The sequence below is a fragment of the Terrapene carolina genome, unplaced genomic scaffold (assembly GCF_002925995.2).
Source record: "Terrapene carolina triunguis isolate 2854851 unplaced genomic scaffold, T_m_triunguis-2.0 Scaffold97, whole genome shotgun sequence".
NCBI lineage: Eukaryota > Metazoa > Chordata > Testudines > Emydidae > Terrapene > Terrapene triunguis.
This window is the reverse complement of record NW_020664448.1, coordinates 4,453,024-4,585,240: the sequence shown is the minus strand read 5'-3', so window position 1 is coordinate 4,585,240 and position 132,217 is coordinate 4,453,024. Positions and strand designations below refer to the sequence as shown.

Sequence of the window (132,217 nt, the reverse complement as noted above, 5' to 3'; positions counted from 1 at the left end):
ACACACACACACACACACACACACACACACACACACACACACACACATTTCAACACCCTGACTCCCTTTAAGTCCAAAGCTTATAGTTCACATTTGGGATTGTCCAAGCAGTCTACCAGCAAAACTAAGGAAGGCCACACTTGATATTTCTAAAGGCAAAAAAAGCAGACTTGTTTTTCCATGCTGAAGAAAACATACACCCCTCCACCCCCAACCATTCACACCTCCTGTATACATGTGAAAAGCCAAACATGACACAAAACCAGTTTTGTTTCCTTTGTAGGTCACCTTTATGTAGTTAAAAATAAATCAGCTCTGTGGTATGTAAGAACAGCAATAAGTTTTTCAAGTTGTGTGTCCCTGTGGGTGCTCTGCTTCAGGTGCACTGTGACCCCATGTGTCTTCGATCAAAGGCGTTTGGAAGCAGTGCCTGTTTGGCTTGCAGAGGCACCTTGCACATGCTTGTGCCGCACACCGAGGCTATATAGGGTTGCGTGGGCAGACTGCCCTCAGTTCCTTCTCCGTAACCTTGGTCTTAGCATTCAGAGTGCTCACTTCAATTGTCAGGCTTGCCTGGGCTAGCCTTTAGTTAAGTGAGGTTAGTGTTTAGTTGCATTTGTTTTCTAAAGAGGATTGCAATCTCTTGTTCTCTCTATTTCCCCCACTCCTCCTGGGAGGTTCTCTCTCTGTTGAGGGGTTGTGCCAGGATCACCTGGGTTCACATGTTGTCTTACTTGCCAGGAGGCTATCCTGGTCTGCAGGGGTTAGTCCTGGTGCATTTATTGCCTGGGGGACATGCACGTCCCTCAGAAGTGACCTTAAGAGCTGGGCCAGGAAGAACCAGGAGATTAGGTTGGAACGCCTTATGATGGAGCAACCTCTTCGCCTGACCTCAGACCCAGGTCAGGGAACCCGCCCCCATACAGTAGTCTCCGAGCGACCATAGTGCCCTGTCTACCTTGATGCTGCGTTCACCTAGGCCTGGTCTACACTACGAGTTTAGGTTGACTTTAGCCGTGTTAAATCGACTTAAGCCTGGACACGTTTACACTACGAAGCCCTTTCTTTCGACTTAAAGGGCCCTTTAAACCAGTTTCTTAACACCACCTCGACAAGGGGATTAGTGATAAAATCGGCCTTAGGGGGTCGGAATTGGGGTAGTGTGGACGGAATTCGACATTATTGGCCTCCGGGAGCTATCCCACAGTGCTTCATTGTGACTGCTCTGGACAGCACTCTCATCTCAGATGCACTGGCCAGGTAGACAGGAAAAGCCCCGCGAACGTTTGAATTTCATTTCCTGTTTGCTCAGCGTGGAGAGCACAGGTGACCATGCAGAGCCCATCAGCACAGGTAACCATGATGGAGTCCCAGTCCCAGGATCGCAGAAGAGCTCCAGCCTGGACGGAACGGGAGGTACGGGATCTGATCGCCATCTGGGGAGATGAAGCAGTGCTCGCCGAACTCCGAAGCAGTAAAAGAAACGGCAAAACATTAGAAAAGATCTCCAAGGCCATGAAGGACAGAGGCCATAACAGGGACACACAGCAGTGCCGCGTGAAAATTAAGGAGCTAAGGCAAGCCTACCACAAAGCCAGAGACGCAAACGGAAGGTCCGGGGCTGAGCCGCAAACATGCCGCTACTATGAGGAGCTGCATGCCATTCTAGGGGGTGCAGCCACCACTAGCCCAAGCGTGTGCTATCAGTCCCTCGCTGGAAACAGGGAAGCGGGTTCGGCGGACGAAGAAGATGAGGATGGAGAGAACATAGATAGCTCACAGCAGCAAGGAAGCGGAGAAACCAGTTACCCCAACAGCCAGGATATGTTTGTCACCCTGGACCTGGAACCAGTAACCCCCGAACTCACCCAAGACCCTGAGGGCACACAGGGGACCTCTGGTGAGTGTACCTTTGTAAATATTACACATGGTTTAAAAACAAGCGTGTTTAATGATTAATGATTAATTTGCCCTGGCAATCGCGGCCAGTACAGCTACTGGAAAAGTCTGTTAACGTGTATGGGGATGGAGCGGAAATCCTCCAGGGACATCTCCAGAAAGCTCTCCTTCATGTACTCCCAAAGCCTTTGCAAAAGGTTTCTGGGGAGGGCTGCCTTATCCCGTCCGCCATGGTAGGACACTTTACCACGCCAGGCCAGTAGCACGTAGTCTGGAATCATTGCATAACAAAGCATGGCAGCGTATGGTCCCGGTGTTTGCTGGCATGCAGACAACATCCATTCCTTATCGCTCTTTGTTATCCTCAGGAGAGTGATATCATTCACGGTCACCTGGTTGAAATGGGGCGATTTTATTAAGGGGACATTCAGAGGTGCCCCTTCCTGCTCTGCTGAACAGAAATATTCCCTGCTGTTATCCACGCGGTGGGGGGGAGGGGTGAAGTGACCATCCCAGAGAATTGGGTGTGTGGGGGAGGGGAGTTAGTTGGGTTTGTGCTGCATGTTAAACCTGAAATCGCAGCCCCTCCTTTTACATTGCAAACCCATTTTAAATGGCCAACCAAACGGGTGCTTGGTATGGGAAATGAGGGCAGTACTGTTTGAAACCATCCCCACATGTTAAGAAGGTTAAAAAAGCCCAAAGACTGTATGTCTTACCATGGCTGCCTGCAAGCTGAAATCTGTGTCCTGGCACTGCGTGAGTGATCTCTCACACCAAACCAGGAGACTCTCAATATAAGAGGAAAAATGCGACCTTGTAACGAAAGCACATGTGCTGTGTGATGTTGTGAACAGCAAAATCTAACGTGAAAGAGTGTACCCATTGTTCTCTAAAATGTATCTTTTTTAACCACCTCTCCCTTCTCCACCAGCTGCAAATCTTACTCCTTCGCAGAGGCTAGTGAATATTCGAAGAAGGAAGCGAAGGACGCGTGACGAAATGTTCACTGAACTACAGACTGCCTCCCACGCTGACAGAGCACAGCAGAATGCGTGGAGGCAGTCAATGACTGATTTTAAAAAAGCCCAATATGAGCGAGAGGAGAGGTGGCGTGCTGAATCGCGGGCTGAAGAGGAGAAGTTGCGTGCTCAAGAGGAGAAGTTGCGTGCTGAAACGCGGGCTGAAGAGGAGAGGTGGCGTCAACTTGTACTCAGAAAGCAAGAGTCGATGCTCCGGCTGCTGGAGCATCAAAGTGATATGCTTCTGCGTATGGTTGAGCTGCAGGAAAGGCAGCAGGAGCAGAGACCGCCGCTACAGCCCCTCTGTAACCAACAGCCCTCCTCCCCAAGTCCCATTGCCTCCTCACCCAGACGCCCAAGAACACGGTGGGGGGGCCTCCGGCCACCCAATCACTCCAGCCTAGATGATTTCCAGTGCAATAAGTTTTAAAGTTTTAAAGTGCACTGTGTCTTTTTCCTTCCCTCCTCCCCCACCCATCCAGGCCTACCTTTGCAATTATCCCCCTAGTTGTGTGCTGAATTAATAAAGAATGCATGAATGTGAAGTAACAATGACTTTATTGCCTCTGCAAGTGGTGCTCGAAGGGGGGAGGGTAGTAGGGGAGGGTGGGGTGGTTGGTTTGCAGGGAAGTAGAGTTAACCGGGTGGGGGGGGGAGGGGCGGAGGGTTCACCAAGGAGAAACAAACAGAAGTTTCACTCCGTAGCCTGGCCAGTCACAAAACTGGTTTTCAACGCTTCTCTGATGCGCACCGCGCCCTGCTGTGCTCCTCTAACCGCCCTGGTGTCTGGCTGCGCGTAATCAGCGGCCAGGCGATTTGCCTCAACCTCCCACCCCGCCATAAATGTCTCCCCCTTACTTTCACAGATATTGTGGAGCGCACAGCAAGCAGCAATAACAATGGGGATATTCTTTTCGCTAAGGTCTGAGCGAGTCAGTAAGCTGCGCCAGCGCGCTTTTAAACGCCCAAATGCACATTCCACCACCATTCGGCACTTGCTCAGCCTGTAGTTGAACAGGTCCTGACTCCTGTCCAGGCTGCCTGTGTACGGCTTCATGAGCCATGGCATTAAGGGGTAGGCTGGGTCCCCAAGGATAACGATAGGCATTTCAACATCCCCAATGGTTATTTTCTGGTCCGGGAAGAAAGTCCCTTCCTCTAGCTTTCGAAACAGAAGAGACTGCCTGAAGACGCGAGCATCATGTACCCTTCCCGGCCAGCCCACGTTGATGTCGGTGAAACGTCCCTTGTGATCCACCAGGGCTTGCAGCAGCATTGAAAAATACCCTTTGCGGTTTATGTAGTCGGTGGCTTGGTGCGCCGGTGCCAAGATAGGGATATGGGTTCCGTCTATCGCCCCACCACAGTTTGGGAATCCCATTGCAGCAAAGCCATCCACTATGGTCTGCACGTTTCCCAGAGTCACTACCCTTGATATCACCAGGTCTCTCATTGCCCTGGCAACTTGGATCACAGCAGCCCCCACAGTAGATTTGCCCACTCCAAATTGATTCCCCACTGACCGGTAGCTGTCTGGCGTTGCAAGCTTCCACAGGGCTATCGCCACTCGCTTCTCAACTGTGAGGGCTGCTCTCATCCTGGTATTCTGGCGCTTCAGGGCAGGGGAAAGCAAGTCACAAAGTTCCATGAAAGTGCCCTTACGCATGCGAAAGTTTCGCAGCCACTGGGCATCGTCCCAGACCTGCAACACGATGCGGTCCCACCAGTCTGTGCTTGTTTCCCGGGCCCAGAATCGGCGGTCCACGGCATGAACCTGCCCCAGTAACACCATGATTTCCACATTGCTGGGGCCTGTGCCTTGTGAGAGGTCCATGTCAATTTCCTCATCACTATCGTCGCCGCGCTGCAATCGCCTCCTCCTCAGCTGGTCCTGGTTTTGCTTTGGCATGTCCAGGAGGCTCTGCATATACTCCAGGACAATGCGCGTGGTGTTCATAGTGCTCATAATTGCCGCGGTGATCTGAGCGGGCTCCATGATCCCAGTGCTGGCTATGGCGTCTGGTCTGAAAAAAGGCGCGAAAGTAGTATCTGACGGACCAGGGGAAGAAGGGAGGGAGGGAGAGAGGGAGGGAGGGAGGGGCGAGTGACGACATGGCGTACAGGTACAGGGAATTAAAATCAAGAAAGGTGGCTTTGCATCAGGGAGAAACACAAACAACTGTCACACAGAATGGCCCCCCCCAAAGATTGAACTCAAAAGCCTGGGTTTAGCAGGAGGGAGGGGGGAAGCAAATGAATACAGAATAAATCTATTTTTTACATCTTAAGACGACAGTGCAGCATGACTGATAGCCCTCGGCATTGTCTGGGTGCTTGGTAGCAATGTAACCCTACGTGTGCCAGCCACATGTCTGCCAGCACCCAGATCGCCCTCGGCCTTTTCTGGGTGCTTAGCAGACAATACTTGGCAGAAAATAGTATACTACGACTGGTAGCCATCATCGTCCAACGAGGACGGTTAAAGGCAAGGGGTTGCTGCTGTGTAGCAATATATGCTGTACAGTAGCCAGAAGGATCGGTAGGCAACATGTCCGACGAGGATGGTTACCAGTCGTAATAAACCATCTACTGCCAAAAGGCAAGGGGCTGGTGCAATGCAGCCCTACGGCTGCCAGCCCCACAGCTACCAGCATCCCGATCGCCGATGAAGGCTACCAGTCATGCTGCACCGTCTACCGCCAAAAGGCAGTAAGCTGCTGCTGCTGTTTAGCAATGCAGTCCCACGTTTTCCGGCACCCGGAAGACATATGGTGACGGTGAGCTGAGCTGAGCGGGCTCAATGCTTGGCGTGGTATGTTGTCTGCACAGGTAACCCAGGTAAAAAGGCGCGAATCTATTGTCTGCCGTTGCTGTGACGGCGGGGGAGGGGCCTGACGCAATGTACCCAGAACCCCCCGCGGCACTGCTTTGCATCATTCGGGCATTGCGATCTCAACCCATAATTCCAATGGGCGCCGGAGACTCCGGGAACTGTGGGATAGGTACCATAGTGCAATGCGCCGGAAGTCGACGCTAGCCTCGGTACTGTGGACGCGGTCCGCCGACTTCATGCACTTAGAGCATTTTATGTGGGGACACACACAATCGGCTGCATACAACCGGTTTCTATAAAACCGGCTTCTATAAATCCGACCTAATTTTGTAGTGTAGACATACCCCTAGACCTTTAAGGGAAAAGTCAGAAGGTGCTGGGAAAGTCTCTGAGAAAAGAAGTTCTAGGTCTCCTCAGAAAGAGCCTACTTCAAAGAGATCTTAAGTGTCTGCAAAAATCAATCTGTCCAAGCCTGCAAGTTCTGGTCTGGATACCATTAAGACTCCAGGGTCCTCCTGTACCGATCACACTCCTAAGGCTCGGAGTTCCTCTAGGAGCCATGACCTAAGGTACCATAAAAAGTGACGGGGGCAGCAGAGAGAAGCAGCCTGCTTCTAGCAAGTTGGTACTGATGGGCCTCCTGTTACTTTTTCTGGTAGCCCAAATTGTGATTTCCCTCAGTTACCACAGAAGTCCAAGCAACTGCTTCAGCCCATGATAGCTTAGAAACAGTCAACATTGTTGGTACCATTGACCTGCGACTGCAAGGGACCTACTTCAGTACTGTTAATTCATCTGGTACTGCAGGAATTTTAGATATTGGAAAGACCTATTTTTGTCGAATGAACCAAAGCCTCCCCTCTTGATGGGTACCAAGCGCTTTGGTAGCAAGATCCACAGGGTCACTGGAATTACAGGTCTCTCTGGTACCACCTGATTCCCTACCATTCTCTGGCAGAGCTCCCCTGTTGGATGATGAGAAGCAACTTTCCTCGGTCTCTCACATCTTGGTGCAAGACTCTCCTACTTACGAAACCTTTCCCTGGCACCTACAAGGTAGGAGACAGATCTGAGTCCCCATCACTGGTATGAGCAGCCATGAATTCCACTCCGTATTCCTTATGGTCGCACTTAGTGGTCGTATTGGGACCCTTGGGGGGGCTGCCTACTGGCAGCAGTTTTCAAGAGCCCCTAGCCTCTCTCATCGGGACTGCCCATCTCCTACCCCATCTGTTCCTCCTTAACTACCTGAGCAGCTGGAGGAAACCTGTGAAGAGCAACAGGCTGTAGCAGACAAGGAGGCCGCCCAAAAGACTAATATTCCTCTTCTTCCCCAGAGAAGGCCACAATGCCTTCCCCACCCTCTCTGGCCAATGACTTCAAATGGTTTCAGGACCTCATGAAATGGGTAGCAGATTCTTTGCAGATACCCCCCCTGAAGAAGTCAGAGAGTCACAACAGAAACTATTGCACACTTGGCAGACAGCACTGTCTCCTCGAGTGGCCTTGCCCATTAACAAGACCCTTCTGCCAAGACCATCAGGCAGACCTCAGCCACAGTACCATCTGTGTGCTGACAAAAAAGTATTCTGTTCCAGCCCAACCAAGTATTATGTCTGAATTTCCCCCCCGCACCACCACATACCTAACTCCTTTAACGTTGAAGCTGTAAATGAACGTGAAAGATAGCCCCATGCTAAATTGACCCCATATGACCTCTTTGGCCATAAGAGCTATTCATCTGTGACCCTGCAGTTTAGAATAGCAAATTATCAAATTCATAGGGCAAAATACAATCACACCGCCTGTTTCAAGTCTCACTGACATGTTTATTGAACACCTTCCAGCAAAACATCGCAAACAGCTCCAGGCCATCCTAGCCCAAAGGTTATAAGTCGAACATTTTTATAAGCTGCTCTGGCTGCTGCTGCTGCTACAGCTCACTCCATCTCCACAGCAGTTGTCATGTGTTGGGCATCTTGGTTCCAGTTGTCTGGGATCCTCAGGGACATCCAAAATATAGCTGAGGATCTTCCTCTTGATGTTTTGAAACTCTTTGCTGAGACCACCAATGAGTCATGAAATACTCCAGAGCCACCTTGCAATCTTCTGGGATTTATACACCTGCAAGTAAATGGAAATATAATAAATCCCAAACATCCCAGAGATCCTGCCCTGTCCACTTTTCTGGTTTCGAAAGACCTTCGTAGCCACGTGGGAAGAAACGAGGGTTTCAGAGAGAGACCCCGTACTACATCTTGTTCAACCATTCAACCTTCCTCATCAGAATTTTGATGGTCTGGTTGAGAGACTGAATCAGCCCTGGTTTTTGTATGTTCAGCTGCAACAGTTGACCTCCCTCCCTTTTGGGCCTCTCCCCACCACTTTCAGCTGGCGTGGGAGCAGATTACATGAGACAAATGGGTCTTGGCGGTTATAACATCGGGTACTCTTTTATCTAAACCAGTGTGATTGTATTGAAGTGTTTGGAAAACTCCATCTGAGATAACAGGATTTCTGCATATCACTTTCTATTAATCAAATGATGAACTTTCTGTGCGCTTGGTGCTTGTATAATTCAGAAGGAGAAGGCTGGGCAGTAGAAGATGCACGTTTCTGGGGGCAAGTCTGGGACTGGGAATTTGCTGGTGTTTCTCTGCAGTGTAAATCGCGAGTGGCTGGCCATAGACTCATACAGTATAGCTGGGAGTAATTTACATGCTGGAAGCTGTGTGTGAGCAGACCAGGAGTGGATGTTCTCACAGCAAAGCAGTGTAAAAGGCACCCCAGGTTGGAGAATTGAGGGGACACAGCTGTTCAACAGTCCAGATTGTACCCTGAGTAATGTCACAGTGTGTTCAATCTTTGGGAGGAACATTGTAGTGTAGCCGATTACACAGTTAGGTAGACGTAAGCTACCTTACGTGAATCTAAATCTGTAGTGTAGACCAGGCCAGAGTCCTGCCTGGAATGCAGGGGACTGGACTAGATAACCTATTGAGGTCCCTTCCAGTCCTACACTTCTAGTTTCTATGATTGATCAAGCACTTAGGCCTTGTCTACACTGGCAAGTTTCTGCGCAGTAAAGCAGCTTTGAGCGGTGTAACTCCCGAGGTGCACACACTGCCAAGCCACTTAGAGCGCAGAAACTGGGCAGTTGCAGCTCTGTAAAAAACCCACCCTGACGAGAGGTGTACAGCTTTCTGCGCCGGGCTATAGCGCTGCAGTGCCAGTGTAGGCACCCTGATCGATTACAGCACTGCGGTTGGCCTCCGGGAGGTGTCTCACAATGCCTGTTCTCGCCTCTCTGGTCACCAGTTTGAACTCTACTGCCCTGCCCTCAGGTGACCAACTATGAGCCCTACCCCTTAAATTCCTTGGGAATTTTAAAAGTCCCCTTCCTGTTTGCTCGGTGATGCATGCAGTGGTCTCAGCGCATCTTTCCAGGTGACCATGCCTGCTCCACGCACCAGGCGATCCCCCGCTTGGAGCAATGCCAAGCTGCTGGACCTCATCAGCATTTAGGGAGAGGAGGCCATCCAGTCCCAGTTGATACTTACGGACAGATTTCATGATGCATGACAGAAAGGGGCCATGATTGGGACACGCTGCAGTGCAGGGTCAAAGTGAAGGAGCTGCGTCCATGACCTGCCAGTTCTACAAAGAACTGGATGCGATACTCGGTGGCGACCCCACCTCCACTGCGAAGGCCACTGTGGATACTTCATTGGCTCGCGTGCCAGTCGAGAGTGGACCGAGCCAGGAGGAGGAAATCTTGGATGAGGAGAGGGAGGGGGACCCAGGGGCAGAGGACGACTCGGAGGTCAGAGATGCATGCAGCCAGGAGCTCTTCTCTACCCCGGAGGAGGCTAGCCAGTCACAGCTGTTGGAGCTTGGCGAAGCGCAAACAGGAGAGGAGGCCCCTGGTAAGTGGCTTTGATTTTGGGAATCGCTGAAGCAAGTTGCTGGGGGCAGGAGGGTTGCAGAAAGCAGGCTTGTGTCTGTATGATGCGTGTACCACCGCATGGCTAGTCTGAGCGGCAGAACCGGGGTGTTGATTGACTCCCTCACCTCACGGGAATCTGCCTCGGAGATCTCCATGAAACTCTCATGGAGATACTGGGCAATCTGCTGCTGCAGGTGCTTTGGCAGAGCTGCTTTGTTTCTTGCCCCATTAAGGGTAACTTTCCCGTGCCACTCTGCCGTCACTAGGGTGGGGGGACCATTGCTGCACACAGGCGAGCCGCATAAGGGCCAGGGTGGAAGCCACAGTCTTGGAGAAGACCCTTTCTTGATTCCCTGCTCACCCTCAGCAGCGAGATATCTTTCATAATGAACACAGCCTGTGGAAAATGTGGGGACAATAATGATTATAAGCTCCCTTCCCCCCCACCGCACAGAGTGCTGGCTCTCCCCAAGAGCCACATGCCCAGTGTACAGTATGGTCCCGGAACACTGATTTCCCTGTCCCTGCGGTTACTCACCATTTTGGGGGTCTTGTGGCTCATGTGTGCTTGTCTGGGGTCAGCCAGTTAGTGACAGGTATGTGAATAGTGGATGTGTTTTAATCACTGAATCAGTGGTCTCTGTGTTGCAAACAATACTGCTTCTGTAAAATGTTGCATTTTGGCTTCACAGATATGACCTTGGGACCCAGCCTCCCTCTTTGTTATCACTGGCTGAACAGCTGTGCAGAATTAGAAAGCGGCTACAAAGAACTAAGGAGGACTTTCTGCGTGATGTCATGATGCACTCCACGGCCAAAAAACAAGAACTGAAGGAGTGGCGGGACAGTGAGAAGAGGGACTGAAAGGAGAATGCGGCGCACCAGAAAGAAGCCACGGAGTGTCTCTTAAACGTTATGGAGCGCCAAGCAGACACGCTCCAGGCGATACTAGCACTGTAAACTGAGCAGCTCCGTGCCTGCCTTCCCCTGCAGCCGCTGTCGCAAAACTCTTTCCCATACTCCCCCCAGACACCGCCAACACACACTTATCAACCTCCTGGCTCCAGTCTGTACCTGCGGCATTCCGCTCCTCCCCGTCACAGTACAGCACTGTGGATTCTCAGTACCCACTGCACTCAACACCCATCCCTCTGCAGTTTAGCCCTGCTGAAGTACAGTATCCGCTGCACTGTACTCCAAAGGAGAAGGTTGGATATTTTACCTGGACATACACAAATCTTTAACTGTCCTGGGACCCCACCTCCTCCTGGAACCCTCCCTTTCCCCACCCCCCTCAGTGCTGATGTGTTTTTTTGTTTGTCTCTCTCCTCTGGTGGTTGTTTTTTAATAAAATTATTGTTTTGGTTTGAAAGCAATCTTTATTCCATTAACTGAAAGCAAACCGAGCCCTGCAAAGCAACAGGCAATTTTCTTGAATCTTCATAGTGCATCGTCTGCACCAATCACAATCACCTCTTATCATTACAAGCACTGCACTTCTGAGCATAGCAACAAATATTAGTGGCTTTCAGCTTCAAATTGCTGCCTCAAGTCATCCCTGATCCTTATGTCCCTGCGCTGTGCCCCTCTAATAGCCCTGGTCTCTGGCTGTTCAAATTAAGCCGCCAGGCCTTGAGCCTCAGTAGTCCAGCCCTGAGTGAAACTTTCACCCTTCCCTTCACAAATATTATGGAGCGTACAGCACGTGGCTATAAGCATAGGAATATTGTCATCGGCCAGGTCCAGCCTCCCATAGAGGCATCGCCAGTGGGCCTTTAAACAGCCAAAAGCACACTCAACAGTCATTCTGCACTTGCTCAGCCTGTTGTTGGAACTGCTTCTTGCTGCTGTCAAGGTGCACCGTGTACGGCTTCATAAGCCACGGCATTAAGAGGTAGGCAGGGTCTCCCAGGATCACAGTGGGCATTTCAACTTCCCCTATGGTGATCTTCTGGTTCGGGAAGAAAGTCCCTGCTTGCAGCTTCCTGAACAGGTCAATGTTCCAAAAGATGCGTGCATCATGCACCTTTCTGGACCAGCCTGCGTTAATGTCCGTGAAATGCCCACCGTGATCACAAGCATCTGGAGAACCATTGAGAAATACCCATTCCAATTAATGTACTCGGTGGCTAGGTAGTCTGGTGCCAGAACTGCATGCCATCTATCACCCCTCTGCAGTTAAGGAAGCCTATTTGTGCAAAGCCATCCACAATGTCACTCACATTGCCCAGAGTCATGGTCTTTCGGAGCAGGATGCGATTAATGGCCCTGCACACTTCTGTCAACACAAGTCCAATGGTCGACTTTCCCACTCCGAACTGGTTAGCGACCGATCGGTAGCAGTCTGGAGTAGGCAGCTTCCACAGTGCAATCACCATGCGCTTCTCCGATGGCAGGGCAGCTCTCATTCTCGTGTCCTTGTGCCGCAGGGCTGGGGCGATCTCATCACACAGCCCCATGAATGTGGCTTTCCTCATCCGAAAGTTCTACAGCCACTGCTCGTCATCCCAGATGTGCATGACGAAGTGATCCCACCACTCAGTGCTTGTTTCCCGAGCCCCAAAATAGCGTTCCACGGTGGTCAGCACCTCCGTAAATGCCACAAATAATCTTGTGTCGTAGCTACTATGCGTGGTGAGATCAATGTCGAACTGCTCTTGCCTTTGTAGTTTACGGAATAACTCCACTGCCATTCATGACGTGTTGGTCAGAGCAACCAGCATACTGGTCAGCAGTTTGGGATCCATTCCTGCAGCCCGAAAGAGGCAGGGCACGCAGTACCCAAACCGTTGAAAGATGGCGCCAAATGCGGATGGAAGGACAGGGATTGCTGGGATGTGAAGCAATGCATCATGGGGCATGGGACAGGACCCAGGATGCCCCATGACCCCCTCCACCTTCCCACAACTCTTAGCGGCAGAAGAGAAAGAGGTGCTCTGTGGGATAGCTGCCCAGAGTGCACCGCTCCGAATAGTGCTGCAAGTGCCGCAAGTGTGAACACGCTATTGTGCAGGCAGCTGACCGTGTGAACACACGACAGCGGTTTCCCTTCAGTGCTCTCTGAGCGGTGCTGTAACTCTGCCAGTGTAGACGTACCCTTAGAGTCTGAGCCAAATGCTATTAAAGTAAATGAGAACCTTAATGAGTAAAAAGGGTTTTAAGAACTGCTATACAAGATCAAATCAGTGGCCCATCTAGTATTATTCTGTCTCTGACAGTGACCAGTATCAGATACTCTAGAGAGTGGTTCAAGATGCCAACTGTGTAATAGCCTATTCATAAGGAAAGATTCTTCCTAACCTCAGACAGTTAGTAATGGACTTATGTCTTAGAGCATGATGACTTACACTGGATATAAATGTGTAAGGGGTCTAACAGCAGATGTTCTCATATATCCATATAAATGCCCAGTCACTTCTTAAATCCTACTAATCTCTTGGCTTCAGTATTCAAGGGCCTGATCTAGTTTATTTGCTTGAGACACGCACTTTCATAAAACAACTTCCTCTTACCTATGTTTTTTCAAGGAGCATTTGCATTATTCTGTAGCGAAGGTAATATTAGAATGTTGGGGTTTTTAGGCCAGAGCCATAATGTGTTTTGGCCCTAGAAAGGTGTGTTCCTTGTGTGAGCTCCAGTCTCTGTATTGAAATTCAAAATAAGCTAAACTTGGGATTGCAGAATGGAGAAATTCTGTAGCTGACCTTGACTTTTTCATGTGAGCAAAATGGGCAGATGAAAAGTGGTCTTCCTGTGAATCTGGCATGTGATTAGAGGTCTTTAGCAGCTCTAGCTGTGTGTATGCGTATCTGCAGCTGCTGTCCTTCTGGTCTGTTTGACGCAAACATAATATTACTGTACATTTTAATTGGAAAGAACTCTTAGGACATTGTGCAGACAGTGAAGACCTTATAGTGTCAGCCTCTCCCGTTCAATGGGGAACAGTCTCAAGTTAGATTTTTTTGGAAAGTCAGTGTCTGAATATTATGCTGCAGATTGCTTTGTAAAAGCAATAGAAGCCCATAGTGTTTTTGGTCAGCAGAGAAATAGCTTAAAGCATTTGTCTTTACAATTGTAAAAAAGGTACTAGTTGGGTAACACACACATTGAAGGATAAAGACTATACTTCTAAATCTGACTTCATGTGCTTCAGAGAGACAAGGTGGGTGAGGTAATAATTTTTTATTGGACCAACTTCTGTTGGTGAGAGAGAGGAGCTACACAGAGCTCTTCTTCAGGTCTGGGAAAGGTACTCGAGTGTCACAGTTAAATGCGAGGGGGAACAGATTGTTTAGTCTAAGTAGTTACCACATATTGTAAGGGACCATTTCAAGGTAGAGTGGCCCATTAACACTTCTGCAGTCATAGGACAAAATGAGGGGGGTTAGTGGGTTACAGATTGTTATAATAAGCCATCAATCCAGTGTCTCTGTTCAATCCATGATTTTTTAGTGTCTAGCAGAGTTATGAATTTAAGCTCCCAGGCTTGTCTTCTGAAAGTGTTGTGCAGGTTTCCTTTGAGGATGAGGACTGATAGGTCAGACTTAGGGTATGTCTTCACTTACATCCAGGTCCGGATGTAAGCAATCGGTTTTCTGAGTTCGATTTATCGCGTCTGGTTAAGACACGATAAATCGATGCCGGATCGATCCCGGAAGTGCCCCGGATCGATCCCGGAAGTGCTCGCCGTCGACGCTGGTACTCCAGCTCGGCGAGCGGAGTACGCAGCATCGATGGGGGAGCCTTCCTGCCGCGTCTGGACCGCGGTAAGTTCGGACTAAGGTACTTCGAATTCAGCTACGTTATTAACGTAGCTGAATTTGCGTACCTTAGTCCGAAGTGGGGGGGTTAGTGTAGACCAGGCCATAGTGATTTCTTTGTGAAAAGAGTTCACCCACTGGTGATAGGGTGTTTTTGTGTGTTATCATTTTCCAGGTGCTCTGTCAGTAAAGTTTTATGTGATGTCCTTTATGGAGTTGAATAGAACAGAGGGACCTGCTACTTTCCTCGTCATATATCTTAATTAGCAAAACTCAGCTTTGGAGAATATTGAGACATATAGTTGAATAATATTAACAAATAAACTACAGGTGGTTCAAATCCAAGAGCATGGATCTAAAGGCCTGGGAGCCTGCTGCCAAGCATGGTGGATTCCCCAGGGCATCTTCTCCCGTAGGTACTTACTAACAATCATTGTTGGGCCTTGTATTATTGCTTCCTCAAGTCCCCTTTCTTTTCCTGGCATTGGAGCGCCCTTCAGTTTGTTTGTATTCATTTCAAATTCTGAGGCTGGATAGCGCTTGTAATTATTGTATATGATCCTGGTTTTTAATGTTATGCAGGGCTCCAAGCACCTTGCCCAGCAGGTGCTTCAGAAATAAAATTATTATTGTTCTTGGCAGAGGCAGAGCTCTGTGTGGTGCTTCCACAGCAGCTGCCTGCATTATGCCTGACTCAATTAATCCTCCTTTTATGGTAAGTAAATGGATTCTTCAATTCAAAAACCAAAAAGACAATTTAGAATTCTCCAGTAAGTTACAAATCATGTTCTGGGTTGGAACCTCTGACTGGTGTCCATCTAAAACAATTTGTTCTTAAAGTATGTAAATCAGTATTCTGAAGAATGGGTAGTTTGGGCTGATTCAGAGTGCTTGATTCTCCACCACCTTCCATCTTGTGTGGTCACCTAAATCTGTTCAAAGTGGGTGTAAAATGCTGCCAGTCCAGCATGGTAGCATTTTTACATCCACTGTGCACAGATGTAAATGATTATACAAAGGTGCAAGGCAGAGGTGACTCACCCTGGAGAACAGCTTTCTGGTGTCATGTAGGAAGGAGGAATGGGCCGGGTGGTGGCGGTGCCAGGGTTGAGGCAGATGCATATTTCTCCCCCTCACCCGTTTCTGGCCCCTTGGGAGATTCTATGGGGGGGGGGAAATTAACAGAAGGTTGCAGGGCCGCCCAGAGGATTCAGGGGGCCTGGGGCAAAGCGGGGGAGCTGCGGCGCTTGTACTCACCCGGCGGCGGTCCGGGTCTTCGGCAGCATTTCGGCGGCGGGGGGCCCTTCAGTCGCTCCACGTCTTCGGCAGCACTGAATGGCCCCCCCGCCGCCGAAATGCCGCCGAAGACCCGGACCGCCGCTGGGCCAGGGCTCATGGGGCCCTGCGGGGCCTGAGGCCTGGGGCAAATTGCCCCACTTGCCCCCCCCCCCCTCTGGGCGGCCCTGGAAGGTTGTGGTCTCTTCTATGATGCCTCATCAGGAGTACGGGGGTAGCCAGTGGTGAGTTTCTGATAACACAGTTCCATTGTAACAAATGTGTGTGGGGACAGGTTGCCAGGGACCAGAGCCAGTGCAGGGGGACTAGTAATCTGCCACATTTAGAGGTAGATTTTGCAGTTTTTTTTCTATGCTGTGGCAAACCCCATCTCCCTTGCCCTCCCAAGTGGCGGATATGGAGTATCCTCATGGACCCTTCCTTCCCCAGACCCCTGCTTCTCGAGTTTTCCATGGGAGGTGATTTTCTGGCCTCTGGTAGGCTTAATGCACTTCTCTACTGTGTATGCTTTAAGATTTTTAATGACAGGTGATTTATCCCTGATTGATGCAATTTCAAACACTGCCTTCAGCAATGTATGCATGTTAATTTAGAGTAAAGAATCTATTTTATATTACTCTGCACAGGATTTGCATTAGAAAGTGAAACTGCCCTGAGGGACAGCCTGAGGGGCCCGCAACAATAAGTTGCCTGGTAGACATGGAGCCTAAATTTGATCTCTCTTAGGCTATGTCTACACTACAGCTTATGGTGGCATAACTTATGTCGAATAAATCAGCCCCTCGAGCGACGTAAGTTACACCGACATAAGCGCAGTGTGGACAGCGCTATTTTGGCAGGAGAGGTTCTCTTGCCAACAGAGCTACCGCCGCTTGCAGGGCTGGCGTAGGTCAGTCAGTGGGAGAGCGCGCTCTCGTCAGTTTACAGCGGCTAGATTTGAGAGCTTCCAGCAGTGCAGCTGCGCCACTGTAAACTTTCTAGTATAGCCATAGGCCTTATTTATCCTGGGGACCTGCTCCAATACAAGCTTTGGTTGGCCAGGCTCTCTGGGGTCAAGCCGCTACAAGCAGCAATTTACATCAGCAGAGCTTGTCTCCGTTTCAAGTAAGTGTAAAGTGTACACATGCAAATTGTGGTTTATGGTATTGCCTGCCTACATTGGGGATTTTTTCCATTAATTGGTGGCTGGCCACCAATGGGAGAAATCCCTAGTGCAGACCAGGTATTACACCAGTGTAATTTCATTGAAATCAAAAGGTTAAAACTGGAAAACAAAATTGTACAGGAAAACTCAAAGGGATCTTTTAAAGGGGTTGCTTTAAAGAGATGCTGTCAACTTAAATTTGGGACCAGATTTAAAATGTAGAGCAGAAAAAATATCAGCAAGAGTTCATATAACTTAATTTAAAATAAAATCCAATGAAATCAGTAACTTTTTAACAACTAGTTCCCCTGCAATTTTAAAAAGCCAAACATTGCGCAAAAGTGAAACTAGCTTAATTGATTGTCATGGTTCACTGAGAGAAATACCACAAGTAAACCATGAGCACAGTAAAGGCAAGTAAATTGGATTTGAAAAATTCCCTTACTTCTAATAATCTAAGGTGTGGTTAGCACATTTTTATTGGTGTTGTTGGTTAATATATGATTAAGTTGAGTGACCATTTCAGACAGCGGGTTACTTATTGGAGGTGGCTTTTACTGCAGGTTTCACTCTATTTATTTACTGCCAGCAGGGTAGTAATCATATTAAAATGTATCATACTATGTGTCAGTGTCACCCAAGCTGGTGCAGGGGGATGTAATTGACACCGTGCTTTGAAAGTTGATCCCTGCACAAAGCTCTGTGTGTACATGTTTCACCGTCTCTCCTATTAAAAATAAATAAATAAATGGCACACTTGCTTAACCTAGGGGAGTGAATCAGGGACACTACATATATTTTATGGACGTATCCCCAAAAGCTTTGATCCTGGGCTGAGAAATCCAAGCAGCAGCTGTACTTAATTATTACTGTGCGCTAATAGATCAGCAACATCACTAATGATTCAATTGTAGGCTGAACAGATTTTCAAAGTGAAGAGCCAGAAGGATATAGCACAAGGAGAGAGGGCCGGGAGAATTTTGAAATTGGGGGGGAATATGCCTTCTCCTCGCTGTAGGAGCACAAGTGGGCTAGGAGTAGCTCTGGGGAAAGATTACCCAAGCAAAAACAGTTTTTACGTAAACTGGGCTGTGATGTGCAATGCAATTACCAGTTTGTTCCATGGCTGCTTAGTTTGAGAGAAAATACAGGGAGATTATATAGTGATTCTAGGCAGTGCAGGGCTGCATTATGCAGTTTTGGGAGCTGGAGAGCCAGAAAACTGTAAGGTTAGTCTGTGTCCTGGAATTTACATGAAGGATCATTCTTGTATTCATTGGAACAGAATATTGTCTGTTCTCTGTCGTGGGAGATGCTACCTGATGGGCCTAGAAACTCAGGAGATTGTTTGTTTGTTTTCTGGAGCCTCTGCTAACTCCACTTGGATGGGGAAGGGTAGTGATGTGAGACTGGTTTGTTAGGAATGGTCCCTGAGGGGGCCCATGAGCTCAGCCAGTCACCTGTCAGTTGAATTGGATTAGTGGATTAATGACACTGTTAGGATCTAAGTCTGCCTAGGATTACATAAAAACTGTACAGGGACATCAGGATAAACTGGGATACTCTTGGTTTTCAGGGACATGTCCTATTGGAACTGTAAGTAAATGAGACTGAGCATCTGCCTTCAGTCACCTGCAAAAGTATGCAGATTGATACTGAAAAGTGTGTATGCAAGAGGGGGCATCGAGAATAAGCAAATTGCAGTTCAAAAAGATATTCTTGGGATGTTTGAAAGAAAGCTGGGTAAATGAATGTACTTCAGCGCATATTACATACTTCAGTGGAGGAAAAGGGAGCTGATGATCATGTCACAGCATGGGCCAGAAGAGCTGGGCTAGCTTTGAACCAATAACTTTGAGCTCATATTCTAAGTGGACTATGGAAAGCAGAATAAGAGGATCTGATTCCTTGTTGCCTTCCACCATGTACAGTCGTTTACTCCAGTGTAATGCGAGTGCAACAAGAATGTTAAATGCAAATATTTTGATCTGGTGGCATTTTACGGTTGGTTTGTGAAAGAGCTTTAAGGACTTTACGTTGCTCGAAGTGCAGAAACTGTAGGAAATCTTCATGAGGAGAAAGGGAATGAATTGGAGCCAGGGTTTTGGGTCAGAACCCTCTCTAATTCTAATGGCTAAAATGAAAATGCTTCCTAACATTGTAAGAATGTAGATCCGTACCTGGACTCCACAGTTCAGCAAAACTTCTAATCTGTAGAGGGGAAAAATGTTGGAACAGGTTTATAATCTGATAACCACAAACTAACCTGCTTCTTTTGATGGGAAGTCTCTCTTGTGGAAAGGAAGAAAGGAGGGGCAGATGGCATGATCCAGGGGACAGGGCATCATACTGGGAGTCTGTAGATCTGTTCGCCTCTCTGCCATTAACTTGCTTTGTGACCTTGCTCAAGACACTTCATCTCTCTGCCTCAGTTTACACCACTGTGAAATGAGGCTATGGATAAATGCTACCCATTTGCAAATATTATTGTTCTAGAGTAGAGGTTCTCAAACAGGGGATTGTAAGGATATTACCTGGGGGGTTGTGAGCTGGCAGCCTCCACCCCCAAGCCCCACTTTGTCTCCAGCATTTATAATGGTGTTAAACATATAAAAAAGTGTTTTTAATGTATGGGGGGGCGGGGGGGGGGGAAAGGGTTGCACTCAGAGGCTTGCCATGTGAAAAGGGTCACCTGTACAAAAGTTTGAGAACCACTGTTCTAGACACGCCTATATTACCCTCTTGGAAAAACCTTATAGGGTTGAATGGAAATGAAACTAATAGTTCTATAGAAATTCTTGGTGTGGGTGAGAGTCCAATAAAAGTCTATAGCAGAGAGAACTTTTTCTATAGACTGCTTTTAAAAACTCCCCAGAAGAGTTCTTCTCTAGGTGACGGGTATTGACAAGTGCTGAAGGAATGTCAACTGTTTCCTTCCCTGCAGTAATTTCTTCTATTTTGTCTCCCATCTATTTGCTTGACAGCTAATATGCCTTGCACTGATCCTGGAATTCTGAATCAACAAAAATGACAGGACAAAAGAATATGTGGAGTTCTTAACAGAAGTCATAAGTATTAGATGGAAAAGCCATATTGCTTGCAATAGGTGGTCTGTGTGTATTTTCCTCTTCCGTTTAAACAGATCGATTTCCACAGGTTGCTTCACAGTTATGAAGCAATTCAGTTAATTAACATTTTCAGTCAGAATGATCCTTTAGGACAAAGACACATTTATAACTGTAATGCACTTGGGAATCTGAGCATTTTCCTGCCTTATACAGAGTTTGGTGCTCCATGGAATGCGGTGTAACTGGAAAAAATGATGCTCTCAGATTTTCCTTGTACAAAGACATCCAGAACCCCAACATCTCAGCCAAACTGCTCAGTTTGACCTGGCTTCGGGTGGCAGCCAGTGTGGGGGGCCAAGGTGTTCTTAGTACTCTGGAAGCTATTCAGGGAAACTGAGCAAATTTAACAAAAGTATTGGGCTTGAAATAAGCTGAATTACACAGCTGTAATTGAAAATAGATGACCTGTTTCTGGGAGTTTGTCATAATAATGACCTTTTGAAAGCTTGTTCAAACTGTTTTCATTGCACGCAGACAGGAATGTTGTGTTCTTTGCCCAATCCCTTAAAACCTTTGTTTTAGCTACTGGCAGCTTTAATTTTGGGGGTGATATTTGGGAGTGAGGGTCTGAAGGGATAAATTAGAAATGAAATCAGGGATGGGCCTGAGCCAAAACCTTAACTCTGAACAGCCTGAACTTCAGGAAGTGGGGTTTGGAATCCAGCTTACTTCTACAAATGGCTCCTATCTCTATTAGGATCTGAATAAAACCCCAGAGTTGAGTATCCTTTAAGCGCGTGCCTGTGTCTGTGTCCAAAATCCTGCAGAGGAACATTGGTGATCTCCGAGAAGGGTTCTGAATCCTGCTTTAAACTCTGGGGTGCAGGCTGGTCTCTAATAAAAATGGCCCAGCCGCTCAACTGTGTTCAGTCAAATGTCAACGTTCTTCAAGCAGATCAGATTATAGGTCCAGCAGATACTGTAATAACACTGACCCATTGGTTAGGCTGCCCAGCCCATGTTAGGGCATTTCTAAAGCCTGATCTACACACTTTTTGGTTAGGAGTGTGACTCTTTTTTTTTTTTTTTTAAATAGAGAAATAGTTAATTTTCTACAACTCCTAATGTGAGCGTAGTTATACTGATATAAAGGTTCTTATATGTGTATAGCTTATTCCTGTAGAAAGATGCCTGTCAGCTGGATATCTAAATGCTGTACAATTAAGTATCTCTCTATAGAACAAAAATGCTGCAGTTTCTCTCTGCTCCCTAATGAACAAGGGTCTGTGGATGTAACTTTGTTGTAGGTGCCCTTCCTCGAGGGAGGCTTTCTTGAAAAGGCCTGTTTCGACTTAACACACTAGCTAAACACAATATTGTGGGTGTGGCAAAATTATAGGAGCATGCTGTTGAGTTCATGTTTTATATAACTATACACAAATCCCTGATTTAATGGATTGTGGCTTCAGACCTAAACCTATTCTTAAACTATCACCCCTGACTTAACATTTCAGTAGCTAAAAGATGCTACTAAACGATGATGACAAAAAGATTAAGGTAACATTATAGAACTCATTTTAAAACTACACTAGCGTACAGGAAATTCGGCTTTAAGGCTGGAAACCCCACCATTAATTAAGGCCTTGTCTGCACTACAGAGGGGTGGAGTGAAGGGGAAACCGAGAAGTCTTGGAAAGGACTGTGTGGGCAGAGTTTGGGGGGGCATGGAAAAGAGTTCTGAATGTGCTGCAGGAGAAGGCATGCATGCATCTGCTTAGTTCTGCACCATTATTAAGGACTTCAGCATCTGTGTTTGCTCCTCCATGACTTTAATCATCTGCTCAACAGCATCCTTAATAAACTCCTGATTTTCTTTTCTGTCCTGCCTTTTCTTCCCTCCACTCCTTGAGTTCCCTTTTCTCTGCATTGGAGAAGTGCAGTACCTCCCAGAACATGTCTTCTTTGCTCTGTCTTCGGTGCTTTCTTATCTGGCGGAGACGCTTGGCCAGTGTGTGTGGGGTGTTCCTCAAGGCCACATCTGCCGAAGCACAAGGAACAATGCACAGAAGCATGATTGTTAAGTTTACGCACAGTATTGAAACATTTCAGTGCAACACACCTATGGTAACGTAATGATCACTTTCTCACTGACCCTTGGGAAGCACACATCTCTGCGAACACCCAAAGCATGGTGAGTGTTGGCAAGGGGCTCTACTTGGGGAAAAGAGCACTCTTCAAGGATTGTGGTGCAGCCGACTAGGGGAAAAATTCTAAAATTCTCCCGCGCTTTTCACAGGCGGGGGTCGTAGCAGATCTCTCACTACTGAGGCTAAGCAGGTACATCTATTACACGCTTGTGGCTTCCACCCTGGTCCGGATGCTGCTCGCCTGTGTGCCGGTTTAGTCTCTGCACAAGTGATTGCCAAATGGCATGGGAAAGTTTTCTACAATGGGGGAAGGAACAAAGCAGCTCTGCCAAGGAACCTTTGGCAGAGGCTTGCCGAGTACCTCCAGGAAACTTTCCTGGAGATCTCTCTGGAGGATTCCCGGGAGATCTCGGTGTGCATCAACACCTTGTTCCGCCGTACCGATTAGCTGCACAGGGAAATGTCCAGCTCACAGAAACACGGCCAGCCTCCCACATTTCTATACCCTGAACCTACCTCCACACTAAACAATCCACAGCCACTTACCAGGTGTCTCGTCTTCTGCTTTTTGCTCCCCGGAGAGCGACTGCTGCGACTGGCTACACACCTCTGGAGTGAAGAATAGTTCCTGGCTGCCTGCCCCACCGGGTGACCCCACCGGGAACACCACATAATTGTCTAATTCCACCTCTTCTTCAATGACTTTGTCCTCAGAGTTAGGTTCTTTTTCCGCTGCCTCCAGGCCTGCCGAAGTATCCACAGGGCTCTTGGCGGTGAAGGTGGGGTCGCCACCAAGGATCGTGTCCAGCTCCTTAGAGAACCGGCAGGTCTTAGGTGCCTCCCTCGCCTTATGGTACGTCTGCCTCAGCTCCTTTATCTTCGCTCTGCACTGCAACGTGTCCCGATCATAGTCCTTTTTGCACAAGCCTCAAGAAATCTGCCCGTGGGTATCAAAATTCCTACGGCTCAGGCACAGCTGGGACCGCACAGCCTCCTCTGCCCATATACTGAGCAGAGCCAAGTGGGTGAGCGTTTGCTGCAGTAAGCCGCATGGTCACTTGGGAAGATGCAATGAGGCCTTTCCACACTGAGCCAACAGGAAATGGAATTTCAAAAATTCCCAGGGCTTCTAAGGGGGAGGGGTGGATGGTTGTTTACCTGGCTGCAGGGCAGTGGAGTTCAAACTGCTGACCAGAGCGGTCAGGTTGGGCATTGTGGGACACCTCCTGGAGGCCAATTAGAGCGATAAAATCAAGTGTAGTGTCTACACTGGCACTTTGTCAACAAAAATTTAGCGCAAAAAGCCTTATGTCTCTCATCGAGGTGGTTTTATTTTGTCGCCAAAACAGGGCATTTTTGCCAGAAAAAGTTTCATCGCAGTTTGTATGCATTCACTGTTTTGTCAACAAAATCTGTCTTTTGTCGACAATACTCTGTAGAATCATAGAATATCAGGGTTGGAAGGGACCTCAGGAGGTCATCTAGTCCAACCCCCTGCTCAAAGCAGGACCAATTCCCAACTAAATCATCCCAGCCAGGGCTTTGTCAAGCCTGACCTTAAAAGCCTCTAAGGAAGGAGATTCTACCACCTCCCTTGGTAACCCATTCCAGTGCTTCACCACCCTCCCAGTGAAAAAGTTTTTCCTAATATCCAAAGTAAGTGTACACAAGGCCTAATACTCTTGTGACTAGGTATGTAAAGATTCTCCCACATCAGGAGACTGGTGTGGTGTTCATCTTATTCACATGTGCATAGGTAATCTGTTGTACAGTGTGTTATGCATTTCCCTCTGAGCCTGATCCACAGAGGAGATAAGGCTGCTACATCTCAACCAGGGGTATGAGTACCGCTGGGGTACGCAGAGGTCTTCCATAGTTGCATCAACTCATCTAGATATTTGCCTAGTTTTGTAACAGGCTACATAAAAAGTACTAGCGAAGTCAGTACAAACTAAAATTTCATACAATGACTTGTTTATACTTTTCTATGTACTGTACACTGAAATGTAAGTACAATATTTATATTCCAATTGATTTATAATTATATGGTAAAACTGAAAAAGTGAGCAATTTTTCAGTAACACTGTGACTGTGACACTTGTATTTTTATGTCTGATTTTGTAAGCAAGTAGTTTTTAAGTGAGGTGAAACTTGGGCTATGCAAGACAAAGCAGACTCCTGAAAGGGGTACAGTAGTCTGGGAAGGTTGAGAGCCACTGAGCTATAGGGTTTAGTCCTTCAGCTCAAGCTGTAGTGGTCCTGCTCTTTGTTCTGGAGGTCATAGTTTCAATCCCCAATGATGACCAGGTTGACAGTTGTTGCACAGATAAATGTAGCCGTCACTGTTTGTTTTACTCTTTCTAAAACTAATTTATATAAAGTTTTTTTTTTTAAGGCTGCAATGATCTCTGAGAAACTAGCAAATTAAATCCTAGTGAGATTTACAGCAGGCCCTGTAAGTAATGACTTTTCTAAATAAAGTTATTTATATATACCAAGGCACTAGATTAAATCATAGATTACAAGAATCTGTGTGCAGCCCTGTTATGTTAGACCCTGATTAAGCGAGGTACTTAAGTATGTGCCAAACTTTAATCATTTGACTAGTCTCAGTGAAGTCAATGGGATTGCTTATGTGCTGGAAGTTAGGCACATGCTGACGTATCTTGCTGAACGGGGGTCTCGGGGTGGTACAGTTTTGAAAAGTGACTCTAAAAAGTGGCTTATAGGGCTCCGTGCTTGTCTCAGTGTCTCCAGATCAAATGTACTCTGTTCACAATGAAAGAGATGCTTTCTCTATCTGCCAGCCTTGCAAGATCAGCCTGGGGATGTGAGTGTCAAGTGAGGTCTTTTCCTTCTCATGACTCATAGCTAGCACTAGACATTCTGCCGGACAAAATCTGCCCTCGGTGACACTGATGCAACCCTATTGCCTTCAGTGGGTTTGCACAGGTGTAACTGATTGAAACTTAGCATGCAATTTTGTTGATGATCCACAAGCAAGAGTACAATCCTGCTCACTCTCTCACATATACTGACTCTGTAGGGCTGTATGGAGTAAAAAATAAAAAAATCAGTAACTTTTTTTTTTTTTTTTAAGGAGCCAGCAGATGAGCCTCAGTGTACTTGGAATCTTCTGCCGAGGTAAGAAGGTGCCATTTCTACAGAATCACTCTTTTCAGAATAGAACCGCCTTTAAAAGATATAATTCCAAAAAGGAAGTGTGTGTGTGTATATGGGTGGGGTGGGGTGGGGGGGGAGGAGAGGGCAGAGAATATGGAGCAGAACCTAATACAAAATGGAATAAACATCTGAATGATAATGTCCAAGTCTTTCACGTGATTCTCCAAAATCCTGTCCTCTACTGGTTGACATGTCATTACTGGCCTTGATTAAGTGTGATCGTGTTTCCTTCTGGTGGTTGCATCCTACATGGGAGATTAGACCTGGAAAGGGAGAGGAAGAGAGACAGAAAACGAGAGGCGAGATGGAGGGCCTGACTTTTTCTACTACTTGTATAGTCACTTACACTTGTGCAAAATGGATGTACAGTTCTACCAGAGCAAAATGGTCGTTACACCCACATTGCACTGGTGTAAATGACTACTCAAGAAGTGAGGCAGTGTGGAATTCTATCCAGGGGAATACAGGGCAAGAATGGATTTGTGATGCCTTTGTTCTATGGAACCAAAAGTATAGACTTGCCTTTCCTCTAAGTTGTTGTTGTTTGTTATTGTTTGGAAACCCTCTCACATCTCTGGATATTCAGTCTTATCAAGCTGATGTTTAAGATCATAAGCATGCAAAGATGCATCTGCATCTGCCGGCTACTAACAAAAAAAGGTCTGAGAGAAGAGATGAACTTTCCTTCTCTTCTTTGTCTCTGCCATGTTTCCTTCCAGATGGTCTCATTTGGGAAGCTCCTGGGGCTGAAAGCTTATGTTGAGGAAGAACCGTATGCATTTGAAAGAAACTCCAGATAACAGGCGTATAACTACTCAAGCTCAATCTTCATATGCAGCAATACTGTGTGCTACTGTCACACAAGCTTTTGTACTTAGGGCTTTCTGTACCTAATTTCCATATTAAAACCTTATCTGCATTTTTCCTGAGGGGTGGGTAACGAGTGAAATCCAGGTTCAGATATGCTTTCTGCAAATTAGTACAGATGACTAGTTTAAAAACTTTTTTTTTTTTTTTTTTTTCAGAGGTAGTGTGGTGTTGGTGGTGGTGGTGGGGTGTGTGTGTGTGTGTGTGTGTGTGTGGTTAAACAAGATTAGGGCTTGATCCAACTCCTATCCAAGCCAAGGGAAAGAATTGATTTTGGGCTTTCCAGTGCTTGACAACCTGGATGCTTCTTCCAAAGTCTGGGTTACCTCTTCGACTTCCTTGTTTCTTTCCATGACTTGCCTGGCCAGTATTGTGGCATGTTGTTTAAGCCATTTTACTGCTATGGCCATTAATTGCAATATTCTACATTTTTTACTTTTGTTAATGTTTTTCAAAACTTCAGTTTCTGCCATTACTTTACATATTCCAGTCCATGTTTCCCCATGTTCTTTTTTAAATTCATATGGGCTCCCCTTGCTGGCAATCCAGCAGGTCCAAATTTCATCAAACTCTGTGGGGATATGCAGGGAGGGGATAAGGGAGTTCCCTAGCTCATGGTTTTGTCATGTTAGATCACGATTCTACAAAGGACAGCTCGCTTACTTACCAGATCAGTGGTCGTGGGTCACCAGTGTGGTTAGATGTTTGGCTGTGTGTGTGTGTTCTCCCTGTGTGCTATCCCAGCTCTGCGCAGACAGTTGGCACAGCAGACCTCGAGTGAACCGCCCAATGATCATAAGATCCGTTAAGGTACGAAGGCACCAGGCCAGCTTTATTGTCAATGAAGCACAGTACTAGTATTCCGCAGACTTTATTGGACAACTTATACATGTATGCCCGTAACAATGGATCAGCTCAGTGAACGGTGGGACTTTTCATTCCTTCCTAGGCTAGACAAAGACACTTCCTCTGAGATACATTTTTATACCCTGATACAAACAAGTTACATGCTGCCCCTCTGACGAAGTTAGTTACTGCTCCCTGACATGGCTAGTTATTACCCATTGCCTTGTTCATGTTGGTTCAATCAAAACATCTCTATTATGTACTGTCATCCAGACCTTATCTTTTAGGAGGGGTCAGTGTGTTTCTCTTATCCTTGGGGAATGTTTTTGTACCATCCTTGATATCGGGATGTTCTGGAACCACTTGATATCAGGATGTGTTTGTGTGAGTACTCTGTGCGTAGCACTTCTTAGGAATGTGTATTTCTGCAATATCAGCCCTGTTCTTGCCAGATTCTGTGAGTAGGTCCTGCCTCTTACTCACAGTTTGTCTTTGCTTTATATCAGTAAAACTTTGACCACTACTTCAGCCCAGGCCTCAGGCTTCATACCAGGCCTTTGATACAAGGGCTTATGTCTCAGGCTCTCGTCCTACTACAACCTGATTCTGTCCTCTTAAAATAGCTCTGTCCTCCTTAGTGTCGATCTCTGATTCCAAGCCTACCTTCAAGAGTGCTCCTAATAATAAAACTAACCGACACTAAACGGTAGGTTCTGATGACATGGTCTGTGTTGTCTGTAGAAAGCATTGAGATATAGCAATAAAGCTTAGTAGCTCAGTAGTTTCTTTTTAGAAAAGAGGCACTGATCATATGCTACGCACTTGGTGAAGGGGAAAGGAAGAATGGAAGTCTTCTTTAGAGAGCTACTTTTAGTCCTCCAACCAAACTGTGCAACTAACAACTCATCTTGTTGCCTTTACTCACCTATGGTTAGAGCTCTCTCTGACCAATTCTCTGTTTTGCCACATACTCTCTTCCTTCAAGTCCCTTCTTAAAAATATACCACTTCCATGCAGTCTGCAAACCTATGTATGCACATACACACAATAATCTTTGAACCTCCATGATGAGTGTATATTACCAATAGATGTGACTGCTATCCACTCTTCTCCTTGAGCCTGTAATCATCATTTGACATGTCCTGTCTGCCTTAACTTAGACAAGCGTTAACAGTGAGCATGTCTCCCTCCAGAGACTACAAAAGCCTACCCCTTTACAACTAACATTACACCTTTAGCTCAAATGAGGTTGAATTTCCTGGCTTTGCTCTTAAGTGTGACAGTGGAATCTATGTAGCCACTGTTTGCTATACTATATAAAAAATAGTTTAATGGGCTTGCATGGAATACATTGATATTTCATGTTGGTGTAAGGTTTTTAATCGCATGTCTTAGAAATACTTTTGTCTTTAATTTTCATCTTTTAAAATCCAATATTTCTAAAATGTAACTGTGAAACTCAGTGTTAGTGAAGGGAAGGGCTGGCAAAGTCTTTCTGCTGTAAAGAGTTTAAAGAATGGAAGACATAAACATGACTGCTCTGGGATTATTCATGATTGCATTTTGATGAGTCAGTCTTTTTTCCCCTCTGCTGTCTGAAATAGTTAGATCTTGCCTAGTTTCAGGGTTAAACATGAGCATATTAACTAATCTGTGAAAGTCTCTTTGGCATTTGATAACTGTGCGATTTTGAGCAGAAATGCCTTTGCTTCATTTAAATCAGAACCTGTTTTGTCATTTCAACAGTGCGCTCACATCCCCTCTTATGCTTCTGTTCCAAAATGAGTCGTATTTCAATCCCCAGAAGATCCACTGTCAAGTTTCCCCTTGGCTATTTTTTTAAAGTGTTTTTTTTTTATCATTGTGCCAAGGACCTTTTTCTGATAGCTAGAGATTCAGTGTTGAATATTACATATTGTTGCCTAGACACTGCATTGATTACTTAAATGCCTGTGACCCGGTTTGCAAAAGAAGGGCTGATCCTGAAATGTGTGAAACCTGCTACTCCAGATGAAGGTGCACCTGAGGATCAGGCTCTCGCATCCCAATCCTGTGCTCATTGAAATCAGTGATTGCAATGGGCGAATGATCACTCTCTAAGGAGATACTCCATTAAAATGCATTTCATACGAGTCAAAACATCAGCTGCCTGTCACTAGACTCCTCACAGGAGGAGGGTTGGAGCAAGGCTGAACAGGTTTGTTTGAAACAATGCTGCACTGGAGGAAAAGTGCCATCTATCTTAGATAGCTAAACAAATAGTTACTAAATAGGAGTAGAGAGCATAGTCAAGTGCCCTCAAGCCAGGGGCAGGGTAGCTTTCCTGGGTATCAATACTGTTACAGTCTGTACGTACCCAGAGCACCAATGCAGGAAGAGTGAATGCTGGCTCCTTGTTCAGAGGGGTAGATCAGAATGTCCCCCAGATATGTCCTCTCCTTCCTATGCTGCTTCCCATGGAACAAGCTGATGGTGACCATATTTATTCTTCTGTGGCTGCTTTGGGCTTGCCCATAAGAGATGAATATCTGCATGCCAGTAATATGTGTGATATATTCCTTTATGAATGAAAGATTCATTCCATCCCTAGGGTTTCCTAATGAGAACTTCTGTTAAGGATCTTGATTAACATGCACTAACAGTTCTACTACCTGTACTAAAGTTGAATTTTCAGAAATTCAGGGGGGACTTGTGCTCCAAACTCAGGTGCTTTTGAAAATCTCACCGCAGATTCCTATTTGCCAAGGGCAAGTGGGTTTTTCAAGCCCTGCTCCGGGAGAATCATGTATCGAAGTTGGATTCTTTTGTTCTGTATACTGTCCACAGAGTGCAGTCCTATATTTCCAGCCTATGTAATTTTTATTGCCAATTATGGAAAGCACTGCATCTCCTCTGGAACATACTGCATCATCTCTGCTTTGCTAAATGGCGGCAGCCTTCTGCAAACAGCTACTACTGGAAACTTAAAGATGAGGTACATAGAAAGGAATAAGTTTAAATGGCTAGTCCTGGTTAGAGCTGGGCAAAAGTTTTTGGATGAATAGTTTGTTCACCAAAAACGGCAGTTTTTGGTTGATTGAACTTGGGAATAGTTGATTGAACTTGGGAATAGTTCTGAGTCAAACTGATCAAATAGTTTCTTCCAGGGAGAAAATATGACAACCTGCCCCCCCCACCCCCCAAAAGGTTGGAATGAAACATTTTGACCTTTCATTTCAAAATGACATTTGTTTTAAAATGTCGCGAGATTTATTTTAAAAAATGAGGCCAAAAACACCTACAAACATAGGGGGGAGGGGAGGGAAGGAGGAATTGTTTTGGGTCAAACAATGTCTAGTTCAGCCACCAAACTAAAAACTTAATTATTCAATCAGCTCTAGTTATGGTTAGTCCTGGAATAAATCAGAACCAGCTGATGTGACATGAAATGCAACAGTCCTTTTTCTACACAGAATGCAAGTCACGTTTTAACATCTTGTTTGTCACCTGTTCTAACGCAGTATTTTCCAATGTGGGGAAGCAGGTTTTACATCAGTTGAGCTTTACCTAACCTTCAACCCCCCTTCCTGAAGACCTACAAAACTAGGCTGGTTAAAGAAATAAATTTATTTTCTGGGAAACAGTCCTCCCAGAAGGATAGATACAGGGTATAGATTCCTAGTAGACAATTTCCATCTCCAGTGCTGTTCTTTGATCCTCTTTTTAATAGCTGACAATTGGGAAGGAAGGAATCTAAGAATCTTTAAAGAGACGCTGGGGATTGTTGAATAGTTATTGATGACATGCTGCAGTTCTACTGATGCTGGGCACAGACACTGCTGCTTGACTGCTGAATAGGTTTGCTGTATGATATTCTACTGGCTCGTTTCATGATACACCTTTAACAAAATCAGAAACAGCAACTCCCACGAATTTGGAAACTCCAGAATATTTTTTTAGCTGTTGAACTGAATAGCTGCAAAATAAACACACAGGAACTGCATTTCAGAAGCTATTAGCATGCCATCTTTCTTGTTCCAATAATAAAGGGACGCTGTCAGCTAGTTTTAGGCTCAGTTTCATGTTTTGGGGGGAGGGGGGGATGGGAAGTGTTACGTAACCGAATCGGACAAATCCTGAGATAATTTATTGGGCAAAATTCCCATTGCCAAGAACCTTTTAAAATGGTGCACTATTAACCTGACCTGTCAGGAAATTATCTCCAGCTAAGGTGGGAGAGTTCTACTTCTCCACCTCAGTGAAGTATTAACTTCAAAGCCTGCTTGGAACTGTGTCAATGTCAATATGGAATGTTAGCCAACGGCAATTAAGAAACATGCCTAGCTGGTGTGAGGCACCAAAGCCCAAACTGTCGGTATTCTCTTCCTCCTCCAAGGCTGGGCTCTTTGCTCATTCGTTCTTCAAAGTGGCACTCTCTCCGCTGGAAGGGAGAAGATTTTCTCCTCCTCCTCCTCCTCCTCTCTCAGGTAGCAGTTGTGATAGATGAACACTCAGGTCTATTTTTTTAATTGCAGCACAGGGAGAGAGATGGTCCCTGTGTTCAAACAACACTTCCTATTACAGTAGCGGCTAGAGGACCCAGCTTGTGCTAGAGGCTGTACAAACACCTAGACAGTCTCTGCCACAAAGAGCTTGCAATCTAACTAGACCAGACAGACAAAGAGTAAGAGGGGAAATTGAGGCCAAGAAAGGGGGAGAAATTTGACTGAGATATCACTGCAGGTCAATGGCAGAACTGGGAATAGAACCCGGGGCCTGGCGTTCACCTAAAAATTAGATCAACCTAGCCGCATTGCTCAGGGCTGTGAAAATGTTCTTGCCCAGTGTGATGTAATTACATTGCCCTAACCACTAGTGGCAGCTAGGCCAACACAGGAGTTTTTCTGATGACCTAGCTACCGCCTCTTGGAGAGGTTGATTTACTACATTGATGGTGGGGGGGGGAAAAAACCTTCGTCCATGTAGGAAGCGTCTACGCTACAGTGCTATGTCCTGACACAGTAAATTTTGTCTTTGTAGACTGGTTCCTATGCAGTGCCATATGGATACAATACCAACTTGGAAAAGTTGGTGGTTGTATTTGAAGAACCATATGCAGTGTTTTTGTTTGCCCAGAACCAGTTACTCTGTCCAAAAGCAGTCCTTCTACAGTGGTAGTTCTGATTGAGGGCCTCATGGTAAGAACACAGTTATCCTTATTCATCAAACAACCATGTGCTTCCTAGTTAAACAGTGGAGTTTGCATATTGTCACATTTCCAGTGACTGAAACTGTGTCAATCCAGTGTGATAGATGGGCTTGAAGCTTTTTTAGGAGAGCATGCTTTTGAGGGTAAATATAGCCTGCACAGATGTTAAAAACTAAGGATGCTTCTCAGGGGATTTAAACAGGAGGTGAATGTTGCTGGTCGCTGTGCCATGACCCTTTTTTATTTCAACTGTTTATATGGAAATTGCTTTTCCCCTCTTCTCTTAACACCATCTGTTATCCCAGAGACTTCGACTATACTAGGGTGTACTTATGAGGGGAGGGGAAAATGCCTCCCGGGAGCTTCTAGAGAAGCATAAAGAATCTGGAATCTGATTTCATCCACCACAAAAAACTTGGTCTTGTTTGATTGATCACTTTTATTTATATAAATTGGTTGTTGCCATTAGGAGATGAAAACCCAAGATATGAATACACATAATCTCCTCTTGAGGACCTCATTAAATCTTCCTTCAATGTGCATTATAACATAGTATGTGGTGTTGGCATGATGATGCATATGCAGCAAATGAATAATTTTGCAAATATCTGTCCTTTTGAGGTTTTTTTTTTTAGTTGAGTGCCAAAACATGGATAGCTATTTGATGAATTATGCCCAAACTGCACATACCTATCATTTGATTTAACAAATGAACAAGAGTTTACATTGTATACTGTGTATTTTTGTTCTATGTATTTTTCAGATAGGTTAGCCAATCAAAGTACTTCTGAGCATGTGTGTTCTAATAACAATAGAAACTTTCATTATCCCTCTGGGAGTGCGAAGGAAATTAGTTAGGGCTAAACAAACCCAGAAAACAAGTAGCTAGCAGGCTGTGTACTCAACTACGCTGATCCATCCCTTTGCTTTTCTGGTGAATCCCATCCCTGCTCCCTGGTCTTCTCTATTTAGGCCTCAGTAGAGCAAAACACTTAAGTGCATGCCTAAGAACTGTTGGAGTCGGACTCACTTACTCCCAGTGGAAATTAAGCATGCCCTTAAGTGTTTTGCTGACTCAGGGCCTCAGATTTTAAGCATCTTGGAGCCGAGGCAAGTTCTTCATCCGTGACTGTTGAAAAGGCACCTAGTGCATGTTTGGCACTTTGTAAATAATACTCCAGCTTTTGAGTTGGGGCCAACTATCAGTCTTAAGGCTGCACCAAGGCCACATAAGCGTCCCGCCACATTTGCTGATCACTGTCTCTGATATCCTGCTCATAAATGCTGCAGCCATTTATGGTTAATTTTGCATGATATTGCAAAATGTTTAAGATATTTATATAATGTCTGTCTTCCTTTATTTTTTTTGTTCTTTTGCCTTCTGTCATCTTCCACGTGTCTAGACTCTCCCTCAATCTCTCTGCTTCCTTATCACTTTAAACATTCCTTCAGTTTTTCTTCTAACTAGAGATCAGTCTTTATGCAAAAGTTCAACCTCCCCAAAACCAGGGGTGCTGGAGCAATTTTTATAGTGGGGGTGGTGAGAGCTATAGAACCAAACTGCTGTATAGAATGGAATCCACTTCAAGCCAAGGTGTGTGGCTAGGGTTGCCAACTCTCTAGGATTGTCCTGGAGTCTCCAGGAATTAAAGGTTAACCTTGCATTAAAGATTGTCATGTGATGAAACCTCCAGGAGTATGTCCAATCAAAATTGGCACCCCTACGTGCGGCAGTACCCCCAGCACCTCTCGTTCCAGCACCTATGCTCAAAACTCAATGCTGTTGCGAACTTTGGTTTTGAACTTGGTCCTTTCCCTTCCCTAACCTAACATTTAATCCTTCCCTTCTGTCCAGCCCTTCTCCATTGCTTCAGTCCACTTGTAATGTCCTGGCAAGTGGGTTTGTCTGTGTATCATCATACTCTATTACAGTGGTCCCCAAGCTTCTTACCTTGTGCCCTACCTTATCCCTGTCTGCACCCCATCCCTGGAGCGGGACCGTGGCTGTGTGTGTGTGTGGGGGGGAGACAGGAGTTAAGTCCATTAATGGCTATTAGCCAGGCTGGGTAAGGAATGGTGTCCCTAGCCTCTATTTGTCAGAGGGTGGTGATGGACGGCAGGAGAGAGATCACATGATCATTACCTGTTAGGTCGAGGTTAACCTTGAATTAAAGAACATAAGAATGGCCTTACTGGGTAGTTTGTTTATCCATGGTGGTAACCTACAAAGGGATATGGGGTTAGATCCACAATTGATGGAGGATCGCTCCACTTAAATCAGTGAGGGTCTGGCACATGATATCTAATGCTAGTGACAGCTAAAGATGATCTGTGTGTAGTTGAAATTGAAACAGTCTGAGGTTTTTGAGTCTGATCCTGGTTTATTACCATGAACTCTATATAGCCGTAGAAAACCTGCACAGTCTACTTTGCAAATAGGAAAAAAGATTAAAAAGTGGGGATGAGATGAACTGTCTGAAATATGGTAAGTGTGTAGTAGGGAAAATATAAAGTGGGTGAGATGAGGATAGAAGTTATTTAATATTTAAGGTCCATGAGATGGCTCTTTTCTATTAATAATTCAGCTAATCAATTGGTAACTGAAAGAAACTAAGAAATAATCTCCCTTCCCCTGTAAAATTTTCCTATCCCTCATCCCATTTGAAAGAATAGTGTGCATGAAGGTAGAAAGAATCCATTTCACAAAAGAAAATGCAGTTCTCTTCAATTCACCATAAAAAAGTAGAATTTTTTTTTTTGGTTAACAACTAAAAGCTACAAGGAAATTAGCGCTCATGGCAGCATTCTTAGTAGGTAATCCATGCTAATTAAATCAGACAAATAATCCTATTATAAAATTCATCTAGTTGTATTTTTTAATACTCATTGCCATTTGTGTTCTTGACATTAGTATAATTGTCTTTTACATTAGAAATACCAAGGTTGTAATTTATCCCATTTTCCCTGCAGCACTCTGGCATTAATGATCTGAACTGGAGTAACACCATGCTTAAATGACATACAGACCATGCCTAGATTAGAAAAATTGTCTGTTTTTAAAACAGTTTAGTTAAAACATTTCTAAACGTGACCAATTTTCCTAGTTTAGACACAGCCTTGCAGATTAAACTAAATGGAAAGGTATATAGATCCCCTTGTTTTATTTCTCTGGCCTAACTGGTCTTTTAGAAATGTGGGCAGCAAATAGCAAAATTAGATTGTTTAAAAAGATGCAGCTAACAAATCTGGAGGAAAGTAATCCAAAACATAGATACTGGGAAGGAGAAGACTGGAGAAGCAATGGGCCTGTGGACATGATTTAGATTCAGATCTAGATTAGTTTATAGGCTGAGGTTTGGAGATTGGATTAGAGGTTGAAACAGACAGATGATTTTAGTTGGGATGGCTCTAAAATTTAGCGATAGGTTCTGATGAGACTTCGTATCAAAATGGTGGCATGTGGGAGCCAACAATCTTAGGCTGAAATCTCCTTATGATTCAGCCTCATTTGAATCCGAGCTAAAAGCAGTTTGGGATCAGACCAGGAACCAAAATCATAGGGATAGGTTCAGATATCCAAACCCTACTGAATGGCTAAGTAGTATAGGGTTTCTGGTTTTGGCCAATCTCTAAAATGCTGAAAGGGACCGAGCAGTGTTACACAGCTAATTTATGGTCTACTATTGGAAACATGGGAGAGTAGCAAAAAAGGCCAATACAGTTCTGTTGAGACTGTGTTTTGATTATTGCATTGAGTTCTGGGCTCCATAATACCAAAAACATATTGGACATTGGAGGGAGTTCAGGGAAAAGCAACAAAAATTACTAGGGGAGCTGTAAGGATTCTTAAAAGAATTAAAAGAGCCAAATATGCACGGCTTGGTTAATGGGAGGACATGATGACCACTGCAAATATCTGAAGTATGAAAATACCAAGATAAAGAAGAATTTGGCCTGGAAAAATCTCAGGAGAACATATTGTGGGGAACAATCCTACACTGGCGCGAAATGGACTTGCTAACCTAGTAGGTTATGTTCCACTTCTGACTGTGCTTGGTCTGTGGATCACCTCTGCTAGGAACTCTCTTTCCCCCCCCCCCCCCACATTGGCCTGATACGAGGGTTACTTTTAGATTTTTCTGTGGAAAATCTCCAGCAAGAGTAAGTAGCTCCTGCTTGAATCTTGCACATTAAATTATACTTATAGGCTCCTTAGGCTATGGAAGGGCCGTTTCAGAAATGGAGTGTCCCATTTATATTTGAGAAGGCCTTATTGCTAGCTACACTACATATCACTTTACATTCTGAACTGGACAGGATGCATTAGACATCCTTGAATCTCTGTTTCTGGCCCTTCCCACCAGAGCTCCATTGTGCAAGAATACAGATAACCTTGGGCAGAACGTGCAGAAAGTTCTGTGTCCTGGATCCGCCTGCTGGACGGGATGTGTGCTAGTGCACATGCCTTTGTCACTCAAAGTAAGAGTAATCGGAGCTTCTCTCCACCTGTTACTGCCTAGATAGGTAATTGTATCCTCACAACGGGCAGCTCACCTGGCGTGGTGGGGAGTACTGTTGCAAAACAAAATGCTCTTACTTGTAAATTGTGTTAGAACCAACCCATTTCTGTTATTCAATGGGGAAATCAGTCCTGGTCACCACTTCCCAGACCAACCATAGATTAGATGCAAGACCTGATGTTGGGACCTAATCCAGTGAGCACACTTTCCATAATTGAGTAACAACAACAAAAAATATCTAGCCGTCCTATGGTGAAGGAACATTATTTTCTAAAGGATTCAGAAGTGATGGATATCTAGACCCTATATGGAAGGTAAAAACATACTTACTGTCTGTCTGTCCTTATAATCCGAACAGTACTGTGTCAGCCCTATTGTAATTTTGTGATGTGGACATTGTCCACTAGGAATTGGATTGATGCAACCAACTCGTTTTGAGTGGCTACTGATGCAGGACTTTGTGTAGAAGTCTGCAGTGCCCCTGCCTACATTGTGTTTAGCTGCAGCCAGTGCCATCATTTTCATATAATATAATATAATCTATATATTTCATATAATATAAATAACAGAGCTGTTGCCTGTTACATTAATCAAGAAGGAATAAATTAAACAAGAATATTGGAGTCAAAAGTAACAGTGCATATGAATCATGATAATGCTGTTTTATCATAGATATTTTATTTATAAACATCTTTGTGAAGGGAGTGTGGTATAGTGGTTACTTGTATTGCAGCTAGTGCCCATTGTGCTAGGTGCTGTACAAACAGAACAAAAAGATGATCCATGCCCCAAAGAGGTCACATCATAGGATTAGGCCTCTGTTTTGCGGGGACACCAGGTTCTTTTTCTGGTTCCATTATTGACTTTGTGTTCTTTAACCACAGACGCACTGAGGCATAGTATCTGTAAAATGGGCATAAAACTGTAATAAACGTGTATGTGCTTACCGCTACCCTCCATTGGATGGAATCTGAAGGGCCCAACTATGTTTCATGGGGCTTTTTGCTAACAGCTAATGAAGAACCTCCTTTTGCTTAAATGGTAGGGGTTTGTGTTTTTTGAAGCAGGAGGTTCCGCTACAACCCTTCTGTGGGGCAACAGGTTTTATTATATTTAGCAACTGCAAAAGAGAGAGGTTTTTTTTTGGGTTTAGGCATCTTAAAGTGCTTTGATACACTTCGTATATAGTGTCATGCATCCAAGGATAAGTTATGGCAGTAGAATCTCACTAGTTACTAGAAGACCCAATACTCAGGAAGGTACTAGTCACATGCAAACTTCACAAGTCAATCCTGCAATGTGGTGTGTTTGGGTAGTTCCCAGTTTCTATGTAAACTTCCATTGACTTTAATAGGGCTCCACCCACCTGCAGAATTGGGGTCTAAGTGAGCAATACGGTACAATAAAAGGCAAGATAATGCATCATCACATGTACTTAGTTCGCTTACTGTGACAATTGTAGTTTAGTTTTTAATTATTTATTGATTATGATTCTTAATGCACTAGTAAATGTTCTATACAGTACACTTGGTAAAAGTAATGAAGTTTTAGCAATATGAGACTTCACTGCGGCACTCAGGTATTATATCTTAGCTTGTTCTCCACCTCCCAGCAGATATTTTTGTGTATATGTGAATTATAAATTGTGCATATTGGTGATGTTCCACTAGAATCCGATAGAATATCATAGTAAACATATATAGTTAATGCTGTAGCAGCAAGGAGAGACTTTTAAAAGCTAAATTGGATGGAAACCCTTGCATATTTTAGAGTCACTTTAGCTTGGTTTATCATCTTCCATAAAATGCCGTTAGGATATTAATGCTGTCACAGTTGAAGGAATAATTATTGCAAACTCAAAGAATTTAGATGCACATTTTTTTAAATGAGTTTGTCTCCATTGACTCTAAATTAGCTTCTCCTTTTTCAGTTGGCGGATCCCTAAATTTGCTGCTATTCTTGTTGTCTTCTAATCCAGTTGCTGTGAAGTTTTGTAGATTTTGTGCAAAGTTCACTTTATATTGGAACGTTCATGATTCTTTTGTCTAGCTCAAAAGTCATGAGACTTAAGGAAACAATATTAAACTAAAGCAATTGATAGGATTTATGTCAGTATAACAACCCTCAGTATGGCATTAATTAGAAACATGCATCCTGAACCTACAAGCATTTGTATCTGAGTGCTATGCTTGCTCCCTTGAATAGTTCCTTTGCCTTCAATGAGACTACGCCAGTAGGAAGCACCGTGTTCAGTAGAGTAACTCTCTGGCAAAGATGTCACATCCCTCTCTAATGGCTGGCCACTAGAGGACAACAGCCTAATACTGTTACCAGCAAGTAGAGTTATATTCATTTAACTGAAATGACAATGGCTGTGTGAGGCTTAAAGTCCCATTTTCAGAACCTGCTTCAGACCTATGTAAGGAGTCATTACGTTTCCAGGATCAGCCTATAATCTCCATATGCTCGGCGCTAGATTCAGTGTAGGGTGGTGCTGGGATGTGTAAATTATACTTCCTTGCATCAGCCTTGCCCTGTGTCCCAGAGTAGTGCTGCTGTTCTCTTCTCTCATGCTTTTAAATCTACTGTGAATTCCATAGGAGCCCTGCCAGCGGAGTTGCGGAGGGACAGCACTGAATCCAGGCATCCCTCTGAGTGCTGATTAAGCCAGCTCCCAGCCAACACCACCCAGTCTTTGGGCACTGCCGTTCCCCTGTGCACCCCTTTCCCAGTGGGCAGGAAGCCACATCTGCTTTCCACTGTCACAACATCCCCTTGCCTCGCAGACTTTCCACCTCAACCCTTTCTTGCCCCACTTAGATTTATTTCCCTCAGGGACTCTGTGCAGGGACTGAGTGTAACCCTCAGTGTATAGATCGCAACACATTCTGGCTTCACTTAAAATGCCTGTTTATCAGTCTGATATCTTATTAAACAGATCGAAACATTGGTTCTACAAACAATCGTGGCTAACGTGTTTTTTAGTGTTGAAAACTGCATGCCTCCCTGTGAGATTTATACTTTTGGGGATGGAGTTAAATGAATGAGTGCTCATGAAAGATGCCCGCCATGGAAAGCGAAGTCTGCTGTTATCAGAGAGCAGGCACATTATTGGCAGCAATAATAACTTGGGTTCCATATCCTCTTACCCACCCCCTCAGTGTCTGGTCCACTATGCATTCTGTGATATTGTTAGCCTGTATTCCATCTTCATGGCAAGGTGTTCATCTTACACTCGCACAGCTAAAATAATGATTGTCAAATTACAGTTTGTCTAAAAATAATAAAAACTTGAACAGAGGGCTCAGGGTTAATGGTCACTGGTTTGAAACTGGTCCAGGTTGGTAGTGACTGAAAGACTTTTAAACTCTTGTGGTTCATTGATCAGTGTGAAATATTAGCACGAGCTGAGTTCTAGGTGAGCAAGGGCCACTCAACATTTAGCATCAGTGTTGGAAGTCTCAACAAGGATGCTAAATACTGAAAAAGAATGGAGACTAATAACCTTTTTGTTGTTGTTAAAAGTGGTGTCCCCATTTCAAGGCTGACGCATTTTGGATCAGACTCTTTATCTTGGTTACGCCACGGGAATTCAAGGCGACTCCGTTGTAGTCAATGGAGTTACTCAGGTTTACACCAGTTTGAGATCAGAGGGAGGCTTGAGTCTAATCTGAACTTTGTGGCCCAGGCCCGTCCTCTGAACAGATTCCTTTGCAGCAGAAAGCTAATTAATAATGCAGTTGCTTGTGGCGCTATTGCTGCTTATATGCAATTTGAATTATTGCTAAGTACCCCACACATGTTCTTTTTATTTATTGTGTGTGTGATTTTAATATGTTAATCGCTTCCACCAATATCATCTTTTACATTCTGGGGCGGGAGGAGTGAGACTTAGATGAGGGATGAAGATTTTTCTTGAGCGGGGGAGGCTGGGAGGCGAGAGAGAGATTGTGTGTGTGTGTGTGTGTGTGTGTGTGTGTGTGTGTTCTGCTGCCAGTTCTGGCTCTACTCTGACTTTTGCAGCTGAAAGTTGAAACCCTACCCTGCCATTCTGTTAGCTCAAGCGGAATGAAAGCCAAGGGAGAGTTTCAAGTGTGGTAGCAAAAGAGGAGCCTGCGCTGACGGCAACAGCAGCAATAAAGGCAGCTTGCTTGGTCTGGTGTAGAACTGGCAGGGTAACAGCGTTTCCCCATTCACTGAAATGCTGAGGATTATTTGCTGAGTGAGATCATTTAAATTAGAAACACTTGGCTCCATCTGAGTGTCCTTTTGGGTTATGTCTATAAACAGAACGTATCACTGAGATGAGTTTCTAGAAAAACTAAGAATACATTTATTAAAAAAGAACAGAGATTTAAGGGATACTAAGCAAAGATAATAGAAACAGAAAATGTTTACAAATAAAACTAAAAGTATAACATGCTTTCTAGTGACTAGAACGTAACAGGCTGCAGTCCTTATCTAAGGCAGATTCTCACCTAAAGCCACCCTTCAGTGTCACCAACCCATGTGGCTGTGGATCTGCCATTCATGGATACAAAAGTTGCTTTCCTTTTTGTTCCCTCAGTGATGGATAACCACAATGTCTTTTTCCCCTTCTTCTGATAGTCCAGTAAACCTTTGAAAAGTATTCTTAGGGTATGTCTACACTACGAGGGTATTTCGATTTCACTTAAATCGAATATGTGGAATCGATATTGCAAAGTCGAACTTGTGTGTCCACACTAAGGACAGTAATTCGACTTTGTGAGTCCACACTAACGGGGAAAGCGTCGACATTGGAAGCGGTGCACTGTGGGCAGCTATCCCACAGTTCCCGCAGTCCCTGCTGCCCATTGGAATTCTGGGTCGAGCCGCCAATGCCTTCTGGGTAAAAAAAAAGGGTCGAGGGTGCTTTTGGGTAATTGTCGTCATCCGTCTGTCACTACCGCCCTCCCTCCCTCCCTGAAAGCGCCGGCGGGAAATCAGTTCGCGCACTTTTCGGGTCAGTGACAGCGCGGACGCCACAGCACTGCGAGCATGGATCCCGCTGCGACCATCGCTGCAGTTGTGGCACTTGTGAACGCCTCGCAGGTTATCATCCACCTTTCCCAGAGGCAGATGCAGATGAACCAGGCGAGGAGGCTACGGCACCGCGGTGAGGGCCTGAACTCTGAGAGGGGCACAGACCTCTCACAAAGCACGGGACCCAGCTCCGAGGACATCACGGTGACAATGGGTCATCTGGATGTTCTGGAACGGCGATTCTGGGCACGGGAAACAAGCACTGACTGGTGGGACCGCATAGTGCTGCAGGTCTGGGACGAATCCCAGTGGCTGCGAAACTTTCGTATGCGGAAGGGGACTTTCCTGGAACTTTGTGAGTTGCTGTCCCCTGCCCTGAAGCGCAATGACACCCGAATGCGAGCAGCCCTGACTGTCCAGAAGCGAGTGGCCATAGCCCTCTGGAAGCTTGCAACGCCGGACAGCTACCGGTCTGTCGCGAACCAGTTTGGCGTGGGCAAATCTACCGTGGGGGTTGTTGTGATGCAAGTAGCCAACGCAATCGTCAAGGTACTGCTCTCAAAGGTAGTGACCCTGGGAAACGTGGAGGTCATCATAGATGGCTTCGCCGCGATGGGATTCCCAAACTGCGGTGGGGCTATAGATGGAACTCACATCCCTATCCTGGGACCGGACCACCAGGCCAGCCAGTACATCAACCGAAAGGGCTACTTTTCAATGGTGCTGCAAGCACTGGTGGACCACAGGGGACGATTTACCAACATCAACGTTGGATGGCCGGGCAAGGTTCATGACGCTCGCGTCTTCAGGAACTCTGGTCTGTTTAGACGGCTGCAGGAAGGTATTTACTTCCCGGACCACAAAATAACTCTTGGGGATGTGGAGATGCCTACAGTGATCCTTGGGGACCCAGCCTACCCGCTAATGCCCTGGCTCATGAAGCCCTACACTGGCGCCCTGGACTCTGAAAAAGAACTCTTCAACTACCGGCTGAGCAAGTGCAGAATGGTGGTGGAGTGTGCTTTTGGACGTCTCAAGGGGAGATGGAGAAGCTTACTCACTCGCTGTGATCTCAGCGAAACCAATATCCCCATTGTTATAGCTGCTTGCTGTGTGCTCCACAATCTGTGTGAGAGCAAGGGGGAGACCTTTATGGCGGGGTGGGAGGTTGAGGCAAATAGCCTGGCATCTGATTACGCCCAGCCAGACAGCCGGGCGATTAGAAGATCCCAGCGGGACGCGCTGTGCATCCGGGAGGCTTTGAAAGCCAGGTTCCACAGTGAGCAGGGTAACTCGTGACTTTTAACTTTCTGTACAGAGAAGCTGAACCTGCCCCCGTTTCTTTACCCAGTTAAGGATGACTATCCTCTCCAGTTACAGACCCCCTCCACCCCCTTCCAAAATAATAAAATCAGTTTTACTTTTGTTATTGAACACCGTTGTCTTTAGTACTGTTTTCGCGGGAATCTTTGAAACCGGGGACGCAGACTGTGGTGGGGAGCGGGTGTAGTGTACTGATGCAAATGATCCTTCTAAACTCCAGGAATGACAGGATTCACAGTAGCGGACTGGTTGTTTCAACGTAGCCTGGCAGCCCTCCTGAGTGGGACTGCGTGTATGTGGGGGCTATGTGACTTTATGGCAGGGGGAGGAGGGTTACAGATCCCCTGCTGCGTGGCTCTGTGATCCAGGACAAGGACCGCTGCATACGATCTGTAACTGCCCTCCCCCGCCAAAAAGTCACAGAGCCACTAACCCCCCCCCCGCCCCCCACAGAACATGAAAACCACCTCCCAGACTGACCAGGGTAACTAGTCACTGCACTGTGTATGTGCCCTGCTGCTGGACCTGCCCCCGCCTCGGTAGCCTGCTAAAGGTGACTGTCCTGTCCAATTACCAAGCCCCTTCCCCCCCCTGCAGACAGACTCTCCCTCAAAACAGCATGAGTGAAACAGTAATGAACAGAAACGTATTTTTTATTAACAACCACACATGAAACTGGGGGGTGAAACTTGGATGGGGGCTTGGTTGAGGCGGCCAGGAAAGGACTTTTCAAATTTTGGTGAATGACAGCCTTCTGGTGCTTGAGCAGTCTGCAGGGGTGGAGTGAGAGTTTTCACGGACTCTTCCGCCCCTCCTTCTTTGGACTTTGGGCGAGGGGGGTATGGGACTTGGTGGCGGGGGAGGGCGGTTACTGATAGACTGCAGCGGGGCTCTGTCCTCCTGCCTCCGTTCCTGCAGAACATCAACAAGGCGCCGGAGCGTGTCCGTTTGCTCCCTCAGAAGTCCAAGCAGCGTTTGAGTCGCCTACTGGTCTTCCTGCCGCCACCTCTCCTCACGTTCCATGTGTGTCCGGTGCATTTGGGACAAATTCTCCCTCCACTGGTTATGCTGTGCTGCCTGGGCTCGGGAGCAGCCCATAAGTTCGGAGAACATGTCCTCTCGCGTCGTCATCTTCCTCCGCCTAATGTGCGCTAGCCTCTGGGAGTGTGATGCCAGGCTGGGTTGGGAGACAGTTGCAGATGTGGCTGTGGGAATGAGGAAAAGGCAGTGAATTCCTCCGAAAGAGAAATGTAGTTGTGAATCAAGAACATAGTCGTTCTCTGTGAACAAGACCATGAACCACAGCTATCACATGCGCACTGAGGACAAGGTCGAATTTTCGAACCTCGCCTTCAGTGCCTGGGCTTTTGCACTGCCGATCTGGGAACCGGGGCAGGACACGGTACTCTCTGTAGCAGGCAAACATGGTAAGCCATAGACTTGTGGCAGATTAAAACTTTAGGAGTACCACTGGCCACCTTTCACACTGAAAACACTGCCAGTCTGTGCTGCCAGCAATTGGCCAAGCAGGAACTCTGGCCCTGTCCCACCCCCTCGCGGATGTGCCAGGGAAACATCCCTGGATGCTGGCCCTCTCCCGCCCCCACCGCGTGGCTGTAAACCAGCGGTCACAGTTCTGTAAAGGAACTTGTTGCAAGCAGTCCCAATACTAACAGTCCCCTACCTAATTCAAAGCAGGTTGTCATGAGCGACATAACTCTGATGAGGATCCCGGACACCGAGATCCAAAGGATGCTTCGAGAAAGCCTGCAGAGACCGGGGCCCTATGCCGCCATGCTATGCAAGGCACTGATACCAGAGTACCTGCTTGTCTCCTGGCGCGGGAACGTCTCGTACTTCGGAGGACCAAGTAAAGCCGCTCTCCCCAGGAACCTGATGAACAGGCTATCCCATTACTTGCAGGAGAGCTTTGTGGAGATGTCCGTGGAGGACTACTGCTCTATTCCCGGACATATTGACCGGATTTTTATCTAGCTGCAGTAGCAGGGACAAAAGAGTGGAGCAGCTTGGGCAGCACAATCATGCACAACCGGACACTGTTTGATTTTTTTATAAATAGTTGTTACTGATTATTTAAGCGCCCAGGGGGAAGAAATCATGAATCACAGATTGTTATTAGTCTTAATATTCAAGTTTTGTAAAAAATAAAGGTTTATATGTTTAAAGCACTTACCGCTTGATCCTTCCCCTGAATCTGTGTCCGGGTTACATGCTGGGGAGGGTTGGTAGGGGATCTCTGTAAGGGTGATGAAGAGCTCCTGGCTGTCGGGGAAATCAGCTTGGTAAGCGCTGCCGACTGCCTCGTCCTCCTCATCTCCTTCCTCATCTTCCCCGTCCACTAACATGTCCGAGGAACCGGCCGTGGACAATATCCCATCCTCAGAGTCCACGGTCAGTGGTGGGGTAGTGGTGGCGGCCGCACCAAGGATGGAATGCAGTGCCTCGTAGAAACGGGATCTGTGGGGCTGGGATCCGGAGCGTCCGTTTGCCTCTTTGGTCTTCTGGTAGCCTTGTCTCAGCTCCTTGATATTCACGCGGCACTGCGTTGCATCCCGGCTGTATCCTCTCTCTGCCATGGCTTTAGAGATCTTCTCATAGATCTTTGCGTTCCGTCTTTTGGAGCGCAGCTCGGAAAGCACGGACTCATCGCCCCACACAGCGATGAGATCCAAGACTTCCCGATCAGTCCATGCTGGGGCCCTCTTTCTATTCTGGGATTGCATGGCAATCTCGGCTGGAGAGCTCTGCATCGTTGCCAGTGCTGCTGAGCTCGCCACGCAGGAAATGAGATTCAAACTGCCCAGACAGGAAAAGGAATTCAAATTTTCCCGGGGCTTTTCCTGTGTGGCTGGTCAGAGCATCCGAGCTCGGACTGCTGTCCAGAGCGTCAACAGAGTGGTGCACTGTGGGATAGCTCCCGGAGCTATTAGCGTCGATTTCCATCCACACCAAGCCTAATTCGATATGGCCACGTCGAATTTAGCGCTACTCCCCTCGTTGGGGAGGAGTACAGAAGTCGAATTTAAGAGCCCTCTATGTCGAACTAAATAACCTCGTGGTGTGGACGGGTGCAGGGTTAATTCGATTTAACGGTGCTAAATTCGACATAAACGCCTAGTGTAGACCAGGCCTTACTGTTGGTTCCCCAGAGTGTTGGCACCATGTCCCCCTTTCTCATCCCCTTGTTCATTTTCTTTTCCTGTTGACTGCAGATGCAGATATAATCCCCAATGTCTATGGCTTCCCCTGCTTCATTTACACTCAGTACCAAGGCAGACAATCATTCCTTTGTCTGGGGCAAACTTGTTCACCAACCTATCTGCTTTCCTGGTTTGAGCATATTTTTAGTACATACCTATAACTTTGTAATTGTTACCCATATATATATCACACAATGATTATGGTGGCCAGTATGATTTAAGTTTTCATTTGATACCTTACACAACATTCTTTATCGATAAATACTATGACAGCAATGTGTTGGGTGTAGTGAGTTTGTCAGGCTAAGAGTTGGCTGACACGGAGAAGTGAACCACCAAAAGAGCCTCTATGTCACATGGGGCTATGGCTGGCATGGAATAAGCACTCTGAACAGTCTGTCAATGGCATTTTGGAGAAATAAAGATTGTCTCTGACATGGAGGATACCTCTGCTATCTCTCCAGCCGTGAAGGAATTTTTAGGTACCCTACTGAGGACTTGTAGCATAAGCACCTAACATACAGTAACTCCTCACTTAACGTTGCAGTTCTGTTCCTGAAAAATGCGACTTTAAGTGAAACGATGTTAAGCAAATCCAATTTCCCCATAAGAATTAATGTAAATGGGGGGGGGGTCAGGTTCCAGGGCAGCTTCCCCTACTCTGCAAGCACTGGGGGTAAGGGGGGGTGGGCGCTCAACCCTCAGCCTGCCCACTTCACCCCTTCCCCCAAGCCCCCACCCTTGACCCCTTCCCCCCCTTTACTTCGTGCTGCGTCCTGGCTCCTCCCTCCTGCCTCCAAAATACCCCAAGCCAGCTAATTGCTGCGGGCAGGAGGCGGGGGGAGGAGGGGGAAGGCGCTGATCCGCGGGGTCTGCCAGCAGGCGGGAGGCGCTGTGTGTGTGGGGGGGGCGTAGGGAGGCTGCCAGCTGTGGAGAAAGCAGGCAGCCAAACAACGTAAGAGTGGAGCATTGCACAACTTTAAATGAGCATGTTCCCTAATTGATCAGCAACGTAACAACGAAATGTTAAGCGGGACGACTTTAAGTGAGGAGTTACTGTATTTCAGAGGGGTAGCCATGTTAGTCTGTATCAGCAAAAACAACGAGGAGTCCTTGTGGCACCATAGAGACTAACAAATTTATTTGGGCATAAGCTTTCGTGGGCTAAAACCCACTTCATCAGATGCATGGAGCGAAAATACTATAATATATATTCTGCACCTAACATAGTATTCGAATACTTCTGTGATGGGAACCATATAAATACCTAGGTTAATTTGAAGGAGAGAATTTAATGGCGTTGAGTAACCAGTGGGTTTTGGTTAGTGTAACAAAGGCTGTCTATGTGCAGACACCATGGTAGTCAGCAGGAACTGAACCCTAGGCCTTTATATATAGGAGAGAGAGAGAAATGCTGTGATAATTAGTAGGATCCTCTACTAAAGAGAGAGGTGATCGTGTGCACTAATGCAATGTACCACGTAAGGGGCATGTACAGCGGTGGTGCCAGCCTCTTCCTGGTGCGGGGTGGCTGAGCTGGGCCTGGGCTAGACAGAAAATCGGGGGGCTGCACTATACATATTAACACCTCCCCCCCCCACACACACACTCAGCCAGCACAAGTCCTCTTTAACCTCCGAGCATTGGGTTCAGAGCTGGGGAGGGGTGAGACTGGGGGTGCTGTGGTTGGGGCTCCTGCTGCTAGTCACAGCTGGGCTGGGGAGGGCTGAGACTTCCTCTTCCCCTGCACAGACTGCTCCCAGGGCCAGGTCAGACTAGGGTCACCACATCTGAAATATAAAAACACCGGCCCCTCTCCCGCCCCCACAAGGCAAGCCTGCCACAATCCCAACCACAAGGCAACTCTGCGACACCCCACCCCCTTCAGCAGCCACTTATAGCATCTAGAGAGATGACACATGTAGATAAGATTGATAACATCATTTTCTTTCTTAAACTGCAGAAGAGCTAACACTGCAGCATCTTTAGCTGGACACAGAAACTTTTACCATTAGATATCCCAGTGTATTGTGGTGATAATGCAAATCTTTAGACCCACATAAAAAAACCCAAACTTGGCAGATTAATTTATTTTTCTGGCAACTGGCAAATCCATAAAAAACTGGCAAGGCTGGTCAAATACCGGGCAGGGGGTAACCCAAGTCACACCCACTGCAGGAAACTCCTCCCTGCCCCTGTCGCTCCCCAGTCACGGGGAGAGGGTCACTATACGGGGAACTCCCACCCCCCATTTCGCCCAGGGTGCCATTTTCTCTAAGGCTGACCCTGGACATTGTCAACATTCAGAGCTGGGTGATTGGAGAGCAGCGGCTGCTGGCTGGGTTCCCAGCGTTGAAGGCAGCGCTGCCCCCAGCAGCAGCGCGGAAGCAAGGGTGGCAATACCATACCATGCCATCCTTACTTCGGTGTAACATCTGACCTTTGCATAGGGAGGGATGACTGGGGTCAGGGAGCTAAGGAAAAATTTGGGGTAACTATAGCCCCTGCAAGTCTAAGACTGGAAAGGATCATTGTGGTGGTAGTCTGACTTCCTGCGTAACACAGGTCATAGAACTTTGCCCAGTTATTCCTGCATCAAGACCAATATGAACTAGAACGTGTTTTTAAAAGACATTCTGTCTTGATTTAAAGACTCAACTCAACCATTGCAATACCTTACCAAGGGATTTGGTGAATTACCTTTTAGTGCTATATAAATAATAAAACTAGCAGTGGAGCAAAACTGCAACCAGTAGCTATAATCTAATGGACGCGCGCACACAAAATACATGTAATGTAGAAAGCATTAACAGTTTTTAGAATGGTGCAAGAATGAGTTAAGGGCGAGGGATGGTGAGACACAACTTCATTGGTTTCTACTTTGCTAGAATTTTCATTAAAATGTTTAATCCCTTTTTCTTTATATGAAATTAGTTTACTTGTAAACTCTGGGTTTGGGATCATGTATTGATGGTGGCTGACTTATTGGCGAACTGTGCATAACGCTTAAATACTACAACATCTGGCTCTATATTAAGGGCTTGGTATTTACCTTCCATTTTATAATCTACATTTTGTTGTCCATCCTCCCACAACTGTGAGAAACGTGTGTCCTTCTTGTCCGTCCCCCCCACAGCTCCAGGCGGCATTCTGGGCTCTTTTCCCTAAGGTGCCATACAGCCTCATCATCCCCCAGCACAGGGATGTGCTTGAGTGTTGATGGAGATTAAAATGGCCCAGTGAGTGTATCCTTCCTGTGTTGATATCAGGCCAGCAAACTCCATGTGATGATTCATTGGGATTCTTCAAATAAGGGCATGACACATCTGGAGGGAATAAGAACATAAGAACGGCCATACTGGGTCAGACCAAAGGTCCATCAAGCCCTGTATCCTGTCTTCCGACAGTGGCCAATGACAGGTGCCCCAGAGGGAATGAACAGAACAGGTAATCATCAAGTGATCCATCCCTTGTCGCCCATTCCCAGCTTCTGGCAAGCAGAGGCTAGGGACACCATCCCTGCCCATCCTGGCTAATAGCCATTGATGGACCTATCCTCCATGAATTTATCTAGTTCTTTTTTGAACCCTGTTATAGTCTTGGCCTTCACAACATCCTCTGGCAAGGAGTTCCACAGGTAGACTATGTGTTGTGTGAAAAAAATACTTCCTTTTGTTTGTTTTAAACCTGCTGCCTATTAATTTCATTGGGTGACCCCTAGTTTGTGTGTTTTGAATCTCCTCTACTTATAGCATCCCAGCACGGTATGTGGCACAGCAGTACAATGTTTGCCCCTTTCCCTCCCCTCCTCCCCCGCTTCTTAGTTGTAGGAACAATTGGTCTTATAAGGAAGAAGGCAACTTTAATGTGTGTGTACTTGTTCACTAGGATCAGTTATACTGTTATGGATCAGAGTATAACAGGAATGTTGACACAGAGGTAAAATGCGTAACCGGGCTGATCGTAATCAGCATAACAGTTAAGACTTCTTTGTTTTGGAATCTGGTCAAGATGACCAATAGTCATGGTAACAGTGGGAAAACAGTGCTTCAGAACCAATTAAAATTTTGTACTTGTTGAGAGAATAACTGAGCTAATCTTTTTTTAGTATAGTTTATTTCATCTAGAAGTTATAATGACTAATTCTCAGCTATCGTCTTCCCAGACTGCATGAATTATAGATGGCTCTTTTGAGTTTCATGTTCACTCCAGCAATCAGTATATATTGGACATAGTTATGTTTATGGCATCTACTTTAGGGTAGGTTTCAGCTATAACACTGATTTTTTCCCTAATTGCTTTCTCTTTAGCAATTACTTTTGCTAAAGGAAAATACTACAAGAAAATATAATCCAGCTTGATGTTCAGTGGTGGGAACATCAACTTGGCTTTCCAAAGGAAAACATTATTTGCATAGCATAAATGTTTAGTGTAGAATTTCTATTAGACGGTTGTATTTTATTTTTAATTAGGATAAAGCTATTACTTTTTATTTATATTAGAATAGAGCCTAGAGAGGCTCCATTTGAGATCAGAGCTACATTGTGCTAGGCCCTGTAGACACACATAGTAAGAGACAGACCCTGACCCAAACAGCATATACGTTTTAAAACTAGAGGTAAGGTCCAAACCAAACTCCCAGATCCAAACACCCCCAAAGTTTAGGAAAGTTCCTCTCCAGATGTGAACTTTGTGGTTTGGGCCCATAGCTGCTTAAAACAAACTGGGAGAAATTACAAATCTATCTAGGTAATTTTAGATGTAGGGTTTTCGGAAACCATTCTTATGCACCTGTTAAATTCTGCTCTTAGGAAGAACAGCATATCAAATCCGTGTTGGAGAGGTGGTCTGTTGGATCACCTCCTCTCCCATTCATAACTATTCATGTGGATAGGACATATACATTCAGTGAGTGCATTTATACTGGGCCACTGGGATCACTTACTTTGGCTGATAACTGACTTGAAAAGGTAAAAAGACATTTCAAGAGTATAGATACTAACTGTATTCTGGACTCATGGCAGACAAAAGTTTCTTACTATCCTTAGTATATACCACAATGTATTTTCAGGACTGCTGTGTGATGAACCATATGGTTCTTCTGACATTTAATGCTCCAGAGTGACCACAGAAACAATAGCTTTAGACAATGGAGATGCCCTTGTTGTGGTGATTGTGGGATTTGGTCTGAGTGTTGGTATTTTAATATATGGGAATTGAGCAAATTGTATCTGTATCTAAGGGCTTATCTACACTGGCACTTTACAGCGCTGCAACTTTCTCGCTCAGGGGTGTGAAAAAACACCCCCCGAGTGCTGCAACTTTCAGTTCTGTAAAATGCCAGTGTAGACAGTGCTCCAGCGCTGGGAGCTATTCCCCTCGTGGAGGTGGTTTTTTTTAGAGCGCTGGGAGAGCTCTCTCCCAGCCCTCTGCCCCGACTACACAAGCCACGTTAAAGCGCTGCCGCGCCATGCAAGTGAAGACATGCCCTAAGATGCATCCCTTATCTAACTTCAGATGAAAGGTTTATTTGCTGGGTAATAACATTTCCATTGTTAGTCTTGCCATTGAAATGTAAAGTCAGTTTCTTGTGGAGTGTTCTGTCATTGCAAACAGAACAATCATAGTGTTGTGAAAAGTAAGGGGAATTAGGTTGATTGATGTTACTTTGACTGGCTTTTGCAATCTGGGTTGCTTAGAGCAGAGATTATTCAGTGACTCACTTTGGTGTAATGGAGCTCTGACAACTGTGGTGGTTTTGCTGAAAGCAAGTACTTGCTGGAGCTACTGGAATTCAAGCAGAATAAATAAAACAGCTCCTTTATATTTAAAGATGGAAAGGGCAGTGAGTCGGCTACATATTATCATGGTAAGAAATTAATTTGCATGGATGCTGCACTTTGATGGGGAGAATACCACCTTCTGGTACATTCAAAATAACTCAGGCATGGATCAGCGTTCACATCGCACTCCCTGTCAGTACCCAGCCTGGGCCAGGGTAGTTAATGCTGCAACCAGCAGACCAAATTCGGTGATGAATCCTGGTCACCTGCCACCTGAGGCACGGTGCACATACGCTAAGAAAATGCAAATCTGAATGCTCCACTCGAGGCTCCTATCTATCCTGCAAAACCTGAGCTTAGTGGGATTTTGACCATAGTGTACGTTTAGAATCACTGTCCCATTGACAGTGGTCTGTATTTTAATCTTTGGACTTCAAAATGTGTGGGTTTTCTTTCTGTTTCAGGCAAGTAAACATCTGAGGCTGGTGTCCCAAAGTTCTGTGAAAACACCACATCAGGTGCATGCATGTGGAACATGACTGCTAGGACTGGGCTGCTGGAACCTGCAGGGCTTTCCCAGGAAGTTCCTGGAGAAGCCATGGAAGAGACTGGGGCCTTCAATCCTGAGGCAAACCCCGTAAATCTGTAGCTTGGAGTGTTCTCTTCCCTCCTTACCCCCCCCCCCCCAATGTTGCGGGGAGGAAGGAGGTTGACCATACACATTCTGTGCGCTGGTTGGGGGAGCGGGGGAAGTGTAGATTTTAATACCACGATCCTAGATGTTGTGTGGGGCAATCCCGAGGAAGGGTTTGGGTGGCTTGAGTGGGAGGAGGAATCCACTGTGTGTTGCCTAGGTTAGAGCTGCAAATCTGAGTTCTCAAATAGGTGTGAAGAACTGGTATCCACTGTTGAGCTGTGTCGCTTTTTGGGGGCGCGTGTAAAGTGAGTGAGCATTTTCTGGTCACCCAAGTTTCCCCTCATTTAATAAAATAGCTATAACTGGCATTCCTATAGCCCCTTCCATTCGAGGATCTTAAAGTGCTTCCATCTACCGGTGAGGAAGGGGGGTATTACCCCGATTTTATAGATGAGGAAACTGAAGCACATGTAGATGAAGTGACCTCTCCAGGGTTTCACAGCAGGTGAGTGGCAGAACTGGAAATAAAACCTAGGAGTTCTGTCTCCCGGTCTGAGGCGTTAGCCACCAGCCCTTCTGCTATTTTTATCTAAATTGTTCTCTCCTTCCTTTCCCTCTCTTCACCATTGTCTCCCTTCTTGCCACCCTATGGTCCTTTCTCCTCACTGTTTCCACCAGCCCTGTCCCCTCAATGGTCTGTTCTCTCCCCCCAGAGCTCTCCTCAGTTTCCTTCCCTATTTCTTTTAGTCACCCCGCTGGTCCTGCATCCCTTCCAATGTGGCAGGAGATGGGTGAGTGAGGGGGTCAGCTGGTGTCTCGCTGTTTCCTGGCAGTGAGCTGCAGTAAGGCACAGTAAGAGGGAGGGAGTCAGTGGGGAGGTAGGTTTTTTTTTGCCTGCCTGCTCACCAGGCCAGGTATTAGTTCAGGGGTTGGCAACCTGCAGCACGCGCGCCAAAGGCGGCATGTGAGCCAATTTTTACTGGCACGCTGCTGCCAGCCGGGGTCCCGGCCGCCGGCCCCGCTGAGCCTGCTGCCGGCTTGAGTGAATGGAACCCCCGGCCAGCAGCGGCTGAGTGGGGCCGGTGGCCGGGACCCCGGCTAGCAGGAGCCGGCGGATGGAATCCCAGACCGGCAGTGGGCTGAGCTGCTCAGCCCACCGCCAGTTTGGGGTTCTGTCTGCCGGCCCCGCTCAGCCCGCTGATGGTCTGGGGTTCCGGCTGCCGGCCCCTTGCCAGCCGGGGTCCCGGCCGCCGCCCCCTCAGCCTGCTGCTGGCTTGGGATACCAGCCGCCGGCCCCGCTCACCTCGCTGCTGGTCTGGGGTTCCAGCCGCCAGTCCTCTGCCAGCTGGGGTCCGGGCCTCCGGCCCTGCTCAGCCCTCCTGCCAGCCTGGGGTACCGGCAGCCAGCCCAGGGCTCTGCTCCTGGCCTGGACCCAGCGCTCTGCAGCCTTTATCAAAAATTACACTACAATTAGCTTAAAAACTTGAAAACTTAAAAACTTTGTATGTTACAGTAATTGTTAAAAAATGTATAATGTTAATAAATACATAGGTTTGATGAAACAAAGTAGTTGTACTTATGTGCCTGTGCTTTATTTGTGTTTTCGATGATTTACCTTCTTAAAAAATCTGGCATGTCTCGCACCCCCAGAAAAGGCGTCTCGCACATCCAGGGGGTGCGTGCACCCCAGGTTAAGAACCACTGCACTAAACTGATAAGATCTGCATTTTCATTTTATTTTAAATGAAGCTTCTTAAACATGTTAAAAACCTTATTTACTTTACATACAACAATAGTTTAGTTATATAATACAGACTTATAGAGAGAGACCTTCTAAAAACATTAAAATGTATTACCGGCACGGGAAACCTTAAATTAGAGTGAATACATGAAGACTCGGCACACCACTTCTGAAAGGTTGCTGACCCCCGTATTAGTTCCTCGTAGCCAGAAGGCTGAACTGTAGGGGAAAGCTTGATCATTTCCCCCCCCCCACCCTCCCACCCCACTTCCTGACCTGTTCCAAAATCAACCGTGTGGCTAATTTTCCACAACACCTGGGATGAGTGGGAAAGAGGCAGCAGTGACAAAACTGACTATCACTCCCGAGGACTGGCATTGGGCAAGTATGCAGCTATTGACATTAACTTCCCTATTTCTCTTCCTGCTGCTGTCTTTGTCTAGCAGCCTCCTAGTACTTGCTTTCTCCTGATCATAGGTGTGTGAATGCAACGAACACAGACAGGGCTTCTTTAGTGACTCTGCCTGGCAGCCTGTGCTTGTTCCTTTCTCTGTTTCAGTTGGATCCAGATGAGCTGCTAATTTTATAGGCACCAGAGATGCTGCTGTACGCAAGACAGCTCAGTATAAGCGTGGTCTCAGGTGTATTCATGTCAAACAGGATATTTACCCACCAATGGCTGTCAAAGTTACTGGTGCGTTTTAGTTTGTACCAAAAGAAATCTCCCGAACTTCTTATGCAGCTCCTGGTCTCCGCATCTCCAGCTGTCAGCTTTGTCTTTGCTCTTGCTCATTTTCACACTGGGGAATGGCATGGGGCTGATGGCCAGTGACCTGAATAATGGAGGAGGCAGGAGGTAGATGCCAGAACACGCCCAGACAAGTGGAAAGCTGAATAGTCCCAACTGGCTGCCAAAAATTACCCCCTGACATTCAAATCAATGTCCCAAATGAGAATCTTTAAACAAATTTTTAGGAGCACTGACTTCGGATAGGCTTGTGTGGAGTCACCACTTCTAAGTAAAATATGTAATAACCTGCCTTTGCTGTGGTGTGGCTTTCGTAGGTTCCAGTTCTGCAATCAGCACCCAGAAGTCTCATTGAATTCAGTGGCCAAGGTGTCTCCATTTTAACTGTCCAGCAGGAGGTACTCAAAATTAATGGCCACTCTGGAAAATTTAGGTCTAGGGCCTGATTTGCAGATACTGAAAGCACGGTATCTCTGGAAATTAGGACCTTAGGGACTCTCTTGAAAGTGTCCCTCAGGTTCTGCTGTGACTGCCAGACTAATCAATGAAGTTCTGCTTTGATACTTTAAAGCCCTCTGCTGGAATGGGGCCTTCTTAGGCTTCTTAGGTGTGAATAAACCACCCCCCAGAGCGATGCAAGTTACGCCTACATAAGTGCTGGAGTGGGCAGCCTATGTCGGTGGGAGTGCTTCTCCCGCCGCCGACATCGCTACTGCTGCTCACGGGGGTTGGAGTGACTCAGCCCACGGGCGAGCTCTCTCCTGAATGTCTGCACTAACAGTGCCAACAGCAGCGCCGCTGTAAGCTCTGTCATGTACCCGTAGCCTCAGTCTGGGTCGCAAAAGCTGTGTCCCTGCATGGATTCTTCATCTGCCGGAGCAACTCAGAGATTTGGAAGCTGTAAATTAACTTTGCTCTGATTTTATTTTATCACTTTTTGGAGCTGGGCTTTTCCTGGTGACAGAACCTGCTACCAAATAAAAGGTCTCAAATTAGGACGTGTGTTTTTTTTCCCCATTGTTTGTGAAATTTGAAAAGTTACCTGGTTATTCTGAGGAATAGGATTGGTTTGTTTTACAGCTAGAGTTGGTCAGAAATTGTGTGAATTTTTAATGAAAAATGTCAGCATTTTTCAACAAGTTCTATGTGCAGTTGGGCTGTATAAAGATTGCTTTTGGTCTCACTTGGTGAGAGGAATGAGTTAATTGTGCTGCTAATGGGTTATTCTGCAAGTACAGTAGCTTCTTTGTTTAAATCTACACTTTAAGGATGATTTACATGAAGAGTTACTGTGTACATGTGGAGGATCCAGTTTTATTTTACCAGCTCAATGAAATGAAATACCCCTAAAAAGGCTGGGCATGATGGTCAGTAACTCTGAAAGAACCTTTAAACTTTGTCTTTGTATGGGAAATAATTAAGAGTTGTGTTCCGAGGGCCAAATCCTGATTGCTAGTGAATAAATGGGAATTTTGGCATCCACTTCAGTGGAACCATGCGTTGGCCCCCAGAAGAAATTTTTTATGCAAGTTTGTTATCTGCAGGTAATTAACATAAACTAAAAGACAAAGCTGATGCACAATTTATTTGAAGGATCAATTTGCAACTGTAATTAAAAATGCACAAAAGTGATTGTTTCTTTTTCCTGGTCCTAGTAACAGCTTCTTTTGCTGAAGATGTCTAATAATGGTGTTGAAGCCGAAGACAAGCCTCCAGCCCCTCCAATGAGAAATACCAGCACTATGATTGGATCTGGAAGCAAAGACACTGGGACTTTAAACCATGGCTCAAAACCTTTGCCTCCCAACCCTGAAGAAAAGAAAAAGAGAGACCGATTTTACCGATCTATATTGCCAGGAGATAAAAGTACAGTATTTTGATCTTCACTATAGTTTCTTCTTTGCATGTTGCTGGGGAATGATGTTAATGATTCTTTAGAATTTAGAGCATAGTTCACAAGGTCTAATACTTCACATAATTTTTTTTGGCCATACTGGGAATATGGGCTGCTTGTGGTGGCTAGCTGGGTATCTGCTTTCCTAATTAATTCCATTCCCCTCACAAACTCCCCATTCCTTCTCATAATCTGTTGATTGTTAAAGTGTGTGTGTGTGTGTGTGTGTGTGTCTGTGAGATCTGTGATTACCAGTGTTCAGGGACATAGACACTGTAATGTCCCTGTTCTCAGGGCCTGTCACAGCTACCTTTCCAAAGTTCAGTGAGATTTGTTTGGGTTTTTTTGGGGGGGGGGGGGGGGGGGGGTTTGGCCTTAGTTTTTGCAACCATTGTAGATGGGCCTTCTGAAGGAGCCCTGCTGGCCTTCTGCGTTGGTGAAACTGAAAGCAGGCTGGAAGAGTGCAAGTATGTATGTCTAAAAGACCATTTCTTACCAGTCCTGTCACATGTTGCTATGTGGTCCATAGCCCTGAAGAGCTTAATGTCTAAGATGAGTCTTTGTCATCCTATTCTATTTCAGAATTTTGGATCCAACATTGTCCACTGCTAAAAATAATCTCTCTCTATAACTTCTTGCACATTAACTTGTATTGAATGAATTCTTTCAGCTATAATAAGGAATGTAACAGGCAAGATGGGAATAAGGGACAGAACTGATGCACTGTACATGCAATTTTAATTTCTACCATTAGTATATTTTGAAGGTTGTACATTTATCACATGAATCAGTTGCAATGATGCAAGAAATTCTCTAGTCCTTAATCTGTGCCGCTTCCTTTTATATCTCGGTTTACTCTGTTTGTAAGGAACCCATCTCTGGGATATATTTATCTCCCTTTTTCAGTCTCTTTTTAAGGATTCATAGTGTCCATCGCCATGGTAGTTGGGTGCTAAATAAATAAGATCTTTCTCTAATTTTTGTATCTACATTCTCAACTGTTTCAATAAGGAGTCAGTCTCCTAAATTCTTGCTAGAAGGAAAGGACTAATCCTAGTTCTGTGGCCTAAGAGCAACTTAATTGCTGTTTATACTATTTAACCTGCTCTGGGAAGCAGACAGACAGTTTCATATCTATTATAGTGCCAATCTCCAGTAAGGCTGTAGGTATGTTAAGGATGCGTGATGCTGTTAAACATGAATGCAAAGCACTTGATTAAAAGTGAGTCAGTTCACATGCAGTTAGGTGAAAATGAGCTTTGGATGTCTTAGCACGTCTGTAACTCTTCCTTATCCCCCCTTTACCTGTCATGCTCGCAAACGTTAATAAAATATCATCTACTTATTTTTTTTTAAAACTGGCCCAGGTTTCTCTCTCCCCCTGTGTATACAATGGTAAGTACAGTGTTTGGTATCAGAGCACCAGATACGTAGTTCTTTTCTACCAACAGGCGACAACAAGGTAATGGAGCCTTTTGAGGTTATGTAACTTGTTCCAAAGGAGCTTTCCAGATCTCAGTCCTCTGTAGTGTTTGTCTCTATCAGATGGGAGAGTACCCTTGCTATTGGCTGTTGCAGCCTTGTTTGCTGACCAATATCTGCGTACTTTCCATAAAAGGGTTACGGTACCAGGTCTGTTTCTACACTGACATGATTGTTTCCTTCCTCTCCCACCCCCCCACCCCAAAACTTGGAGCTAAAGAGGAGGAGTGCCATAATGTGATGTTTCAGGAGCTCTGGGTTCTCTTTGCATCAAGAGTGTGATCCACCTCCAATTTGAAGTCAATGAGTAGACTGCCATTGAAGTCAGTGGATGTTGGCTTCTTGTAGACATTCCAACATGGTAGCCACTCAGGCAAAAGAGAATCATTGCCAAGGCCAGAAGAGTCTTCTGTTGCAATGCACCTGCTCGAACCAGAGTGGCAGCCTTCTCCTGCTGCCTCTCTGAGGCCTTTCAGCCTGATTGCCACCCTGGCTCCTGGTAGGACGACTGACAGACCAATATGTAAGTTCATTCAAGTAACCCCTGACTGGCTACCACACTCCTGACGTGAAGTGCTGATGAATTGTCAATAGAAAATCCATTGGCTGATCAGCCTTAGAGAATCTCCTAATGCACGAACTTATTTACTACAAGAACCCAGCTTGATTAAGGCTTACAGTTCAGCTACGGAGTTGACTGGAGTAAAAGAAGGGTTAATTCAGGTCGGGTATAATCTCTGCTGTGATGGAACTGCATAAAGACTGTACAGCTCTGGCACACTGAGGAGCAGGCCTGACCGATAATATTGGACTTTAGATTGATTTTTTTAAAAATACTATTATAAATTGAGGATTGCAGAAAGCAATATTGGCAAATACTTCGGTAGCAAATCATATAAAATAATTATGCAAAGAACCTCATTGATTCCATGAGCTGAATGAAAGACTTGGTGATGGTTTCTCCTTTGCAGTGCTGTGCCTGCTGTATGCCTACAGTAGCACCACCTACTGAAACGCTAGAGGGGTGGGAAGTGTTTCAGGTGACTTTTCCAAGTGGCTCAGGAAGAGGTGGAAAGATCACTTGAGAGTCTATTGGGTGAATCTGGAGCTGTCCCTAGTGGAGCACCAACTTAGAATGCCTGGCAGCTGTGGTGTTGTGTTGCTAGCTTTTCCATCGTGGGAGTCGGGTAGCATTGTGGAATTCTGGCCTCGTTGCTGGGTATTACAGCTTCTGACATAATTCTGGTGTTTGAATATAGACTTAACAGTGAGGTGGCCTCATGCCTAGACGTGCTGATCCACAGCTTCATTGTCTTCAGTGAGAGTTGTGGGTGCTCAGCATCTCTCGGGAGACATTAGTTAGCTGGAAACACTATTATTGTCTTGGAATTCTCAACCGAGGATTTTGAGTTCGCAAATCCCCCTTGTATTGAGAGAGAATTATTGTCTTCATCTGAGGAACTCATACCCAGCGTCTGGCACATTACAGAAAAAACTTGCTAGTTTATGAAAGGTTCACTGGGAGCATGCAATCATGGACACTCACTGAAATTTTTCAAGCATACATTTCAGTTTACTTTTATTCCTCAGAACCTTACAGTTTAATGGGGCATTAATGGAAATAAAGTAATCAAAAATAGATGGGTGTTTCTAGGAAGACTGTTTTTCTTCTGAAACTCCTAAAGAGTTTTCTCTTGTCCCATATGTGCCATTACAAGGCCCAGGGTAAGATATCCATAAAGACTATAAAGTGGGATTAAAGTGTAGAGCAAGGCTGGCAGTGCCTTTAAATCTAATCCTTTTTAGCTTATACCTCATTCTGTGATATACAGGATCGTCAATGAAAAGCAATGATAGTGTTAATATTTTAATGCATTTATGCTTCGAGATCTGTTTCTCCGATTTGATCAGGCTCATATGTGCTTAGACTCAGAAAGCCTGTTTAAGCATTTGAGTGCCTGTTTATTTAAATCAGGTCTTGAAGTAGTTATTCTTATTTTTACCACTTCCAAAGGGGCTCTACTGGACAAATAGAAGAATGTGGGGCTTGATTCTAATCTTGCTCACATCAGTTAGGAATAGCACAGATTAAGTGAGATTAGAATGAGGTCCTTGATGGTTGCCCCAAAGAGTTTACAATCAAATTTGTGACGTGACGTCAATGGTGGGGTTGACAAGCAGTAGGAAGCAGGTGCTTTGAGGAAAGACCAGTGTTACAGCCATAAGATCACATGGTTACTCACTTCAGTTACGTGGGCATCAAAAGAATCGTGAGATTCCCAAGAAAGATTACAATTCATTTCCACATGTATACAAAGCATAATCATTTTTACTATAATGAGCAAATGCGGCTTTATCTCCAATTTAATCTCTGCATGAGAGCTGGATATTGAGAGAACTATGAATGTTTAATGCAGTAGATGCAATTAAATTATTTAATTCATTATTGAAAACATTGTTTACCAGTCAGTGTACTGAGGCTTATCCAAGCTACAGCCCTGTTTATTGAGGCTTCTTCTTGAATATGCATTTTTGTATTTAATATGAATTTGAAAGCAGTAGCTGCAATCAGTGGAGCAAAGCTTGACTTGCTCATTATGCTGTTTGAAAATGGATGCTGGAGATGTTGGGTAGTGAAAAGTTGTATCCTTCCAGATGCAGAATTTAGGTGTTTAGCAGGATATCCTGACCTTCAGTCGATCCAAATATAGAAGTCAAAAAGTTCTGTGCTTTGAATTCTGGACAGTAAATGTTCTAACATTCTTTAATGCTCTAGTAGTTCACACATCCATTTCAGTTGTCTTAGAGTTCCTGAGCCGCCTTGATTTATTGGTTTTCTCAGCATCCCTTTGTCTCACTTTCCTTCTCCCAGCCCGCAACTTGCAGCTTCTTTTGTATTCCTGCCAATTGCAGCCGCTAGTCCCCTCTTTGGTTGGTCTGCATGCGGCAGATGCTCAACATCTGCTAACCAGAAGATGCTTCTGGTTCCTCCTAGCTTCTCTCTCTGTGTGGGATCCTCCAGTGTTCCATCTGCCCGTCTCTCATTCCGCTCTTTTCCAAGCTGTCACTATTTAACGCTCTCTCCACTTAAACTGAAAAAACCCCAAGGACTTACTGTTGTTTTAGACAAACCTTTAAGGCTATGTACCTTTTTCTGCTCTGTTACACAGTCCATGGTAAATCTGGAGTAACACCATTAACCTCTATAATGTTACTCTGGATTTTTATGGATATAATTGAGCGCAGAATCTGGTCTTATGAGCACAAGACTCAAATAAGACTACCCGGTTAAACTTGGAAAACGCAATACATATTTGCAATATAATGGGTTAAAATGGTGGCTTTTAGTGTAGGTAGGTGTCTTTAAAACCTCCATTTTGGTGATATGAATACTTTGGGGAACAATGTCTGTCTATATAGCTCAGTAGCATTTGTTTTGCAGTTGACAAGACAGCAGCTGGAAAACATAAACTACATGGGACAGCCTAGAAGGTTCAGCCTCTCCCATTTGTGTGTGGACTCGTCACCCTCTCTGGGCTCTGTGTGGCCTACAAATGCAAATATCAAGAATATCAGAATATGGTTGTCCCATAACCTTAAATCTTTATCAATGTGCAGTCAGAATCTTTTTCACATTGCCACAGATCATATGTTTTTGTTGTGGATTTGGTTGCAGAGGATGTACTGTGAACTGCCATGGAAGTATTCTTTGTTCTTGATGTTTTTTTTCTCTCTCTCTCTCTCTCTCATATGCAGCCAATAAAAAGAAGGAGAAAGAACGCCCAGAAATTTCCCTCCCTTCAGATTTTGAACACACAATTCATGTTGGATTTGATGCTGTCACAGGAGAATTCACAGTAAGTGATTCTGGGGGGAAAGGAGGATTACACAGTTGTTTATCATTAGTGGAGCTGGGACATATTCATCCTTCATAAAGTAATGCCAGAAGGGACCATTATGATCATCTCGTCTGATCGCCAGCATACCACGGGCCAGAGAATCCCACCCAGTGTAATTCATGTGTAGAGCACTCCTGGGGGAATTCTGTGTCACTGTGCGGATGCAGAATTCAGGTCCCTCTGCAGATTTCTTTGCTTTCCTGCAGAAAATGACAGGGAAGCAAAGGGAAGCCTCAAGAGCAGTCATGCACCCATGTAGTTTCTGGCGTACAGAGCAGCGAGTTTGGGGGAGGCATTGCCCCCGCCCTCCAACGGAGGCAAGGCGTGGGGGAGCATGTGGGGTCACATTCCACTCAGGGCTGGCGCTTCCACTAGGCGACCCTAGGCGGTTGCCTAGGGCGGCAGGATTTGGGGGGTGGCATTTTGCCATCCTCGGCGGCAATTCGGCGGCGGGGGTCCTTCCACTCCGTGTCTTCGGGGCGCTTCGGTGGCGGGTCTTTCACTCGCTCCGGGACCCGCCGCCGAAGCGCCCCGAAGACGCTGAGCGCAAAGACCCCCGCCGCCGAATGCTCTGAGGAGGAGCGCTGCCGCCTAGGGCGGCAAAAACCCTGGCGCTGCTCCTGATGCCACTGCCTCCCATGGGAGGGGGGGGGGCATTTCTGCGAGAGCAGACCTACCAGACCTGCCTGGCTGAAGGAAGGTTCAGCTCCTGCTGCTGACTCTGCAGCTGAACGCTGCCTCCTGGGTCCTAGTGCTGGTTGTGCTCCCCTTCTGTGTGCTTGGGAGCCTTCCTGTTTTCTATACAAGGGTGAGTGCCCTCAGTGGGGCAGGGCAGTGTGGAAATAAGGTGGGTGGAATAGGGCAGGGGGAGGGGAATGTGGGACTGAGGGAAGAAGGATAGGGGCAGTGGGGAAGGGGGATGGAATGGGGATGGGAAGTGGAACCCCGGCATGCGGTGTCCCCTCAGCAGCAGCACCCCCCACCCTGCTGAGCCTCTCCCGCCCCTGCCCCCCCGCCAAGCCCCAACCACCTTCACCTGGACCCCTCTGCAGAGTCTCATTCCCCCAGCACCTGGAACCCCCCAATGAGCCCTTGTGCATCCACATCCCCCACTGAGCTGCCCACACCCAGATTGCCCCACATAGAACCCTCTCAACCCACACCGAGCCCCTCCACACTTGGATCCCGCTGGGTTGAGCCTGCCTGCCCACACCTGGTGCGCCTGGCACAGAGGGGCAGGGCCCCAGGGTATTTCTGGGGAGGCCTGGCCCTTGCGCTGTGTCAGGGTTAGGTTCAGCCTCACTGCCGAGTCCCTGTCCTGGGGCAGGGGCTGCAGGGTGATATCCCATCTCTGTACAGCCCAGTGGCCTGTGTTCCCCACTGCCATGCTGGAGCCTCCACATTGATTTATTGACAAATAAAATTTGCAGAATTTTAAAATGTTGTGCGCAGAATTTTTTGTTTTGTTTTTTTGGCACAGAATTCCCTCAGGAGTAGAATCATAGAATATTAGGGTTGGAAGAGACCGCAGGAGGTCATTTAGTCCAACCCCCTGCTCAAAGCAGGACCAATACCAACTAAATCATCCCAGCCATGGCATTGTCAGGCTGGGCCTTAAAAACCTCTAAGGATGGAACCTGGTTACTGGACGTTTTGCCTGGTTGTCAAACCTGGCGCCAATACACTCCAGAAAGATGGTCTGTGGGCCAGTTTTTTACTACCTGTTCTTAGTTGAAGTGGACAGTGAACCAGCTTTTTTTTGCATTGCTGGGCCAGAGCAACAGAGACGGTTAATCTGTCCCTGACAGTTATGTCTCACTGAGCTCCAGACCTCTCCTTTAGGAAGCAGTCAGCTCCCCACAAACACTCATGCTAGTGTGCGACATGTGCTTTCCTAAGACTAATGGCATCTATTTCGCATTATCCTTTTTATTGATGTGCAGAATATTGGGAGGCCAGGTTATGCTGTAATCTTGCTTACAGTAGTAGTTTGTATGGCTGCCTCTGGGGCTCTCCTGAGCTAACCAAAATGCAACAGTTTGTCACATCTGACTAGCAGATCCGCCAATCTATTCTTGAATGTAGACTAGCTGTTGAGGCGGGAGGAGCCATATCTTGAGGCCAGTCTGTAAAGTCCCTAACACACTGGTATGAAAATCAATAATACCAAATTATTCAGTGTCTTTTGTGAGCTTGACAAATGTGGTCGCCAAATTTATTTCACTTGTGGCTAAAGCCATGTTTCTCTGTTGAAATTCTGTTTTTAATGTTTGGGAGACACTCCGTTAGATGCTGTTAGAATTACCACATGGTCACATCCAGCACTGGGCCAAAATATGATTTGGTGCCTATTGAAATATTGCATTACAGTAGCACCAGGAGGCCTGAATCAGGATCAGAGCCCCGATTGTGCTGGGTGCTGCGCAAATATGTGGTAAAAGAGCTTACAATCTAAATTACCATGATAGTCCTCTTACAAGTGGACAGTCACATAATAGTACATTTCTTGTATTGCATAGAAGACTTACTGAACCAAAACACTGGGTCTGCCTCTTCCTCTTTTGAACTTTGGGAGCTGGATCTGAACTTTGGGATTCAGAGCTCCGGGGCTATTCAGAGCCCGCTGATTTCAATTAAACGCCACATGAGCATGAGGATTTCCCTGCATGGATCCGACTGCAGTATCTGGACTTAGATTTCAAACCTAGGTTGCTGGGCGATGAGAAGGGGTTAATCCAATGAGCCCTCTCGCATACAATGAAAAATCCCAGCAACTGAGTGGCTGAACTAAACGTTTTAAACAACCTTAGGCTGAGTGTAGACTGCATCCAAGAGTGTGGTGGTAACTGCTTGGAATGTCTCAAACAGGGTATGCCAGAGCAGTGGGCTCGGTTATTGCAGACCTCCAACATCACCAAATCGGAGCAGAAGAAAAACCCCCAAGCCGTGCTCGACGTGCTAGAATTCTACAATTCCAAAAAGACCTCCAACAGTCAGAAGTACATGAGTTTCACAGGTATGTGGTAAATCTCCGATTCTGCATTACTGAGTGTGACTCCCTGATAAGTCCTTGTGATTTTTCTTTTAAAAATTAAAATAAACAAACAAACAAATGCCAAAACACCTTGAGAGTTGTTTTTACAAAGGAAATGTGATTTTCTTCTGCTCTGCCAGCAGCCTTTCTCCTTTGAAATCCAGCTTGAATGTCTCCTCTAATCCCTTTGCCAAACTGCTGCAGTTGTGAATGAGGAAGTCTGTAAACTGGGCAGGTCCCAAAACACATAGTGCTTTATGGGCTAAAACCAACACCTAGAAACTAACAGGCAGATCTGCTCCCAGTCAGAGACTTCCTTTAGTAAGAGGGCAGCTAAATTCTGCACCAGCTTTAGTTTCAGGATGGATTTAAGAGGGATGCATTGTGTACACTATGGTTAAGGCGTCTTAAGCGCAGGGCCCTAGGACGTAGCTCCAGGGGATTGCACCTTTTTACCCCAGGGAGCAGGGAATTTGTCCCCATTATGGTTGCAGAGTTTTAGATTTCCGGTTTCCTTATCTCACAGGTGAACTCGCTAACCTTTGTCACATCTAATTTCCTCCAGAAACTTTTCTTGGCATGTGAGGAACCTGGACAAATTCCCAGCCATATATCACTCATAGGTAGCAACCCCAAAAAAGTCAGGAATCTTGAAAAATAGCCTCGTGTTTTCTTAAACTTAATTGGATTTGAAATGATTAATGCATTTCTGTGGCAGTGAGGTTTTTCATAGATTCATAGATTCATAGATTCTAGGACTGGAAGGGACCTCGAGAGGTCATCGAGTCCAGTCCCCTGCCCGCATAGCAGGACCAAATACTGTCTGGGGATTGGGGCTGGGGAAGTCGTGGTTCTGGGGCCTCTTTTCAAAACTGGTCAAAGAAGCAAGCAATGTCTTGGAATTTGTAATAGCTTCCCCTGCTGGTGTCTGTGTGCTCCGTGCTCAGTCCCTTGGTTTCTTGACTTCTTCTGCACAGACTTTTGTTCACTGTCATTTTTACCCTTCTGGAAAAGCCTGCATAAAGCCCTGGCTACATGTATTACGCCTACAGTAGGGGCTGGTTTACATAGAGGATCAGAACCTGCTGTTGCTACCAGCTAAGGTCACAGGCTTGTTACCCACCAAACACCCCTGGTGGTGGCTCAGCATCTGAGATGGCTGCATTCCAGTGCCGGGTGAAGTGACGTGTATATCTTGGAAAGCATTTCTGGACTTTTCTGAACAAAAGGTGTCACATTAGTAGTGGGACAAAAACAGGGAATATCTACATCTGGAACCATACTTTAAGCCTGCTTCACAATACTCTGCCCTTTTTAATTTTTTTTTAAGTGCTAAGCTGTTCCTGATCATCTGCTAACCTTGCATTCTTTAGAGGCCAGAGATTGAAGAAAAACACCTTTGAGCACTTCTGAGTTTTCCATTTGTATTAATGGGGCTCAGTATGCCAGTCTGGAGTCTTGGGGCTAAGCCACTGGACTGGGACCCAGGAGATCTGGGTTGAATCCCTGGTTCTGCCACAGACTTGCTGTGTGATGCAGGGCAAGTCACTTAAACCCCTTAATCACTCTGTGCCATGATTCACAATCTGTGAAATGGGGATAATACTTCCTTTCCTCTACCCTCTGTTTAGCTTGAAAGTTCTTAGGAGCAGTGACTGTCACTATGGGGTCGTGCAGTGCCTGGCACGCTTGGGCAGCAATCCAAGTAATGTATAATAATTCCAATTGTATCTGTTCTGTTTTGTTTTCAGATAAATCTGCAGAGGAGTACGGTTCATCAAATACATTGGTGAGCTTTTTGTTTTTTATTAATGTTTCTTTCATAGAATCATAAAATCATAGAAGATTAAGGTTGGAAGAGACCTCAGGGGGTCATCTAGTCCAACCCCCTGCTCAAAGCAGGACCAACCCCAACTAAATCATCCCAGCCAGGGCTTTGTCAAGCCTGACCTTAAAAACCTCATATATTTCTTATACTTTAAGTTTAAAAATGTGCATAAAATAAAACTGTAGCTGTAGAGACATTTTTATATTTAATGTAAACATCCTCTTTCACGTCTAGGCTACCCAAAATGTGGCTAAGCAGCTAAGTTCCCTCTAAGCTGAGAGCCGCGTGGCCATGCAGCAGCCTATTAAGCTCTGCACAGGCGCTCACGGCTGCGGCGGGGAGAGATGCTTCTCCCCCAGCCCTGGACCTGCAGGGGCACCCCCGACCCGGCCCGGCCCGGCCAGTGCTGGGTTTATCATGGCGCCATGGCGCCGGGCCGACGCTCAACAGGGGCCCCGCGGCCCGTCGCTCCACTTCACTTGTGCTGCGGCCCAGAGACGCGCCCAGCCCCAATAAGCCCAAGCCCGGAGCTGCTGTGGGGGGAGAGTCCTCTCTCTCCTCCGCTGTAGTCCCAGACCCCCCTCCTTCACTCCAAACTCCTCATCCCCTCCCCCCCCGAGCCCTCGCCTCCCCTCCCACCCCCTGCTCCAGCCCCTGAATCCCTCACCCATGACCCAGTCCAGAGCCTGCACCCCCAGCCAGAGCCCTCATTCCTCCACACACCCCAACCCTCTTCCTCAGCCCTGAGCCCCACCCCAGAGCCCGCACCCCAACCCTCTGCCTCAGCCCTGAGCCCCTCATCTCGAGCCCCACCCCAGAGCCTGCACCCTAACCTGGAGTCCTCACACCCCCCACACTCCAACCCTCTGCCCCAGCCCTGAGCCCCCTCCCACACTTTGAATCCCTCGGCCCCACCCCTGCCACATAAATTTTGTTATGTACACCAATATGAAGGTGTTACACATCACCTCCATATTGGTGCACATAAAAAATTCATTCCGCACATGCATGGGAAAAATTAGAGGGAACACTGCTAAGCAGTGTTAATTGTCATCTTAACTTGTAAAAATTGATATAAATTGGGGTGCCTGTCATTCTGGCCTACAAGTGTTTCTTTTCCTTTTCCTGTAAACTCTCTGCTATTGAGTTTACTGCTTTATATTCCAAGTGATTTTTGTTAGTGAATATTGCTGCGTTCACAGAAACAGATCTATTTCTGGACTCTATATTAATGAACAGCAGTTTCTCCTATGCAAAATAATCTGGAAAATGAAAGCCAGCCTGCTTTTTATCAGGTATCAATAAATGTTTATGATCTGACCAAATTTAATTATTAGCATGCAAGGTCTGATTAGTGAACCACTGTTGATGATTAACTAAATTAATCTTGACAAATAAAATGAAAAGTCTTCTCTCTTCTTGACCTGTACTCCAACCATTACAGCACAAGTTCAGCACCTCCTTTTACTGAGAAGATACAATTTAAAAGTTTTGCTATTTGTCGGACATTGGGTATGTGTGTGTACGGTATTTTTTTAAGTAAGCAAACACAAAAGGATTTAATAAAATCATTTACAAAAATATAACCGCTCCATCATCATCTTGTATTTCCTCACTACAATACCTTTATCTGGAGCGAGTTTGCTGTCTCTTCATCCAGAGGCAGTGCATCCTTATCCAACTATGTTTGGGTCTGCCTTATAAAGGAAAAGGAAAACTTGCATTGTAAGCTTTTGTAACTGTTTCCTCTTGTTGTAAAAATATGTCTGTCATTAGTAACTTAAACTGTTTAACTGTGCTAACAATCTAATAAGGAAGCCGGAAGCTGTCATCTTGCCAGGCTGTTGACCTGGGGCCTGATTCTGTGACGTGCTCAGTAGCCTTATCTTACTAATTTTTTAGTCAGAACCTCCTCAGGTAACGTTCAATGCCTTGCAGAATTAGGCCCTCAAATTTTGATAAAGCAAGTGCCCCTCAGTATTTGAATGCATGAGGGAGGCTGGAGACTTAAGGTCAGTTAAACTTACGAACTTTTACAAATGTAACTTTGGTTTAATATTGTCATATTATTGTCTCTCTGCCAGCTCTAAGGAACTGGTGGAAAACTGAACAATCAAAACTAAAAACGAACCTAAAGCATGAGGACAAGTGTAACTGTTGTGGTGGGTCAGGGGAAATATACACTTTGATACAGTCACTATTTTGTAAAGTAATAGACTAGATTTAAAAATCATAGTATTTCAAAATAATAAATAAAAGTAGTTTCAGGTTCTATTCTTCTCCGTAAGTAGTCCTTGCTAATTTTTGTGGTTTTTACAGTCACACTAAAAAAAAAAAAAAAAAAAGTGTCCCATTTCTGTCCCACACAAATAGGAAAATGACAATACAGGGAAACTGTGAAATTGACTGTACACAAAGTGTGCTCAGATACACAAAGGAAACTGGAAAAATAGAGAACTTTTGTTTTTACCAGTCTTTATTATAGTCAGTTTAGGGTGTCACTTCTATCAATAGTAAGTTTAAAAAAAAATTCAGGCAGAAGTGATTTTGGTTTTTGTTTGTTGACTGTGTCCCTTTATGTAGGAAGGGATTGTGAAGTGTATTATTTTTCAGTTATGAATATATAGAAATAAGGACTCTCTATCAGATTTGAAAAGGCTTTATAGATCCATACAGATACTCTATCCTGTATGTATTACTGAAGTAGGACCTATCAATATTGAGCCTGATCCACAACACTAAATCTGATAGCCTTATCCTTTAACTTTGGGAAAGTGTGTGGATCTGGATCCAAACATCATGGCTTGGACCCAACCCTGACCATAATATGGAAAGGGGTGGCATACAGACCTTTCAGAGCATCAGTGCAGGGGACAGTGTCTGACTGCTGCTGGAGAATATGGTATCACTGTAAGGATATAGAGCCAAGGCCGCAGTGATCTCAGCCATCCATTTAGGTGAGAACAATCTAGTCTCATTTCTCAGCAGGTGAGACAATAACACACACACTGCAAAGGAAGTTAATCTGTACCCAGAGCCGTGTTATTTATTACTCTGGTTATTAAAATCAGTGTGGTGCTTCTGCCAACGCTTGTTTTGTTGGCACAGCAACATGCTTTAGCTGTGCTAACAATCTGCCCAGGATCTATTCCCGTCACTTAAGGTTGTCCCAGAGAGAGAATCTGCTGGAAAAGGTGTTTTTTTGGGGGGGGATGGGGGACACTAATCACAGGTGTGGTCGCCATTTTTAATAATATCTTTGGTAAAGAAGTAGTGAGCCTGTCTGTTTACTTGCCACACTTAGGGAAAAACTCACGCAGTCCCTAGACTTGAAGCGTACCTTCCCTACAAAACAAATCTGAGGCCTGAAAACTACCGTCAGCTGTAGCTGGGTGACATGATGACTCAGGAGAATGGTAAATGAAGAAGGAGCCCTTTATTCTCTAGGAGCCCTATTCAGATCTGTCCCAGATCATTATCATCTGATGACTGTTGGTAGACTTGGTTCAATTCCAAGTGGGACATGTGTCCTAGTCACAAAAAATACCATCAGTGCTCCATTGTTAGTCGTCTTCTCAGAGAAGGAAGAGATTAAGGTGTCTGGAGACTCAGTGCTCCATTGTTAGTCGTCTTCTCAGAGAAGCAAGGGATTAAGGTGTCTGGAGACCGAACCACTTTCTGTCCCCTCAAGATCAGACTGGTTGAAGGCATGTGACACTTGGTGGGGCAAAGGGCTCTGCTCTGTGGAATATCTCTTCTGAGCACTCACCGCTCAGTGACCTACTGTGGTTTGTACACCACCCCTGCTGCTTCTGGAAAAAATGTGGGAGGGGAATCAACACCCTCCTATGTGTAAACTCTCCTCCTATTCGGCCATCCTCACTAATGACAAGTGCCCGATAACTCTGCCCATACCCCTACTGTTGTTAAAACCCTCCTACGTCCCCTAATGGCAGGTATCTCTGGCTTGCCTAGCTGTCCGACCTTCCCCTCCACTCGCCCAGACCGGTATGCTAGTTATGGATGTCTGCCATGCTTTACTTTGCATAGGACTTCCAAGAACCTAAGGGAGAGCCTGGACATATTTAAAAAATGGCAGACACTCACAACTGACCCTTCCAAGCCACATGTGTGTGTGAGAAGCTTACACTGCTGCTGCCACTACCTCTGCCAGAGGACCCATTCTGACAATTAAATAGAGAACTTCTGTCTCCAGAGCTGTCAGGCAGGTACTTTTCCTGATGCCAACCATCTGCTGGAGAGAGAAACTGCTTGCTCTACAGAACGCTCTTCCAACACATGGAGTTAGCTGGATTTTCCTGGCTGGGGCACTTTTCAGATCCATCAGTTTGAGTATTTTTGTTTAATAATTTTTTTTTACATGGTTTTCACGTAAAAGGAGTAAGGCCACTGCTTATAACACAGGACCAAAATGCTAATGATCATGGAGGTGGATGCCTTCTGGCACGGCGGGGAGCCTGTATATTTCATAATGAGGTTTTGGATATGCACGTCACCACTAGTTGCTTTGCTTTGGGAACATTTTACGCCTAAATCGTGCTGCTTTCAGGGACGTAGGTATTAAGCACATATAGACCAGATTAAAAACAAGTCAGATATCCACACTGCAGGAGCTGTATAAAATATGGGATCTGGACATACTGTTGTTAAGTCCAGTCCTAAAATCGGAAGCCTCTTACCTAAAATTGCAATGTACTTTGTACTAGATCAGATTTAGATGACCTGAACCAAAACATGGGAGCCAAACACCCCTGAACTATGCAGTTTGGATCTACATCCAAAATTTTGTTTCCTGGACACATCTCTAGATCAAACTGACTTCTATCCTGTGACATTCAGTTTTGATCATTACAAATGTGCAGTGAGAGACAGTCCCTGCCTGGAGCACCTAGAGCCTAGTCAGATGAAAGAATATTATTATTGTGGTGCACTGAGAAACTTGTTGGAATTGCAAGCTATCACTTTGAGTGGGGTGGGGTGTTTCCTGCTCCTGCTCGTAAATTAGGGGGTCTGTAGGGAAGCATACAATCAGTCATCAGTAGTCTGCAGAGAACAATTCTAGAACAAGGTGGGGTGAGTTGTGCCTTGCTGTCTTATGGAGCAGCCTGCTTTGTCTATCTCTGATTTTGCTTACTGTGTGTTATCATTCTGGATTCTAAGAATAAAAGTAGTTATGTTGCAACTTTCCAGAAAGAGTATTTTATGTTTTTTTGTCTGACTTTTGTTTGTATGCCATGAGCATAAGTTATCCCCATTTTATAGAGGGGAAACCGAGGCACTGATCGCTTTAATGTGGAAACAAGCTTTTCCTGCTTCTAAAGATCAGTCTCTTCATACAGCCATGTGCAGTTGCAGTCACTTTTATCTGGCTTTGTGGTTTCATTTAATGAAAAAAAATCATGTAGCAAAGTATAGTTTTGACTTAGCCGCATTCTGCAATCTGACCATGTGTAAAGCTTCATCACCTTCGATGACACTTCATACCCCTGTTGATCTGAGCAGCTAGTCAAAGTTTGAGGCCCTGGGGCTGTTCCAGTTGGGAATAGAAGTCGGTGATGGAGTCTGGTATTTTGCAACATTGTTTATTTACAAGGAATGCAGAAAATCCTGTTCCCCTGAGAATGAATCAAACAGGGGACAATGTTCTGGCTCTCAGCACCCAACTACTCTTTCCAGTCAGTACCCCAAATCTCTCTAGGTTATTTTCAGGATTAAGTTGCCAGCTGCTTACTCAGTGTGTCTCCCATGCTTCTTTCCTACACACCTTTGGTCAAACCATACCCAGTGGAACTCTCCACCCACATGATGCTAATTTCTGGGCAGGCGTCTCTTTTAAGTGAGGGCTTCTGATAAACTTATTTGAAATGGAATGTGTTGGTTAAGCTTGTAACAGGTTCCCTGCAGGGACATTTCAGGATTGGAGCCTTAGCTAGTAATTTATGATGCAATACTATTTCTATAAGCAACCAGAAATATCTGATATTGAGGCGTTGCTGCATAAGGCATCTCAAATTACCCCGATTCCCACACCTCCAGTGTGCATCACTATCCAACAGGGAATGTTTGAGCAAGCCTTCAAGAGTCCAAGAAACGTGGTTCATGGATTTTTTTAGGGCCTGATCCTGCAAACATCCATGTGCTCATGTGAATAGTTCCATAAATTTCCTAGTGGGTTTAAGTGTTTGTACGTGTAGGACATCAAATTGTCACTTTATAGCATAGTCCAAGAGATCTGACCACGCTTTCTTGTCAAACCCATTTTGATGATAATTCCTGTTGTGATTTGAAGGGATTAAATGTTAGAAGCGTGATTTCATTTCTGTGAGGAGTGATTTAAAAAATTCTGGGACTCCAAAGGGTATCTTTTGTCTTTTAACCAAAATGCAGAATGTGAAGGCTGTATCCGAGACCCCTGCAGTTCCGCCGGTTTCAGAAGATGAAGATGACGAGGATGATGCTGCTCCACCCCCAGTGATAGCTCCACGACCTGAACACACAAAATCAGTGAGCAAGCTAGAAATCTTCCTACAGATTTCACCACTTTGGGCTAGACTGCAACTTTAGTCTGGCCAGGGAAAGGGGTGGTGCACAACTGCACTGCCCCAGGAACATACTTGAGAACAAATTGTGATCCAGAGTCACAGAGTATGTCTACACTTTGAGCTGGAGGTGTGATTCCTAGCTCGAGGAGACATACTCACGCTAGCTCTGATTGAGCTAGCATGCTAAAAATAGCAATATGGCTGGGGTGGCAGGAGATGGAGGGGCTAGCCTCCCCAAATACGTGTCTATGGTCTCAGATGGGGACATACTTGGAGCACCTAGCCTTCCCGTTGCACGTCACTGCAGCCAAACTGCTATTTTTAGCATGCTAGGTGATCAGAGCTAGCATGAGTGTGTCTCCATGAGCTGGGAAGCACTCCCCACTCAAAGTGGAGGCATACCCGTAATTACTTCCTCCTTGTTCTGGGGGAGGAGTAAATTACTTCATACCTTTTCATAGAGCAGCTTAATGGAGCAGCCTCCATGCATCCAGCCATGGAGCTCTTAATGTAGTAATGCTACTTACTGTAGTAATATTTCTTTCATTGCTTGGCACATGCTACTGCTAAGGACATACATCTAGTGCATAGAGGTCTTTTATTTTTAATCTTCCTTTAATAAAACATATTTCTCCCCCAACACAAAGGTATACACCCGTTCTGTGATAGAGCCCCTTCCACCACCTCCTACCAGAGATGTGGCCACCTCGCCTATCTCTTCACCCTCTGAAAACAACACAACATCCCCTGACACAATGACCAGGAATACAGAGAAACAGAAGAAAAAGCCGAAGATGTCAGATGAAGAAATCTTGGAAAAATTAAGTATGTAATCTTTTAAAATCCATATTCTGATTTATTTGGTGGCTTAGAGGCAAATTCCGTTCCCAAATCCTTACTAAGCAGAGATCCTGTGACAGTTACATTCTGAGATTTCTCACTTCAGACTTCACTTTATGACTCAATGTTTGTGTTATTCAGTGACCAATTCAAGTGCAAATTTAAGCACCGAGAGCCTTATTTTCAGGCATGCTGAGCATGATGATTGCAAGTGAAGCCCAGTGGGAGCTGCAGATGCTCAAACCCTGTGGCAATTAGGCCCTGAATATATACATATATATATTTTTTTCAGTGTGAAAGCTGAAGCCAACCTAGATGTTGCTTTTCCTCAACTCTAGGATAATTATAATTAACTTTGTTAGGCTGAAGGTGAGCAAAGCTTATTACCGTGACTACAACTCAAAAAAAAAACCACCCTAAATAAAATCAGCAAAAGGATCTAGCTAGAAAACTTCCTCCTTGCTCTCCTCCCATCGAGACCATGGCCTAAAGTGACTGGTGCCCAACATGAGGCAGGCACCTTTTTGAAGGGGACTGATGGTCAGCGGGTCGGTTGCTCACTCACCACTTTCTGTAAATCAGGCTGTGGTAAGGGGTCTCAAAAATCGAGATGCCCCAAATTACTGGTTGCTTTGGAAAATATAGGCCCAGCTTTCCAGCATGTCTCCAAATGGTTTCAACAATTGCTTTCTATTTGTAACATTTTAAAAGCATTCTGGTACTGTGGGTGCCTTTATCATTAGCAATACAGTACAGCTGAGACCACCAGCAACCCTCGGAAAATCTCCCCCCGTCTTCCCAACAAAACCAAATAAAAGGGACTTTCCTCACTAAAATTCCCACTCCCTTAAACACAAGCTTTTACCAGGCCCTGCTCCCTTTAACTGCCTGGGTAAAATTGCTATTGTGAAGGTCCCCAACCTCTGACTTTTAAGTAGTCAATTGGCACAAGCAAAATTTAAACATGTAAGACAATACAACACAACTTGCAGATCAACTGTAATACAAATTATGAATCATAATGAAACCCAGGACCAGCTCCTCAGCTGGTATAAATTAGGGTAGCGCCTCTGAAGTCAATTAGGAAAAACTTTCTAACTATAAGGGAAGTCCTGCTCTGGAATAGGCTTCCAAGGGAGGTTGTGGAATCCCCATCATTGGACAGGTTGAGTAAACACCTGTCAGGGCTGGTCTAGATTGACTTGGTCCGGCTTCATCGCAATGGGCTGGATTAGATGACCTCTCGAGGTCCCTTCCAGCCCTATATTTCTGTGATTACTGTTATCTGTATTACCATGGTCCCCAGTCACGGACCTGGACCCCAGTGTGCTCGGTGCTGCACAAACACAGGGCCAAAAGACACTCCTTGGCCCCAAAGAGCGAAGGAGTGACTATTGTGTAACAAAAGGCTACTAAATGGAATCACTTGAGTAATTTAAGGTAATGTGAGTGCAACACTTGCAAAGTCACTACAGCTATGTTGTATAAATGTGTCAGCCTTGCTGGATCTGCTTTAAAGGGCCACATGTTCTGCACTGTGTTAATTCTCTCACATTGGTGCCTTTAGCAACACCCTCTGGCAGCTGCAAGATTGTTTTTTTGCTGGAAGTTTGCCATCTATTGTCTCCCCAGTGTAATTCTATTGAAGGGAGCAGAGTTGAACTTGCTCATACTGGGGTTCAAGTTGGCTCATAGATGGGTCTTCTGACAACCACTTAGAGCTCCTGCAAACATAATTAAGAACATAAGAACGACCATACTGGGTCAGATGAAAGGTCCATCTAGCTCAGTATCCTGTCTACCGACAGTGGCCAATGCCAGGTGCTTCAGAGAGAGTGAACAGAACAGGTAGTCATCAAGTGATCCATCCCATCACCCTTTCCCAGCTTCTGGCAAAGTTTAACAGCTTTTCTTGCAACTACAAATATAGAAAGATTTTAAGAACTTTTAGCACATATGCAGCACTTTGAAAACCTTACTAATCTTGCCAACCTCCTGTGAGGCAGGGAAGTATTATCCCATTTTACAGATGAGGACACTGACGCAGAGATTAAGGCCAACGTTTAATAATATCACAACTCCTCCTAAATCCTGTCATTACCCCTCTCTAGCAGTTATCAAACTTACAGTCTGAACCCAAGGCCCATGCCTTACACTTGAAGAGAGGTTTCTTGAGCCCTTGCCCAGCAGTTCATCCTCAAGGAGCAAAGGTCATTTCTATAATTGTGGTTTCAATTCTCGGTTTGAGTAGTTGGGCTGCCCCCTTGTTCCTCTCCATTACTTCTGTCTGCCCCAGATCCTGTGGTTTGGCCGCGCCCCAGTGATGTCTGAAAATAGCATGTTTTACATCGCTCGCCACTGGGTTTCCAGGCCTCATTACTAAATGCAAAGTGGTCTACAAAGGCTACTATGCATCTAATTGGTGTTGCTCAGTTCTGGGCACTGGTGAAAATCCCACCATATGCTAACTGCTCAGGTAACTTGCAAACACTAACTTTGAAAAACCCTTATGTTCCCAATTCCCATATTAAGCCCTAGAATGGCATCTCTTTGGCTCTTTCCATCTGCCTGTGCTTTCGGAAAGGTTGGCTTTAATTTCCCCTCTGATTCCTAGGGGGATGATGATACTTCCTTACCCCTCAAGGGTGTTGTGAAGATCAAAACTCTTTGCAGACAGTAACTGGAAGGACAAGTAAAATTGAAATCAAAACACTCCACTGATTTTTGACAAAGGTCCTCTAGAAACCAGGAAGGGTTCTCTCAGAACCCTGCTTGGTTTCCTGCCAGGTTGCCAGCCAGGCAGACTGCCTTGGAACCAGGCATCCCCAGGGCTTCCAGGGTCTGTAGCTTTGGGGCAGCCCACCAGGCAATCTGCCCTCAGCTGGGACCCCCTGGCTTCCAAGGTGTGGCTCTGGGGCAGCCCCTTAAGCAGTCTGCCCCATGGTGAGGGTTCTGTCCCCTTCCATGGAGAACTTCAACATTTGGGGGCTTTGTTCCAAATTGGAATGAAACCAGATCTCCAGCTATCAAAATCCGCTGTGAACTGGAATACTTTCCTCTGCCCAGCTCTACTAAATACAAATCCGTATCCTCTACAAGGGAGCTGAGCAGCCATGCTGCTGGGAAAAGTATGAGCATCCACTGCATGTTAACTGTGGTGACAATGAAGCTTATGGCCTTCCAGCAAACTAGTTCTCTTTTAAGCCCTGATCTTGCAGAGAACTCCATGTGAGCAGCTCCTGCATCTGCCCAGTGCAGCCACAGGCATTTACCCATGCAGAGGTCATTTTGAGGTTGGGGCCTTGATGCATAATGGATTGCTCTTGCATTAGTGTATAACGAGAATTTTAAACCCCCCCCCCTTTTTTTTTTAAAGGAAGTATCGTGAGCGTGGGTGACCCCAAAAAGAAATACACACGGTTTGAGAAGATCGGACAAGGGTTAGTATATGCTGCTTCCCCCCACTCAGTATACACACAGCCGAAAACCCAAGCTGGGTTTGTTTGCTGGAAACACTATCATAACATTTTCCTTCCTTCCCCCTCCCCACATACTCTTGAGTCATAGTGACTGTGAGGTTTTGTGTGATTGTTTAATATTAAAATATATGTCATTAGATGACCGTGTGGCTAAATATATCTGTGTGCAGGGAAAGAACCGCTTATTTCCAGTGCACAAAACCTCTTCAAATTACAGATTTGCTTTCAGAATTAACCTTCTCTGCGCCGCGTTGGTTTTGTGTCCCCTCGCAGTGGGGTGTAGGAGAAGGCGTATCAGATGTATTACCTCTTTCTTTACTGAAAGTTTACTCCATTTTTTAAGATGGCTGTTGATCTATTGTACAAATGTTTTCTCCCAGTAGTGAGTGTACAGATAGTTAACTTTTGTTTCATTTAAAACTATGCAGGCTTTTCTCTCTCTCTCTTTGGGCCATTAAAGACAAGGGAAGATTGCCATGTCTGTCTTGCCTCACTGATTCAGTCTACCCTTTAATCTCTGCCATGTTGGGGAGCCTTGGTGCTGTCGTGTCAGTTTAGATGGGATCAAATCATGTTCCAAATTAGTGATTTTTTTCAGAACAAGGTTCAGTCCAAGACTCTAACCATGTCAGGAGATTGTTGCGTTATAGCCAGTTCCTCAATATATTCTATATCACTCCTTAGCCATCGGGGTTTGCTCATAAATATTTCAGATTGCTATTTACTCTTGGAAATGTTGTGTGGAAACAGAGTTGAAATGAAATGTTCATTTAAGAAAAAAATTTAATGGATTGGAAAATTCTTCTTTTATGTAAAGATATCACTCTTGCTGTTTAGCACTAATAATGTGTTTTCTCTCCTCTTTGGTTAGCGCTTCAGGCACAGTATATACTGCAATGGATGTAGCTACAGGTCAGGAGGTGAGTGCTGCCAGATTATTTCTTCACATTGACACTACAAAACATAGAGCTTCTTTCAAAGATTCATGACATTTAGCTTTTAATGAGAACGCTTGGTTTAATTTAATGAGGGGCCTGGGCTAGTGGTCTGAGCATAGGACTGGAAAAAACCAGGTGCTCCTAAATTCTACACCCTGCATAACTTCACATTTGGAAGCATTTTTTTTTTCAGCCATGAGGATGGGTGTGTGTGTGTGTGTGTGTGTGTGTGTGTGTAAAAACATACTCATTATAGGTGATATTAACATACATACTGTATATTTACCTATATAGTTCATTTTCCCTGAGCTCTTCCATAGAAGGGCCCATCTACTCTATCCTCATTTAAGTCCCCCTTAAAGACCCACTCTTCTTCCACTGCCTACAGTGAAACTAATTGACCTGCACAGAAAATCTTTGTTTCCCTTTCCCAATACAATCTCTGTCTACTTGCTTGTCTGCCCTAAGGCTGATAGATCACTGAGGCAGGTACCATCCCATTTTGAATGTCTAGAAAGCACCCAGCACATCATGGGCAGTACCATAAACTAATGACGATGGGGTCACAGCACCTCAGAAAATAAGGTCCTATATCTTACGTGTCTATTAGACAAATAAGAATTTTGCAATGATAGAATAATGTTCATTCTAATAATACTGAAGCTAGTATTGAGATAAACGGGAAAGTTTGTAGTATTATTGGTACTTGAAATATGGGTCCATTTTGCAACTATACAAAGCCAACAATTAAATACCAGTAGTCTTACAACTATCTGCTTTTTGCTGACACTGTATTAGGGACTGAAAAGGGGTGAGATGACAAAGCACTAATAAAAGTTTGACTTCACATTTTTGAAAAGGGGAACCATGTTGGCAGCTGCTTGTTTCTTACAATTCCTTTGGAAAAGTAGTTTGAAAGTTTATTGTGCCTGTATGTTGCCTCTTAGGATCCCTTAGCCGAGTTCCATATTGATACTCAAACCCATTGTACACAACTGTGTAACCCATGGACTTAAATGACTTCCAGTAACTCCTGGTTCTCAACATGGTGAGAGCATGATCAGGCCCTAGACTTTACATTCCTGCAATCCTTAACCATTGTATTCCGCTAACCCATTCCTTGCTATGCTGAGTTCAAGTCATTTTTGGACACCGGTATCAATCTTTCCTATTATTCTGAAGTTCATTGACATTGAATGGCAGCACATTTAAAAGTAATAAAAGGAAATATTTTTATTATGCAATGCATGTAACCTGTGCAACTGCTTGTCACAATATACAACAGGCCAAGAATTTAGTAGGATTATAAAAAGACTCTACATCTATATGGATAACGAACATCCAGAGTTACTATTGTACGAATTAAAAACAAAAGATGAAACCAGAATTTTGGAAGGATTGGATGCTTCGGTGCATAAGCCACACTCTGACTAATGGATTAGAAAGAAGTTTTCCCAGGGGAGTGCGGGGGCAGGCTATCCCATAACTATGTACTTAGAGGCCTTCTTTGCTCTGAAGCTTCTGATACTGGTTACGGTCAGACAAAATAGTGGGGCTAGTTAGTTGGACCGCTGTTCTGATCCAGTCTGGCAATTCCTGTGCTCCTAGGTTCTCACCAGTTCTTCTTTAGATCCAGGATGGCTTCTCCTCTGGCTGTGTTCTATACTCCAGGTGTCATAAAACTGTCTTGTTTGTAAAAGGAATCTCTTTGACTGTTAGGCTGTTTGTTATCTAACAGATATATGGGTGGTTAAAATCCCCCTGATCTAGGGATTTCTTGTCTTCCAGCTCTGTGAGGTCTGGAGCAGATGCCCTCTGTTTTTCATTCCTCCTGTCCTAAGGGAACGAATGTCACCACTGCATGTTTTACTGTCAAACTGCAGTTTGACAGCTTTGTAAACACTGTTGACAAGCAGCACGTTCTCTCTAGTCTCACCTGTGTCAGGGTTTCCTGTAGCATCTATCACCATAATATATAAGCGCTGATCGTACCTATCTATACTGGCATTTTCCTTGCGGGCTCCCATCCATTAGAAATGCTGCCTTTTCTGCAAATAGCTCTTCGCCATAAAGGCGTAACTACATTCCCTTCACTTGATCTTTGCCTAAATATTGTACAAAAAACCAACACGACGTTAACACAATCAAACTGATTCTGCCAGCTTAGTCGTGCTGAGCAGTCCCATTGATTTAACCATTACATGGCTATACTATGAGTAAGAGTGCCTGAATTGGCCTTTATATACACTGGTATTGTGACTATTTGGATATAATGGCAAAGAGCACATTGCATGAGATCTCTGTCTACTTTGTCTGTTTACACACACACACACACACACACACACACATCTGTGTATGTGCAGTGATGCACTGCAGAAAGATACAGACCAAGAGACTATAATAAGAGTCCACTCCACCCCCAAAGTTTTGGCTAGAGATGGGCCTGAACCAGACTCTCAGGTCTAAACACCACCAAACTTTGTTTCTGAACACTGCTGCTCACCGTTGTAGCTCTAGTTATAACAGAGTGAAATTAGTACCTTGGAAAACTGCACTTAAGCTAAATGAATTTGTCCCACAAATTTCTTGGAGCCTGACTTGCATTTGAAAGAAGATGCTGATCCAAAATAAAGAGAGACGGATTCCTTAAAGAATGAGCTTTTTAGAGAAATCAATCCAGGTTGCAGTAAGGAGCGATTTTGTTATTTTGCCAAGAGCACTGCAAGGAGCAAGCCTGTCCAGCTATGATGCAGGCGTCTAGTAGGAAAATACTTGCCTCTCCATATTTTTTTGCTTGCGACGCTGAACGCTTCTGGAAGTGGACTGGATGAAAGTACTTGCACTGTTACAAAACAGCTGAGTACCCTGAGATAATAAAGTGGTGTTAAACTTTATTTGAAAATCGGACTTAAGTAGCAGAGACTAGCAACTGGCAGATTTCTAGGGATGTTAGTATATTAATGCTTTGTATGTTTTTTCTCTCCTACTTTTAGGTTGCAATCAAACAGATGAATTTGCAACAGCAGCCCAAGAAAGAACTTATAATTAATGAAATCCTTGTAATGAGGGAAAACAAAAACCCCAACATTGTCAACTACTTGGACAGGTATGTTCTGATTTAAAAGATAGGCTGTGTATAGCCACTGCCCTTCACCTTCCTCGGTGATCCTGTTTGAATCCAACCCAGGGTGATAGTAACACTGTATAGTAACTATGTGCCAGGAGTTTGGTGCTCTCAGTCCAGTTCTTAGTGGGCAGGTGTCTGCATCAAACAGCCTCCACTGGCACTCGCTTCACTGTAAAAATGCTGGCATGGAAGGCTTTAGTGCTATACAGTCAGGATTCCAAGTTGTATCCCTCTCCTTTGCTGCATTTTAGACACTGAAAGCAATTTCCTTCCTGCCACCTGAGGAGAAATGGAAACTAAGCCATACTATGTACATTTTCCTTCCTCTTCCACTTGAGCCTTGATGTAAATGGTGCTGACATCCAGCTTGCAGAGAAATAAGGATCCCAGGGAACACTGTCCTTTAGCAGCTTCTTAAGATGACTGTTGTTCCTCCTTGAGTCAGGATACAATAGTTTAGCTACTGAATAGAAAACATACCCAGGGCTGGGCACAATCTGGGTATGAATAGTGGAGTGCAAGTGGGTGCAAGGAGCCTTTCTCCCCATCCTACGCACCCCTTCTCTGGGGCTGGATACAATCAAAGCCCTTCTGCTCAGGGAGCCCCCGGGCTGAGCAGCGCTATTGCCTAGGGTGGCAGGAACCTCTCCAAAGGGAGCAGGGCTCTTCCCTTCACAGAGCTGGCCCTCCTGGGGTTGGGAGCACATGCTGTGCCCTTTGGAAGAGCACATCAGCTGCTGCTTTCCTGTTCGATCCCTGGAGGCACTGGCCTGCTTCAGACATGCCATCTCCTGGAGCTCCCACTGGGCTGTTGTGCCTCCGCACCATCTCTCGTGCAAGGCTGTGCCTTACAGTTTGTCTGCGGGTACTTTTTGTACTAGTTTAGCTGTATGTATTTCTAAGCCAATATTGTTAAATCTGTACAAAACTGTGTAGACAAGCCCTGAGACACAACATTCTGGCTGTGCTGTGTGTTCTGATACCACAGCCACAAAATCCACCTTTCCACCCAAGTTAAGCTTTCACCTTAAAAATTGTTTCTAGTCCTCATGACTCTGAAAATCACCATGTAAATGTGCCCAGTGTGTAAATCCAATGTGGTGATGTTTTCCCGGGCCTGTAGACCAGTGGTCTCCAGCCATTTTACGCCCAAGATCACTTTTTGAATTTAAGGACAACCCAGGATCTATGCCGCCCCTTCCCCAAGACCCCACTCCTTCCCCGAAGCCCCGCCCCGCTCACTCCATCCCCCACTCTCTCCGTCGCTTGCTCTCCCCCACCCTCACTCACTTTCACCGGGTAGGGGGTTGGGGTTTGGGAGGGGGTGAGAGGTGCAAGCTCTGGGAGAGAGTTTGGTTGCAGGAGGGGGCTCCGGACTGTGGCAGAGTGTTGGGGCGCAGGAGCTGCCACAGAATTAAGGTCCAGGTTGCTGCAGAGCATTCAGGACCCCGAATACAGACCCTTGGTTCTGGACCACACACTTAAATCTTGACTTACTCCAGCCCTTCAAAAGCACTGTAGGTAAATAGCCATGAAGTTTGTCTGTGGGTCTTTCAGAATACGCATCTGCTCTGCACAGATATTAAAGTCCCCAAGGCCTTTTCTTAAGGGGTCTGCCCGTCTTTACCCAAAAATGCTGCTCCTCACACTTTTGCATCTGTGAGCTGCAGTTCAGTGGTGCTGTATGTACTGCAAACTTGTAAAGCATTTTAGTACCTTTAGGGATGACAGGTGCAGCTATATAAATGTAAATTGTTATGAATAAAACCAAGGGTGTGTTGACATTGGAGGGTTATTTTACCTTCAGCATTTTCCCAGTGTCTATTTGAGACCGACACCAGTCCGTTATTGATCAGTCTAGCTGTTTGTTGTGCCTACAGTAGAACCTCAGCGTTACAAACACCTCGGGAATGGAGGTTGTTTGTAACTCTGAAATGTTTGCGACTCTGAACAAAATGTTATGGTGGTTCTTTCAAAAGTTTACAGTTGAACATTGACTTAATTCAGCTTTGAAACGTTACTATGCAGAAGAAAAATTTTGCTTTTAACCATCGTAATTTAAATGAAACAAGCACAGAAATAGTTTCCTTGCCTTGTCAAATCTTTTTTTAAACGTTCCCTTTATTTTTTTAGTAGTTTAACACTGTACTGTACTGTACTGGCTTTTTTTTGTTTCTGCTGCTGCCTGATTGCATACTTCCAGTTCCAAATGAGGTGTGTGGTTGATCTGTCCGTTTGTAACTCTGGTGTTCATAACTCTGAGATTCTGCTGTATCTGCTTCTCTCAGCACATCGCATACGATAATCCTCTAAATCACACACTAGGTACATTCAAATAAGTCCTGAGAATCCTTCCCAACCACCGGCACAATCACTAGAACCTTCAGTCATACCACCGACCAGACCCTGTTTGTACAGTTCTCCCCATGATTCCAGGAAAACTTGGGAGAGGACTGAGCCTTGTAGCACATCCTGATGGGATTCTGAATCCAGGTGAACCGAGGCAGGAGAGGGGATCCAGACCCTTCCACCCTGTTACCAGCCCTCTCACAATTAAAAAAGAGCTGTTAATTCAAGCCCTGCAGAGGACTGAACTGTCCCACTATTGAATGGAGAGCATTTATAAATATTTGGCCATCAGTGACTTGTAATGTGACTTCCGGGGGTTAGTTCTTAACTGTTCTTTTTTTTGATTTGTCCTTTAAATGTCTCTTCCTATCTGTGTAGATTGTTGCAAAGAACACAAGATTAAATGCTATGAATTTAACTTGGTTGATGGAGAGCAGTGTGACAACTTCCTTTAACAATAAGGTTGCTTAAAGGAGGCATTGATTATCTAATTAGAGAAGCTGTGCAACACTACATGTACTGCACTTGCCTTCTCCATTAAGAAAATCTGGGCTATAGGGTAATTACATGCCCTGTCTTCTTGTTTAAATGCCTCCAGTACATGAGCTGCCGCTTTTGTCGTTGCCCTTCTTTCAAAAGATATCTTGAATAGAACTGATCATTCTACTGCTTTAGGCAGTGGGCAAAGCAGCTCCCAAATAGTTCTGTAATAGTTACAAGACGGGGGAATGCTATGTACAGATTAGGTACTTCAGTTTTGCACCAGTGTGAACCTGGGGTTCTGCTGGTGAGTAAAAAGGGAGTAATGTAGTGGTGAATCAGGCCTGGCTTGGCCTGCCCTATTCCCCGTCCTTTCTCGGACACTGAATGCATTTCCGATTGGAACCCAAATTTGCTTTAGCAAATCTATTATTGCAAAAGGCAGCATGGGGAAGGATACCTTTGCAATTAGGTGACTGGACTAGGGAGAGAGGGATCTAAGCCCCTTATGGATCTATAGGCTTCCAACAGCTGTGTGAAAACCAGATCATAGGCCCTTCTATTGCCCCAATTCCTCTGACTGTAAAATGGGGCAAATCATGCTTTATCCACTTTTGTATACCACCAGGAACTGCATCTGAAATGTATTTTATTACAGAGGTGCCTAGAGGTTCCAACCAGATTGGGTCCCCATTGTGCTAGGCGCTGTATCAAAATACTACGCAAGTGCAATGTATTTTTTCCTTTGAATCCCAATCCTCCAGTGCTTTGCATATGAGTGAGACCATAAAGACCATATTGGTCAGACCAAAGGTCCATCCAGCCCAGTATCCTGTCTTCCGACAGTGGCCAATGCCAGGTGCCCCAGAGGGAGTGAACCTAACAGGTAATGATCTCTCCTGCCATCCATCTCCACCCTCTGACAAACAGAGGCTAGAGACACCATTCCTTACCCATCCTGGCTAACAGCCATTAATGGACTAAACCTCCATGAATTTATCGAGTTCTCTTTTAAACCCTGTTATAGTCCTAACCTTCACAACCTCCTCAGGCAAGGAGTTTCACAGGGTTACTGTGCGCTGTGTGAAGAACTTCCTTTTATTTGTTTTAAACCTGCTGCCCATTAATTTCATTTGGTGGCCCCTAGTTCTTATATTATGGGAACAAATAAATAACTTTTCCTTATTCACTTTCACCACACCACTCATGATTTTATATACCTCTATCATATCCCCCCTTAGTCTCCTCTTTTCCAAGCTGAAAAGTCCTAGCTTCTTTAATCTCTCCTCATATGGGACCCGTTCCAAACCCCTAATCATTTTAGTTGCCCTTCTCTGAACCTTTTCTAATGCCAGTATATCTTTTTTGAGATGAGACCACATCTGTACGGTGGACCCCTGTACCTATGCAGAGCCCCAGTGAGGTAAACATAGAGAGGCCTTTTGTTTCTCAGCTTTTGAGAGAAATCTCCTTTAAAAACAAACAAACAACAAAACCAACCAATCAGCTCCACAGAAATAAAAACCTTCAGTTGTAGTCACCTATATGGAAAAGCCCTATGCAATTGAATAGGAGTAGAATCACAGGGCTACACAGAAATGTAATACTGGACTGTGCACCTCTGAAATTTAATAGCTAATGCTAATTTCACTATAAGATTTTAAAAAATTAATAGTGCTCTATAGTAGGAATATAACTTTGTATCAAATACTATGTGATTGTCCAAAAACTGTGTAGAAGAGCTGTCATTTTCTACTAAATTCTATAGGGTTTTTCACAAGAGCAGGTTTATAGTGATGGTTAGTGTTTATATGTTGTCTCCTATAGAAAAATCTCAAAGTACTTTGTAAACTGTAAGCCTGAGAGAAACACATCACTGTTCTACAGCTGGGGAGACAGAGGTACAGAGAGGTTCTGGGCCCGATTCTCCCACCCTGACTCACGCTGAGTAACATCTTGTTGCATAAGGAGCCCCATTTCAGTAGGACTACATAGCGTGAGTCAGGGTAGTAGAATTTGACCCCAAGTAATGTGCCCAAGGTCATACAGCAGGTCAGTGGGAGGGAACAGAACTTGGTCCTGTATCTGTAATCACAGTCCCCTTTGCTGTCTCAGAAACTGCCCCCTCCCCCAAAGGCATTTGAAACATATCTGCAATAAACAATTCAGTGACTAATACTGGCCTCTGCTGTGGTTAAAGATCAAAATGAGCCTGGAGGTGGGCACCAGCCTGCTTCCTCAAATCACATTTACGCAGCTAGAGCTGGCAGAAAGCTTGAATTAATTCTGCGTCCTTGCAGGTTGTGTAAGATCTCTGGTATTTAGGTGCCCAGGCTCTGGCATGCACATACGGCTGCTGATGGCATAGCTTCAGATTCCCAGCGTGCTTATTGGCTTGCTCTGTCCGCTGCTCAGAATTACTTTTCAGCTTCCAGCTGGTGCTCACTGGGTTGTGCTGTGTATGGTCATGCGGAACATGTGATCTTTCTATCTCTTGCCCATTTGGCAAGCTGAGTTATGCTGCAGAAGACACTAGTGGCAGGGAAGGAGAGTGCCACTGATCAATTAAAGGTGCTGATGAAATCTGCAAGGCAGCCATGTCTAATTGTACTTGACTGGAAAGATGATGATGATGGGTAAGACACAAAACCTTAAAAGTGGGTGGGGGGGATTTTGGGATACAATAGCTTTGGGGGTCCATTAGGAGGAGGATAACCCAGTTTCATAGGGTCAGCAGGAATATTCGTGAAGAAAATTGTACTGTTCCAACTCTATAGTCTCCTTCAAGAGGGAGTTATTGCACAGACAGCAGAACCAGTCTTAGCCCAGTTCCTATGGAATCTGTACTGCGGGAAGAGACTCCAAACAGAGCAGCAAAGGGGGCATTGCACCACAGCTTCCTTTCCCCATGGATGTCTGGTGTCCGGAGGCTGTGTTCTCTGCACATGCAGGAAAACATAGGCCAGTCGGTGAATGTTCCTGGGCCCAGTGTACACTCCTGCAGGATTCTCAAGGGATTTGCCCAGTACTACGCAGAGAGTCATTGGTGAGCTGGGATTCTGATCTCCTTGGCTCCTAGTCACCTGCTCAGATGACTAGACCATACCTGTCCTCATTTAACTAGAGTCTCCTTTAGTGCAAGTGTAAATGGTCTGTGTTACTTTGGAGTAAAAGCCCACACCCCAAAGCAGTCCTGTGTGGCCTCAGAATCATTACTGTCTACAGTAACTCCTCGCTTAACGTTGTAGTTCTGTTCCTGAAAAATGCGACTTTAAGCGAAACGATGTTAAGTGAATCCAATTTCCCCATAAGAATTAATGTAAATGGGAGGGTTAGGTTCCAGGGAAATTTTTTTCACCAGACAAAAAGCTATATATTATATAGATATACACACAGTATATGTTTTAAACAAACAATTTAATACTGTTCACAGCTATGATGATTGTGAAGCTTGGCTGAGGTGGTGAAGTTAGAGGGTGGAAGAGGGTGGGATATTTCCCAGGGAATGCCTTGCTGCTAAATGATGACCTAGCACTCCGCTGAGCCCTCAAGGGTTAACATGTTGTTGTTAATGTAGCCTCTAATCAAGGAAGCATGAACAGGAGGGAGAGGAGACAGCATAGCAGACAGAGACAGACACGCACCTTGTGTGGGGGGGAGAGAGAGAGATGCACACTGCCCCTTTAAGTAAGCTGACCCACTCTTAAGTGCATTGTCTTTTTAAGTGGATCAGGAAGTTGAGACAGCAGCTGCTGCCCCAAGCTCCCTCTGTCTCTCTCTCTCTGTGTCCCCTCCCTGCTCTATATGGAGAAGAGGTAAGCGGGGTGCAGGAGCAGGGGGACATTAGCCCCCTCCCTTCCCCTCCTGCACAGCAAGCAGGAGTCTCTGGGAGCAGCTCCAAGGCAGAGGGCAGGAGCAGCACATGGCAGTGGGGGGAGGGACAGCTGAACTGCCGATTGATAGCCTGCTGGGCGGCTGCAGCACAGAGAACTTAGGGGAGCGGGGGGCTGATAGGGGGGCTGCCAGTCCACCCTGGTTCCAAGCCCCCAGCAGCTATCTGCAACAGGCTGCTCTTCCTGCAAGCAGTGGACAAAGCATGTTCCCTAATTGATCAGCAACGTAACAACGAAACAAGGTTAACTAGGACGACTTTAAGTGAGTTACTGTATTTTAAAGCCAGAATATGCGTTAAAACTTCTTGATTCTCCTATTTGAAAGATTTTAGCTAATCATTGAACCAGACACTCACCTCGCTTTCTACCTCTGACAACTTGGAGAATTATTCATTACTTTGAGACTGTCTATTACATTTTCCTCTGGCTCTCAAGATGCAGTAGGATTGGTCATCTGATCAGACTGAAGCGTTCTTTAATCGATGCTAGTGCACAATGTCACCACCAGCACAGCAGCTCTTAATCTGATTTGAGTTCTTGTTTTTCTGTCTGCTGGTCACGTCTGCTTTATAGACCAACAGGCTGCAAAATGTTCTGGTAATAAAATGTGTAAAGCTGACCACATAGATTTTTTTTCCTCCCCTCAAAATTAACTTTAAAAACAGAGGAGGGTAGCAGTGATGAGATAGAAGTTATAATTGGCATTTACTGTGAGGATAACAAATAAATTAAGCTTCCCACTATGGGCCTTGTAAAGGAAGGTAGTTTCTCATGTTACAGATGGGTAAACTGAGGCGAAGAGGTAAGATGACTTACTGAAGGTCACACGAGCTAACGCCAGAGATAGCAGTTCTTCGTCCCAGTGTCTTGTTTATAACCTCAAGAGCACACGTACTCGTTAAAGGGACTAGGATTTCACCACAGCCCCCTGGAAGAGGGAAATTGTGAACTGGCCAACAGAACCAGGTCATATGCAGCCATCTCTTTCCCAGCCCCTGTCCTATCCTGTTGTGGACATACCAGGAAAGGGTCAGGACAGAGCCCTGCTGTACTAGATTCACAGCTGGCGTATGGTCCTTTAGCTCTAATTTAATGCCTGGGCCAGGGCAATTTGAGAATCAGGCAGCCATAATCCGCTCCCCCGTGGACATGCCCTTTGCCCCTGCACCAAGCTGCTCTTGATGCAGGTGAGAATCTGGCCCAAGGATGGTCTTGTGATTAAAACACAGAACTAGGAGCCAGAAGCCTGGTCTGCTACTCTGTGGTGGTGTTTGGGGAAAATCTGTTTAACCTCTCTGCCTTCACTTACCCTCCGTGTAAAATGGTGATAATGCTTGCGTATCTTGCAGGATACTGTCATTCTCAAATTGCTTTGAGATCCTTAGGTGTCATAGGAGCAAGGAAAAAAATTAATGATCAGACTTTAAGAATGTACAATATTGTCGTAAAAATGACTCTACTTAGTGGGCACACAGCTGATCCGTGACAAAACAGGAGCATATTACTATCTCCCCATCCTCCCTTTCCCCTCCCACACCTTTTATTTTCAACTCCATGTTCTCTCTTGTCTTAAACTAAGATCCAAGCTCTTTGGGGCGGGTACATCAAATAATAAATCATTGGAGTACCAGAAATAATATCTGAATAACTTAAATCTCTAGCCCTGCTAAATTAACTGTCTGTTAACTAATAGCTGAAAGCCCATGCTGTCGCAGGGTTAATTCATAGTCACGTATGTCAAAAATAAAACAAAAGGATGAAAATGGCCGAGAACTTAAAAATCGGATATAACAGACAGCAAATTCCATGTGTATGCTGATTATGTCGTGTGGGTGGTTGTGTTGATTTGTGTCTCTAGGAGGGGTTGTGCTAGAATATTTGTTGATTTGTACAGGTGGTGAATGAGGGGAGTGTGCTGTGGTAAAGCGGTGTGCGCATTTTTGGGCTTATTGTACGTGCTGGTTGTGGTGTTGTATGGGTGGTTGTGTTGTGCTGGGAGAGTTGTGTGGGTTTATGTGGTGGCAGTTAGGTACAGAGGTGTGGCGATTTGGCCAAGTAATCCATCATCTGTGCAGTTTCCCTCAGACAGCCAATGAAAGTGTTGCATGTTAATTAGCTGCAGAGTAAGGGTGGTGATTGGTTGAGTTACCTCTCATATAACAATGGTCTGGGACTCTTGGCATGGCATAGATACATGCATTACTATCGCTGTTCACCACAATGCATAAAGTAAAAATGGCCGAGAACTTAAAGTTGGATGCTAACAGACTGCGAATCCGAGTGATGATTCAACCTGGTGATATTCTGAACAAAAAAGAGCTCTCAGCCATGCTTGTAAGCTGTTTCCGTCACTCCACACTGACTCTCCAGGCATTTTGGGCTTTAGAATGAGGCACAGATGCCTAGTGGCCCACTACATTTTAAAAATAGCTTTACTCAGAGCTTTTTTGGCTAAAGAAATACAACTACCGTCTGTTATTGTTTTTTTTTTTTGGCCCTTTATAGTTACCTCGTAGGAGATGAACTGTGGGTAGTTATGGAGTATTTGGCAGGCGGCTCCCTGACGGATGTTGTAACAGAGACCTGCATGGATGAAGGACAAATAGCAGCTGTGTGTCGAGAGGTAAGATTATGGTCTACTCGTCAGAACGAGTGCTTAGCATGAAATGTATAAATAAAATTAAGGTTTCCATGAAGTGTCATGGTTTTACAGTATGACTTGGAGCGAGACATTTAATAGTTCCATAGGACAATAGCTTAACTGCGACAGAAACATTTAAAAGAAATATCACCAGTGAATTGAGCACAGAAGTAGCATGCCACAGTGCTGTGCAAACATTAGCTAATGGATGCAGTCCTGTTAACAGAGTAAATCTTTAACGATTTGAATCTCTGTTACCTAAAGTTCTTTGAAGTAAGGCCTGCCTGCCAGTGTCTGCCTAGGGACGTGGTGGATTCTCCATCACTTGCAATCATTAAGTCAACACTGGATACCTTTTGAAAAGCTGTGCTGTACCTCAAACAAGTTGTGGGCTTGATGGGAAAAAATACTAGGCACAGTTCTGTGCTCTGTGTTAATGCAGGGAGGCAGATTAGGTGATCACAATGGTCCCATCTGGCCTGAAAATCTTAATGTCATTAATTCTCAGCACTGATTCAGTGCCCCCATTACATCAGCATAAAATGACTTTATACTGTTTTGATTTGCCCCAGAAACCATTCTGTGAGGGGCAAGCAAATGCTGAATGAAGGGGGAGATTTTCAAAGGCACAGATGGGAGTTAGACTTTCCATTGACCCAGCTGCCTTCTTTGCCTTTGAAAAAACTCCCCCCATATTTTTGTACTGTCCCAGAGCCTTTACTTTCCTCCTGCCCTGGAAGGTGAATTCCATTGGATAATGGAATTCCTGCTTTTTAAAAGCAGAAGAAAGAAAGAAGATGCTCCTTCTGGAGGGGCAGGTGGAATTTTAAGGCCTCGTTAAGGTAGGCCCCACGGAGTGCCCTGGATGGTTCCAGGCTTCCTGTGGATGTTCCTAAAAGAGCTCGTTCTGGCACACTATACGTGGGGAAGGGGGTGGCATTCCTCTTGAACGTAAAGCTGCTCTTTTCCCACTTGTGGTGCAGTTCTCAAATCTCTCTCCTTTTCAAATGTTGTTTAGAATTCAATAATTATACTGAAGAAACTTTGAAAACCATGCATCGGGTCGAAGAACTGTGGAAGCTCTGTTGTTGCCTAGGCCTTTATGGGCCAGCTCACTATTACAAAGGAGTTTTCCGGTAGTGCTCTTGTCATATTGCAGAACGATTTATTCCAGGTTCTACCAAAGGAACCCATACACAGTGTTTATTTTTTAAATTTGGTTTGACCTATTTCTTCACAGCCTCATTAGTGGATCCATCATCTCAGTGTTAATATTCTGTTTGCAGACAGGCTTGCAACCTATTCTGGAGTTTCTAGGATAGTCCCTGTTTTCAGGGCAATCCCAGATCCCACATCTAGTTAATGGGGCTCAAAATCACTTTTAGGGCTCCCAACACATGAGCCCTTGCAGCATGGTAACATTTTGATGCCTTAACCCTCAGATCTAGAGCTAGGCAAATTTTTTCGGAAGTTTCTTTACTGAAAAACTCAGTTTGGGGTGAGGTGAAGCTATTCGCAAATTTGTGTTGAGTTCACCAACCAGTTTCAACCAAACAGAAAAAGTTGAAATGTTTCAGAACCATGGAAAGGAATTATTTTGTTTCAACCCCACAACAATTCATTTCAGTTTTCAGGCCTTTTGAAGAAAACAAAGCAAAGGCTTCCCAAAATGGTGGGGGTGCCTCCGTTATAATAGCCCTGTGGCTAGAGCAGTTACTTGGGATGTGGGAGACCCGGGTTCAGTTTCCTCATCTGCCTGATGCCGAGCAGGGACTTGAACTTGGTTTTTCCAGCTCACATTTTAAATAAGTGCCCTCACTGCAAGGCTGAAGGTTCATTCTTCCTCTCTTTAGTCAGACTTGATGATATGAACAGCTCCTAGCCCATGAACAGCCCCCAGTCCTGAATTTTCCCAACTCTGAAATGTCCAGCCCTTTCCTGGACTATTCACAGGAATAATAAAGCTTGTTTGCTCCAACTCATCACTTTTTAACTGGAGTTAACTCTCACTTCAGTTCAAAGGCAACGCTGGGTTGGGTTAGATTAAAAGTAAAACAAGTTTATTAACAAGAGGGGATAGGATTTTAAGTGAGTTCCAATATAAAGAATAGAGCTAGAAATGGTTACAGGCAAATAGAAGTGAAAAATGCTTTATTCTAGCAGCTAAGACTTAACAAAACAAGCTACAACCATTGTTCAATGTACCAATCTACTTTCCAGCAAGATGGCTGACCTCCCCTCTGGTCGGGTTCTTCCACAAAGTCCATGAAGATTATCTTTTTAGATGGAAGATAACTTGGGATTTTTTTTTTGCCCCTCTCTTTTATAGTCCAGTGAACTGTTGCAATGGATTTTTCTGAAGGTTAATGTCCCCAAAGTAAAGTTCATTCAAGCTGCGAGGAAGGCAACATGGAGTCTCCCGGTGAAGGAAATTTCATGCTGGTTTCTTCCCCTGCTGGTGTTTGTTAAAATGCAAATTGATCTGTTTCTTGTAGTCTGTCCCCCCCCACCCCCCATGCTGTGATGCTGAGTGGTTATATCCTCCCCTTGTTTGCTTAATGGTCCTATTAACTTTCTATGTAAATTGCATTCCCATTGTCACTTACTCAACCTTGGAAGTACCTTCGAGGTGGCAGAACCACATTCCTTTGTCTAGGGTGGGGTAACTTCAGCTCTGCCTGGCAGATACACGTTAAGACCATTAATTCCCCACGTTTGTAAATTTGAATTTGTCCCCTGTACATACACCCTCAATAGTATCAAGTATCTGTAATGCATTAGCTTTCTATTGCTATCGTAACCTGTCTCTAAAAGGTGTCATGTATGTCATTAATGAGTTGGGGTACACACAACCGGTCAGGGCAGCTGAAACTCACTCCCGGATGCCTGTGAGCCTCTTGCACTGGGATGCTGTTAGTCACAGTTTCCCACATCCCATGTGGTTGCTCTCACCAGTGGACAAAAGCTTATCAGGGAGGCTTCATCCAACCTCCTCCTTCCTATTTGAGAATCCTTTCCTTTGCTTTTGTCAAAACGCCTGAAATCTGAAACAAAATGTTTTGGGTAGAAGCTAAACATTTTTTTTTTGACATTGAGACATTTTGTTTAGTTTTGACTTAAAAATTTTTTTATTTTGATTTGCTAAAAAGTTTTAAAAATGCCTTTTTTGGTTTGACCCAAAAAATAACTTATTTATGCATTTGTTTATTTTGGGAGGAATTGCCAATGAACAGAAAAATCCATTTTTTGCCCAATTCATAATGATTAATTCCAGTTTGGGTCTGTTGTTTGTACCCAGATCAATCTCCATTCCACACAGATTTGAGATACTCTGACATATCACTTGTGTGTCACATAGAAATACAGTCATGAAACTGTGGAGATAGAATATGTTGCTTATAGTAAAGAAACTAAGCCCATGTTGTTTAAAAGTGCATGTCTTCAGATTCGACTAGTTGGTCAGTTGCCCCTTTTCTAATGCAATTTCAAAGGTTGTTGAATGGCTTTATTAAAAAAAATACTGTGTTGTTTTCTCATAGTGTCTTCAGGCTCTGGAATTCCTGCATTCAAGCCAAGTTATTCACAGAGACATCAAGAGCGACAACATTCTACTAGGAATGGACGGCTCCGTCAAACTAAGTATGCAGAAGGCAGCCTTGATGATGACTCTAATTATGAGCTTGCAAATTAAAGGGCAGGTTGTCCTTCCAAGGCACAGTTGTGTTGTGAGGATAGCCAATAGGCGGTGGCACCTATTTGTGTTAATGGTAGCTGCAGGGATAAATCGCCGTGCACTGAGACCATAGCTTTAAATATGGTCGGGCTAGATTAAAAAGGATGACTTGAGGTGGGTGGAAGAGATCTCGTTACTTGCAGACTGAGCACAATTAGTATGAAAAACAATGAACTAGCATTCTGGGGTTCCATGTTTTCCATCTTTACAAACTGTCAGCCATGCCCACTCAGCCTGGGCTCTGAGAGCCAAGCTAAGTTCTTTCCTTCTTGCACATTATCACCAGCAATAAAGATTCTGCATGCCACATTATGTCCTTAATGTCACCTGTGCAATCATATTGCTTTCTGTGGGCTGGCACAGGGGTAAATGATTGGAACCCAGCAAAGAACTCTGTTGATGCTGTACTGGATGGAAGAGAAACCTGCTCCAGGGTTAACAGGAGACATAAACCTCTGCTTTAGTCAGTAACGTAAGCAGATATAACTCTAAATTCACTCCAGGAGCAGATCTGCTGAGTAAGAAGGTATCATTTATATTTTTTACATAAATCCCTTTTCAGAGTAGAACTGCACTTCAGTATCCCGCGGTTTTGACTTTGTAGCAAGCTATGAATAGCTAGCCAGAGGCAAAGATGCTGTGTGCATTATAGAATTTTTTTTTAAACTGCATTCTGATAGCTGCCTAGTGCGGGTTAAGTTAGAAAAGTCTCTCTGTGAAAATGGTGCAGTATGCTTTCAGGCTGATTCTCTCAATGGCTCCAATACAAATTTACTCAGTTATAACCCATAGATGATTTTTCTAGCTGTTAGCCTGGGTGCAAGGCTCAACCTGGGATCTAAAAATTAAGCTGTATGTGTTCTCCCCCTTACCTCAACCTGAAATAAAATTCTACCGGCAAAAACTTTGCTGGTAGTTATGTTTCTTCTTCGAGTAGATGCAGATATATATTCCAGTTAGGTGTGCATGCACCCAGTACACCAGAGCTGAAGAAATTTCCCTAGCAGTACCCATAGGGGGTGGCACTTATGCTTAGTGGCCATAACCCCTCCCTTAGCTACATGAGGCAGTGTTGTCCTGACCCTCCCTCAGTTTATTCTTAGTGCCTGTGGCTGGAGTCAGCGCCCTGTGTGATCTTAACCTCGTTACCTCTCAACTAGTTTACTATTTTCCCTTGTGTGTAGTTAGAACATAAGAACGGCCATACTTGGTCAGACCAAAGGTCCATCTAGCCCAGTATCCTGTCTTCCGACAGTGGCCAATGCCAGGTGCCCCAGAGGGAATGAACAGAACAGGTAAGCATCAAGTGATCCATCCCCTGTCGCCCATTCCCAGCTTCTGGCAACCAGAGGCTAGGGACACCCTCCCTGCCCATCCTGGCTAATAGCCATTGATGGACCTATCCTCCATGAATTTATCTAGTTCTTTTAGTTAGTAGTACCCGTAGTGTTAGAGTAGCGTTAGTTGTAGTAGTTTGTTTCCTTGGTGATGCCCCCCCCCCCCGATGTTTAAACATTGTCCTTTCTGTGGAGGAGCGATCCCCACATGCAGTGCTTGCTCTGTCTCGATGAGGCCCACATCAGAGTGTTGTGTGATCAGCAACTCGTTTAAGAAAACGGACTCAAGAGGCATGGGACCTTTGGCTGAAGCAGCACCTGCTCGAACAGGCCATGCAGCCTGCTTCGGTACCAGGGCCCTCACTGGGTTGCAGATCACCCTTGGGTTCTGAGAGTGTTGCCACTTCATGTTCCGGAGCAGTCACCTCTCTGAAGAAACTGAGGAGCTGTTCCCACTGACAGCGCCGAGGAAAAGGTCCCATGACGCCACCTGAGATTGTTTCAGGTCCGGGGGTGACTCTTCCACCTGACCCAGGAAAAGCGCGGACCAGCACAGAATTGGTGTCAGTGTGCGGGATGGCACAGGTACCTCTAACCCTTCCCTGATACTGAGTAGGAAGGCTAGAAACCCTGTACTGTTGACTCCGGTTCTGGCATCTTGAGTCTGGTACCAACGAGGGAGATACTGATACACCAATAAATGTGGAAACAGTCGGTACCAGGCAGCTACAGACCTCCTCTGCCTCTTGGTCCCAATCTCTCCCTTGGTCCAGGACTTCGCCAGGACTGCATCATGTATAGCCCTGTTGGCTGAACAAGTGCTGAAACCTCGGGTCTATTGGCACCATACCCCAGTGTTCCCCTTCCAGGGTCGGTGCCAGAATCGGTACAGGGACCTCGGTACCAGGAATCTCCTCTGCACAGCTACGGTTGGCTCTGCAAGTGCTTCCATGGCAACTTTCACTCCCTCAACGTCGGTACCATCAGACAGTCTGGTACTGCTGCTGACTTTGGGATCGACAACGCTTCCAGAACCAGCATGCTCAGTACTGATGGTACCGTTTCCATGGGCAGCACCTCTTCCTGTCTTGTTCCGGATGGGGGATGCGTCAGACGGGTTACTTGTTCCCTCTGGTCTCGCTCCACCCTTTTTTCCAGGATCCCGAGGCTCCTTGGCATCTGAGTCGGGGTTGTCATTCTCCTGCTCTCCATGGCCTGACCAGCATCGGGGCCCTTTGATGGAACGTTACAGGTACCAGGATTGATGCTTGTCTCATGGTCAGGAGGGAGGCCTGTGGCCTGGCACTTACTGGCCACCAATGCGTTATCCATGTCAACGGCCTCCATGGAATCCATGGAATGCTCCTCGGTTGCAGAGGTCCCGCTCTTTGTTTTGCTTGAAGGCAAAATTGCTGGCCAGGTCTGCAGTGATGACCATCATGGTACACTGCAGTCCCAGGCTCTGGGGGTCCTTCTCCCTGCAGAGCCTCCGCAGTCGTCCCGTCCGGGTCCGTCAGCTCTGGAACAGGATCCGGCTTAGGCTCAGGTAAGGGCCTAGTCTTCGTTTCTGGAGGATTCTGTGCTGCCTGGCTCATCCTGGCCTTCAGTACCAGAGGATTTTAAGGCATACCAAGAGCTTTTGCAGGGCATAGCTTCTTCCCTCAGTATCCAAGTGGAGTTCTTGCAAGAGAATACCCACAAATTAGTGGATATCCTGCAGCCGTCTGCTCCTGGGAGAGTCGCCTTCCTATTAAGGATGTGCTCCTTGAACCAGCTAAGGCGCTCTGGAGCATGCTGGCTTCGGTACCACCTGCAGCTAAGCGCATGGAAAAGTGCTGTTTCGTTCCCATGCAGAGATTTGAGGGGTTTTACTCCCATCCAGCCCCAAATTCCCTAGTTGTATCTGCGGTGAACGACAGAGCCCAGCAGGGCAGTCCCCTAAGGGTAGGCACTCCTCTTCCTTATGGATGCGAACTAGCAACCCTTGTGGTCCAAGTATGATTTTGTTAACTGGACAGATGTGTCAGAGTTCACAGACCAGCTGCCTTGTGAGAGGAATTTTGGACATTTGTCTCTGAGGGCTGCTTGGTGGCTAAGGTGTCCTTGCAGCCCATGCTAGACATCGTGAACACTTTGGCCTGGGTGGTGGCCTCTGCAGTCACCATGAGGAGGGCTTCCTGGCTGCAGAGTCTGGGCATTGCCCCTGATGTCCAGCAAGCCATTGAGATTTACCCTGCAACAGCCAAACGCTGTTTTTTGACAAAACTGACGAGAAGCTGCATTCCTTCAAGGACTCCGGGGCTACCCTGTGGTCCTTGGGGGTGTACATGCCAGTGGTGCGGAGGTGCCACTGCGGCGTTCAGCAGCAGTATTGTCCATAGCACACGTTTGGCCAGCCTTGCCCTCCTCCAAGGCAATGGGACAAACCCAGAAAGGAGGGATAGATTCAACAGGAGAAAGCAGTTGGTCTCGGGGTTCGGCCAGTCCACACACTGTCCTCCAAGCGCCCATTTTCCTCTTTGGTCCAGAGCACTGTTCCAGTCATTGCTCGTCTCCTGATCTCCCCGCTTTGGGGACAGGCTGGCCTGCTTTCACAATGCTTGGGGCTCGATCACCACCCACAGCTGGGCCCTAAGCACCATCAGATTGGGTTATGCCATCCAGTTCCTCTCCACAACTCCTTCCCACCCTCCCTCCCCATCCCCCTTCAGGGCCCCCTCTCACGAGATACTGCTCTTTGAGCAGATCCACTCTCTGCTGGCTTTGGAAACAACATGGTTGTGGAACAGCTGAATGAGGAGGAAGAGCCATGTTTGGTGGCTGTCCAACAAATCCTCCTTAACAGTAGAGGACGTTCCACCAGGGTGGCCTATTCAGTGAAATGGAAGCGATTTTCGGTGTGGCCGTTAGCCCGCAGAATCCAACCATCGCTGACCGCTGTCCAGGGCATTTTGGAGAACCTGCTGCACCTTCTGTCATTGGAGCTTGTGTTTAGTTCATTGAAAGCGTATCTGGCAGCGATATCGGCATTTCATCCCCCCCCCTCCCCCCATTTAGGGAAGATCCGTCGTCTTCAGTGCCATGGTAGCAAGATTCTTAGAAGGGCTCCTTCATCTACATCCTCCATTCCTAGAGCCAGTTCATCTGTGGGACCTTACCTTATCCTAGCAGCCTTAATGGGACCTCCATTCGAGCCCCTGGCATCTTGTCCTTATCACTTGTGTGTCAGAAAACTGTATTCCTAGTAGTGATCACATCCCCAAGGAGAGTGTCAGAGTTGCAGGCTCTGATGGCAGAGCCTCCTTATACACAATTCTCCAAAGACAAAGTGACCTTATGGCCTGCATCCAAAATTTTTGTCTAAAGTGGTTTCTCAGTTTCATTTAAACCAGGTGATGTGTATATACCTGTGTTCTTTCCTAAGCCACATTCATCTCCAAAAAGCAGCGTCTCCATATCTTAGATGTCAGGCTATCCATCTGGACAGGCCTAAACCATTTCTTGCTTTGCCTCATTTGTGTCGTATGCAGATCGCATGAAGGGTCAAGTGGTCTCTGCAGAGACCATCTCCAAATGGATAACCTCCTGCATCACGACTGCGTAGGAAATGGCTCTGGCTACCCCCTCTCAGTGGGTGCGAGCTCATTCTATTATGGCGCAAGCAACATCCATAGCGTTCCTCAGTGACATTTCCATATTGGACATTTGCAGGGCTGCTACGTGGTCGTCAATACATATGTTCACGAACCATTATGCCATAACCGTACGTTCCAGGGTGGATGCAGGCTTTGGTAGAGTGGTCTTGGAGTCACTGTTTAGGTAGACCCTGAACCCCGCCTCCTGGTGGGGTACTGCTTGTGAGTCACTCAAGTGGAATACACGGCTGTGTCTACTTGAAGAAGAAGAAATGGTTACTTACTGTAACTGTGGTTCTTCGAGATGTAATGCAGTCATGTATTCCATGACCCAGCCTCCAGCCCCTCTGTATTGGAGTCTTGTTTCCAGGCATTTGGTGCTAAGGAACTGAGGGAGGATTGGGACAGCGCTGTCCCATGTAGCCAGGGGACGGGCTATGGTGACAAGGTGCAAGTGCCACCTCTCTGCCAGTACTGCTAGGCAAATTGTTCCAGCTCTGGTGCGCTGGGCGCACATGCACTTACGTGGACTATACGCATCTATATCACATCTTGAAGCATCACAGTTCCAGTAAGTAACCATTTCTTATGGTGCAGGAGGCATGAGAGAAACCAGCTTGCTGGGTTGGCTTTGCAAGGCAAACAGGAGTAAATACTTGTTTTAATCAGTAAAATAAGCGGATGAGTTGAAAAGACAGGGGGATCAGAAATCTTCACTTAAAGGTTCCATTCCTACTTTTGACCATAACTGAATTTAAATGTCTAAAAGTAAATTAATTTTAGTATGGACATAAGTGTTCACACTGTAAAGCAAATCCAGCTAGATGGGATGACATATCTACTGTGGAAATAACACAACTGTGACACATCTGATGAGAAAAAACATAGACTATCCTAATCCCAGATCAGACTTCACATCAGTTAACTTTTCTGGCAATGTCAACTTAGAATAATGACATTTAGAATGTACAGCATATATAGTGCTTTACACTTTCAAGGTGCTATAAGGACACTACGTTTTCAGGGAGGTTGTGAGACAAGAAATACAGTCCCCATTTTATATGTGGTCATGGAGGTGTTCACTTGTCCAACGGCATTACAGTGAGTCATTACAGTAACTCCTCGCTTAACGCTGTAGTTATGTTCCTGAAAAATGTGACTTTAAGCGAAACTATGTTAAGCGAATCCAATTTCCCCATAAGAATTAATTTAAATAGGGGCAGGGTTAGGTTCCAGGGATTTTTTTTCACCAGACAAAAAACTATATACACACACACAGTATAAGTTTTAAACAAACAATTTAATACTGTACACAGCAATGATGATTGTGAAGCTTGGCTGAGGTGGTGAAGTAAGAGGGTGGGATATTTCCCAGGGAATGCCTTATTGCTAAATGATGAACTAGCATTCGTCTGAGCCCTCAAGGGTTAACACGTTGTTAATATAGCCTCACGCTCCACAAGGCAGCATGAATGGAGGGAGGGGAGACAGCATGGCAGACAGAGACACACACCGTGTGTGGGAGAGAGAGAGATGCGCATTGCACCTTTAAGTACGCTGACACCACTCCAAGTACATTGCCTTTAAAAAGATCAGGAAGTTGAGACAGCAGCTGCAGCCAGCAAGCTCTCTCCCTCCTGAGCCCTGTCGTCCCCACCTTGTTCTATATGGAGAAGGGGTGAGTAGGGGGGAGGGGGACACCCTGACATTAGCTCCCCACTTCCCCTCTCGCCCGCACAGCAAGCAGGAGGCTCCCGGGAGCAGCTCCAAGGCAGAGGGCAGGAGCAGCACATGGCAGTGGGGGGAGGGACAGCTGAACTGCCGGCAATTGCTAGCCTGCTGGGCAGCTGCTGCACAGGGAACTGGGAGCTGATAGGGGGGCTGCCAGTCCACCCTGGTTCCAAGCCCCCACCAGCTAGCTGCAACGGGCTGCTCTTCCTGCAAGCAGTGGACAAAGCAGGCGGCTGACAAACAACGTTATAAGGGAGCATTGCACAACTTTAAACAAGCATGTTCCCTAATCGATCAGCAACGTAACAACGAAACGACTTTCACCGGGACGACGTTAAGTGAGGAGTTACTGTACAGAATCCAGATGCCTTGTGTCCTGACCACATAACTATCCTTCCTTCCATAACTGCGGCCATAGCTTACATCAGCTGATGCATAATATGAAACCCATTTTCAGCCTTGTTTTTACTCAGTTCTCTGGCATTAATGGCATTCCCATAACACAAGAACTAGGGGTCAACACAAGCAGCAGGTTTAAAACAAACAAAAGGAAGTATTTCTTCACACAACGCACAGTCAACCTGTGGAACACTTTGCCAGAGGATGTTGTGAAGGCCAAGACTATAACAGGGTTAAACTAGAACGGTTCATGCAGGATAGGTGCATCAGTGGCTATTAGGCAGGATGGGCAGAGATGGTGTCCCTACCCTCTGTTTGCCAGAAACTGGGAATGAATGACATGGGATGGATCACTTGATGATTACCTGTTCTGTTCATTCCCTCTGAAGCACCTGGCACTGACCACTGTCAGAAGACAGGATACTGGGCTAGATGGACCTTTGGTCTGACCCAGTATGGCTGTTCTCATATATCTTTGTGAACAAACTAACTTATCTTTAAAATGTCTCCTTGCTTCCCCCACCCCCATTTTCTCTTCCAGCTGACTTTGGTTTCTGTGCCCAGATAACACCAGAGCAGAGCAAACGCAGCACCATGGTGGGGACACCTTACTGGATGGCTCCTGAAGTGGTGACGCGGAAAGCTTATGGGCCGAAAGTGGACATCTGGTCTCTGGGAATCATGGCTATTGAAATGATTGAGGGAGAGCCTCCTTACCTCAATGAGAACCCCTTGAGAGTAAGCTAATGCTATGTCACTGGAGTGCCGTGCTAGAGTCAGCCAGATGTGTCAAACCTGGCTTCGCTTTTGTGATAGTTACTGTATAGTCATACGTTAATAAGGAAACCTCAGAAGTTTCTGCATTAGGGTGAATGGAGGCATCCTGGATGCCTCTCTGAACGTCTCTGCTACATTAGGCCAGAAGCAATGCAAGAATAGCCTTTCGTGCCATTTCTCTCAGTCCCTATCCTGGCTAGAAACTAGAAATGAGGAAAATTCTGACCATTTCAGAGCCTTAAAAGTCTGAGTTTGGTTCTAGATAGTGGAGGTCTGTGGTCTCGTTTTTGTGAAGTGATTTAACCGTCCTTCGCAAGCTGTCTTTCCAGGAATACCTTTCCAGTGGCCCACTTCAAAGCTTTGCAGGCACTTTTGTAGACTCACTCCTAAGACATTGAGGGGCAGATTGTGGGTAGTTACTTGCTATCCCAAGTTGTGGGCGTGGGGCAGCAGGAGCACCGCTAGGCATAGTGTTCTGTAATTGTGGCTGGCTTCTCAAATCCTCAAGCCCAGCCCCTCCTGTGCAATCCCACTCCATTTCACTGCCTGGCTCTCATCCTGTGGCAGTGGTGGATGGGTTGCAAAGGCTGAGCCCAGGCAGTGGATGAGCTGCAAGCATTGGAGGAGAAGTTTCAAATCCAAACACATTCATCAACTATTAAAAAAAAAAAAAATAGAAAATGTTTCTGTTAATAGTTTTGTAAAATCTTGGGGTTTTTACATAATCTAAAAATGTTGGGTCTAACCTGCCTGACCTTGTCCTTTTCCGTATATGATAGAGACCAGACCTTCCCTTATTCATTTGGGATGCAGATGACCTGCAAAGTTAATCAATGGATCAAATTATCCCTCTGTCAGATGTGACTCCTGAGAGGATGAGAAGAGTCTAGCCCAGTTTGTTTAACGTTTGCTTCCAGTGCAAAAGACTAAGGCCTTGTCTATATGTACAGCGCTGCAGCTGCACTGATACAGCTGTGTCGCTGCAGCGCATCTGGTGAGGACGCTCTGTGCTGATGGGAGAGAGCTCTCCTATGGGAATAAAAAAACACACCTCTGCGAGTGGCAGAAGCTGTGTCGGTGGGAGGAGCTCTCCCGCCGACATAGAGCTGTGCAGACCAGCACTTAACGTTGGTGTAATTCATGTTGCTGGGAGGTGGAATATTCACACCCCTAAGCGACATAAGTTTTGCTGACACAGGCTGTACTGTAGACATAGCCTAAGAAAAAGCCCAAACAGAGGGAGGCAGTGAGGAGGAAAGAAGGGAAAGGAAGTGAATGTTACTTAACTGGCCTCATTAACTTAACACTATGGCCTCATTTAACTCAAGGTGCTCCAGTTCCCAGGCTGTTGAATTGCTCCCCTTAGGTTCAGGGGCTCTGAAAAGCCTTCCGACTGCCTGGGAGCACCAAACTGATTCTTGCCTTCTTTCTGTTCAGGTGGCGACCTCCTCCTCCAGAAGGATGGTTCTCATTTAAATCAAATTCTCTGAGCCCATTGGTTCTTAATTCCCTCTGTTTGGAGCAGTCTGACTTTACCCTGTCATAGTGGGAAAGCTGGTTGTTCTTGCGAGGTGCTGAGTGCCTGAGCTATTGCAGACAGGCACTCAGTGTCATACAAAAGTGGGCTCTTTGGGTTTGTGTATGCAGGGACATTTACAGACATAACTGTGCCAGTAGAGTTACGCTGCTGTAATTATGGCGGTATAACTCCCTGTGTGGACATTCTTCTTGCAGAATAAAAGTGTCCACTCAACGAGTTATACCAATATAAACCACAGTGGAGTAATTATACTGATATAGTTATGCTAGTAAACTCCTCTGTGTATAAAAGCCCTTAGACAAGGCATGAAATGTTTTTTCTTCTTGCAAATCCCTCCAGACGACTACAGGATCCAAACCTGGATTAATAGGGTAAAATACTAGAGGACTGGATCCTGTCCATTTAAAAATAGGGCAGACAGCAGTGCTGTTTTATAATAAACATGGATGGACATAAGCGTGTATGAGTCATGCAACAATTTGTTCCTAACCGAATGTGCAGGAAAAATAGAAGCCTGTGTAATCTGTAGAAGGAGGGATCTTGCTCAAACAAGGGGTGAATCTGAATGGCCCTTCTTTTCCTTTTGTTTCCTTGGTGTTCGTTTCCTTCAGGCCCTGTATCTCATTGCCACCAATGGTACTCCAGAGCTGCAGAACCCTGAGAAACTTTCGCCCATATTTCGAGACTTCCTGAACCGCTGTCTCGAGATGGATGTAGAGAAAAGAGGCTCTGCCAAGGAACTGCTACAGGTAACCACTGGGAGGGGGGTGGAGAGGCGAGCTCAAGTCAAGCCAGCACTCTGGCCTCTACTAAGGATTTCTTTCATGTTTAAAATGGCATGGCTGATGTGACTTGCCCGAAGGGGCACAGGGAGTGGATTGATGAGGATTTTTTACTTTAGGACTCTTTTTCCCTGGTTCCCATCCCTTTTTTTTTTTTTTAGCCACTGTCTAATGGCAACAGCTGGGTGGAATATTCTGTAACCAAATTCAAAATGCTCACTCTGGGCCTGGCCCTCCAAGATGCGGAGCCCCTTACTCCCATGGTTTCTCCACAGCTGGTGCCCAACTCTGTGTGTGTCAGCACTCTCCCTCATTGCTCAGACTTCTCTCCCTGCTCTTCTTGGCCTTGTCAACTGACTGATTCCCCACGACAGCCCTTCTGCTGCAAGTGTCTTTTTATACCATGTCTCAGACCCTGCCGTCTCTCTCCTTTATTCACCTCAGCTTGGCTACAAAGGGGACTTCCTCCCTGTCCATGCTCTGCTAGTCTGCCTTACCTTGTGTCTGCTTCCCCTGAGACGCCTCTACTCATGCCTTAATCGCTAACCATGTATTGGGTTCCATTCTCTCACTGATGCTCTTCCTAAATCCCTGCTGTCTCTGTTTCAGAAGCCTGGGTGTTGTAGCCAAAATGCTTCCAGGGAGCAGAACAGTACTGGCCTCTCACCCACCTCCCCTCTGTTTCCATGGATGTCCAATTCCAGGACTGAATTCAACCCCATCCGTTTGCGTGTGTTCCACTCCCACAGAAGTCCAGTGGGAGTTGTGCATGTGTGACTGATGGGATGGTCATGTCCCTCAATTCATCAATGGCTGGGCTCTACTTGACTTCCCTCACTTGAGATCCACTTAAATCTGCCTTCTACTCTCCTCCCTTGACGCGCTATGGTCGGATTGGGCATTAGAAGCTTTACTTGTTACCCCCATACATGGAATTATTTCCCCACTGCTGCAGGTATTGCCATTTCTTGACATTTACCTCAAAACCCACCACCTTCAGCTCAGGATGAACTCTCCATACAGTGCTTTGTGGCACCATGTATCGTGTGATGGATGCGCGACCATTTCTGGGTTGCATTGTAGTAAGTGGAAGGTGTCCAGCAAATGGACGCCTGGATATCTAGTAAATGACTTGGATTGCCAGTTTGACTATAGCTGTGCCAAACTCCAGTTCCGCTTTGCAGATATGAATAGATTGAAAGGCCGGAAGGCACCATTATGATCAGGGCCGGCTCCAGGCACCAGCCCGCCAAGCTTGTGCTTGGGGCGGCACCTGGAGGGGGACGGCGCGGCGCTCCGGCCCGCGGGGAGAGCGGGGCCACGGCCGGGCTCACCGCCCTCCCTCCGGCGCTCTGGCCGCCCTCCCCCCGGGGCTCCGGCCGCCCTCCCCCCCCCCTGGGGGGGGGGGGGGAGCGGCCAGAGGCTTTTTTGCCTGGGGCGGCAAAAAAGCCAGAGCCGGCCCTGATTATGATAATTGAGTCTGACCTCTTGCATGACACAGGCCATAGAAAATCACCCAGTGACTCCCACATCCAGCTCAATAACTTGTGGGTGAACTAGAGCAGATCTCTGTGTCTTCGTTCTGTCCAGGACTAAGATCCTCTAACTTTCAGTTTATATTTTTGAATTAACTCCGAATCCATGACAAATTTCCTGAGTTTCAACTAGTTTTGTGTTACAAGCCACAAAGCTGGGAATTTAGCCTGATTTTGGTGCAAAGCTGGAACTCAGTCCAGGCTTGCTTGAAAGGTTTGTGACTTCAGCAAACCTTTTAGTTTAACCTGGTTTGAGTTTTGAGCCTGTAACTAAACTAAACTGCAAACCACTTGAGCTCTGCATGGCTTCAGTGCAAACGTTTCACTCTGTGGTGAGACTTGACCTCAAAGGTGTCGTCAATAACTTAGTTTTCTCCTTCTCTCCTAGCACCAGTTCCTGAAAATTGCGAAGCCCCTTTCTAGTCTCACTCCTCTGATTATTGCCGCAAAAGAGGCAGCGAAGAACAACCACTAACGTGGAATCATCATAGTCATCGTGCCAAGTCTTTTCAATGTTCATTTCAGACCCTGAATAACTGCCTTCCTGCTCCTTGGGGGTGCCCAAAACTTTGATCCCCTGAGAGTGGGCCACAGAAGTAGTATTTGTTGAATGTTAAAGAAGGCATTGCTGATCTAAAGCCGTGAACAGCCTTCTCACCCTCTTTGTGGGAGAAGACTATTTTGTATGGTTGACAAGGTCTTTGTGAGAACCTCTGAGCCTGATGTAGCAAAGCCAGTTTGATTTCATATCTCTTAATGTGTTTATTTTTTAACATAAGTGTGGAGCCTTAGACCATGTTTATCTTAATAAATTAAATCTCTCGCTGGCTGCATTTTCCCTGCCTCTGCCCAGCTCAGTCGTTACACTACTGAAACTCCTGCATGCTTCGGATTACTTGAATAAAGGAGCAGCCAGCAGAAATCTGAACAGCTTTAATAACTGAAAAGGGGGCTGCAAGAGTATGCAGCACCCGAACACTTCCTCAGTGCTGCCGGACGCCTTGACAGAGAGAGCTGAAATATTCCGAATGAACTTTCTGCAACCCTCGGAGGATTTAATTCATGGATCACCTTTGTGCTACGTCTTGGACTCAGCCTCTGATTAAAAGATCCTCTTTCTGTTTTCCTCTCAGATTTGTAGGCTTCAGTTTTCAATTCTGCTAATTATTAGATCACTTCCAAAAAATAATATTTCTGGTGCGTTAGAGGTGAATCGCAGAAGAAGGTGGCAGGCCTGTTTTTAAAACTATTTCATTTGTAAAGCACAGCTTGTGTTAAAGAAATCACTCCTCTGTATCATAAAACACTGATACAGTGGTCACCATTGCAGTATCACCATTTGCCCACAGTTTGCCACAGTGGTATTTGAGAAAGTATAATTTCCTATGCCAAGTTCAGATGCTGTTGGGTATGGTGTGTGTGTCTGTGTGTGTGTGTGTGTAAGCTAAATAATCTGTTTTCTTTATCCTGTGACTTATCTGGAGGACCAAGAGGGTTGTTAATTCCTCTGGTTGCCACAGTTTTTAAAGCATCAGGAAACTTGGAACTGCATCTGAGTGGAGAAATCTGTGTCCTAAACACTGGACTATAACCAGCTGTATGTTGATTTTAATAAAAACTGCTGCATTTCTGACCTCAGGGTGGGGGAGAGAGGATTTGGAGGATTAACTTCAGTCATAAACACAATCCTCTCAAATTGGACTACTGTTCATGCTATTCTTTGTTTGCCACTGGGTGTCCAGAGGTGATGGCTAAAGTGGTATGTGCAAACTAGATTATTTTACACTCGGAGTTCCCTAGACCTGCGTATATCCAATTATGAACATGATATGGAGTCTAAGCGGCTGTAATTTCCATACTGAGGAACCAGAAGATCGTGTAAAAAGGCATGCGTTAAAGTCAGGTGGGAGCTGCTGTCTCACCCTCTGCTGTTGCTTTCCTTGCCACGGCCTCCTCTTCTGGCCCCTTATGGTATAAATTAAACCAATGTATGAGGGCTTAAATGATGGAGGAACCTCCAGGCCTCCAGCAAATGGTAATAGTGCATAGTAGCTCAGTCCAACTCCTAGGTGAAACCTGTAATTGACCCTCTCTGCTTGGATACCAATGGATTTTTCTTCGTCTTCCTCACTCTGGTCTCTCCCTCTTCCCTTGTTGCATAACAAGTTACTGTGTTTAGCCATAATATCTGCCAGTTGTACAGTATTTGGGAGATGGAGGACCAAGAGGGTTGTTAATTCCTCTGGTTGCCACAGTTTTTAAAGCATCAGGAAACTTGGAACTGCATCTGAGTGGAGAAATCTGTGCCCTAAACACTGGACTATAATTTTCCAAGTGAACTTTAATTTCCGATGCCTCATCTTTTTAAGAATTGGTTTGTATAGTTCAATCACCATCAGGTACATACACATATCTCCTGATGCAGAGCACTTCTGCTTTTCAATATCTTATGTAAATTCACTGTCATATGAAAATGCAAGCAGTTCCTTTGCTGGTATGAATGTATCTACACTAGAGGCTTTTGCCAGCACAAATCACACCTTACACGTCCTTGTCTGACATAGTTATGCCTGCAAAAGTCTGTAGTTAAGATCTCGCCTAAAATAATCTGGATTAAGATGCTTTCAGGGCCTCGCAGCTCGACACAAGTTCAAACAGGTTCAACTAAAAGGATGATCCGAGTCACTATTTTCCCCAGCCCACCAGCTGAATGTTCACAGCATGTTCACAGCTCGCAATAAGATTGTAATTTTAAACTCCAGTCATTAAAAATCCCATTTGTTCACCTTTCTGTGATTAAGGATTTCCCTGGACGTCTGTTTCTGACTAGCCTTGGATTTGTGGGTGAACACCTAGGACAAAATGGACAAAATTTTGTCCTAGGTGTTCACCCAGAAATCCAAGGCTAGTCAGAAACTAGAACACCCCAGCCCTAGGGGAAATCTGATCAGATAGACACTCCCTGGGGAATTTGGACAGAGGTTGAAGGGAAGTAGCATTGCCTTGAGTAATCGTTGGATAAACGAGGGGTTTATTTATATTTTCCCTGGCACTGTCTTATTGGCCCATGAAATGGGAAATGGACTACAGGCCACATCCTCAGCTGCTGGATATCCGTGTAGCTCCACTGATTTCAATGGAAATACATTGCGTCATGCCAGCTGCCCGACATCTCTAAGGCAAAGTCCTTGTAAATAACAGGGATTAGAACCTGATCCGTAAAGGCACTGTGGGTCCTTGCCTCACAATGGGAGCCCAGGGGGTTGAGGAGTTCTTTAGCACCTCACATGATCAGACTCTATCCATGTTGGCTGCTACCATAATTGAGCATGGGTGCTGGTAGCAGGATTGCAGCACAACTTCCCCTGACCAAGGATTACTTCTTATAAATAACCATGTTAAATCATGCTTCAGGCTATCCATCGCCCAGGGGGGACTACAGTCAGAAGGAACCATCTATTCTTTGGCTTCTGCCCCTCAGCTAATTTCTAATCCATGGTGGTGCTTTGCCTATGATTCCATCATCACTACTTAGTTTTCTTAATAGCTTTGTGTGAGAGATTTTGCCAAAGGCTTTTTGAGGCCCATTGATAAATTGTCGGATTGTGACATCAGAGCTATGTCATCTTCTAACATACAACGTTCTAACAGTCTGGCTTCATTGCCCTGATCTATTGACATGAAAGTCAGTGGTGCAGAGTACAATGGCTGTCTGTCTGAGCCTGATTTAAGTTAACTGCCTCAGGTACGTCAGGTAAATTCTTCTGTTTGAGTTCTCGTGTAGTTTAAAACTCTGGTATCTGCCTTACTTTTAGCACTTGGTTGGACTCATGTATCAACATGTTGCCTTTCCCATTCAGTCATCGCCTCCCATGTCCTGGGCTCAGTGCTGCTTCAGGTCATGCATATATGATTGGCTAATGCCCATGTACAGTAGAACCTCAGAGTTACAAACACCTCGGGAATGGAGGTTTTTCGTAACTCTGAAAGTTTTGTAACTGAACAAAACGTTATGGTGGTTCTTTCAAAAGTTTACAACTGAACATTGACTTAATACAGCTTTGAAACTTTACTATGCAGAAGAGAAAAATGCTGCTTTTAACCATCTTAATTGAAATGAAAGACGCACAGAAACAGTTTCCTTACCTTGTCAAACCTTTTCAAACTTTCCTTTTTTAGTAGTTTGTTTAACACAGTACTGTACTGTATTTGCTTTTATTTTATTTTTTGGTCTCTGCTGCTGCTGCTTGATTGCGTACTTCTGGTTCCAAATGAGGTGTGTGGTTGACAGGTCTGTTTTGTATCTCTGAAGTTCTACTGTACTAGAGTAATAAATCTGGTCCGATTTTATGGCCATCACTCTCTGTCTTGGGAGCAATGCTTTCAGAACTTCAAGAAGTTAAAACTTCTTCAGTTCACTTTGAGAACATTTTCATTACACACATATTTAAAAATTAAAAAATGCTGGGAAAGCTCTTTCCGATTAAGATAAATCTGCATCGTTTTGATGATCGCTTCTTTGGTTTTTCCATCCTATGGTCTTTTCAAGGTAAATGCTAGTCCTTCAAATGTATTGTCAACAATCCTCGTGCCTCTTTGTGAGCCAGATTCCTCAATTATGCCACTTAATTAGTTCCCCATTTAATATAGATTTATATTTAAATGGCTCCTTTATATTAGCTGCTTGGAACATAACTTAGTAGATTCTTTGTTTGCCTACTACCCACCCTCTGAAAATCAGTCCGCTTCAAGGTGTCTTGATCGTGTCAAGTACATCAAGGAATAATGACTGCTCACCGCTGCAAATCAGTGACTCGCAAAAGCTTAACAAGAAATTAGGCTGACATCAATCTAGGCAATCAAGGCCCGATCCAGAGTCCACTGGAAGTGATGGAAAGACTCCCATTGACCTCAGTGGATTTTGAAACAGGCCCTTGAAGAATAGCAAATCCAAAGGTTTATCCCTCTCCCTAAAACGTAAGAGGCAGATGGGAACTTACACAATATGCTTCTTGTGTTTAACTGTTATAGTTAAAATGTCTTTTTCACTTAACTCCTCAATGTTTATAGAAATAATTTATTTTAATGAGTTTCTAGGATTTTGTACCCAAGAGGGAGAGAGGTAGGGGTGTGTGTGTGTGTGTGTGTGTGTGTGTAAGTAAATTCTTTGTGTGCCTTTTAAAAGAGAAGGCTTGTAGCTGAGGAGGAGAATGGGATTGAGTGAATAGCAGCCCATTGTTATGGCTTTGATAGCACAGCTTCACTCTTGGAATGTCTTAATTAAAGGGACATATCTGTACCGTTTCAGAACATAAATTTGCTCTATTATTTGTTACTGCTTGAGACGAGTTATTTATGTCCCTGGCAGGCTGGAATATCCCTTTAAACAAAAGTGGTGGGAGTTCTTCTTGAGAAGACCCAGGTTTCCATAGAGACACTTCTGCTCTTTTATTTGCCTTTTTAACAGATCTTGGTATGTTCAAGGCCAAGTTTAAGTAAAGACGTGGAGAAAGCCCTTTACATCCACACACAGGCCAAGATTTTACAAAGGTGCGAGTGATTTGGGGTGCCTTAGTTTGGTAGGTGTCCCAACTTGAGATCCTGGTTTTCAAAAAGCTCTGAAAAAGTTGGGCAACCCAACATTGAGGCACTCGAGATCAGTAGTCACTTTCGTAAATCTTGGCCAAGAACACAATAGCTATGATAATACACATAGGCCATATTTACAAGGTATTTATGATGTGTGAGAACAGACTGATTTTATGACCTGTGAGTTAGCTAGATGCAAGTTTTAAAGAATGTTTTGCCTGTCACTTGTTGACATAAAGCAGGTCCGGACAAAGATCCCAGAAAAATGCTCCACTTTGAATTGATTATATGAAATAAAATGTTTTACAGCAAAGCCTGTGAGCTAACATAACCCACAAACAATGTGTAACAGCATATTTGATCATGTACATCTCCTAAAATTTAGTAGAGGTGAAGTCAGGCTTACAAATGACCTGGCTAACATTGTTTTTTTGGCATGGTTTTTGATTTGTTTCATTCCCACAAAGCCCACAATTTCCTCTCTGAGTCAGAGGCCATCAGACTGAGCACATGGATAATTCCCTGAGTCAGGACCTGACTCTTGCCAATGAAAGTGTACAGAATCAAATATGGGATCTTAGAGAAACAGCTCCCAACCTTGATACGGAAAAGCAGGAGCTAATGAAGTAAAATAATTGATGAAAGACCTGGACAGAAACTTGCAAGCCAAGATAGACTGTTTCAGAACAATGGTGGAAGATCGGCAAAGAGGTGGAGAATGTCAAGGAGATTCTGGGACTAAGGGAAGTAAAGATTAAACATTTGGAATTCCAAAACAGGAACTTGGAAAGAGCCAATGACCAACTGACTGATGAAATAAAGGGAATGTGTCTCCAGATTTCTGCATATCAGGATTACAAATCTTTTCAAGGAGAGAGATCTGGTATGGGAAACGTAACGTCTGAAATCCAGAAGTGCTTGAAACAACTTCATAACAAGCTGGAGATTGCAGAGCAGCAGCATAAAGAGGAAAAATGCCAGGCATCCAAGTTAAGGCACGTGCTGGAAGGATTTGAGCAAATCTGGGAGGTTCAGAAAAATGCCATAATCCGGCTGAAAGGATAACTGGAAAATTCAGTGCAGGAGACTGGAAAATGAAGACAGAGCCCAGGTTCGTTCGTTCGTTGCATAAAATTGTGGAAGCAAAGCTGGTGCAGGATTCACTGGACAAGAGAAACTTTCTCAATTGCCTTTCAAAAGGTGTCTGGCTTGTATTCCCCTTGGTCCTATGCTTTGGATTTATGACCACATCAGTCATGCTCTATATCTTTATATTCAACAAAGATTTAAGTCCGTCAGTCGTCAACTGCTGTTTTCCGACCACAATCTTGAGTTTGCTGAGAAACCTGTCTCCATATGCTATCTGGAAATATGATGGCCTGTGGCCGTTTTAAAGTCAGCTGTTCAGCCTCTCTTCCATCTCTTCATATCAGCTAAATTAACCCTCCTTCAATGCCTGGATTGTTTCTTCTTGATGTATCAGCTCAATCATTTTTTTAAAAAATGCTTCTTTAAAATAAAATAAAATCCAAATAGATTGTCCGCTGGTTCTCCTTTGTGTACTACTTGGATGACTGATTTGAGAGAGGTGTAATTTTCCTTTGAGCATCCACACTCATTATTGTTCCTATTACTATATCATGTTTGTCTAGGTATTTTTATAACTCTTATTTAAACTAATGTACCTGCTATTGACGTAAGGTTCACCGGCCTGGGATTCCCAGGGTTGCACCTACCACCTCTGTTAGTTGAAAACTCGTTGAGAGAAAATATAATTGCTGTATTGATCATGATCCTAAATGCCAGTATCTAATACAGAGGCACCAGATAAGAGAGAGGAAGGATGGGCTTGTGGTTGAGAACTGGGACCAGGGAAATCTGGGTGCAGGTCCCAGCAAAATTCTGCGTGACCCTGAGCAAGTCACTTTCTCTTTCCCTGCCTCAATTCCCCCTGTGTAAGATGCTTCCGTTGTCCCTCCCCTGTGCGTGTCTTTTCTCTTTGATTGTAAGCTCTTTAAGGCGGGGATTGGACCCTGACTGTATTTGGGGCCGGCAGGTGCTCCAGCTGCACAAAGAATAGATACTGACAAAGATGTGATCTAATACTTGCACAGTGGAACAGGAAAGCAGTTTCTCATATAAGGGAAGCCAGCAGCAGCCTGGCCTAACCGAAGCAATGCAGTTAATATTGTGCATGTCTCACCATGGCATGCCTGAATGCTTTATCCTCCTGAAGTTAAATGAACCAAATGAAATGCCTTGAAGGATTTCACAGGCTTGACTCCTGTAGCAGAAGGTGAGAAAGAAAAGCTCTCCTAGCGATGCCCTTACTGGCAAGGTAGGCAGTTCACAAAACACAGGATGAGAACAGCTGAAGCCCCGTTGGAATGAAAGGTGAAACTGACCCATGGCACTAACAATTCCTTGGTAAACAAGCGCATTGTACGAAAACATGCACATAGGGACCTACATAAGGATTTAAGGCTGCAACTTAATCCTGTTAATCGGCCGCTATGTAAATTCATACTGTACTGTTGCTGGCACAGAGGTGCCCGAGGCAAAGCAACAGGGGTTCGTTGCCCGGCGTGCTTCGCGCCAATAAACACACCGGGGTGGAGAAACAATCAAAGGTTTATTTGAGATCTCAAAGTGGTGCAAGGAGACAGGCAAATCTCAAATCGAGCACACAGAACAAAGCAGCTTCTCTCTTCTTATACTTTACAATTAAGCCCTCCCTTCTCTCCCCCTGTATCACCCCCCCCACTCCCCCTCCCCTTTCTACCGAAGACATGTTTATACATTTAAGCCGTTAAATCATTCTAGGGCTATAAATCTAGCTTGTTAGTAACATTCCTCTAAACAATCATTGGGCCCTATTTACTCTAGTTTACTACCCCTCCTCCAGCTAGAAACATGCAAACCTCATCATTATTGCTTAGGACCTGGTTATAAGCAAGGTCGTAATAGGTAACTGACTATTTACACATTCCAATTCCTGTCCTTGGCTTTTGAGGCCGCTTAGAGTTAAACATGGAAGGACAGAGTTTAAACATGGAAGAACTCTGGTTCATATATAGGCCTAATGACGCCATCAGTACCATAACTGGCACTTTCATCTGCAGATTGCTTTGCTAATTAATCCTTAACATGTGCCTCCCTCACCGGGGTGTTCATCTCCCTTCTAGAGATGGGCAGGTGTGTGTGCGAGCATACACACACTGTTAGAAGTGAAACACCCAAATGTGAGTCCCACTCGGGCTAATCTCCTCTACAGGGTGTGGCCATTGTTCTTTCCCCACCTTGCCAGCTGAATCAGTGTTAGCTGATCCTCCTAACTTCCCTTTCTCTGAGAGGCTAGAGATCTTACAAGGCAGAGGACCATGTGTTACAGACAGTGCTGTATCCCCTGCAATCATCTTGTGCCTGTGGGTTCCTGGCATGGCTAGTCCTGTATTGTTTATATTATGGCACCACCCAGTGGTTCTAGGTGCTGTGCAAATCTATGGGACGATGTACAGTACATTTGCAACTGGAAAGTATTATTTAACATTTATATTGTGCTAGTGCCAAGAGGCCAAACAGGTCAGGGCCCTGCTCCGTTAGGTACTATACAAACAGATAGCTCTGATTGTAAAAGTAATGGGGCAAAAGTACAAATCACCTCCCCGCAGCAAATACCTGTGGGTGAGGGGCAAGAAACTCTGCAAAGATCCCTCACTGAGTTCTTTTCAAATTCTTCCATTATTGTATGTGTGTGGGAGGTTGCTCCCCCTGTGGAAGAAGCACAAACCCTACTGATCCTGTGAGACCCACAAAGCCCTGTGCCTCCGTAAGCCCCTCTCATACACATGCTTCCTTCATCACCTCCCATCAAAGCACACACTAGCCTGATTGTGCTTGGCTTAGAAAAGACACTGGCGCAGGAGCCCAGCAGGAGGCAGTGTAGAGTTAGACTACAAGGCCTGGTTCTGTCCTCTGCTGAAAACGGGCCTAAAATGAGTGAAACTGCCTTCTTCATAGGAGAGCAGCAAGTATCTTGCAGATTATTGCTCGTCAAGTTCTCTGTGGTAGAAAGCCTGTGTGGGGCGGGCGGGCGGCGAGGTAGTGCTCAGCACACGATACTTGACTGCATTGAAATTGTGATAAGCTCCTGTTGGTGGAGCTTGTTCATTTTGGCTTATGCACTGGAAGGAAATGGTAGCTAGCGACTTGTGAAGCATAGGTTACTGAAAGTTCAGAACGGTTTCTGTTTCAGAGTGAAGTAGAACTGGTGCCCAGTCTTTTCAGAAGCTCAAACACTTTCCACTGAAGGTTAATCACTAGAACATCAAGCCAAGATTTTCAGAAGTGCCTTGTGATTTTTGGGTGCTGCAAGTGGCAGTGACTCATGCACGTGACTTGTGGCTGCTGAAGTTTGTGGGAATCCAGCATGAGACACCTTTAAAGGAGCATGATTTCCAGACAGAGCTGAAATTCGTAAGAACGGGCATACTGGGTCAGACAAAAGGTCCTTCTAGCCCAGTATCCTGTCTTCCGACAGTGGCCAATGCCAGGTGCCCCAGAGGGAATGAACAGAACAGGTAATCATCATGTGATCCATCCCCTGTCGCCCATTCCCAGCTTCTGGCAAACAGAGACTAGGGACACCATCCCTGCCCATCCAGGCTAATAGCCATTGATGGACCTATTCTCCATGAATTTATCTAGTTCTTTTTTGAACCCTGTTATAGTCTTGGCCTTCACAACATCCTCTGGCAAAGAGTTCCACAGGTTGACTGTGCGTTATGTGAAAAAATACTTCCTTTTTTTTGTTTTGTTTTGTTTTGTTTAAACCTGCTGCCTATTAATTTCATTTGGTGACCCCTAGTTCTTGTGTTATGAAGAGTAAATAACACTTCCTTATTTACTTTCTCCACACCAATCATGATTTTATAGACCTCTATCATATCCCCCCGTTAGTCGTCTCTTTTCCAAGCTGAAAAGTCCCAGTCTTATTAATCTCTCCTCATATGGAAACAGTTCCAGACCTCTAACTCATGCTCTGAAAATCAGTCCCCTTTAAGGGGTTTCAAGTTGGGCACCCGAAGTTGCTAGTCAGTGCTCTTTGTATTCCTAGGCAGGTTGGTTTATAAGAGCTAAAACAGCAGCTCATAATGTGTTCACTCTTTTCTCTTTTTAATTATTGGATTGTATAGGGCAGGTTCTTGATGGAATATTAAATAGGGTATAAAAATGCACCCCATGAACATTTTGCATGGAAAGGTAGTCTTGCAGTAAAGGCATGACCTGGGAGCCAGGAGATCCAGACTCTAATCCAAGTTCTACCACAAAGTTCTTTGGGCTTCAGTTAGGGAGAAGTTTTCAAAACCATTTAACTCCTGTGTAGGCAGCCAAATGAAGAGATCCATCTGTCTAACATTCTCAGCACCCAGCAGCTCTCGCTGAGAACAGGAGCTACCGAGTGCTGAGCACGTTAATCTCTGTTGCCTCATTTTCCTCCCATCTGTAGAAAATAGTAATTACCTGCTTCACAGGGGTGCTGTGAGGCTAACTCAGTGCATGTTTGTAAAGTGCATAGAGACCCTCTGAGTGAAGGTGCTAGCGAGGGATGAAGTATCACAGGCTGGGTTTCCTTTTTTGAAATCCTTTCTAATCCTCATTCCCCAGGTTTAATCTCCGACTCCTGTTCAGTGTGGGTGGGAGAACTGTGCAGAGAGTGAGCAGGGAATATCTTCTTAGTGTTTAAGTTAATGCTTCAATTCTTGAGTCTATAGTGCCCCCTGGTGGTCGTATTAAGTTTCCCACACTTTTTAAAGGTTTTGGCTCTTGCAGTTACGGCTTCTTCTTTCATTCTACCCTTTTACTACGGCTCCTGTTAACCCTTCCTTTGAACTCTGGTGATTAGGTGAATAATCAAGGGTGGGGTTGATGGGAAAGCACCCTGCTTTAGCAGATAAAGCAATAGAATAGGAGTCAGCTAGACTGAGTTTGATACCTGGCTGTGCGACCCACGGGGGGATTAAGGTTTCATGGGCCCCTGGGCCACAGCAAGTGGGGGAATCCCCTCCCCTTGCGGTCCCACCCCCATTCCACCAGTTCGCCTGTGGCCCCGCCCATGGCCTCACCCTGTTCTGACCCTTCCCCTGCGGCCCTACCCCTGTTCCACCGACGGTCCCACGCCATTCCACCCGCCCTCACTGCAACCTGTTTGCTCCTTTCTGCCCCCCCAAGACTAGAGAAGTTCTGTCCCCCTCCGCCCCCCCACCATGGCCCTGGGGCCGGAGCGGGGAGTGAGTGCTCCTCCAGCCCTGAGGCAGTGGCAGGGAGCGAGAGCTCCTCCAGTCCCAGGCCGCAGTGGGGTTCCGGGCACTGGGGCCTCCTCCGCTGCACCGCGCTTCTGCCGGGGAGCAGCGGGGTTGGGGCGCGGTGGCTTCCTCTGCCACGCCCGTTCACTGCTGATACTGGAGTCGGGGCCCGGGGGTGTGGTGCAAGAGATCAGATTAAGAACATAAGAACTGCCGTACTGGGTCAGACCAAAGGTCCATCCAGCCCACTATCCTGTCTACCGACAGTGGCCAATGCCAGGTGCCCCAGTGGGAGGGAACCTAACAGGCAATGATCAAGTGATCCATCTCCACCCTCTGACAAACAGAGTCTAGGGACACCATTCCTTACCCATCCTGGCTAATAGCCATTAATGGACTTAACCTTCATGAATTTATCCAGTTCTCTTTTAAATGCTGTTATAGTCCTAGCCTTCACAACCTCCTCAGGCAAGGAGTTCCACAAGTTGACTGTGCGCTGTGTGAAGAAGAACTTCCTTTTATTTGTTTTAAACCTGCTGCCCATTAATTTCATTTGGTGGCCCCTAGTTCTTATATTATGGGAACAAGTAAATAACTTTTCCTTATTCACTTTCCCCACATCACTCATGATTTTATATACCTCTATCATATCCCCCCTTAGTCTCCTCTTTTCCAAGCTGAAAAGTCCTAGCCTCTTCAATCTCTCCTCATATGGGACCCGTTCCAACCCCCTCATCATTTTAGTTGCCCTTCTTTGAATCTTTTCTAATGCCAGTATATCTTTTTTGCGATGAGGAGACCACATCTGTACGCAGTATTCAAGATGTGGGCGTACCACGGATTTATATAAGGGCAATAAGATATTCTTCGTCTTATTCTCTAGCCCCTTTTTAATGATTCCTAACATCCTGTTTGCTTTTTTGACTGCCGCTGCACACTGCGTGGACGTCTTCAGAGAACTATCCACGATGACTTCAAGGTCTTTTTCCTGATTAGTTGTAGCTAAATTAGCCCCCATCACATTGTATGTATAGTTGGGGTTATTTTTCCCAATGTGCATTACTTTACATTTATCCACATTAAATTTCATTTGCCATTTTGTTGCCCAATCACTTAGTTTTGTGAGATCTTTTTGAAGTTCTTCACAGTCTGCTTTGGTCTTAACTATCTTGAGCAGTTTAGTATCATCTGCAAACTTTGCCACCTCACTTTTTACCCCTTTCTCCAGATCATTTATGAATAAGTTGAATAGGATTGGTCCTAGGACTGACCCTTGGGGAACACCACTAGTTACCCCTCTCCATTCTGAAAATTTACCATTTATTCCTACCCTTTGTTCCCTGTCTTTTAACCAGTTCTCAATCCATGAAAGGATCTTCCCTCTTATCCCACGACAACTTAATTTATGTAAGAGCCTTTGGTGAGGGACCTTGTCAAAGGTTTTCTGGAAATCTAAGTATACTATGTCCACGGGATCCCCTTTGTCCATGTGTTTGTTGACCCCTTCAAAGAACTCTAATAGATTAGTAAGACATGATTTCCCTTTACAGAAACCATGTTGACTTTTGCTCAACAATTTATGTTCTTCTATGTGTCTGACAATTTTATTCTTTATGATTGTTTCAACTAATTTGCCTGGTACTGACGTTAGACTTACCGGTCTGTAATTGCCAGGATCACCTCAACAGCCCTTTTAAAATATTGGCGTTACATTAGCTATCTTCCAGTCATTGGGTACAGAAGCCAATTTAAAGGACAGGTTACAAACCATAGTTAGTAGTTCCGCAATTTCACATTTGAGTTCTTTCAGAACTCTTGGGTGAATGCCATCTGGTCCTGGTGACTTGTTAATGTTAAGTTTATCAATTAATTCCAAAACCTCCTCTAGTGACATCTCAATCTGTGACAATTCCTCAGATTTGTCACCTACAAAAGCCGGCTCAGGTTTGGGAATCTCCCTTACATCCTCAGCCGTGAAGACTGAAGCAAAGAATTCATTTAGTTTCTCCGCCATGACTTTATTGTCTTTAAGCGCTCCTTTTGTATCTTGATCATCCAGGGGCCCCACTGGTTGTTTAGCAGGCTTCCTGCTTCTGATGTACTTAAAAAACATTTCGTTATTACCTTTTGAGTTTTTGGCTAGCTATTCTTCAAACTCCCTTTTTGGCTTTTCTTATTACATTTTTACACTTAATTGGGCAGTGTTTATGCTCCTTTCTATTTACCTCACTAGGATTTGACTTCCATTTTTTAAAAGAAATCCAATGTGCGAGAACTGGTGACACTTTGGAGTTAAACTCCTGGGGATGTTGGGACCTGTCGAGGGGCTGAGACACCCATTGTTACAGCTGTGAATTAATGCGTTTGGAACTGTGCGTCAGCACGAGATGTAAATATGGCACCGTGTCAGATTCTCCATGGTCTGTCAAGCCTGGTATCCTGCCACGGGCAGCGCCCAATGCCTGACTCCCCGCGATAATACATAATCCTGCGTCTCACACTGTGCTAAGTGCATGGGGTCACTGTCTCCTGGTCAGACACAAACCTGGACTAAAATCCTTTAGCGCTGAAAGCTGAATTCTTGCGGTAAATACAGTGCAGCACTAGATGTTCCACATTAAGAGCATCGGGTGTGTGTAGACACCCAGTTTATGGCCTCATAAAGTCGAGGGCCAGATCCTCAGCTGGTGTAGATCAGCATAGTTCCATTGACATCAGTGGAGCTATGCTGACTTACACCAGCCAAGGTTTGGACCTGGCCCATAAAGTGAAGCAGGAAGGAAGCTGGTCGTAGTGTTCGGTTTGTCTCCCTTTGGAAATGGTTTGTGGGAGCATCTAGGTCATCAGGTGCTTCTCTCTCCAATATCAAATGAATTCGCTGATCTCTGCTCAGCAGATACAGAAAGCCCAGAGTAGCCTGTGACCACAGTGTGTAATGGTGTTTAAGCAAGTCTACTCTAGGATATCAGCCACTTCTCGCAACCCTGCTGGAGCCAGTGAAAAGACCACAGTACAGGATGCCTGGCGACAATGGTACTATGGGAAGAGAACAGGGTGTTTTGGGTTTGTTTGGTCACCCATTTAAACTAGTTTCCTTCTCTCCACATTTTCAGGCCTCTTGACCTGGCTGTCACTGCAGGAAACTTCTTGTGCTAAAGATTCCCGTGCTGGTGATGCTCCGTGCCGCACCCCTTCCGAAGCTGCACGTGCCATCGTAGCAATTGGACAAAGAGCAGCAGGCTCACGCTGAACCTGGGAAAGGCAGCAGGGATGAAGCTAGAATGGCAGAAACACTTGGAGGTTCTTGCTGGAAGTGCTCTGGGCGTGACTGACCACTCGCAAAAGGCAGCGGGAAGCTCACGGGCTTGCTGGATTTCTCACTGCTCCTGGGTGAATGTGCTGCATCACTGGCAAGAAATGCTTCTGACTATCTTTGGCTGGCTGGAAACTGCTCTCTTCCCCTTCTGAAGGCCTTGGCCACCGAGAGCTCCATGTTCATCCCCTCCTGATCGGACTGCTGCAGCTGCCTCCCCCTTTGGATGAGCATGACCGCTACCCACGAGCTGAGATTAGCGTAGCACGCTGGAGCCTTAGAATCATAGAATCCTAGTGCCTCACAAGGCAGCTGGTGACACATGCTCTCCAAGCTCCGCTGGCCATCTGTTCCTTTCCTGATTTCAGTTTCAGTCCTAGTCCTGATCTACAAGGCACTTACTGGGCTGGGAGAAAGCTCCCTCAAAGACCATCTGTCCACCCAGGGCTGTCCAAGGCAGCAGCATTCAACAGGAATGTTTTGACTAAACTGGCCCAGGAGAAGACTCCTGGGGGCAGGAGGCAGAACATTTTCTGCAGCCTGGCTCCCTTCGTGGGACACCATGTCAGTGGACACAGGACATCAAGGAGTCCAGCCCTCACCATGTCTGGGTCTAAATGCAAGACAATCTCCCCCCCAAAACTAGATAAGATGCTCTGATACCACTGTGATGGGCATGGTATGGAGTGTTCCAGGACCAGCCAGCAACTGGAGAGCCTGGAGATGAAGATAAAAGGCAAAAGGAAAGGAATATGGAAAGGTAAAAAGCACCTGCCCCTTAAACCTTGCACCTTGGGAACCAGGAGGCTGTGAGAGCACTTCACGTAGGGCGCATTCAGTGCCACTGTTAATTGTTGTGTGGTGCTAAGATATACCACAGTGAGCAGTACATTAGATCTTTAAAAACGGCATTTTAGTTCACAGAAAAGAGCTTGATACATCCAGGAGCATTGTCCAAACTGTCTCTATTGGGCCAGCCTCATCCTTGGTGTGTCTCCCTTGACTTCAGGGGTGCAATACCCGGGATGAATGTGGCTTAGTGATTTCTCACTGACTTCCTCCTTGATGGCTGGTCTTTTCTCATGCACAATCCCATGCGGCTTTGCTTTTCTTTGCTGCTTTGGTCCTGTATCAGCAGCAGTACAGCTGTGAGCACAGCCCGGTTGATTACCGCTGTTTGGTAAAAACGAAGGATCAAGCTGTTTTTGTCTATTTTTTGCCTCTTTGATGTATAAAGAGAGCCTGAAATGTGGCTTAATTTTCTTTTTTGTTTCTTTTAATTCTAGAAATTTCAGGAATGGCAGGAGTGTTACAGAATCTGACTAAAGCTCACAGTTCATCTCAGGCCAGAAGAGACCATTAGATCATCTAGTTTGACCTCCTGTGTAACACCGGCTTGAGAGCTTCATCCAGTGACTCCTCAGGCACAGTAATTCTGTGCAACTAAAGCCTATCTTCCAGAAAGGCCTCCAGCCTGGACTTCAGGATTCGCTTTCTTGTTACTTGTGCTGACACCCTACTAGCACAGTTGCCAACTTTCACGTGGTAAATTAGCACCCCGCCTTTCACAATAAGCCAAAAATCAAGCGAATCCCATTTCAAAACAAGCCAATCCCTAAGAACCCCAACACTCTGTGCCTAGATCTCCCCCGGCGTGCAGTCTGGGACTGTGGTGGGCCCGCTGTGCACCCCTGACTCTCTTCCCTCCTTGCTCCTGCTTGCCCCAGCTTGCCAGGAGCCGATCAAGAAAAAGAAGCAACAAGCTACAAGCCAAAAACTAGCCAACAAGCAACTCACAGGCCAACAGTGTGCCCTTGTTGCCAAGAAGGCTAAAGGCATTTTGGGCTGTTTAAGTAGAGGCATTGCCAGCAGATCGAGGGACGTGATCATTCCCCTCTATTTGGCATTAGTGAGGCCTCATCTGCAGTACTGTGTCCAGTTTTGGGCCCCACACTACAAGAAGGATGTGGAAAAATTGGAAAGAGTCCAGTGGAGGGCAACAAAAATGATTAGGGGTCTGGAGCATATGACTTATAAGGAGAGGCTGAGGAAACTGGGATTGTTTAGTCTGCAGAAGAGAAGAATGAGGGGGGATTTGATAGCTGCTTTCAACTACCTGAAAGGAGGTTCCAAAGAGGATGGATCTAGACTGTTCTCAGTGGTAGCAGATGACAACAAGGAGTAATGGTCTCAAGTTGCAGTGGGGGAGGTTTAGGTTGGATATTAGGAAAAACTTTTTCACTAGGAGGGTGGTGAAGCACTGGAATGGGTTACCTAGGGAGGTGGTGGAATCTCCCTCCTTAAAGGTTTTTAAGGTCAGGCTTGACAAAGTCCTGGCTGGGATGATTTAGTTGGGGGTTGGTCCTGCTTTGAGCAGGGGGTTGGACTAGATGACCTCCTGAGGTCCCTTCCAACCCTGATATTCTGTGATTCTAAGCCAAAACCAAGCCCAATTTCTGCATCTTTTTTGCGGGTTTGGCATGTCTGCCTACTAGTTCTCTACATGTCCAGAGAGCCTTCCAGGGTAGATAAGACCTGATTATCTTATTCATTTATTGGCCCTGTGCTTGCTACCTTTAAAAATTGAAGCTTACAAAACATACCTTCGTGACAGAGCAGTGGGATTTTTTTTAACGTATCCATTATAAGAATCCTGGGTTATTTCATACTATACTGTAACTAGGGCCGGATTAACCTTTTGTGGGCCCAGAGCCAAACATATTTGTGGGCCCCCATGGGGGTAATGGGGCCTGGTGCGGAGGGGCCAGTCGGGGCAATGGGGCACAGTATGGTGTGGGCAACCCCACTATGCCCAGCCCAGCACGAGGGCACTGTTTACAAACTGGCAGTCACCAGACGCACACTGGCCTGCCCGGCCCTGCGCTGCCTTTGGGGGCAGACCTGCACTGCGTGCCACACCGTCCTCCCACCCAGCACGCCTAGACCTCTATGCCCAGTGCCCCCCAGACCTGCTATGCCCAGCGCTCCTCACCGAGACCCCCCACCACAACTGCACAGTGTCCTTCATACGACCACCCCCTACCTACAGAACCCTATGGCCAGCGCACCCCTGCTGAAACCCCCCACAGACCCATATGCTCAGCACCCTCCTGTCCAGAGACCCCCCAAACTTCCTATATCCAGCACCCCAAAACACACAAACCTCCCCCACTGCCCAGCGCCTCCAACCCCTCACTGCCTAGTGCCCCCCACAGATCCCCTAGAGACCCACTCCCCGATGCCCGACCCCCTGGCTGCACTAACCAGCCCCTCTGGGAGGTGACTGTGTCCGCTGGACTGTGGGGTGGCGAGCAGGACCTGCTGACTGGGAGCCATTCACACAGCAAGGCCTGGGCACTGGACTGCCCCAGGCGAGGGGCCAGACCCAGTGTGAGGATGGGTTAGACGGCTCCGTAATGGGCCCATCCCAGTGTGGCCCAGCGCCACTGTAAACTGACTGTAACAGTTTGAAAAGACAGTAAGTTGAATCTGGTCAGTTAACTACTTGTCACAACTCTAGACAACTTGAAATAGCAACTGCACTATTGTTCTTTCAACTTCATAGTCTCTGAGCTCACATTTTCCAGCCATGTTTATATCCATTTTCAGAGGTGAGACTTTAAAACAAGTGATGCTACTCAGATTCCATATGCAATTCCAAGCAATGACCATCGTCCCAAAATAGCTGGGTGTTCCAGCTAAAATCATTTGCAATAAAAGTACAGTTCAACAGACACTACAGGAGTCCCCACAGTTATATACTATTCTAAATCTAAAGGGAAACTCTGGTATCTTAGCAACCATTGTTGTGCTGTGAACAAATGCTACCTTTTTAATAGTACTACAGTTTACATTATCATCACTAGGTTTCAGAGTGAACACACAACTGAGATGAACGATGGCCGTTCAGCCCTTTCAGAAATACCATTTTAGTCTGGAGACTACATCAGGTTGCATTTAGAACAGAGGTGGGCAAACTACGGCCTGTGGGCCACATCTGGCCCACGGGACCATCCTGCCTGGCCCCTGAGCTCCCGGCCAGGAAGGCTAGCCCCCGGCCCCTCCCCTGCTGTCCTCCCTCCCCCCCAGCCTCAGCTCGCCGCGCCGCCAGCGCTCTTGCCTGTCGCTTCTGCCAGGCAGCGCAGCAGTGTGGCTGGCTCTAGCCGGGCAGCAGGGCTGCGAGCTCCTGCTGCTCTGAGCGGCATGGTAAGGGGGCAGGGAGCGGGGGGTTGGATAAGGGGCAGGGGGTCCTGGGGGGGCAGTCAGGGGACAGGGAGCAGGGGGCGGTTGGCTGGGGCGGAGGTTCGGGGGGGCGGTCAGGGGACTGGGAACAGAGGGTTTGGATAGGTGTGGGAGTCCCGGGGGGCCTGTCAGGGGGCGGGGGTGTGGATAGGAGTCGGGGCAGTCAGGGGACAGGGAGAAGGGGGGGTTGGATAGGGGGTGGGGTTCCAGGGGGGCGGTTAGGGGCGGGGGTCCTGGGAGGGGGCGGTCAGTGGACAAAGAGCGGCGGGGGGTGGGTTGGATGGGTCGGAGGTTCTGAGGGGGGCAGTCAGGGAGCGGGAAGTGGGAGGATGGGGGCAGGGGCCAGGCTGTTTGGGGAGGCACAGCCTTCCCTACCCGGCCCTCCATACAGTTTCGCAACCCCAATGTGGCCCTCGGGCCAAAAAGTTTGCCCACCCCTGATTTAGAAGGTCTCCTTTGCAATCAGAAAGGGATAGCTTAACTTTTTTTTTTTTTTTTTTTTTAAACAGTGGAAGCTTAATTTCTGCAGATGCTGCTGGGTCCACAAGAAAGGTACATGCTCCCAGATTCCAATCCCCCGCTTCCCCACCTTGTGTGGCTTGCTTTAGAGAGACTCTGTTCCAGCTCTGTAGAAGGAGAGGAGAAACCGATGTGTGTGACAACAAGGACAAGTACTGCACAATTAGTATTTCTAAAACAGAGCTCCAGGGCCAACAGGGTCAGATTGCCTTAGACTCTTGATCAGCGGTGGGCTGGCTGAGAGGAGGGGCTGGCAGAGGCTGCATAGCTTTCTAGTCTGAGAACCTTTACAAGTGCCTGTCTCAAAGGCCATGGCAAATTCAAGCTCAAAAACTCATTGAGGGATACAAAATGCCAACACATAAACGTCTTTGTTTCTCTGACCCGTCCCTTGCCTCTTTCCAGACAAGGCCATTTGCTAATAGGATTTAGATATTAAAGCTGAAAACAATAAAAGTAATGCAAAATTCATGTTAAATTCTTGAAATCCGGTACAACGTATTCCTTCTTGAAGATTACAAAGAGGGGTCCAATTTGTCAGGAAATATTATTTTGTTGTTGTTGTTCTGAGTTTTTAAGATCAGCAGTGACGTCTCTTTCCCAAATCTTCTTTGGAATATTTTCTTTAGACCAAGGGCTTTCGATGGTTCCTTCTGTTAGCGCAGAATTTTAATACCAATCTTTTCGTGTGTTGTGTGGGCGTGTGTGGGGAGAGAAAAGACTCAAACTCAAATTTGGCTTCTATTTCCCCTCCCTCTTCCCCCAGAGCCATATGGTTAGCAGCTGCCCACGTTGGATGATTTAGTATGATTATATTTTAATTTTCAGCCTTTGGATTGAATTGATTTAAGTCACCGATGGCAGAAGGCTCCTCCCACTGTGGGTAGGGCTCTCCATCAGCCTTTCTTTAATACTTTCGGAAATACTGTGGTGTCACTGTTCAGTTACAGGAGTGTGGCATGCAAAGGTCACAGCAATTCAAGGGAATCCGCAGAAGAAGATAACACATGGGTTTGAAGAAGAGGTAAGTTGGCTTGTTCCTTGTGGCTGTAAAGTTGCCGTCTTGCTTGATTAAATACATAGATCAATGCTCTTTCCTGTCTGCTTTATACTTGGAAGGGGTGAAATTTCCTTCTGATTTTTCCTTTACACTTTGAGTGCATTGGATGTGATCCGACAGCAAATGAGTGACCTGCCCCCTGCATGAATTGCAGAGAGAAACAATGCCTAGCAGAGCCAGAGAATGGAGGGAACCAGTGACAAAGCTTTCGCTAGAGGGTGAATGGATTATTTGAAAGCAGGGGGTTCTGTAAGGTCCTAAAGCAGCCCCAAACTGCCTTGTTGAAGTGAAAAGGACCTGTGCTTCGTAACAGCCCCAGTCAGCTCCCTGGGTATGAGGCAGCCAAATTCTTCCTAACCTGTTGAGGATACAAAGGGGCATGGGGAAAAACTTAAGTGATGAGTGGATTGTATGATTCGGTTTGAGAGGGGGGTGATTGAGGGAAGAGAGTTAGTGGTGGAGCATTTATAATGCATTGGATAAAAGGCTGTTTCCATAGTAAAAAAGAAGCGGGGGGTGGGGGTAAGGAAAAAGAAAGACTCCTTCCTTTTTTTTATCAGCTTGCCCAGTGTGTGAGCAGAGAGGGTGATGGAGGAATAAATAATCCATGAAATATTGACATCCAGGAATAGGTGTCAATCTTCAGTACTTATTTCTAAAAGCTGAAACTGACGTGAAATGGAATAGCGCAGTGCAACGTTCCCTCCTGTGAATTTGTCTGCTCTGTGAGTTTTGATGCACAACTATTTCTTTTAAATGGATGTCTCCGCATTGGGCCAAATTCTGCTCTGTTACGCAGGTGTAACTTTGTAGTAAGAAAGTCTTCAGTGGAGCTCCATCAGGTTTACACCGGCTATAGCTGAGAACAGGATTCAGCCCCAGCTTTTGTTTGCTTGTTATTGTCGAACTAGGCAGACTTTCTTTGAAGGCATACATAAAATAAATACACCTCTACCCCGATATAACGCGACCCGATCTAACACGAATTCTGATATAACGCGGTAAAGCAGTGCTCCGGGGGGGGGGAGGGCTGCGCACTCCGGTGACTCAACGCAAGTTCGATATAACGTGGTTTTGCCTATAATGCGGTAAGATTTTTTGGCTCCCGAGGACAGCGTTATATCGAGGTAGAGGTGTATACTGAAACAAGTGAATTTCACTCCTGGCTAAGTATAGGGCCAGATCCTCGCTTCTATAGATCACTGATGCTCCACTGAAATCAAAGAAGCTATGCAGACTTCCACCAGCTGAGGATCCAGTATCTATCTGTATTTTTTGGCCATTCCTATTCTGTAGACTGAAAATTCACAAGGTCATTTCTCCTGAATACAGTCCTATACACAAGGTGTAGGACACGCCAGGTGGGAAGGGAAGGGTAGAAGTGGAAGGAGGAAGAATGAATTTCCTATGTGGCTCAAAAATGTCTCAACCTGATTTTTCTTCAATAAAAAATGCAGCTACATCCAAATTGAAATAGTTCATGAAAACAGTTTGATTTTGACTAAATCTTTAACAAAAATGAAACAAACTCTTACTTTTTCAAATTTTTTCATCAACAATTGAAATTGTATGTGAGAAAATTAAAATGGTTTCATTTGAGATTTTTTTGTGGCAACATGTTTGGATTTTTTTGGATCAACTCTACAATTTCTTTATGCCAGATGTAAGGGCTTATTTACCTGGGAAGCCTGGTTTCTAAATACATAGACAATAGAAGAAGCTCTCAGCCTCCAGCTACTTAAACTTCCCACATCTCTCTAGCAAAGGTATAAAGTTCAAAAGTCAGATGGGCTTTCATTGTCCTGTGTGGTGCAAGCTCGTGCAAGGAATATCACACTTTACACGTGTCCCTGGGAGCTCCGTGCTGCTTGCGTGATTGAGATTTCATACAGGCATCAGCCTGTCTGGATCTCTCTGAGCTGTCAGCTCTCCCGCTCCTTTCAAACTGCATCTTAAAATGGATTTTTTCTGCTTTACCTCAGCCTCTGAACATCTATCCCTGGGTTACTGCTTCTGTGACTGAGGGTTGGATCTGTGCAAAGTCACAGTTGACAGGCTTTCTATATGTACGTGCCATAGCCCTGAGCCTCCTTCCACACTCCAAACACCTCATCCCCAGCCCCACCCCAGAGCCCACACCCCCAGCCAGAGGCCCCCCTCACATCCCAACCACCTGCCCCAGCCCTGATCCCCCTCCCAAACTCCTCAGCCCCAGCCCCCAACCCTCTGCCGTAGCCCTGTGCCCCCTCCCACACCCCAAACTCCTCATCCCCGGCCCCACCCCAGAGCCCTCACCCCCAGCCAGAGTCCTCACCCCACCCACATCCCAATCACCTGCCCCAGCCCTGAGCCCCCTCCCACACCACAAACCCCTCAGCCCGAGCCCGAGCCCTCACCCCCACACCCCAACCCTCTTCCATAGCCCTGTGCCCCCTCCCACACCCCAAACTCCCCGGCCCCACCCTACATTAAACGCTTACTGTTGCCAGTCCATTTTTACATTATTTTAAATATATATATCGGCTTACAAGGCGGGGGCGGGGACAGGACTTGGACCTGTTCTGACCACCACCAAAAATTATACAAACCTGCACCCATGAAAGTAGCACTTGGTACTGTAACACCGTTCAAGCTGGGGAAAGACTGAAATGTGCCCTCATTGTAGTAGGCTCTGTCCCAGGGGCTCAGGAACAGGTTTCTAGGGGTCATGACCTTCCCCCCAAGCTTGATGGCTAGATGGTCGGGGGGTCCCAAAGCTTTTTTCGGTTGTGGCATAAGATCACAGTATGTAAAAGCCTGAGAGCTTGTGACCTGTACAGACCTATGTGAGGACACGGCCGATGCCTCAAACAGCATTTTGTGACACCTTGTTTGCTGAGCCTTCTCCTCGGCAGCTCTTGCCAGCTAAAGTGGGATGCTGGTACCACCAGCCCTCACTGATTCTCCCTCCCCACTTTCATATTGCAAAATGTTTGTGCTGACTCAGTTCAGAGCCCCTTTGACCATGAAACCAAGACATGCTAAATAATGAGGTCCGCAGCTATAGATCGGCTCACCTGTAGTCCCAGTAAGGGATGTATAGCAAACTAAACTCCTCTTAGGAAGTGATCAAGCTGATTCTTTGGGCAGAGCATCTGGCTGCCTCTCAATGAGATCGTCTTGACATAGATGAATGAACTCAACCCTGTGATTCCATTGGGTGGAAGAATGGTCTTCTGGATGGGCCCTGGTTGGGGAAATAGGAATTCAGTTCCCAGCTCTGGCTGTGTGTGATCTCGGGTAAGTCACTCAGACTCTGTACCCGAGTTCCTCATCTCAGTAATGGGGTAACACTTGCTTTTCCCCAGCCTTTGTCTTGCCTAAGCCCCTGGGTGTCTTCAGTCTCTCACTGGGTACGTCTACACTCAATCGATCTATCGGGGATCGATTTATCTCGTCTAGTGTAGACGCGATAAATCGATCCCCGATCGCTGTCCCCTCAACTGCTGAACTCCAGCTCGGCAAGAGGCGGAAACAAAGTCGATGGGGGAGCAGTGGCCGTCGATCCCGTGCTGCGAGGACGTGAAGTAAGTGATTCTAGAACATAAGAACGGCCGTACTGGGTCAGACTAAAGGTCCATCTAGCCCAGTATCCTGTCTACCGACAGTGGCCAATGCCAGGTGCCCCAGAGGGAGTGAACCTAACAGGCAATGATCAAGTCATCTCTCTCCTGCCATCCATCTCCACCCTCTGACAAACAGAGGCTAGGGACACCATTCCTTACCCATCCTGGCTAATTGCCATTAATGGACTTAACCTAGATGAATTTATCCAGTTCTCTTTTAAGTCTCTAAGTCGATCTAAGATATGTCGACTTCAGCTAGGCTATTCTTGTAGCTGAAGTTGCGTATCTTAGATCGATCCCCCCCCGCTCCCCCCAGTGTAGACCAGGCCACTGTGTGTTGGTTCAGCACCTAACACAGCGGAGCTCTGAGTACAGTTGTTCCTATCATCCAATAATAATAGGTGGAATAGTTATGGGCTTTTCAGCTTCCCTCAGAAGAATGTGTGATGGAGCATTATTCACTTATGTAATCAAGCAGCAACTTTAATCAGT

At 45.7% G+C, this 132,217-nt stretch overlaps 1 protein-coding gene across 1 annotated transcript; it reads left to right on the top strand.

Moving 5' to 3' along the window:
- The first annotated feature begins 25,224 nt into the window (after positions 1-25,224).
- On the top strand, positions 25,225-109,892 carry PAK1 (p21 (RAC1) activated kinase 1). The gene is made up of 15 exons (XM_024200642.2): positions 25,225-25,259; positions 56,832-57,042; positions 62,309-62,409; positions 65,320-65,467; positions 67,237-67,274; positions 73,722-73,838; positions 74,524-74,701; positions 78,093-78,156; positions 79,067-79,115; positions 82,127-82,239; positions 91,488-91,605; positions 95,163-95,262; positions 103,000-103,196; positions 105,387-105,524; positions 107,481-109,892. The coding sequence occupies exons 2-15, from the start codon at positions 56,853-56,855 to the stop codon at positions 107,565-107,567; spliced, it is 1,638 nt and encodes a 545-aa protein (XP_024056410.1). The 5' UTR covers positions 25,225-25,259; positions 56,832-56,852; the 3' UTR covers positions 107,568-109,892.
- The last annotated feature ends 22,325 nt before the right edge of the window (positions 109,893-132,217 follow it).

Excerpts from the sequence above, each read along its gene's own strand:
- PAK1 (XM_024200642.2), top strand. The coding sequence starts at position 56,853 with ATGTCTAATAATGGTGTTGAAGCCGAAGACAAGCCTCCAGCCCCTCCA. Across the intron at positions 65,468-67,236 it reads GAAGTACATGAGTTTCACAG|ATAAATCTGCAGAGGAGTAC; the intron begins GTATGTGGTAAA and ends TTTTGTTTTCAG. Across the intron at positions 103,197-105,386 it reads TCAATGAGAACCCCTTGAGA|GCCCTGTATCTCATTGCCAC; the intron begins GTAAGCTAATGC and ends CGTTTCCTTCAG.